The 136,059-nt window shown below is 40.2% G+C and overlaps 2 protein-coding genes across 7 annotated transcripts in view; both read left to right on the top strand.

Moving 5' to 3' along the window:
• Positions 1–14,220, top strand: part of qser1 (glutamine and serine rich 1) — a 202,518-nt gene extending 188,298 nt beyond the window's left edge. For both annotated transcript variants that reach the window (XM_072592615.1, XM_072592616.1), the window contains 3 exons: positions 5,767–5,913; positions 8,406–8,501; positions 12,782–14,220. In XM_072592615.1, the coding sequence (XP_072448716.1) occupies positions 5,767–5,913; positions 8,406–8,501; positions 12,782–12,922 (384 nt within the window). In that variant the 3' untranslated portion in view covers positions 12,923–14,220. The remainder of the gene's footprint in view (positions 1–5,766; positions 5,914–8,405; positions 8,502–12,781) is intronic.
• A 19,804-nt stretch (positions 14,221–34,024) lies between these two features.
• Positions 34,025–121,629, top strand: LOC140493766 (chromatin remodeling regulator CECR2-like). 5 transcript variants are annotated; one of them, XM_072592619.1, is made up of 19 exons: positions 34,025–34,317; positions 60,229–60,323; positions 75,411–75,594; positions 78,098–78,255; positions 80,359–80,460; positions 81,346–81,434; positions 84,191–84,372; positions 85,326–85,415; positions 86,012–86,144; positions 90,626–90,758; positions 91,553–91,593; positions 92,307–92,398; positions 93,471–93,597; positions 96,188–96,534; positions 97,878–98,003; positions 103,019–103,664; positions 106,011–107,325; positions 118,865–118,967; positions 120,799–121,629. In XM_072592619.1, exons 1-19 carry the CDS (start codon positions 34,180–34,182, stop codon positions 120,802–120,804), a joined length of 4,107 nt encoding a protein of 1,368 aa, XP_072448720.1. In that variant the 5' UTR covers positions 34,025–34,179; the 3' UTR covers positions 120,805–121,629. The 5 variants fall into 5 exon arrangements, with proteins under 5 accessions (XP_072448720.1, XP_072448721.1, XP_072448723.1 ...); XM_072592620.1 differs by having other exon boundaries at positions 86,015–86,144; XM_072592622.1 differs by lacking the exons at positions 118,865–118,967; positions 120,799–121,629 and having other exon boundaries at positions 103,019–103,444; positions 106,011–106,175.
• Positions 121,630–136,059: the final 14,430 nt, after the last annotated feature.

Raw genomic sequence — 136,059 nt, forward strand, 5'->3', positions numbered from 1 at the left:
ACAGACCTCCAGTTTAAAAAAACCCTCCAAAACTACCCTCTATCTTCTTTGACCAAGCCAATTTTGTACCAATTTAGTTTGGATCCCTTACAACTTAATCTTCTGAACCAGCCCACCATGATGGAAATGCGTCACCAAATGCTTCAGTCCATTTAGACAATGTACACTGCCTTACCCTCATTAATCATGTTTGTCACTTCCTCAAAACTCAAGGTTCTGAAACAAGACTTCCCCTGCATAAAATCATGCTGACTATCCCTAATAAGCCCATTCTTTTCCAAATGCAAATAAATTTTGTCCCTAAGAGTCTTCAGTAATTCTCCTACCACTTCCATAAGGGTTACCGGCCTATAATTTCATAGATTATCCTTGTTGCCCTTCTTAATCAAAGGAACAATGTTGACTATTCCCCTGTCTTCTGGAACCTCACCTGTTGATAAAGAAGATAGAAAGATATCTGTTACAGCCCCACCAATCTCCTTCTTTGCCTCCTTCAGTATCCTGGGATAGATCCCATCAGCCCTTGGGGATTTATCTTCCTTAATGTTTTTCAAGACAACCAGCATGATCTCCTTAATATTGACTTGCCCCAGAATAGCCACATACCTTTCCATCACCATACCATCATGCGTGTCCTTCTCCTTGGTAACTACAATGCAAAGTACTCATTGGATCTCGCCCACTTCCTCTGACTCCATGCGTTAATTCCCTCCTTTGTCATTGAGTAGACTACTCTTTCCCTAATTGCTCTCTCTTTCAATTTATCTTTTCATTCAGGATATCCTAATGATGCTTGATTATTAACTACCAGTTTTCATTTACAGTTTAAAATAGGCAGGTTCTGCACATTGCCTGAGAAATGATCTTGTGAATTCTTTTATCTGTTTTATTGAGTTGAAGCAAGTGCAGTGATTACACATGTCCTTTATGTCTGCCAGTAACAGGGCCTTGTGTATTAATATGTAATTTGTAGTATACACAACTGTGTCACGCCACAGCTCTGACCATCTTAAATTCATTGCAAGTGTAATTCTTTGCACACTTAAGATTATATGATAAATATTGCCTAGTTGCAGGACTCCACCTAATGTTGGACACTGTTGCAAGTTCTGCAAGCATAATTATGTGTGGTCTGCACCATGTTGCAAACAGCTAAATGAATTGGTATGATCTGCCAATCTGCCAAGGGTAGTATGGCCTATATACCCTTCATACATCCTTTTGGTTTTGAGGGAAATTGATGGCCTAGTAGCATTGTCATTAGACTAGTAAACGAGATACCCAGGTAATGTTCTAGTGACCCGAGTTCAAATCCCACCACACAAATGGTCTTATAAATCTGAAATTAAACATCTAATAATGAGTAATATCATTTAGAGAAGGAAACTGCTGCCCTTATCCAATCTTGCCTATGTAAAATTCCAGAATGACTGTTATATGGTCGACTATTGACTCCCTCTGAAATGGCTTATCAAGCCATTTATTTGCTGAGCGATGACTCAGTTATATCAAATGGTAGAAAGGAAAAAATCAATACAACAGGACAGACCACCAGAAATATGACAATATTTCACTGACAAATATGGCACTGTTGACCCTGCAAACTCTTACCAACATTTGGGGCTCTACCCAAAATTTGAAAGTCGTCCACAGACAAGATTTGGGGATGTCAGTGTTGGACTGGGGTGTACAAAGTTACAAATCTCAACACCAGGTTATAGTCCAACCCTTGTTATGTTTTGGCATCAGGTCAAACATGGACAAGGAAACCTGTACACCATATCTCTTAACATCGCCACTATCCAAAATTAAAAATCCAGTGCCCTTTTGAGTACCTAAATTGAACATGCCTGCACCACTTTCTTCAGCAGTACATTCTGTCCCCTAATAAATTGCTGCACCAATGGGTTTTTTTTCCTCATCTTGCTTATGCTCTCTCGTCTTTCTCATTGCTTTTGTACTTTAAGCTCCTATTAACCAAGCCAAGAACACTCTAGCTTTAATTACTACATACTCCACTTATCTTACCGCCTTCAATTATCTATGCAATGTACTCTAAGGTCCCTCTGCTCCTGCACCATGTTTGAAATGGTACCCCTTATTGTCTTTCAGTGTTCTTCCAAGCAGGGTACATTACCTCACACGTATGTACATTGGAGCTCATTTGCTGCCTATCCACCCACTCCTCCAAAATGTTGGAGTTCCACACCATCCTTCTCATATTTTACAGTTCTTATAAATTTAGCAAACTTTGAAACTGTCCCCTGCACACTAAGATCCAGGTCATGAATATATATCAGGAAAAGCAATGGTCTCACTATTGGCTGCTGGGGACCTCCGCAATGAACCTTGCTTCAGCCCAAAAATATTTGTTAGCTAATTCTGTCTATTTTCTGTTACTAAGCCAATTTTGTTTCCACATTACCAGTAGCCCTTTTGTAGCTTAACCTACAACTTTCCTCAAGTTTCTTGTGAGACACTATCAAACTCCTTCTGGAAATCCATATACCACATAAAACGGGTTATCAAGCTTCATCAACCCTTTCTGTTATCTCTTCAAAAAAAAGCTGCAGTAATTAGATCTTCTTTAGAAATCCATGCTGACTCTTCCTAATCAGCCCATGTTTATCCACATGACTACCAATTCTATCCTGTTTCCAAGTGTTTTTCCCTGCTACTGAAGTTAAACTAACTTGTCAGTTTTTGCTTAGATTATTGTTTCAACCTTTCTCGGAAATTCACCATGGCTCCTTAAACAGGGACTTCCAAACCCATGACACTACCATCTAGAAGGACAAGGGCAACAATATTTGGAACATCATCACCTGCAAAGTCTCTCCAAACCACTCACAGCTCTTCTTGGAAATATATTGCCATACCTTCAGTATTCCTAGGTCAAAGTCCTGGAACTCCCTCCCCAGTGGAATGGAAGGTACCTGCACCAAATAGATTGCACTGGTTCAGGAGGGCAGCTCAAAGGCAACTAGGGAGGGACAATAAATGTCAGCGATGGTTACATCCTTTTCGTGAATTAAAAAGAAAGTTCTGTGGAAAGTTACCTGCACTTAAAGGTAATGAATCATGAGGACTGGCTGCAATGCATCCAAGGTACTGAGGGATGGAGAAGTCGAAATTGCAGTGTCTCTGGCCATAATCTTCCAATTCTCCATCAATAACCTGGAACAAAATTAACAGTTACTGAGACAAATGTAGGTTAATTAAGGAAAGTTGAACTAGACTTGTTAAGATCAAGTTTGTTTAATTTGATTACATTTTATGATCAAGTACTGAAGAGCATTGATTAAGATGATGAGGTTGATATGTGCACAATTTCCAAAAGGTGTTTGATAAACTGTCAAATAACAGGAAAGTTGAAGTTAGTCATAAAGATTTCACAGCATGGAAAGAACATGCCAGTCATCAAACATGCTGTAATCCGATTTTCTAGTACTTGACTAGTAGCCTCATAAGTTATGGCTTTCAAGTCTTTATCTACATACTACTTAAATGTTGTGGATGTGCTGGTGTTGGACGGGGTGGAACACTTAAATGTTGAGAATTCCTCCCTCTATCACCCTTGTCATGTAGCGAGTTAAATAGATCCCAGACCTTCTGGCTGAGAAAATGTTTCCCTTAAATCTGTGCCTCCTGGTATTGACACCTGTAAGGTATCGCAAGCTTTTGGGGAGCTGCTCCTTCATCAGGTTAAAGTCTTCACCTGATGAAGGAGCAGCGCTTAAGAAGTTTGTGATTTCAAATAAATTTGTTGGATTATAAACTGGTATTGTGTGACTTCCGACTTTAAAAGGAAAAGAATAGACCAAACATGCTTTTATTAGTTCATGAGGTCAGGCCTGCAGATTAATTGCAGACTGATTCTTGATTTAAAGGTATTCCCAAAGACATGTGACCCCAGGAAGAGCATTGTGTTAAAACAGGTAGGAGAAGTTGGCTATTAACAAGGAAATGGTTCTCGCAAGTCTGGAAGGGCATATGGCAGATGTTGAATGGTAAATGAGGCCTCAGGAGGCTGAACCAGTTTTTTGTGCTCTCCAGGAGAAGATGGTCAGGTTATCATGTTGGGGCCATAGGTTAGGTTTTTTGAATTTTGCTTTCTGGAGAGAAGAAATTGTCTGCTGCCAAGAAGCATGAAGTTTTGAAAGTTCCCTGCTTAATCTTCCTACTAGCTTTTGGAAACCCAAAGTGGAGTAAACTGAGTTTGAAGTATTGCTGCCTTTACCGAAAGGATGACCTTGATCAGTGTCTCCAGAAAAGTAATTTAGGATCCACATCTATGCCTGTGAAACCATTCAATGTGAAAAACATTTAAGTAATCTGGCAAGTTTTGTTATGGATTGAAAGCACAGACATTCATTAGGTTACCTTGTTTAAGTTTTTTCTCTGCTAAAGTTATTGCATATTTAATAAATTGACATATTTTGTTTGAGGTACAAAATGGTGTCTGGAATTCGTTATTTGCAAAGTCTGGAATTTGCAATTCAGACATCTGGTTAGGAACTATTGGAGAACTATTGAGGGTTTACAAAAGGTTTGGTTTTACTGTGTTGTGAATACACAGGTAGAAAAGGCTAATTTGGTTGAGCTGTCTGTCTCCATGTTGTAACACAAGGGTTCTAGAATTGTTCTTGTATTCCCTTGTCTTGTTAGGCCTCCCAAAATGCATTACCTCATACTTTGAGGATTAAATTTCCATTTACCATTGATCTGTCAAAATGACCAGTCCATCTATGGTTTTCTTCATTTCCATTTTCATGTCATCCACTGAACTTACTGAGCATCGCTCCTATATTCATGTCAAGAAAGAAGCCACTAAAGGGACAATGCTAACAAGAACACAAGGTTGGCTGAATGACAGCATAAAGTGGTGAATGGTTATTTATCAGAGTTGGAGAACAGCACATTGTGGGATTCCTCTGGGTACCAGTGCTACTCTTGATATATTGCTAACTTTCACTTGAGGTATAGAGCACAGAGTTCAATACATACTACAAAACCTGAAAATGTTTTGAATTTTGAGCAAGATACTAGTAGATTTAAAGACGACCTGGACAGGCAAATAGCAAATAAAACTTAGTGCACAGAATTTAGAAATGATTCATTTTGGTACGAAGAATGAGTATAAAAAGATGGAATTAGCAAGGGTGTGTGGGGTGCAGCATGATATAGGGGTATATGTGCATAAATCATTGCGGTGATGAGGCAGTTTTAGAATGTGGTTAATAAGGCAATGAGATCTTGGCCTTTATAAGCAGAAGCAAAGTATAAAAGACTGGTTCAGCCTCAACTGGAATATTTTGCCCAATCCTGGGCACCAATGCAGTCATTGGCGTGGATTCACAAAAGTTTAACAAGAACCGTTCTAAGCATAAGGGATATCATTAACAATGAGAAAAATGAGTATTCAAATTATAAAGGTTCTGGATAGTGTAGATGGAGTGTTCCCATTTGTCGCAAGATTGAGAACCAAAAGGCACTGCTTTAAAGTGACTGGCAAAAGAACTAGAAAAGATAGCTTTATGAATTGATTGATTAGGGTCTGGAACACACTAGTTGAGAGATTGGCGAAGATGAATTTAGTTTGGCTTTTGGATCATGAACTAAAGGGAGAGGATCGGTGGGACTGTGGAAATAGAAATAGATTGGAATGAGCTGAGATTGTTCTTACAGAGAGATGGCAATGACCTGAAGGGCTGAGTAGTTTCTTCAAGTATAGTAACTATTCTATGTATTTGTTTTGCTTTGCAGACTTCAATGGAGAATTTTCCTGAACTGACTACGTGTGTCTCGGGAGTAAAAAGCAGCAATCCAAATGTGCCCAAAATTAAATTGAGTGGTAAAAGTTACAATAAGAAGACTCTCCAGCCATTAAAACAAAATGCCAAGGGCCAAAAGGTAAGGTGTCTGGAATTAGTCTAATGTACGTTTTCTTCCAAATTGATGTATATTCTAACACATACGATCTGGCAACTATTTCATCAAGGCTTTTGCAATTTCTACAACAAATTCTATAATTACTTGGCTGTAGTCAATCACAGACTCTTTTTCCATGGGTTTTTTTTTAATCCAAAGAAGGATTGTGAATACTGGAAATCAAAAACAAAAGCAGGAATTGTCAGAAAAACTGAGCAGTTCTGGCACCACCTATGGAGAGAAAGCAGGACCAGTGATCTTTATTCAGACTGATTTTAGCTCAGAAAGCTTTGGTATATATGTTGAAGATGGGGGAAGGAGTTAGCAATAAGTGGAGATGGAGCCCAAAGAGAAAGAAGAAGACAAAGGAATGGGTAAACGTTGGCCTAGGACAATCAATAGCTACTGATTGGGACCACCAGTGGCTGACAATGATTAGTTTGTGGTAGAAGTCCAAGTGATGACAGGAGCAGATCACATTGTGAGCAGCAAATTGTATTCATTTGTATTCAAAACACCTGCATTCTGTCTGCAAAAATGGCTCTGAGCTTCCTGTTGCCTGCCACTTCAACATACTGCCATGTTCACTGGCAAACCTCTCCGTCTCAGAGTGCTCAGTACAAGCTGGAAGAACAGCACCTTATTTTCCACTTGAGGACCCACAACCTTCAGAACTTAATATCGAGTTCAACAGTTTTATGGTTCGAGCACCTTTTCTCATGTCTTACCTCAACTTCCACACACCAGACCTTGTCATCACGTGGGCTTCTACCATAAAAAAAACCTTCAAAATGGTCAGACACTGCAGCAGCGATTTATTCTCCAGGATGACCTTTACCCATTGCTTCCTGCTTGACCATTTTTCTCTTTCCCTGGACTCCATCTCCACATACTGTTTATCCGTCAAACCCCCCTCCCCCCCCACCATGCCATCTTCAGTATTTCTACCGAGCTAAGATCAGTTCTGAAGGACGGTCACTGGACCCTGTGCTTTCTCTCCAAGGTGCTGAACTTTTTTCAGCAATTTCTGTTTTTGTTCTCCACCAATCATATCTCCTAAAAACAACTTTGTATATTAAATAATTCTAATTTAAAATAATTCTTGTATAGAATTATTCTATACTGTACTGTCTTTTATTTCGACAAACTTGTTTCCCATTGCACAACTTGCATAAACTTTGTAATGGTGAGGATAGCTTCACTGCTAGGTATGTAATTATAAAGAGGTCTGAGTGTAATGATTTGCATATATAGGTTTTTTTTAGATAATCTGTTAATCCTAGGACTATGACCTTTTATTTTCATCTAAATTGGGGATGGATAATGTTTCAAAAATGCATATGGCTTTTGAAATACATGATTGGATCATGAAATGTTGAGGTTACGATGAGTAGAAAATGTAGAAAAAAACTATTCAGGTTGTTATAAAGACACTGTGCTTAGTGTTGCTTGGAGTTTTGAAGGATTGTGAATTTATTTCAAGCTTTGTGGACATATCTAGAGTAGTTTTGTTTTGAGAGTTCGTTGAAAAGCACTGTAGATATTGGAGGTTTTTTAAACACTGCTTCCAAGAAATCATGACTAATGATAGTTGCTTTATTTGCTGTGCAGCCCTTCTGGAGCTGTTTGAATAATGACTGGACGGAGATTGTATTGGTATCTAGAATTTGTTGGGGAATATGAACTTTGAGAGGGTGGGCTACCTAGCTGATCTTTCCTGCTTTCTGAAAAGAGCCCTAGTGTTGAGTTCAAAGTGGAACCTACTACTTCCTAATGAAAGAATGATTGAAAATCTTCTCAATATATGTTTCCTGAGCAAATTGTAGAGATAATTGTTTATGATTAGTGATTTGAATAGATAAGCCAGAATATCAGAAAAATTGATTTTGGAACATTCTACACTTTATCTTTCTGCCTTCAAGAATAACCCAAAGGCTAAGAAGTTTTCTTTTTGTCAGGTTAATCTCTGCTGAGAGAAATTTAATTTTTAATTATGTTCTTTCCATAAAATGTGTGGTTTTTAGTTTATTTAGGTTAACATTTATGCTGCTTTATTTCTAACAGTTTATGTTCGCAGGTTCATCTTCCTTGAACAAATTTCAATTTGATAACAAGCACAGTTATTGATTTATTAAAGAAACCTGGTTGATATATCTTTAAAATCTGATGTAGATATGGTATTTAATTGACCATCTTGGAAATTGGAAAATAAGATTAAAATATGTTTTGTGATCTGCGGAGTACTGAGACTAGAGCAATATTGCCTCATGCCTCCGTTGCAACAAGATCATAATTTCTATGATTTCCTACCTTAATTGTAGGGGTAATTAGATAAAAATCACAATATTTGTCAAAGCCATGCTGTTACTATTTGATCAGATGTCTACATTTTAATGCATTAAAACTGCATCGGTTGGCTGAATGATAAGTTAAATCGGATATAGAATTATGCAATTATTCTGTATTTTAAACAGGAATTCACTGTTGATCATGAAAAATTGCAGTGCTGTACTTTATATCACACACTTCATCACTATAAGTACCACACCTACCTGATATGCAAGAAAGAGGTGAGCAATTAATACTGTACGATGTTTCATATTGCTTGAATTTGTATACGATTTAAAATTGCAACAAACTGAAGCAAATCCCAGGATAATTCTAAGATTCCTGTGTTTAAAAATTGAGTGTTTGGCATTTCTTTTAAAAATGCACATTGTAACCCAATGCTTGTTCAAAAATAGAACATAGAACAATACAGCACAGAACAGACCCTTCGGCCTATGATGTTGTGCCGAACATTTGTTCTAGCTTAAGCACCTATCCAATTGCCGCTTAAAGGTCACCAATGATTCTGACTCTGCCACTCCCACAGGCAGCGCATTCCATGCCCCCCCCCCCCCCCCCCCCCACTCTCTGGGTAAAGAACCTACCCCTGACATCCCCCCTATACTTTCCACCCTTCACCTTAAATTTATGTCCCCTTGTAACACTTTGTTGTACCCGGGGAAAAAGTCTCTGACTGTCTACTCTATCTATTGCCCTGATCATCTTATAAACCTCTATCAAGTCACCCCTCATCCTTCGCCATTCCATTGAGAAAAGGACTAGCAGTCTCAACCTATCCTCGTACGACCTATTCTCCATTCCAGGCAACATCCTGGTAAATCTCCTCTGCACCCTCTCCAAAGCTTCCACATCTTTCCTAAAGTGAAGCGACCAGAACTGCACACAGTACTCCAAATGTGGCCTTACCAAGGTCCTGTACAGCTGCAACATCACCTCACGACTCTTGAATTCAATCCCTCTGCTAATGAACGCTAATACACCATAGGCCTTCTTTCAAGCTCTATCCACCTGAGTGGCAATTTTCAAAGAGCTATGAACATAGACCCCAAGATCCCTCTGCTCCTCCACCCTACTAAGAACCTTACCGTTAACCCTGTATTCCACATTCTTATTTGTCCTTCCAAAATGCACAACCTTTCACTTGACAGGGTTGAACTCCATCTGTCAGTCCTCAGCCCAGCTCTGCATCATATCTAAGTCCTTTTGCAGCCGACAACAGCCCTCCTCACAATCCACAACTCCACCAATCTTCGTATCGTCTGCAAATTTACTGACCCACTCTTCGACTCCCTCTTCCAAGTCATTAATAAACATTACAAACAGCAGAGGACCCAGAACTGATCCCTGCGGAACTCCACTTGTAAATGGGCTCCAGGCTGAATATTTGCCATCTACCACCACTCTCTGACTTCAACCAGTTAACCGGTTCTCTATCCAACTGGCCAAATTTCCCACTATCCCATGCCTCCTGACTTTCTGCATAAGCCTACCATGGGGAACCTTATCAAATGCCTTACTAAAAACCACGTACACTACATCCACTGCTCTACCCTCATCCACATGCTTGGTCACCTCCTCAAAGAATTCAAGAAGACTTGTAAGGCAAGACCTACCCCTCACAAATCCGTGCTGGCTGTCCCTAATCAAGCAGTGTCTTTCCAGATCCTCATGAATCCTATCCCTCAGTACCCTTTCCATTACTTTGCCTACCACCAAAGTAAGACTAACTGGCCTGTAATTCCCGGGGTTATCCCTATTCCCATTTTTGAACAGGGGCACAACATTTGCCACTCTCCAGTCCCCTGGTACCACATCCGTTGACACTGAAGACGAAACGATCATTGCCATCGGCTCTGCAATTTCCTCTCTTGCTTCCTACATAATCCTAGGATACATCCTGTCAGGCCCGGGGGACCTGTCTATCCTCAAGTTTTTCAAAATGCCCAACACATCTTCCTTCCTAACAAGTATCTCCTCTAGCTTACCAGACTGTTTCATACTCTCCTCTTCAACAATACGGTCCCTTTCATTTGTAAATACCAAAGAAAAGTACTCATTCAAGACCTCTCCTATCTCTTCCGACTCAATACACAGTCTCCCACTACTGTCCTTGATCTGACCTACCCTCGTTCTCGTCATTCTCCTGTTTCTCACATACGCATAAAAGGCCTTGGGGTTATCCCGCCAAAGATTTTTCATGCCCTCTCTTAGCTCTCCTAATCCCTTTCTTCAGCTTCCTCCTGGCTATCCTGTATCTCTCCAACGCTCTGTCTGAACCTTGTTTCCTCAACCTTATGTAAGCCTCCTTCTTCCTCTTTACAAGACATTCAACCTCCCTCGTCAACCAAGGTCCCCTCACACGACCATCTCTTTCCTGCCTGACAGGTACATACATATCAAGGACACGTCGTATCTGTTCCTTGAAAAAGTTCCACATTTCAACGACATCCTTCCCTGACAGTCTGTGCTCCCAACTTATGCTCCTCAGATCTTGTCTTGCAGCATCGTATTTACCCTTCTCCCAATTGTAAAACCTACCCTGTTGCACGCACCTACCTCTCTCCATAACCAAGGTGAAAGTCACAGAATTGTGATCACCATCACCAAAATGCTCACCCACTAACAAGCCCATCACTTGTCCCGGTTCATTACCGAGTACCAAATCCAATATGGCCTCCCCTCTGGTCGGACAATCGACATACTGAGTTAGAAAAGCTTCCTGGACACACTGCACAAACACCGCCCCGTCTAACCTACTTGATCTAAAGAGCTTCCAATCAATATTTGGGAAGTTGAAATCGCCCATGACTACTACCCTGTGGCTTCTGCACCTTTCCAAAATCTGTTTCCCAATCTGTTTCTCCACATCTCTACTGCTATTGGGGGGGCCTATAGTAAACACCCAACAAGGTGACTGCTCCTTTCCTATTTCTGACTTCAGCCCATACTACCTCCAAAGGCAGATCCCCCCTCGAATTGCCTTTCTGCAGCCGTTATACCATTTCTAATTAGCAACGCCACCCCCCTCCTTTTTTACCACCCTCCCTAATCTTACTGAAACATCTGTAACCAGGAACCTCCAACAACTATTCCTGTCCCTCTTCTATCCACGTTTCTGTGATGGTCACAACATCGTAGTCCCAAGTACCGATCCACGCCTTAAGTTCACCCACCTTATTTCTGATACTCCTTGCGTTGAAGTATACATACTTGAACCCATCTCTGTGTTCGCAAGTATTCCCTGTCAGTGCTATCTTCTCCACAGACTCCCTACATTCTTTGACATCCTGAAAAACAGCTAACCTACTTGCTGGACTACAAGTCTGGATCCCACCCCCCTGCCAAATTAGTTTAAACCGCCCTGAAGAGTGCTAGCAAACCTACCTCCCAGGATATTGGTGCCCTTCTGGTTCAGGTGCAACCCGTCCTGCTTGTACAGGTCCCACCTTCCCCAGAATGCAGTCCAATTGTCCAAATACCCTCCTACACCATCCTTGCAGCCACGTGTTCAACTGCACTCTCTCCCTATTCCTTGCCTCACTGTCACATGGCACTGGCAACAACCCAGCGATGACGACTCTGTCTGTCCTAGTTTTTAGCTTCCAGCCTAACTCCCTGAGCTCCTAAATGACCTCCCCACTCCTCTTCCTACCTGTGTCGTTGGTGCCAATGTGCACCACAACTTCTGGCTGCACACCCTCCCCCTTAAGGATTCGGAAGACATGGTCCCTGGCACCCGTGAGGCAACAAACCATCCGAGAGTCTCGTCCATGTCCACAGAACCGCCTGTCTGTCCCACTAACTATAGAGTCTCCTATAACTAGCGCTCTGCTCCTCTCCCCCTTTCCCTTCTGAGCCTCAGAGTCGGACCTCGTGCCAGAGACCTGGTCACTGCAGCTTACCCCTGCTAGGCCGTCCCCCACCTAACAGTATCCAAAGCGGTATACTTATTGTTGAGGGGAACGACCACAAGGGATCCCTGCACTGCCTGCTTCCTCCCCTTCCCACCTCTAACTGTTACCCAGCTACGTCTGTTCTCTGGCGTAACTATGTCCCTTTAGCTTCTATCTATCACCCTCTCAGCCTTTCAAATAATCCTCAGTTCATCCAACTCCAGCTCCAGTTCCCTAAATGTGTTCTTTTTTTCTGAAGGCTTTGAGGGATCATCTCATAGCACAGTTCTTTCATGATAAGTTGATAGTGTAGACTTAAATAAAGGACAGAGATCCCACTGATTCCATAATGGCAGTGCAAATATAAAAGTTTAACTGTTTGTTCGGCAGAAAGTTGTACACTCATGTTTTTAATTGATCAGGATGTGTGTAAAGTTTGCTTTTCTGATATTCTGGTATATTTACTGTGAATAGAAGTTAGTTGATCTACAGGAACCTCAGTTATCAAAGGTTTTATCCTGTTCATGTGAAAAGATATTCATCAATGCATAACTGAATCTACTGTAAATATTGAACTTTCTCAAGTTTTCAACTATTCATTTGGACAGGCTGCTTCCATTCTAAAACGGAATAAAGATCTTGGCCAAGTAGAAACAATCCAGCAGTGTATGGAAAACGAGAAATGGGTGGAAGATCTCTTTGAAAAATTTGGCGATCTTCTGACACTAGCACAGCAGAAGTGTTCATAATGTACATAATGAGATTTTACAACAGTTTTATCTGTGGCACTAACTAAATATCATGGAGACATTGAAATGAACGGTTGCACCCCAGTGGTGCTCGGCTCGGCTTTGAATAGTGGCATTTGTGGGCTATGTGGACCTTGTATGTTGACCTATAGCTACATGGACATGGTTGTCAAGAAAATACATTTTGGCTTTGGGAGTTTATTAATTATTGTGTCTAACCACATTTTTATGATGGCCAATGTTTTTGGTTTTTTTTGTATTCTGTGATCTTGAGGTATTGAGTAACATCTATTTCCAAAAAAAGAACAATTTTTAATAAAAGTTTTGTGACTGATCAAAACGGCAAGGCATGCACTAAGTATATTATGATTTTCTTTACTACCGTAGATTAAACACTTTAGGAAATTGTTTTGTTCAGTAAGAAATGCTTTAAATTGATTACCTGCCTCTTACTGACCTACAAGACACAGAGGCAACCATATATCTTTCTAATGTCTACCTACCAAATTTCCACACACATCATAAAGTTGGTGTGCCATGACATTCTTTTAAGTTACCGTCAGCAAATACGTAATTTTTGTTACTCTACAGACTCCTTTTATGTTCAGAAATAGCAAGTTCAGGAAACTGAACGTGGAGTTGGTGCAATTCAAAGACTTTGTGTCAGTTCTGGTGATGAAAACGTGATCAACACCTCTATTTTCCCGTTTTTGAAGAAAAAAATTATTTTGCCTTTATACCCATATTTCTTTAAAATAAATAAATTGTACATTTTATCTCATCAATAATTGTATTTTTCAGAGAAAATATTGTGGTTTGAATTATGTTCATTTATCTGTGTAATACACTTTGCATTGTTTCCAGTAAATTTTCATTTACATGTTGATCACATTGTATACTTTATATACTGAGGTAAACTACTATTTCTTTTTTTCTGTTAATACAAGATTGCTTCAGTGTGTACCAGATATGCATATTGGACTAGTTTTGCCTTTTAAGTGTAGCTGTGTTACACATTGCAATTATTTTCTGATACATGAAAATAAATTTCGTACTAAACCTAAAGCCAAAGAAGTTTATATTGCACCAGGAGAACTGTTCAACAATTCAGCAATATAGACAGTACATTTGTAAATGTAGTTTAATTCAACATGGTTTTGACTGTTACTATGAATAATATTTTCTTGAATATTGCCACCCTGGTGGTTTTTCTTATGCTCTGATTGTTACTTACCATTCTATGCATCATGTTTTACTCTACCAAATTAACCCTTAAAATGACTACCATTTTAAAATTCCTCTTCCCATGTTTATTGTTTTAATTGTGTCTTTGATTCATTAATGTTATATATTTCAGATATTTTGGAAGCAACAGGTTCAAAGGTTTTCAACTACATTTAAAAAAAAAATTAACTGTTGAGAATGGGACAGTTTTGCATTTTGAGATCCAGATCCAACATCAAAAGTTCCTGTTGAGTACAGCAGAATTTAATGCTGTCTTCAACAATCAGCTTTAACTCTCAACTACAGAGGAGTACAGCAGTGAAACTTATTCTTATCAGTTACCTCTTCAGTCAGAGTGAGATTGATCGTTTGTACTATGGATTCCATAACTTTCACAATGCCCAGACTCAACTGCAACATGTTTTAGAGACAGTATTATTGTGACCTGTAACAATCCAGAGTCCTTACGGGACTTCACAGATAGTTTGACACTAAACGAGATGCTGGACAACGTAACCAGAAGTTTAAGATGTAGATTTTGAGAGGTAGACACATTAGAACTCCGAAGCCTAGAACTTAATGAATTGGAGGTGGGAAAGAAATCGGGGGCATAACAGCCCTATATAGGAAGAATGGAGAGTTATTGAAAGGTTTTTGAATGGGAAAGAATGAGTTAATCTGTCACAAAATTGAGGCATTCTTTACACATTAGCAAGAACAAGTGTAAGTCAATTGAACTTTGCTACCCACATCCAAATTCACATAATGGTTTACGTGAGCTGAAGGTTCCAGGTGGTGACATGCAAGCCGTGAAATTTAGGATAGTTGAGTCAAAAGCATAGATGAGGTTTTGGCAACCAACTTGTTGAGGCGGGAATGGAAGCTGTCAATATTCTAGAGATGACAGAGAGGATGTGGTCTCTGTTTTCATTGGGTTGTTTTCTAAATGTATGTCGTAACTGTGTATCTGGACTTACAAGAATTAAAAGTCAAATTTGTATTGTTATCATGTATAACACTCAACTGGATTTAGCAGTGCTGCAATCAAACTGATCTTTTGATGACAAAAAGTAGTGAGTAAACTCCTCTAAGCTAATGGAGAGACAAACTAAAATAAACATCACTTTAAAGTAGGTACTGGAACAGAGGAACTTGGGTGTACAAGAGCAAAAAAATTATGTTCAACTTAGGACACTAGATTAACCTGTATTCTAATATTCCTTCCAGTTCTGAGCACCTGCAATTTGAGCAGGATGTGAGGCATTGGAGAGACAGTGCAAAAGAGTTTCATGAAAGTGGTTCCAGGGATGAGGAATTTCAGCACAAACAATGGACTTGAGAAGCAAGGATGTTTGTCCTTGGAAAATATTAGGCTGAGAAGATACCTGATTCAAAATTGTGAGCATGCTGGACAGTACGAATAAGGAAACATTATTACTACCTTTGAAAGGTCAGAGTACAAGAGAAGATCAATTTAAATTAATCAATAAAAGAGGAAAGTGCTGTGTGGAAAAACTTTTTTCATGTAGGTGGTTATGATTTGGAATACACTGTTTAAGATTGTTGGAAGCAGGTTCAGATGAGGCAATAAAGAGTATGCAAGGTTACAGGAAGAAGGGAGGAGAATGGCAATATTATGAGATGCTAATTTATATAAGTGATAGATATGATTGGTCAAATGTTCTCTTGTACATTAACAGTTCTGAGATTCTGTGAATTATACACACTGGGTTTGTCTTTGGCTTTCTCGTGTTTAATTTTCTTTACTCCAAGAATCCCATTTGTCACAATGGGTGATTTGGCTGTTTCTATACCAGAAAGAAATGTATCAAAGTTTTCTTATTTATGTGCAGATTAAGCAAAAAGTTATTATCAGTTGTTTATTGGTACAGAACATTAATACTGATGAAAAGACAAGTTGCCAAAGCTTTTTATATTGCACCTGTCAGGATAAACATAAGAATGCTAAATTTCAAATGGTCACAATTTTATCCTATGTAGAGAGAAAATTGCTGATGGCAAGTTCATTCTGATTGGCTGAGGCATTCCCATTGAAAAGGCAATTAATTTATCACATTTGGGGTAATTCAAGAAAAAGGTGAATGGCTTTTTGAAGAATGCATATGATTCTTCTAACAAGCAGTATCCTATTCATGCAAAAACAGTTTGTGTCATTATTGCATAGTTGCAGCATAAAAGGCTTCAGTAATATTTAAATTATACTACATTTAAATATTAATATTAAATTAGAGCTATTTTGAATAGAGTATTATTAAAATTATGTGCATTTCCCCCCTTAGTTTGTTAAGCAGATGCTCTCCAAGCTTTACCAATCAATTCAATGAAGGATGTGAATTGTATGGAGAGCTTCATACTGTTCACTCAACAGAGAGAAAGTGAGTTGCACAGAAAACTTCAAACTTCGTGATTTTCAACAATTTCTATTATGAGTAGTAGTTTGAGAATTCAGTTTTGAGGAAAACAAACATGGACAAGGTAAAGGCTCACTTCAAACAAGCCAAGGTACCTGGATATAGAAATAAGATTCAATACTCCAGCTTGAGTAATGACATCTGAAATCTATTCATTGTTGAGCAAGTGAATGTTGAGTCAGCACTACAGAAATTTTGTTTGAAAATCCTTTTCATGATCCAAGGTTTGGACTCAAGAATTTTCAAAGCATTCCAAATTGCTTAGTGTGGAAATATACATTATCTCAACATGCTTTAATTGTGCTATGCCTGATGATTTTGAAGACAAGCTATGCAGTTAACAATATAAGACCAGAAAAAGCAACACCATTATAGATCTAAAATTAATTCGCACGTCCTTCACATTTGACATTTTGCCATTTTAGTTTGAATTGTCAATCAGAAGAATTGTTTGACCATCTTGCTCATGAACATATGAGGACATGACAAAAGATGTAATTGTTTGCTTAGTATTTGAAGATAATAGACAAAGAACATGATATTGCCTCAACTTTGATCTTGAAAAGGCTTGAGTGAATATTTTAACAAGGCTTGTGTGGAATGTGTAGTGCAAAAGCTGTAGGCAAATATAATGTAGGCCTTTATTCTGAAGGGACTGTATTGGACTTTGGTAACACTGCAGTTAGGATATAGTGCAGTTTTGGTCTCCTTATATGAATGATATTGTTGCTTTGGAAGTAGTTCAGGAGGGTTCTGAGGGTAAGTTCTTAAAAAAAGGGTTGCCTTTATGAAAAAGGATGGAGCATGTTATACTAAAAAGTGATCTTAGCAAAATGTAAGATACTGAGAAGCTTGACAGGTAGATGCTGAGAGGGTGCCTCCCTTTGAGGGGGAAATCTATAACCAGGAACAGATTTTAAAAATAGGGCAGGAATAAATCATTTGCCCTCTCAAGCCAACTGCACCATTTATAGTGGTTAGGCTGTTAATCAACTTTGTGATTTATTTTCTACACTCGTCCCATATGCCTTTAGTCATTGGTATTTAGCAATCCATCAAACTCTACTTAAAATGAATCTCATGACAGCCTGTACAGATCTCTTGAGTACAGAATTCCAAAGATTTACAGCCCTTGTAAATGATAACTTCCTCTGTTTCTGTTCTCAGGGGCTTCGTCCTTGCTTCCAGACTCCTCAATCAGGAGAAGAATCTTACCTGCATCTACCCTTCCTATCCTTTTAATTATTTTTGTTGGATTTTAATGAGATCACCACTTATCCTTCAAAACTAAGAGAATACAGGCCCAATTTACAAAGCTATGTTCATATTTGACAAAGTATGGCATCAAAGACCCCGAGAAAAACTGGAGTCAGTGGGAATCAGGAGACATCTCTCCATTGATTAGAGTCCAACTTGGCACAAAGGATGATAGTTGTAATTGTTGAAGGTCAGTCAGATCTCAGCTCCAGCACATCTCTTTAGGACTTCTGCAAGGTAGTCCTTGTGGAAAAATGATAAGACACAGTCAAACCATGCTTGTTCCAAGCAATAACTATCTGCAATAGGAGACAATCTCATCAGTGTTCCTTGGCATTCGATAGGGTTAACAATCATTGAATCCCCCGTTATCAACAGCCAGGGGGTGACCTAGCTCAAGAAACTGACTAGACTATCCATAAAAATACAAGGGTAGATCAAATGGCTATGAGTCTTGCAGTCAGTAACTCAACTCCTGATTCCCCAAAGGCTGTCCACCATTTATGAGATACAGTTCTGGAATATGAATTTTCCTGGATAAGTGAAGCTCCAACAACACTGAAGAAGCTTGATACCATCCAGGACAAAGCCTACTTGCTTAGCATCACATCAATATGACGTCCACTCCCTCCACCACTATCGCTACCATCTCAAAGGACTACAGCTGATAAATGCTTGTTACTTGTATTTGTTACTTGTAAATTCTCCTTCAAGCCTTTCAACGTCCTGACTTGGAAATATATCACCATTCCTTCAGTGCTGCATCAAAATCCTGAAATACTCACCATTATGGTATTGACTACTTATGACACATGGATTGTGGTGATTCAAGAAGGTAGCTCACCATTACCTTGAGTGCAACTAGGGATAGGCAATAAATGGTGGTTATCAATAAAAAGAAAAGACAATCCTGCCATCCTGTGAACTTATGTTGCACTCACTGCAGCAAAAATATCCTTTCTAATTTAAAGAAACCAAAAAGGCTAATCAGCATGACTCTTACCAAGTTTTATTGATGCATCTTAGAAAGCATCCTATCCAGATCCACGACAACTTAGAATGGGAATGGCAATTGCATTGCCCAATACCACAAGAAATTAGAGAATTGTGAATATGTCACAGTCCATCACACAAACCAGCCTTCCATCCATTGACCCCATCTATACTTCCCGCTGCCTCAGAAAAACAGCCAACATAATCAAACTTTGGAGATGCCGGTGTTGGACTGGGGTGTACAAAGTTAAAAATCACACAACACCAGGTTATAGTCCAACAGGTTTAATCAGAAGCACACTAGCTTTTGGAGCGTTGCTCCTTCATCAGGTGGTAGTGGAGGGCTCAATCCTTACACGGAATTTATAGCAAATGTTTACAGTGTGATGTAACTGAAATTATACATTGAAGAATTGATTGTAAAGCCTTTCATCTGTTAGAGTACCATGACAGTTTCACGTCTTTCACCCCCAACCCAGACAAACACATACACAGACAAAGACCCACATGCACACATATATTTTGTGGGGTGAATTTGCAAGGTTACATTGTACTTTGCTCAAAAACTGCATGAATTCACGCAAAACTCTGTTATCTCACTTTTTAGATTTGAATCAATCTAAACATTATGGCATAGACAGAGAACATGGGGCTAACACTTTCAACATATTGTCTAGCTATCACCATTGTTAAAAGCTAACCTGAGAATGCAACTTTTTAAAAAACAAGGTTTTGTTATTTACACATGAAAGAAGAGAAACTGTCATGGTATTCTAACAGATGAAAGGCTTAACAGACAAATAAGTTTTTAGATGTATAATTTCAGTTACATCACACTAAATTTTTGTTATAAATTCAGTGTGTTAGGATTGAGCCCTCCACTGCCACCTGATGAAGGAGCATAACTCCGAAAGCTAGTGTGCTTCCAATTAAACCTGTTGGACTATAACCTGGTGTTGTGTGATTTTTAACATAATCAAAGACCTCTCCCACCCTGGTTATGCCCTCTTTCATCAGGCAGATGATACAAAAGTTTGAAAACATGTACTTATAAATTCAAGAACAGTTTCTTCCCAACTGTTACCAGACTTCTTAATAGGCTCATTTTTTTCAGCTGATTCACCTTCTCTATAGCTGTAACACAATATTCTGCATTCTGTTCTATTACTCTCATGCACATAGAACATTACAGCGCACTACAGGCCCTTCGGCCCTCGATGCTGTGCTGCCCTGTCATACTAATCTGAAGCCCATCCCACCTACACTATTCCATGTACGTCCATATGCCTGTCCAATGTACTAAAGAAAGATACGATTTGCTTGTGTAGCATAAAACAAATACTTTTCACTGTATCCCATTGCACGTGACAATATTAAATCAAATCAAAAACATTACTCCAGCTGCAGTTTAACCAAGGTTCTGAAAAATTGAAGGAAGTCTTCACCACTCCTGTACTCAAAGTCCACTTGCAGTAAAGGTTAACGTGTTCTTAATTGCCTGCTTCATCTGTAAGCCTTTAATGACTTATTGATGAGGACACTCATGTCCCTTACATCTACAATTTCTAATTTCCAAACATTTAAGAAATTTTCTGCACATCTGTTCTTCTGACCAAAGTGTATAACCTTTAATTTTTCTGGCATTACCATCTATAATGATATTATTCACTCACTAAGTCTGTTGAAATCATCTTGAAGCCATTTTGCATCTTCCTCATAGCACATATTCTTCCCCAGTTTTATGTCATTGGCTAATGTGTAAATCTTACATTTTGCCTTTTCATCAAAATCATTGATATATATATATATATAAGCCACTGCTGGACATGCACATGGATAGCAGTGAGTTGAGGGGTGCGTAGGTTAAGTTATTATACATTAGGATTAAGTCTCGGCACAACATCGTGGGCCTAAGGGCCTGTGTTGTGCTGTACTTTTCTATGTTCTAACTGGGGCCCAAGTATTGATCCTTGCAATACACCACTAGTCAGTCTGCCGATGTGAGAATGACCGATGTTCTCTTCCTATGTTTTATGCCTGTTAGCCAATATTTCATCCATGCTGGTATATACCTTGCATCCCATGTGTTTTAGTTTAATTTAACCTCCTAAGGAGGACTTTATCAAAACTCTTCTGAAAATCCAAGTTTTATAACATCGTCTTAATTGATTTTGTTGATAACATACTCAAATTTCTAATCGGCTTGTCAAACACAATTTCCTGTTCACCTGACCCATGCTGATTAGGGTCACTCAGCTGGTTACTATGTAAGTGTCACTTCATCACATTATTTGTAATATATTGTCACATTTCCCTACTACGAATGTAAGACTAACAGGTCTGCAGTTTCCTTTTCCTCTGTCTCCTGGACCTCAGAACATTAGGCTGGGATTCTAAATTACTATTCATGTGATATTACGACTATACCACTACTTCTCTATAATTTGATATTAATTTACACAAAGGAAACAAATGACATAGAAAATATTTTATCATTGAATGCTGTGCATCAGGGCTATTCAAGATATCCCTGATGCATAATAAAGACAGATCTTGTCTTTATTCTGAGGACATGATAGGCCAAGTGAAAATAATGTATATCAGCTGTTACTAACTATTTAAACAACCAACCGATGAAAAGTGATGTGAGTGTCTCAACTCTGGGATATAAGAATTTACACCATCAAGCAATCTTAAAAAAACAGATCTTTTGCTCAACACTCGGTGGATTAAATAAACCATGGATCCTCATTGATCCATTTCTGATTCCAAGTGGTTTTAAGAACTGTTCACTCACAAATGTCCCATGGATGATTCAGAAGACGACGAATCTGGGATGATGATGCAACTGAATTTGATAAGAAGATATCTGATGGAAATGATGAGCGAGATGATGATGCAGCTGCAGTACTGTGTAAACTATTTAAGGACAGCAGTATTTCAAGGTTTATATACATATAAGTGTAAAATAATCTCAAGACATACCAGTAGTTTCATGATTGTTTTCAATTGTAAGGTTTATAAATAAATCGGATGCACAAAAATTGTTTTGTTTTGTTGAATATGTAAAATGTGCTCTAATGTGTAGATACAATTTTAAGAAAACAATATTTGGAAAGTTATGGGAAGTAGTTTTTAAGCAAATTTGGTTTACTGCAAAGTCAGCCAGTGTCTGAAGTGCATTAACCTTTGGGACTTGAAATGTACAGCATCCTACAGTGACATCTAGTGACAAAAATGCCTATATGACATGCATTTGGAATACTGATACTGAATTTAAGTGATGTAAGAAAATTAAAGTCCTTTTAATCCCTCAACAGTTTCCCCTATGTTGTTTTTCATCAATAAACTTGCATTTAATGATGCTGTTAATGTAGGAAAATATCATGAAGTGTATCACCAGAAAGGAACCAGACAAAAATTGACATTGAGCTCAATGTACATATTTTTAACAATGTGATTAAATATGATTACATTTTAAAAGCATCTTTAAAAAGTAAAAGATGGAAAGTTTTAGGGAAGGAATTGCAGGGTTTAAGGCTTATGTGGCTAAAGTTAAAAGCCTCAAATGATGAAGAAAAGGAAATGGGAGTTGCACAAGAGCTTTGAGTAGGAAGAATGTAGAGTTGCAGGTCTTCTGGTTATACATAGACAGTCATAGAGTCACAGAAATGTACAGCATGGAAACAGACCCTTCGGTCCAACCCGTCCATGCCGATCAGATATCCCAACCCAATCTAGTCCCCTCTGCCTATCCCTCCAAACCCTTCCTATTCATATACCCATCCAAATGCCTTTTAAATGTTGCAATTGTATCAGCCTCCACCACATCCTCTGGCAGCTCATTCCATACACATACCACCCTCTGCGTGAAAAGGTTGCCCCTGAGGTCTCTTTTATATCTTTCCCCTCTCACCCTAAACCTATGCCCTCTAGTTCGGGACTCCCCGACCCCAGGGAAAAGACTTTGTTTATTTATCCTATCCATGCCCCTCATAATTTTGTAAACCTCCATAAGGTCAACCCTCAGCCTCCGACGCTCCAGGGAAAACAGCCCCAGCCTGTTCAGCCTCTCCCTGTAGCTCATATCCTCCAACCCTGGCAAAATCCTTGCAAATCTTTTCTGAACCCTTTCAAGTTTCACAACATCTTTCCGATAGGAAGGAGACCAGAATTGCACGCAATATTCCGACAGTGGCCTAACCAATGTCCTGTACAGCCAGAACATGACCTCCCAACTCCTGTACTCAATACTCTAACGAATAAAGGAAAGCATACCAAACGCCTTCTTCACTATCCTATCTACCTGCGACTCCACTTCAAGGAGCTATGAACCTGCACTCCAAGGTCTCTTTGTTCAGCAACACTCCCTAGGACCTTACCATTAAGTGTAAAAGCCCTGCTAAGATTTGCTTTCCCAAAATGCAGCACCTCGCATTTATCTGAATTAAACTCCATCTGCCACTTCTCAGCCCATTGGCCCATCTGGTCCAGATCCTGTTGTAATCTGAGGTAGCCCTCTTCGCTGTCCACTACACCTCCAATTTGGTGTCATCAGCAAACTTACTAACTGTACCTCTTATGCTCGCATCCAAATCACTTATGTAAATGACAAAAAGTAGAGGGCCCAGCACCGATCCTTGTGGCACTCCACTGGTCACAGGCCTCCAGTCTGAAAAACAACCCTCCACCACCACCCTCTGTCTTCTACCTTTGAGCCAGTTCTGTATCCAAATGGCTAGTTCTCCCTGTATTCCATGAGATCTAACCTTGCTAATCAGTCTCCCACGGTGAACCTTGTCGAATGCCTTACTGAAGTCCATATATATCACATCTACTGCTCTGCCCTCATCAATTTTGTTTGTTACTTCTTCAAAAAACTCAATCAAGTTTGTGAGACATGATTTCCCATGCACAAAGCCATGTTGATTATCCCGAATCAGTCCTTGCCTTTCCAAATACATGTACATCCTGTCCCTTAGGATTCCCTTCAACAACTTGCCCACCACCGAGGTCAGGCTCACCTGTCTATAGTTCCCTGGCTTGTCTTTACCGCCCTTCTTAAACAGTGGCACCACGTTTGCCAACCTCCATTCTTCCAGCACCTCACCTGTGACTATCGATGATACAAATATCTCAGCAAGAGGCCCAGCAGTCACTTCTCTAGCTTCCCACAGAGTTCTCGGGTACACCTGATCAGGTCCTGGGGATTTATCCACCTTTAACCGTTTCAAGACATCCAGCACTTCCTCCTCTGTAATCTGGACATTTTGCAAGATGTCACCATCTATTCCCCTACAGTCTATATCTTCCATATCCTTTTCCACAGTAAATACTGATGCAAAATATTTATTTAGTATCTCCTCCATTTTCTGAGGCTCCACACAAAGGCCGCCTTGCTGATCTTTGAGGGGCCCTATTCTCTCCCTAGTTACCCTTTTGTCCTTAATATATTTGTAAAAACCCTTTGGATTCTCCTTAATTCTATTTGCAAAGCTATCTCATGTCCCCGTTTTGCCCTCCTGATTTCCCTCTTAAGTATACTCCTACTTTCTTTATACTCTAAGGATTCACTCGATCTCTCCTGTCTATATCTTACATATGCTTCCTTTTTCTTAACCAAACCCTCAATTTCTTTAGTCATCCAGCATTCCCTATACCTACCAGCCTTACCTTTCACCCTGACAGGAATATACTTTCTCTGGATTCTTGTTATCTCATTTCTGAAGGCTTCCCATTTTCCAGCCAACCCTTTACCTGCGAACATCTGCCTCCAATCAGCTTTCAAAAGTTCTTGCCTAATACCGTCAAAATTGGCCTTTCTCCAATTTAGAATTTCAACTTTTAGATCTGGTCTATCCTTTTCCATCACTATTTTAAAACAAATAGAATTATGTACGCTGGCCCCAAAGTGCTCCCCCACCTGCCCTGCCTTATTTCCCAAGAGTAGGTCAAATTTTGCACCCTCTCTAGTAGTCGATATTGTGGAGTATTTTGAATACAATTCTAAGACTGAGGTTAGGTACACTGGAGTTGTATAAAGTTCACAAGATTGACATTACTTGATGGTCAGATTCATGATGCAGATAATATATTAACAAAAAGATCACAGTATAGTAGTCGGTGAAAAAGGTTATATAAGAATACAAAGAGATCTTGATCAATTAGGCCAATGGAATAAACTCTCCTGCTTAATTTAAAACCAGCAACACAGAAAAGATTTATCCCATGCAGTAACCTGTAAAGGGTTGAGTGGCCAAGAACAATTTAAAGTAAAAATTAACAACTTTATTTCTTAAAGTATAACAGAGAATAATTAACTGACAACTATGTACAAGTCCTTAGTCTAACCTATCTTTTACCTTACCTTGTATAATACTAGTCTGATCAAACTCCCAATTAAGATTTACAAAACAACAGTTCTTATCTCAAAACCAGGCAACTTTCAGTTCTTCTATTTGAATCTTCCTGTGTCTTCTTTTCTTCTTAGGGATTCTGCTTCACAGGTTACTGATCGAAAAAGGTACTTTTAAGAGAGCTATTTTTCAGGCAGTATTTTACCCACTGGGACTTCGCAATTTTCCCTGGTCTTATATGCCAAAGCATTGAATTGTGTCATTGGCTTTTAAGATTGTCAATATACTCAATTCAAACTTGATTGGAAATTGGTATTTTTTGGGGAAATAATTTAAACTGATTAGCCTAATTCAATTCTGGTTTTGACATTTCCAGGCGACCAGCTATTCCAGTAGCTGGAGCACATTTTACGTTGTGTCTTATCGAGAACTCTTGGTGCTGTCACTGCTAGCTTTTAACTCTTAAAAGATATAGTTCACCAGCAAATGGAATTTAATTTAGGTAAATGTGAGATTTTGCATTTTGGTGTAATGAACAAGGGCTGGACTTACGCAGTTAATGGTAGGGCCGAGAATGTGGTGCTGGAAAAGTACAGCAGGCCAGGCAGCATCCGAGGAGCAGGAGAATCAATGTTTTGGGCAGAAGCCCTTCATCAGGAATTGGTAGGGCCCTCGGCAGTATTGTCAAACAGAGAGACCTAGGGGTTCAGGTTCATTGTTCCTTGAAACTTGTGTGACAGATGGACAGTGCTTAAGAAGGTGGACGGCATGCTTGCCTTAATTGCTCAGAGCAATGAGTATATGAGTTGGGATATCATGTTCCGCTTGTACAGGACAACATGACATTGGTCAGGTCACTTTTGAAGTAATGTGTACAGTTCTGGTCATTCTGTTATAGGAAGGATATTATTAAATTGGAAAGGGTGCAGAAAAGATTTACAAGGGTATTTCCGGGACTGGAGAATTTGAGTTATAAGGAGAGGCTGGATAGGCTTGGATCTTTTTACTGGAGTGTAGGAGGTTGAGGAGTGACCTTATAGAGATTTATAAAATCGTGAGGGGCATAGTTAAGGTGAATAGCAAAGGCCTTTACCTCACAGTAGGGAAGTTCAAAACTAGAATGACTCCTCCTCCCCTCTCGCCTGAGGCATAGTGACCCTCAACTTAAACCACCCCCAGTCATCTCTCTTTAATGTGATAGCACCCCAATGGTCTGGTAAAATCATGGTTACTCTACCATTATATTTTTCCAAAAATGGTACATATTCAGTGAAGTATTTTGTGAAGTGTGGCTACTACAATAAGCTGCTAAATTATAAACAGCAAGGTCTGATAGAGTTTTCATTTAAAAGGTAAACTAGTTACAGATGTAGTTTACAATGCCCCTCAAATCAAGTTACTGAAACCATAATCAATTGTGGTTAAGTTACTGCAACATTATTAATGGTAATTGAATCTAATTTTAATTGAGGTAACTGACACTTTGTGAGGTCATATATAATTTAATGCTAACATAAATAATTGACCAAGTCTGTCCAATTGGGTAGTGCAAACTTAAAAATAGAAAATTATTTTGGTGCTTCTTTTGAATTAAAAAAAGTACTTTGATAGGCTTAAGAGATTTTTACGAGAACCATGTAGAATTTGTTGAATTTATAATGTTGAGTAGGCAGTGACAAAGAAAAGCACACTGATTCATTTGACTGTCAAATCATTTCAAAGGTGTTATGAAACTAGACATGTTAGGATCACTTTTTAAAGAACGAACTTACTGCTTCTTGCCAGCTTGACGCTGTGTCACTGTTACTCAGAACTAGGTCCTAATGGAAAACACCTGGGAGGACAGCAGAAGCCCTGTAGGAATGTACTCAAAGCATCTTTGCAGAAGTCAATCATCTCCACCCACTCATGGGAGTCCCTAGTTTGTGACCAACCAAAATGAATAAGATTAATTTGGAAAGGCACTGGATACAGCAAGCAACTTCGATGGAAACTCACAAAATGGAGACATCAGAAAGTGTATATAAATCTCAAAATAACTCATAAGCTGTCTACCAACTGTTCAAGGATCGCATGTACTACACGTGGCAAACTTTGCAGACTGCACACTGGACTTATTAGCCATCTCAGAACCAATTGAACTGGAATTAAAGCAAATCATTGATCCTAAGGGACTGACTAAGAGAGGAAAGACTGCCACCATGTAATTGTGATTTGGAGATGCTGGTGTTGGACTGGGGTGTATGAAGTTGAAAATCACACAACACCAGGTTATAGTCCAACAGGTTTAATTGGAAGCACACTAGCTTTCGGAGCACCTCTCCTTCATCAGGTGATAGTTTCACTTCTTTCATGTATAAATCACAAAACCTTTTTTTAAAAGTTGCATTAAAAGTTGCATGTGCGCATGTGGGTCTTTGTGTCTGTGTGTGTGTCTGTCTGGTTTGGGGGTTGTGAGTGTGAGAGAGAGTGTATATGTGTGTGTAGTGAGTGTAGAGTGTCTTAAGTCTGTGTGTGTGTCTGTGTGTCTCTCTCTCTCTCTGTTTGGGGTGGGGGGTTGTGAGTGTCTGTGAGAGAGAGTGAATATGTGTGTGCATGAGTGTAGAGTGTCGAGCAGTCCAGGACATTCAACACATATACACAGACACACACACCCTTACAGACACACTCCCACACTCACACATGCATCCGCTCAGAGACTTAGACCACTCTAAGAGTGCCAGGAAGGGAGGGTGGGTTGTTGGGGGGGCATGGACCTGACCAGGTAGTCACAGAGGGAGCGGTCTTTGCGGAAAGCAGAAATGGGTGGGGAGGGAAATATATCCCTGGTTGTGGGGTCCGTTTGGAGGTGGCAGAAATGTCGTCGGATGATGTGGTTTATATGAAGGTTGGTAGGGTGGAAGGTGAACACCGGGGGGTTCTGTCCTTGTTACGGTTGGAGGGGTGGGGTCTGAGGGCGGAGGTGTGGAATGTGGATGAGATGTGGGAAGGGAAATTGTGGTCTCGAAAGAAGGAGGCCATCTAGTGTGTTCTGTGGTGGAACTGGTTCTCCTGGTCCCCTGCCACCACAGGAATTGCAAATCCTGCGCCCACACCTCCTCCCTCACTTCCATCCAAGACCCCAAAGGAGCCTTCCACATCCATCAAAGTTTTACCTGCATATACACCAATATAATTTATTGTATCCGTTGCTCCCAATGTGGTCTCCTCTACATTGGAGAGACTGAACACCTCCTAGCAGAGCACTTTAGAGAACATCTCCGGGACACCTGCACCAATCAACCCTGTTGCTCAACATTTCAACTCCCCCTCCCACTCTGCCGAGGAAATGCAGGTCCTGGGCCTCCTCCACCGCCGCTCCCTCACCACCTGACACCTGGAGGAAGAACGCCTCATCTTCTGCCTCAGAACATTTCAACCCCAGGGCATCAATGTGGATTTCACCAGTTTCCTCATTTCCCCTTCCCCCATCTCACCCCAGCTCCCATCTTCCAGCTCAGCACCGCCCTCATGACCGGTCCTACCTGCCTATCTTCCTTTCCACCTATCCACTCCACCCTCCTGTCTGACCTATCACCTTCATCCCCACCCCTATTCATCTATTGTACTCTATGCTATTTTCTCCCCACCCCCACCCCCCTCTCATTTATCTCTCCACTCTGCAAGCACCTTGCCTCTATTCCTGATGTTGATTTTCGGGCAAAATTTGTTCCTCGGATGCTGCCTGACCTGCTGTGCTTTTCCAGCACCACTCTAATCTAGACAAAGACCCACATGCGCACATACATTTTGTGGGGTGAATTTGTACTTGCAGAGTTACATTGTACTTTGCTCAAAAACTGCATGAATTCATGTAAAACTCTGTCATTTCACTTTTTAGATTAGAATCAATCAAAACATCAAGGCATAGACAGAGAACACAGGGGGCTAACACCTTCAACATATTGTCTAGCTAACATCAATTGTTACAGTTAACCTGAGAATGCAACTTTTAAAAAAAAGGTTTTGTGATTTATATACGAAAGAAGTGAAACTATCAAGGTATTCGAACAGATGAAAGACTCAACAGCCAATCAAGGTATTTATTCAATGTATAATTTCAGTTACATCACACTGTAAATTTTTGCTGTAAATTCTGTGCCTTACAATTGTGTTCTGCACAACCACCTGATGAAGGAACGGTGCTTCCAATTAAACCTGTTGGACTATAACTGGTGTTGTGTGATTTTTAACCATGTAATTGTTATCATGTCTGTCAGTAGCTTTCTACCTGCTTCATGTACAATGATAGAGTGGGGTCGGGAAACATGTTAGCAAAGTCCTGCAATTAGCAAATTGTACAATTGACCACCAGTTTTTTTTTGCAGAAATAAAACTGGAAATACTCGACAGGTTTGACAGCATCTGTGAGGGAGGGAACAGGGTTAACAGTTCTGATGATGACCTTTCGTTGAAACTGACATGACAATGCTGCTCCTTTAACAAGGTTATGTTGTCCTTGGTTTTTTTCAGGGGGTTAGTAGAGGCAGAGGTTCCGATATGCCTGGGTTTATCTACTTGAAAAAGCTTTTAAGTGTTTTTTAAAACACTTGTACAATGAAGGGGGTGTGGCCAGTTATCCCAGGTTTTGATTTGGTTTGTTTTGAGGCTGCAGGTCAAGGAAACAGTGCCATGCCGATCCTGTCTCTCTCTGACATCTCTACTGTAAGAACCCGTGTTTGAATTTACCTTTTTAACAAGGGGGTGTTTATAGGGATGTTGCAAGTATTTGGCAGAGCATCATTAAGTTGCGATAGAATCGATTGGGTTTTCAGATAGGTTATGTTATTCCACTTTGTTCGTATATAAATAAATTGTTTTATTTAAAACCGAGTGGTTGGGCCAGCTGCATTACTCCTGGAGTATCCACTATTCCCCTTCTTAAAACAACTAGAAAAGTTAGGGTCTATACTACATTCATTAAATATTTTGAGGGCGTTTGGCCTGGTCCATAACACTGGAGAACAGAGATACTGAAAAAAACGTCTTGCAATTCTGAAGAGATTTCTTTCTCTGTTAATGCTGTTAGACGTGCTGAGTATTTCCAGCAGTTTTCTTTTTTACATTTCAGTGTTATATCTTGTAATAATTCTAGTTGTGTTGTTTGAAGAGTATTGGCCCTGATCAAAGAAAGAGGCCATTCAGCCCATCAAGACTGCAACGACCCTGCAAAGGTCATCCTTCCCAGACCCATCTCATCCCCATAGCCCCACATTTACCATGCTAATCCACCCAGTCTGCACATCACTGGTCACTAAAGGGCAAATTAGCAGGGCCAACCTAACTAATCTGCACAACTTTGGACTATGGGAGGCTACCAAAGCACCCAGCAGAAATCCATATAGACACAGGGAGAATGTGTAAACTTCAGACAGTCACCAAGGCTGGAAATGAACCCAGGTCTCTGGCACTGTGAGGCAGCGGTGCTAACCATAGAGCCATCCACAACATCAGCAAAATTAGGCCTTATTTAAATTTAATTTAAAAATACATGTCTGACATAGTATTACTTTTTCGACATTATATTTCTACATTAGTGACTACACTTCAAAACTACTTAATTTAAAGCAGAATCCTTTGGACATCATGAGGTCTTGAAAGATGTTTCTGAAATGCAAATTCTTCAAGACCTACTTAACAGGTCACTGACATTCTGCAATCAAAATCCCATTTCAGTTAAGTAACGTTTAGGGTTTATCTTATCTATATTGTTTCCTATCTCCATCAAAAAAAACCCATGCTTGATCTATAACCCTATCAGCTGGAACCCCAGCTCCAATCTCCCCTTTCTTCTCAGGTCCTTAAAAGTGTTCTTGCTTTCCAAACCTTGCTTATTGATCCCACAATATTCCAAATGTTTGAACATTCTTAATCATGCCTCTATCCAAACAAAATTGAAAGGGTCCCAACCAAAGTCACAGATAAGAAATAAGGGCACGAGTAGACCATTCAGCCCCTTGAGCATGCTCTGTCATTCCATATGATCATGGATGATCTGATTGTGCTCTTTACTCCACTCTTCTGCAAACTTTTCATATCCTTCAAATTTCTGAGATCAAATTTACTCTTGATAACATCTCTGAAATGACTGCCAGACTACTCAGACCTCTTGGCATCATGGTGGCCACCAACACACTAAAACAGCAGCTAATGAACTTGAAAGGCCCTATACAGATAACAAGCAAAACTTATGTCATTTACCAAATACCGTACAAGGACTGCAAGAAACACTACGTTGGACAAACAGGCAGAAAACTAGCCACCAGGATACATGAACATCAAATAGCCACAAAATGACATGACCATTTCTCACTAGTATCCTTATATAATTAAGGAAGGACACCATTTCGACTGAGACAACACATCCATACTAGGACAAGCCAAAAGCGACATGCACGGGAATTCCTAGAAGCATGGCATTCCAATCGAAATTCTATCAACAAACACATCGAGGTAGACCCCATCTACCAATCGCTGAGAAAAAAGGAAATGATATCACCAACCCAAAGAAACCCGAACATAGAAATAGAAAGCAGGAATCAGTAGCAGTACTTCGTCTGGAGGCCCACTGAAGATGTTACCTCAAAGGGTGACGAAAAGTCTTCAAATGAACCTTCCAGTTCAGCGAGCAAACCTACATCCACTTCCAGCATCTGCAGTTCTTTGCCTTTTTTAAAACTCAGAACACATTTATTCTGATCACCTTCTGTTACTCATCTTAGCTGCTTCCAAACACCTTCTATTGGCAACTTTAATTCCCTAGAGAAACTGAGGACTGCAGATGCTGGAGATCAGAGCTGAAAATGTGTTGCTGGAAAAGCGCAGCAGGTCAGGCAGCATCCAAGGAGCAGGAGAATCGACGTTTTGGGCATAAGATTTTAACCTACTGCAAATCCTCTTACAAGGTTGCCTTCCTTGAAGAAGCTCTCTTCCTCCCTCTACAAGATTCCTGAAGAAGGGCTTATGCCCAAAACGTCGATTCTCCTGCTCCTTGGATGCTGCCTGACCTGCTGCGCTTTTCCAGCAACACATTTTCAACTTTATTTCCCTGTCCTTCTCCCTCTCTCTGTGAAAGCAGACAAACCCAACATCTTGCACTCTAATCACATGGCACCCTTTGAAATATGACACCTCCAAGATGTTTCAGATAGAGGTTCAAATGTATTGTTCAACTGAATTTATTTATTCACAACAATGACCTTAGTTTTCCCAGAGACAAAAAAAATGTAGATGCTGGAATCCAAAAAAGACAAGCATGAGGCTGGAAGAACACAGCAGGCCAGGCAGCATCACGTGGAGAAGTTGACGTTTCAGGTGTAATCCTTCTTCAGGACATGAAGAAATGTCAACTTCTCCAACTCCTGATGCTGCCTGGCCTGCTGTGTTTTTCCAGCTTCCTGCCCGTCTATCTTAGTTTACCCAAACTGGCATTATTGCTGCATTGGTGTTTAAGTTATTGTTCTTCAAGATATTAAAATAAACTCCAGTTGATTTTGACAGGATGTAGTTGAATGCTTGACCTTCTTTACTCACTGTGCTTCAAACTTCTTGGTACTATATGTGATGCGGTTAGGAAATCTTTGGGAGACATGGTACTATGTATGAGTTATTCTTTTAATGATTGGACGAAGAGGAATACAACACGAAAGGCAAAGTTAGTATACAAGAAGATCCTCTACGAAATAGTTGAAGCTTTTTTCTCTCTCCCAGGCTACCATATTTGTTGAGTAAAATCTGAATTTCAATCCTCCATTGTTACAATTTCTACAAAGTTCAAAATTACACATTTTTTTCACAGAAATGTTCATGTCTTTTAGTTACCAATATGTATTTATGTATATGATTTATTTCAAACACGTCAATGTCAATTTTATGTTAGGTTTTACACTGCCTAATTGGACGTTTCGATTATTTCAGTCAGATTGAAGGGCTTTTTTCCAAAATATCCCTCTTCTCACCTGTCATAAGATTACCCTACATTTCTTGAATATTAAAACTTTCAAACAGAATGCACTTTAATGACCATATAGCTTAGCTTGCAAAATTCTGTGGATAAATGAATTCATGACTAATAGGAATCCTTGAAAACTGCCAATGGAAAACGTCGGGATGTGTTCAGTTTCAAAGATGTTCAATTCCAAAGACCTGTTGACGGTGCAATCACCGTTCTAAAACAAATCACAAATTAAAATAAAGTTTGTCTGTTATATAGAGATAGCTTGTGATATCGTAGCAGGTTTCGCCCCATGACATAATTACAAATTTAACTATACCCATGACTTCACAATTTAAAATTATTCCTTTAGTTCCACTACTGCAGGGGGAGACAAACACCACTCTCAAGATGGTCTTGCATTTCACAAACTCACACATAATGATGCCATGTATTAACAATCAGTAACCGTATAACAACCATAACTAACTTGGGGAACGTCATGTAATCTGTCCTGTACAAACAGGTATGCTTCAAATGGTCTCGAGCCGGCCGGCTCAAGATTCCAATTGTAACGGGTTGACTTCCGGTTCCCTGGGCACCTACAATCGTCTAACCCACAGGTGGGGGAATAACTTTAAGAAATATTAAAGCACGAAAGTATAAATAAGACAGCAGCACAATAATGCAATAATTAAATAAATAATATTTAGTAATTAATCTTTGCTGTGTCTGCCAGTATGATAAGTCGTTAAATCGCCTCGACTTTATTTGGGTAATGGCCTGAGAAACCCCCTCCCCTGAGTTGTTGGATGGTAGATGCGGCGCAGCGCGGCGCGGGCCGGTCAGGCTGTTGGTCACAGTCAGTGAGAGCCGAGCGGCGGAGGCGGCGGCAGCAGTGGAGACGGAGACTGTCGGAGCTGAACCGGCTGAACAGAGAGGAGTCGAGCCGGTGAAAAGAGGGACCGAGCGGGCGGCTGTCTGTGTGCGCGTGTCCCCGGGCCGGATGGGAGCGGCGGCTCCATGGCGCAGCCGGGCTGTGTGAGGTCGAGAGGCCGAGTGTCGGCGGAGAAGCTGCGCTCCTGGTGGGAAGTGCCGGCCATCGCTCACTTCTGCTCCCTGTTCCGGGCTGCCTTCTCGTTGCCCGACTTCGAGATCGAGGTAAATCTTTGAACCGAGGCCGAGGTGGGGGAGAGAGGGATGATGGCCCGGCCTCCCTCCGCCCGGCCTCCCGGCCTCCCTCCGCCCGGCCCCCCGGCCTCCCTCCGCCCGGCCCCCCATCCTCCCTCCGCCCGCACTGAGACGCTGCCTTCACTCGGAGACCGGCCGGTGATGAGAAGGATTTGACGCCGCGGTCTGTTTCGGAATCAGGCGGACCGGCTCTACCCAAGGCCCGGCCTCTCCCTTTGACCCCTACCCCGACCTCAGCTTCACATCTACCATCGGGATTGGGAACCGGGGAATTCCACCCTTTTCCTGCGGCCTTCGTTTTAGGGCTTGTGTTTAATCGATGCTTCTTCCACCTCGGCTTCAGCTGGTATTCCTTGTTTGTTGCCCACCTTTTGTGTTTAGTTATTGTTTTGCCTGCTCCAGCTTTAGGGTTGGGTTTTAATTGGCTGCTTTCACACGGGGTTCGGTTTAATTGTTTTCTGCGTTGAGGTTTACGTTATCATCCTGCTCGATCTTTAGGTTTGTTTGTCCCAAGCACATTCCATTGCTAGATTTACTATTTCTTTTAGTGTCATCTTGAGTGTGTTACTATAAAATCCAGTTAGTTTGAATAATCCGTGATTTAAGAGGATTAACATCCTTAAACTATTCCTGTTCATACATTTGTTTATAATACAGTATTGATTCAGGGGGGAAAAAAAACTTCCATTTATATAGATATGTCGTTTTTACGACCACCGGATGTCTCAACGTTCTTCATTTCTGCCAAAGCACTTTTTGAAGTGTAGTCATTGTTGTAATATAGGAAACGCAACAGCCAATTTGCACACGACAGTGTGATAATGATCAGATTATTTGTTTTTGTGATGTTAGCTGGGTGATAAATATTGGTCCAAGATAACCACTGATACTTTCCCTGCTCCTCTTCAAAATTAGTAGCGTGGAATCTTGTAGATTCGTGAGGTGGGGAGTGGTGACGGGTGCAGACAGCGCCTCAGATTAACGTCTCATCTGAAATACACCCATTCTGACACTCCACTCCCTTGGTATTGCAGTGTTGTGTAGTCCTTGAGTTTTGTGCTCAAGTCCTGCAGTGGGACAGAAATGAGTTACTACCAGCTGAGTTACGGTTGGTACTGATTCTATTTAGTGTCACGTCTGTACAATGAATTATGATGATCATGTTTAGGAATACTGTAACCTGCGTGTCGGTGTAAAAAAACTCACTATTTAATTGTGGCAATGTTCCAAATGTTCCTTTTCATTATTTTTGTTTGACTATAGAGGCTTAGTGACTCATCTCCTGTAATTTAAAGCATGACGTTATTCTTTTTGTAATGCATCTGTGTAGGCGAACTGTGGGAAATGGTGAAAACTACCTTGAGTCAGCAGAGGCAGTGACGTTGTAATGTTTCCTTTTAAGCAAGGTGTTGATGCAGAGTCTCAGGCGTATGTGGCTGTAAAAATTACTATTTCATGAGCCGTGACTGAGAACAGCTTATTTTATTGCTTATGTGTTGCATTCGGGAAAACAGTAATTTCTAAAATTAAAGCAAGTGAAAGCTGAGTACTTAAACCAACCGGGAGAAGAGAACTTAACCCTCACATGCTATTTAATTTTTTTTACTTAAGTTTCTAGACAACTTAGTGTCTACTCTTGGATTTTAAAAAATTGTTTTCATTCAATATGAAATTAACCTTGTTGTATTCGCGAAGGGAGGTATCACAGCACAGATTATAAATTATTTCCTTCTGCTGCTGTCAGGTTTAATCTGCTATCTATCTGATTGTGGTCTCCTACACACCTTGTGTGCATGAGCAATCATGTTAGTTATACTGCTGTTGTTGCTTTTTTTTAAAAAGAAATAAATATTTTGAATACATGTAGCAACTTTCAATACCTTGGGTTGACTCGAAGCACTTTACAAAGCTAATTAAGTACTTATTAAAGTCATAAAGATGTACAGTACGGAAACAGACCCTTCAGTCTAACTTGTCCATGCTGACCAGATATCCCAACCCAATCTAGTTTCACCTGGCCCATATCCCTTCAAGCCCTTCCTATTCATGTACCCATCCAGATGCCTTTTAAATGTTGCAATTGTACTAGCCTCCACCACTTCCTCTGACAGCTCATTCCATATATGTACTACTCTCTGCATGGAAATGTTGCCTCTTGGGTCTCTTTTATATCTTTCCCCTCTCACCCTAAATCTATGCCCTCTAGTTCTGAACTCCCACACCCCGGGGAAAAGACTTTGTCTATTTATTCCACCCATGCCCCTCATGATTTTGTAAACCTCGATAAGGTCAGCCCTCAGCCTCTGACACTCAAGGGCAAACAGCCCTAGCCTATTCAACCTCTCCCTATAACTCAATAAAGGAAACCATACCAAACGCCGCCTTCACTAGCCTATCCACCTGCGACTCCAATTCTAAGGAACTATGAGCCTGCACTCTGAAGTCTGTTTGTTCAGCAACGCTCCCTAGGACCTTACCATTAAGTGTATAAGACCTGCCACGATTTGCATTCCCAAAATGCAGCACCTCATACTTATCTGAATTAAACTCCATCTCCCACTTCTCAGCCCATTGGCCCAGCTGATCAAGATCCTGTTGGTAATCTGAGGTAACCTTCTCGGCTGTCCACTACACCTCCAAATTTGTTGTCAACTGCAAACTTACGAGCTATACCTCTTATGCTCCCATCCAAATCGTTGAGATAGATGATGAAAATTAGCACCGATCCTGGTGGCACTCCACTGGTCACAGGCGTCCAGTCTGAAAAACAACCCTCCATCATCACCCTCTGTCTTCTACCTTTTAAATCAGTTCTGTATCCAAATGGCTAGTTCTCCCTGTATTCCATGAGATCTAACCTTGCTCACTAGTCTCCCATGGGGAACCTTGTTAAATGCCTTACTGAAGTCCACATAGGTCACATCTACCGCTCTGCCCTCATCAATCCTCTTTGTTACTTCTTCAAAGAACTCAATCAAGTTTGTGAGACATGATTTCCCATGCACAAAGCCAAGTTGACTATCCCTAATCAGTCCTTGCCTTTCCAAATACACGTACATCCTGTCCCTCAGGATTCCCTCCAACGTCTTGCCCACCACTGACGTCAGGCTCACTAGTCTATAGTTCCCTGGCTTGTCTTTACCACCCTTCTTAAACAGTGGCACCACGTTAGCCAACCTTCAGTCTTCCAGCACCTCACCTGTGACTATCAATGATACAAATAACTCAGTAAGAGGCCCTGCAATCACTTACCTAGCTTCCCACAGAGTTCTAGGGTACACCTGATCAGATCTTGGGGATTATCCACTTTTGTGCATTTCAAGACATCCAGCACTTCCTCCTCTGTAATATGGACATTTTTTCAAGATGTCGCCATCTATTTCCCTACATTGGAAAAGGACATGGAAGATATACAATGTAAATACTAATGCAAAATACTCATTTTCTATCTGCCTTGTCTCCTGCAGCTCCACACAAAGGCCGCCTTGTTGATCTTTGAGGGGCCCTATTCTCTCCATAGTTACCCTTTTGTCCTTAATGTATGTGTAAAAACCCTTTGGATTCTCCTTAACTCTATTTGCCAAAGCTATCTCATGTCCCCTTTTTGCCCTCCTGATACTCCTACTGCCTTTATACTATTCTAAGGATTCACTCGATCTATTCTGTCTATACCTGACATATGCTTCCTCCTTTTTCTTAACTAAACCCTCAATTTCTTTAGTCATCCAGCATTCCCTGTACCTGCCAGCCTTTCATCCTAACAGGAATATACTTTCTCTGGACTCTGGTTATCTCATTTCTGGAGGTATCCCATTTTCCAGCCGTCCCTTTACTTGCAGATATCTGTGCCCAAATAGCTTTTGAAAGTTGTTGCCTAATACTGTCAAAATTGGCCTTCCTCCAATTTAGAACTACAACTTTAGAGCTGGTCTATCCTTTTCCATTACTATTTTAAAACTAATAGAATTATGGTCGCTCGCCCTAAAGTGCTTCCCCACTGACACCTCAGTCATCTTCCCTGCCTGATTTCCCAAGAGAAGGTCAAGTTTTGTACCTTCTCTAGTGGGTACATCCACATACTGAATCAGAAGCTGATGGCCATACGTGGCCGCAAGCAGCAATTTGTTAATGACTGGTAATCTGTATTTTAGTTGCATTTATTGAATAGGACATCAGTGTTTGGGAAGAAACCCTCTTGTTTAAAAAAAACCTATTTCATATCCATCTAAGAGCGCATCTGGGACCTCGGTTTAACAACTCATCTGAAAGATGCTGCCTCAAATGGTCCTGCACAATTTTCTGTCTCGGTCTGTGGAGTAAGGCTTGAATCTATGGTTTTCTGGTTTGGAGTTCATCAAGATTTGGTTCTTCCAGCTCATTGCTTCCTTGTAGTCAAATACAGTCAAACTTCACCATGACACTCATTGCTGATTCACACTCTTGCTAACTCATTTCTATACAGCAATTGAATTTTTCATGATTATCTTTAAAAAGGACATTGTATAATGCAAGCAGTTCCCTTTAGCATTAATACTTTAAGGAAGCACTTTTGAATATTGACTGAACGTTCAATGTTTGAAGTAATATACTTTCATTAAGGTATTTTAATCAAAAAAAGACAAATAATAGCAATGTGGATTAAAGAACTTTAACTTCTGGAACTTTAACCTCTGGAATTAGACACCTCTTTGTTGGCAGGAAATTTGTTACAGTCATCCAGTAGTGAATGATCTACATGAGTTCAGTTTGTCATGCATAATTCCATACTTTTAGTAGAACTGCAATGTTAAGTCTGTATGATGCCAATTTTTACCTCAAAGGACCATTGATATGAAAAAGATATCCAGTGATGAAAAAGTGATCCAGTAGGGACTTCTCCTTTCATGATGAGATTTAAGGTGAATTATAAGGTAGATCCAGATAATCCATGCTGTACTCAAGGGACTTGATGCATTGTATGAAAATAAAAGCGTTTTAGAGAAGCAGTGATTAACTGGTCCGTCAAGATTGCCTCTCACAGTCACAATACATTAAGTGTGATTTAAAACACCCACATCCACCAGCGTCATGTAATCTCCTGAAAGAAGCACAAATCATTGCGTTCCATGGTGTGGGTGTTGGTGTCTGGAAAATTCCTCTGCATGATCAAAATTAGCTCAAGAAATCATTGACATTGATTAAATAAGGCACAATGTCTTAAAGCACCAAGCACGTTAGAGGAACATATTCAAACACAATTGGACATTGCTACACAAAAATTTTAGGGCAAATAAGCAAAAGATTGGGTGAAAAATAAAATTGGTTAAGAAACACCGATTTCAGGAGAGAATCCCAGAACTTGGGACCTTGGTATTCAGATGTCAATCAGTAGTGAACTAATTAAAATCTAGGCTGCTCAAGAGGACATAATTGGACGAGTACAGATAGCGTAAAAGATTGTAAGTCGGAGAAGATTGTATATAGGATGGATTAAAGTTACAAAATGAATTGGAAACAAAAATGAGAGCAATCAAGTCAAGATATCTCTTAACTTGGTCATTTTGGGTCAGTGGATTCAGGTTTGATGGTGGGCAGGGACTTGATATGAGTTAGGACTGTGTGGCATCTTGGATGATCTCAGGTTTAAGGTGACTTTGTGAGATGCCTTCCAACCTTTGTTGAAATAGTCATGCCTACATCAAAGGTGGGAGGTACCTGGAACATGATGCCAGCTGAGGTGGTGGAAGCAGATATGATAATGTTTAAGAGGCATTTAGACAGACGCATGAGCAGGCAGAAAATAAAGACCAAATTTTATTTAACTGGTGATGCATTGGGAAATGTAAATGTTCAAAGGGATCTGGGTGTCCTTGAACACCAGCCAATGAAAATAAACTGGAAGTGCAGCAAGTAATTAGGAAGACAAATATTTTGGCCTTCATTGCAAGAGCATTTAAGTTCAGAAGTAGGCCACATCTTACTGCAGCTGTGCTGTCATCCTGTTTCTCCCCTCAGTTAAAGCAAAACGCTCAGACAGTATATACCTCCTTCATCTTTATTCCAGGCCCTGGAGGGAGAGAGAACAATCACCCATGTACACAGGGACATGAGTTCACAGTCTTCTCTGGAATAGCAATTTCTTAATGAACTATATAGTCATTTTACAGGGAGGAACATCCAGATAAGGCAACATACATATTGATTGGGTGACCATTACAATCAGCAAGTGTCTCTAGCAAAGATTAAGCCATCTGATGTTACACAATGAATGTTCTTAACCTTAACTGGCTTCATATAATGAATACTTTTCACCTTGTTAAACTCCACCCTTCAGGCACTCTGCCTCTATTCCTGATGAAGGGCTTTTGCCGAAACGTCGATTTTCCTGCTCCTTGGATGCTGCCTGAACTGCTGTGCTTTTCCAGCACTACTCTAATCCAGAACCTTGTTAAACTGACCTTACATACTGAATGCTTCTAACTTTGTTAAATGGCTATACATAGTGAATGCTTTTCCACCTTCTTAACCCATTACCCTTGCTTCCAACACTCCATTGTTAACTGCAAGTTCTTATCTGATCTGAGTCATGTTCAGCTGTACCTTGTGTTTCACAAAACTCACAACTTAACTCTTTCCCTACCTGCTTATACCCTACACAGAGGGACCTCAATTATCCAGAGCCGACGGGCAGTCAGGTTTTTGATCGGATAATTGATTTTACCTTAAAGCAAGCTGCACTGCACATAATTGCATTAAAAGCATGTTTACAGAGTTTTGATTTCATTCAATCGCTAAAATTTGTATAAACACTGGATATCGCTTTAAAAATCATTTCATTTTTTAAATGAAATCACTTTTTGTGTGCCTGTACAGTAAGTAAAATTCATTGGAGTGGAGGTCAGTTATTATTTTCGAAGAAAATATCCAGCCGCTGTTGCTTGAGGTACTCCTGTCTTTTTTTGCGAAGATTCATCAACTTAACAATATCGACTTCGTCTTGTGCTTCGTACCACTCCATGAAAAGTCGCAAATTGTCAATAGTTTCATTAAAGAGGACTGGAGGAGGTGTTGGTATCAGATTTTCCTTACCATCTACGCCATCTGTACTTTCCTGCTGTTCTTCTGTGACTATGTTGAATATCTGATCATCGCTGAGTGTCTCTGTTCCGATGTCATTGTCACAGTTCACCCAAGCATCGACCTCAGTCTCTCCAAAGTCTCCTAAACCCAGCTGTCTGCAATTTTTGGTGTGTCAGTGGTTAGCCTTTATTCTGGATGGGTGACCTCTTCACTGGCAAGGCTCCCAACACTCCATGATTGCTGAATCTTGGGATTGCATCAAGCCATTGTCAATCATGTCTTTGACTGTGAATGCCTTCATAATTTCCTGCAGTCCTCTCTCTGCATTGTCTTCACCCAGGACAGCACGCAGCATGTTAACGGTGATAATATTTTCCATTATTGCGATTGATTCCCTAATCAAGCGGCTGTAACCTTGAAGTGGTGTTGGGTGGGAAAACACTTGATAGCTTCGTCTGCTGATTCTAACTGGCTGCCTTTCAGTGTGTGCCCCCGCATTGTCAACATGCAAGTTGCTTGAGTCCAGCGCTTGCCAAATGTGACCTGATAGTAGGTACAAAATCTTCATGGAACCAGGTTGAAAAAAGTGGATATGTCATCCATGCCTTATTTTGTGCTTTGTACTTCATGGGAAATGTGCTCTTGTCACAGCTCTTGAAACAATGTGGATTAGCATATCGCCTGATGCAGACGAGCGGTAATTTGAGTGTCTGTAATATTGACACAAGGGAAAATCGTGATGCGATCCTTCTCCACTTTGTCCTGACGCCTGCTTTTTGGCGGTGGATGCAAGTGTTTTATCCAGCAGTGCACGCCAAAACAATCCACTTTCATCAGCATTGTACATTTGCTCAGGTTCATACTTTCCTTCATGAATGATGGATTGCAGTTTCTGCCTTCCATGATGATTGATTGTCATCCACAGATATCTGCTCTCCAAGAACTGAGTTGCCTAATGCCATGACAATATTTGAAGTGCTGTGATCAGACTCGCCGGTGTGAAGTTGTTCATAGAAACTGGCAGCTTTTTCCAGTATCTTCGGGCCAGATACAGGAATTGCCTTTTCACGTTGCTGCGAAAACCACAAAAATACAGCTTGGTTGAGTTGTTCATCCTTTGCTGGCTTCATGGATTTTCTTTTTAGAGCATTTGCAGTGTCACTTTGGCTAATGAATTTCTCAATCGCCAGTCTTGCTTTCCTGATGTCAGACACTGTCGCTATTCCAATGTTGTACTCCTGTGCAACCCTTTTTGCCTTTTCCCCATGATCCAGATGCTGTAAGATCTTGCTTTTCTGTTCAGTTGTCACTGTGGTCTGCTATCTCTTCACAGACTAAGTAAGTAACTACGACAAAGTAAGTAACTACAACAAACTCAATCAATTGGACTAGATGCGAACTCGGAAAAAAGTTGTAGAGGGAGTGAAGACACCACTGATTTTTGTCATGCATTTTAAATCCTTCAGCATGTCAGTCATTTTTGTGAAAATTCTTTCAACACTGTGACAATTGACTAAGATTGTTGCACCAGTGTCATTAACATCTCTTTGCAACATTTGCACACCTTTTAGTGCAGGTAACCCTCATTTACCTGTACTGTTAATAAAAGACGGGATTACTGCACCATTGTTGGTAACACCACTGTTGTAAGGGTTTCACAGGACCTTCAGATCCTGTTTGGATAATCTGATTTTCAGATAATTGATGTTCAGGTAATCGAGGCTCCTCTGTGCACATTCTCAGTACAGGACCTTGGTAAGACCACACCTGGAGTATTGTGTTTGGCGTTGGTCTCTTTCAAGAGAATATGCTTACAATATGAGTGCAGTGAAGGTTCATTGGGCTAAAACTAGGGATGACAGGACTGTTGTATGGGTAAAGATTGGTTATACTAGGCCAGAATTCACTAAAGTTTAGAAGGATAAGGAGGGATCAGATCAAAATGTGTAAATGTCTCACTGGACGAGATAGATTAAATGTAGGGCAGATGTTTTCCTTGGTCCAAGAATTTGAACCAGGATCACAATGTCAGCATATGAGGGTAGACCATTTCAGACTGAGATGTGGAAATATTTCTTTACCCAGACCACGGTCACTCTGGAATTTGCTACTTCAGAAGGCTGGTGGTTGGGTTTTAGCCCAGTGAACCTTCGCCACTAGCTGTCCTTAGTATAACTGGAAATAATTGTTAGCTTAAACACAGTTTAATGCTTTTGTCATTTTCAAAGTCTAAAATGTAACCCAGGGACTTTTAATATCTGTGCAGCAAAGGATGTCATTCTGGATGCCCTTCTCTGTCTGAACCGTTTCCAAAGCATCAATATCACCGGCATGGTAATGTTTTAGTCTCCAGCAGGGTTAAAAATAAAAAGGCCAATTACAGTGCCACTGAAGCTTCATAAACTGCTTCAGGTACAATAAATTGAAAGAGGAACAGTTGTTATAAACATTTAACAATGTTTGAGGAGAAACCTCTTCAGTCAGAATGTATGGAATTCATTGCCACAGACGACTGTGGAGGCAAAGTCATTGAGAATATTTCAGATTTGGAGGTGCTGGTTTTGAACTGGGGTGTACAAAGTTTAAAAATCTCACAACACCAGGTTTTCGTCCAATAGGTTTATTTGAAAACTAGTGAGAATATTTTAGACGGGTTCTTGACTGTTATGGGATCAAAGGTTACAGGGAGCAGGTGGGAGAATGGGGTTGAGAAACTTATCAGTCATGATTGAATGGCCTAATTTCTACTCTTATGCTTTACTTCTGCACAACGTCAGCATCCCACCGGAGTCCAGTGCAGGGCTGTGAAAATAAATGCAGTTTTCAGTTTTTAAATTGACTGCATTAATTTGTCAGTATTATAATGTCGTATGGTTATTCTAGCCAAAGAGAGCGTATTGGTATCAGGCTCTTCATTTGCAGAAAACATTTCAGGTCTTCCTACTGTCTTTCACTGTCACATGTTTGGTCAGAATTCAGTAATGAACTGTGGAAGAATCAGATCTGGCACAGTCCAGAATCAAAAAACACCGCAGTCCAGTAAAGATACTATAGAACGTCTGAATGATGACTAGCTTCAGAAATATGCTCAGCCCCATCAACAAGAGTTTTTGTTTTTAGTAGATTTTAGTAGCAAATAAGGAGAAATTTATTTTAAAAGCATAATATTAATTTTGCAGGTCAATTGCATTCTTTAAATAAGCAAGCATCCGATGACCTGAGTGACTTTAAGTTGGCTAATAAATTAATCAAGTATATTAAGAAAGAGGAAAAAAAAATCTACAGTTGTTGTGCAATTAAGGTTGCGAATGTTGCACAAATATATTGAGAAGGCGGTCACAGATACAAAAAAGGACTTGAAACTAGTTGCAACTGTATTAGCAATTACTTTGAAACAATGTTTTGAACACTCAGTCGTGGGAAAGATTTGCACCCCTAAAATGTATGTTGAGTTGAAACGCTGAATAAGCATGAAATAATTAACATGTATTAAATAATTGTGATGTCAGTATTGAAGCAATGAGAGCTATTACGTCTCATAAAATTGCAAAGACTTAAGTGATGATAATGGCATTATTTTAAGTACAATTAATCAGGCAATAAAGAGTGCCTTGGTGACAGATTTGTGTGGCATTAATGTTTACTATGCGGATGTAGGTCTGCGGTCAAGTAAGAGTGTACCTACCTCTCTGCCCTGAAGCCTGGGATCAAGTCCAACCTCATCCAGAGGTTTGTCATAACACATCTGCACTCGATTAAAATGTCTACTGAGAGCATGTAATTACTCAATGCCTGACTGGTTTGGAAATTAGCTTTAATATGGTGCTCATTTTCCAAAAAATGTGGCACATAGCACAATTGATTATCTGTTTTGAAGTTGTGGTAATTACTAACTAATCATTCATACATTTGTTTAGATGTTGCCTGACTAACTTTTTTTGTCTTTTTTTTGAGGAAGTGGCATCTGGGTGTACTTTGAAAAGCCCTGTAATATGCCTAGACAGACAAAATGCATTTGACTGTCTGCTACACATTGACCTTAAATCAAGAGACTATTCAAGTTCAAAATTGAGCACTTTTTTTTTGAAGAATTGGTCAAAGCATTAGAAACAGATTGTGTTTTGTTGAAGGTAGGTCAGAGGAGGAAAAATTGAAATGGGTGTCCCACAGATCAATGTTGAAACATCTTTTGTTTCTGTATTGCATTAATGATGTGGAAATTAGAGTAGCTTGTAAATTATGCAAAACTACAAGGTAGGGCTAATTCCAATGAGGCTGCTTTGGAACTATAAAGTGAGTTGGACCAAACACACAAGTGGGCAGAGTAATGGCAGATTGCATTGATGACAAATCTGAAGTATGTCATATAGGAAACAAAAATAAATGTCATAAATACAGAATTACAGCCTAAATGGTGTAAAAATAGCTGAGGATGCAACTTTTGAAAGAAAGACCAGGAGTTCCTAATGTGTGTCCCCAAGTATTATACATCTATTTATTACTATTAAAATTAATAAGATTTGGAACTGTGTAGGCAAAGCACTGAGCTGCAAATCGGAGGAGCTTGTGTTCGTGATACATAGTGCTCTGACCTAACTACACTTCAAGTACAGCAGCTATCACTTACATTGTTATTGCAGAGGATAAAGAGAAGCAGCTATTTTTAATCAGTGTTTGGATGTATAATAACACAGTTCCAGGGCAGGTGAGACTTCTGGAACTATTTGCAGAATGCTACCATGTGTCGCAAGACCCTATGAGGAGCAGTCTATATTGGGCAACTGGTGCTGGTTTTGACTGTGCCAACAAAAATGTTTGCACCAGTTTGGCTATTTCAGGCAGTTCAAGTGGCTATATTCATTCATTAAGTTACTGGTTACAAGTTGGGGTTTCCCATTGAGCATTGTTCAATTATTTTCCCCCTCATAAAAAGATTTGTTGAGGTTCAACAAGGAGATTGCCACTCCCCAGTGTGCATTTTATCAGTCGGAGAGTCATACAACACGGAAACAGACCCTTCGGTCCAACATGTCCATGCAGTAACATAATGTAAGTGATAGCTGCTGTACTTGAAGTGTAGTTTGGTCAGAGTACTATGTATCATGAACACAAGCTCCTCTGATTTGCAGCCCAGTGCTTTACCTACATAGTTCCAAATCTTATTAATTTTGATATCTTAAATTTAATGTAGTCCCATTTGCCAGCATTTGGCCCATATCCCTCTAAACCCTTCCTCTTCATATACCCATCCAGCTGCTTTTAAATATTGAAATTGTACCAACCTCCATCATTTCCTCTGGCAGCTCATTCCATATACACACACCACTCTGCATGAAAAGGTTGTCCCTTAGGTCCCTTTTAAATCTTTCTCCTCTCCCCTTAGACCGATGACACATACTTTTGGACTCCCCCACCCTAACTGAGGTTGCCACTTTCTAGCTCCATTTAAAATTAAATACAAAATTTATAAATAGTCAATGAATATTAAGTATTAAAACTGAAAATGTTTGCACAATTGTCCAAATATGTGACTTGCCACTGTATTTTCAGCTGTTTAATTTACATTTGATCATATGCAGATAGCTGGACTATTAGTCATAGTCAAAGAGATATACAGCATGGAAACAGACCTTTCGGTCCAACCAGTCCATGCTGACCAGATATTGCAACCCAATCTAGTCACACCTGCCAGCACCTGGCCCATATCCCTCCAAACCCTTCCTATTCATATACACATCCAGATGCCTTTTAAATGTTGCAATTGTACCAGCCTCCACCACTTCTTCTGCAGCCTATTCCACACACACTGACTGCCCTCTGCATGAAAAAGTTGCCCCTTGGGGCTGTTTAATATCCTTCCCCTCTCACCCTAAACCTATGCTCTCTAGTTCTGGACTCCCCCAGCCCAGGGAAAAGACTTTGTCTAATTAACCTATTCATCCCCTCATAATTTTGTAAATCTCTATAAGGTCATCGCTCAGTCTTAGATGGCTCCAGGGAAAACAGCCTCAGTCTATTCAGCATCTCCCTATAGTTCAAACCTGGCAAACATCCTTGTAAACCTTTTCTGAACCCTTTCAAGTTTCGCAACATCCTTCCAATAGGAAGGAGACCAGAACTGCAAGCAATATTCCAACAGTGGTCTAACCAATGTCCTGTATGAACCTGCACTCCAAGGTCTCTTTGTTCACACACACTCCCTGGGACCTTACCATTAAGTGTATAAGTCCTGCTAAGATTTGCTTTCCCAAAATGCAGCATAGAGTCATAGAGATTTACAGCATGGAAACAGACCCTTCGGTCCAACCCATCCATGCCGACCAGATATTCCAACCCAATCTAGTCCCAACTGCCAGCACCCGGCCCATATCCCTCCAAACCCTTCCTATTCATATACCCATCCAAATGCCTCTTAAATGTTGCAATTGTACCAGCCTCCACCACATCCTCTGGCAGCTCATTCCATACACGTACCACCCTCTGCGTGAAAAAGTTGCCCCTGACGTCTCTTTTATATCTTTCCCCTCTCGCCCTAAACCTATGGCCTCTAGTTCGGGATTCCCCGACCCCAGGGAAAAGACTTTGTCTATTTATCCTATGCATGCCCCTTATAATTTTGTAAACCTCTATAAGGTCACCCCTCAGCCTCCGACGCTCCAGGGAAAACAGCCCCAGCCTGTTCAGCCTCTCCCTGTAGCTCAGATCCTCCAACCCTGGCAACATCCTTGTAAGTCTTTTCCGAACCCTTTCAAGTTTCACAACATCTTTTTGATAAGAAGGAGACCAGAATTGCACGCAATATTCTGACAGTGGCCTAACCAATGTCCTGTACAGCTGCAACATGACCTCCCAACTCCTGTACTCAATACTCTGACCTTCTTCACTATCCTAGCAATTTGCATTTATTTGAATTAAACTCCATCTGCCACTTCTCAGCCGACTGGCCCATCTGATCAAGATCCTGTTGTAATCTGAGGTCCACTACACCTCCAATTTTGGTGTCATCTGCAAACTTACTAACTGTACCTCTTATGCTCGCATCCAAATCATTTACGTAAATGGTGAAAAGTAGTGGACCCAGCACTGATCCTTGTGGCACTCCACTGGAAGCAGGCCTCCAGTCTGAAAAACAACCCTCCACCAGAACCCTCTGTCTTCTACCTGTTCTGTATCCAAATGGTGAGGTCTCTCTGTATTCTGTGAGATCTAACCTTGCTATCCAATCTCCCATGGGAATCTTGTCGAGTGCCTTACTGAAGTCCATATAGATCTCACATTGCATTCCGATAAACGCACTAGTTTTAAGCAGTGGGGACTGTACTGTCGTCAGTCTCGTTACTGAGATACAAGGTGGATGCTCAGGAATAAAAACAAAGTGCTGTAGCAAGGCAGCACGTCCAGCAACATCTGTGGGGAGAGAATCAAAGTTTGCAGTTTGTCCAAAATAACTCCTCTCCTGGTTCTGGAGAGGGAGTTCCAAAAAATTAATTCATCATGCCAGGAGATGAAGATCATAAAGTTCAACCCTTTAATGAAGGGTTCACTTTGTAGATAAGACAAAGAAAGATAGATTCTTTAAAAAAAACTTGAAGCTAAATCAGTAATGTTTGGGCAAGAAGCTACAGAGTAAAGCTAATGTGAATCAAATTTAGGTGATTGTGATGAAATAAAGCAATAGAATCATTAAAACTTGAAATGAAGTCCTGATGGATTAGTGGAAATAAATCACTAGAGAAATACGGAAAGCAAACAAAACTGAAGATCTGAAACAAAAACAAATTGTGGTAGAAACTGGGCTGGTCGAGCAGCATCTGTGGAGAGAAATCAGTTAACATTTTAGGTCCACATGATGCCAAACCTGCTGAGTTTCTCCAATAATTGCTGTGCTGGAGAAACAGCTGGCTGGCATAATGGGAAAATGTGAAGCTTTCCAAAAGCTTAAAATAAGTTGGGCCTAATGACTTCCCTTCATGCATTTACTTTGACAGGCATAGTGTTCAGACTAGTGGTTGAAACAAAAAATGCTATTTATAGGGGTGTTAAAGTGACTGAGTCATTTTTAGACAAATTTAATTACAAAACAATTCAGTACAGCACAGGAATGGGCCCTTCAGCCCATCAAGCCTATGCCTATTCTTAATCCTTATTAGACCTACTGCATACTCTCCACGTGCAATTTCTCTCCCTCTGTTCACCTCCCATTCATGTCTATCAAGATACACCTTAAACATTGCTAATGTGCTTGCTTCCACAACCTCCACTGGCAGTGCATTCCAGACATCCACTAGCCTGCATTTCTCTTCTAAACGTTCCCTGTCTCACCTTGAAGCTGAGCCCTTTGTAGTTGAACCTTCTACCCTGGGGAAAAAGCCTCTGACTGTCCACCCTGGCAGTGCCCCTCATAATTTTGTAGATCTCCATCAGGTCACTTCTCAGCCTCTGTCTTTCCAGGGAAATCAAGCAGAGTTTATCCAACCTCTCCTCATAACTGAAACCCTCCAGACCAGGCAACATCCTGGTAAACCTTCTCTGCACCCCCTCCAAAGCATCGATGTCCTTTTGGCAGCATGGTGACCAGATGTGCATGCAATATTCAAAATATGAGCTAACTAAAGTTTTGTACACCTATAACATAACTTGCCAACTTGTATATTTTGATGCCCTGGCTGATTGAAGGCAAGTATGCTGTATGCCTTCTTGAAGAAACAATTCAGAAGAAAAGTGGAAATCTTTGAATATTCTTGTGCCATGAATGGGAAGAAAAAGGTGTTATCAATAAGATGAAGCGCCCAGTAAACCTTCAAGATTGACGCAAAACTTAAGCAAAGCTATAAAACATCAGTGATTTATTGGCCTTGTTAGCAACTGAAGATTTCATGTCATGATTTATGATGTCATGTGGATCCCTTGTTTATGTCACAGCCTTAAGCATACAATCAGAAACTTTTTTTTCTATTTCAGCTCCTTGATTTGTGGACCATTCTGGAGCTTTTAAGTACATAGTCATTGCTTGTGCAACATCATATTTGTTTTGCTGTAGCACTGCAGTTTGAAACCCAAATATCTACCATTCTGGTCTACTTTTCAATAGGTTTTTAACTAAGTCAGATGATGCATGTAGGGGGTAAGCAAGAAATGTTGGACTTGCTCTCACAGAACATAACAGTCAGGAGCAAGAGTAGGCAATTCAACCTCTTGAGCCTGCTCCACCTTAGAATATGATCATGGGTGATTTTATCTCTTCCTCAACTCTACTTTTCCTGGACAATACCCATAATCCTTTAAACTGGTACTATTTAAAAATCTGTCCATTTCCTCTTTACATTTACTCAATGTCCCACACACTTGGGTGGGAAGTTCCACTGTGCTGGACAGCTGGAGCATTGATTAAAATGTACTGTGAACAAAAAAAATCTTAGGCCAGACTACTTAGGGTGGACGGACTCCATTATTTACTTGGGTTTATAATGATAATCAACTAACTTTCACTTCATAAAAAGTTGATGGACAAGAAATGATCACAATGATTCAACTAAATGTGACCTCTATCACTCGCAACTCCCCTTAACTCTTGGAAGAGTCCAATTTTCCTGAAGTATTTTGCCCTGTTTTCACACTCTATGATTCTATTGGTAAGTTCATGAAAAATTCTTCTCCCAACTTGTGAAAATGATTAAAGTGAGTTCATCACACTTTATCACATGAAATACAGCTGCACAGCTATCTACCTTTTGTATATTATGTAACATTTGCAACCAGGAAACGTAACAGCTTTGTTTGGCAGGCTGTGTTGTGAATCTTCATTTACTGCAGTAGATTGCAGTTTTGTACAAAATTGATTTTTATCTCTGCGAAAAAACAAAACTCCTTGTTGCTTATTCACGTCTCGTAGGAGCAGTGCACAGTATATCTATACTTGATTAGACTAGATCACTGACGGTGTGGAAACAGGCCCTTCGGCCCAACAAGTCCACACCCTCCCTCCAAGCGCGACCCACCCAGACCCAACACTATGGGCAAGTTAGAATGGCCAATTCACCTCACCTGCACATTTTTGGACTGTGGGAGGAAACCGGAGCACCTGGAGAAAACCTACGCAGACATGGGGAGAATGTGCAAACTCCACACAGTTGCCTGAGGCGGGAATTGTACTGTGGCCCTGGGAGGCAGCAGTGCGAACCACTGTTCCATCGTGCCACCCTAGTTAGTCATTTATATGTATTTATATAATCTATTTGTATAACATCTGGCAAATGTTGGCACCCAGTTCTGTCACATTTGAATTGGATGAAAGTCTTATCCTATCATCTAAAGTCCTAGTAGTTGCATAAATCCTTGTCTCTTTTGTGAACTGACTTATGCCCTTTATTATGAAGAAACTGTATCTTGAAATATTTTACGATGTTAAAGGGGCTACAGGGATTCCTGAAGAAGGGCTCATGCCCGAAATGTCGATTCTCCTGCTGCCTGACCTGGATGCTGCCTGACCTGTTGCACTTTTCCAGCAACACATTTTCAGCTCTGATCTCCAGCATCTGCAGTCCTCACTTTCTCCTAAAGGGGCTATACAAATGTAAGCAGTTGTTGAAATGTTGGAGACTGGTCAAATAGCATTTAGAATGAGAAAGATCATGTTTTTAGTTTTTACCTTTTCTGACTCTTAAGTACCACTTGGGCCACCAGTAAGTCTATTGAAAATATCTCACATCAAAGTGAGATGAACACTGCTCCCATTTCTTTAAATACCCAATAGTGAAGGCAGCCAAGATCAAGCAAATAGTTTTGGTTTCTTTACCCAAGGAAAGATATACTGGCATTAGAAACAGTACAGCAAAGATTCATCCCAGGTACTTTAGATTAGATTCTCTACAGTATGGAAACAGGCCCTTTGGCCCAACAAGTTCACATCAACACTCCACCCAGACCCATTCCCCTACCCTACGTTTACCCCTGACTAATGCACCTGGGCAATTTAGCATGGCCTCTTCACCTGATCTGCATATCTTTGAATTGTGGGAGGAAACCAGCGCACCTGTATGAAACCCACGCAGGCATGGAGAATATGCAAACTCCACACAGACTGTCACTGAGGTGGGAATCGAACCCGGGTCCCTGGTGCTGTGAGGCAGCAGTGCTAACCACTGAGCCAATTTGAGAAGAGATTGAATAGTTTAGGCTTATCTGTGGAGTTTAGAAAAATGAGAGGAGACAGGATTCTTCAGAGGTTTAATAGAGTAGATGCGGATAGGTTGATTCCACTCTGGGAGAGTCTATGTCTAGAAGGCATAATCTCAGTAAGGGATCACTCATTTAGGTGAGGATTTCTTTTTTTGAGGGTGGTGCATCTGTTCACTGATTATTGAGGCTAGGTGATTACATGTTATCAAGGGTGAGACTTTTAATCGGGGGAATCAAGGGTTGTAGAGATTGGCAAGTAAGTGGAGGATTATCAGATCAGCCGTTATTTTATTGAATGGCGGAGCAAATAGTACTCTATGGACAAACGGCCTGTTTCTGCCCCTGTATTGTCTTTTGAGTCTGATCTGTTTGCAAAAACCTAACTCTGTTTCCACTTAAATCTTCAAATAGCATTGCCTTAATAATATTTGTCAACAGGACTGACGATTGATGCCAAGCAATCATTTAGAACCTTCTGCTATATCTTGAAAGTACCAGAATCTTTCCTGAGGATTCTAAGAAAGACACTATGCAATCTTTAATGGTCCTGATTCCTAAAGTAGTTAAATATATTTTGTATATGGTGACCACATTCATCAACATCTTGCATATACAACTTCTTTCAAATTTAGAAAAATGATCCAATTGATGAATGCTGTAAGACAAAAGTTGACTGATTCAAAACAGACAGTATTAAAATGGGAAGTGGTGAGCAGTATGGCGCAATTTAAATGAGATTTCAAGAGCAGAGGGACCTGCTGGTGAAAATGCATGTATGTCTTTGGTGATATGACAGGTTGAGAAGCAGTTGAAGTATAAGGAATCATTGGTTTTACTAATGTAGCCGTATAGTTGAGGAATGATGTACTGCATATTTATAATTCATTTTAGGCCACAGCTGGAGTAGTTGTTCAGTTCTGGGCACCAAATTGCAAGAAAGACGCCAAGGTTGCAGACAGTGTTCAAAGAGATTTGCTAGAGTCATATAAGAGATAAAGGACTTCTGTCTTCTTTGGGCAAGCTAAAGTTGTTTAGCTTGGAGCAAGCAAAGTTACAAGGACATTTGAGTTTCACAATTTATGAATGGGTTTTGCTAGAGTAAGTAAGGAGATTGTTTTCAATGAAAGAAGATTCAGTTGAGTATTTGGCCTAAAAGCCAGAAGCAATATGAAAGCCATTTGGGAGCGTTAGGCTGTTGTGATCAGAATACACTGTCTCAAATGGTGAGGAGGATCTTATGGCTCTGAACAGAGTGTGACAAAGCTGGCAGGGCTTGTGTTTGAAGAGGAACTGGATCAGTTAGGACTCTATTCATTGGAGTTTATAAGAATGAGCAAGGAATCTCTAAAAGCTGTGACAATCCTAAAAGGACTAGACAGGGTAGATGCAGGAAAGATGTTCCCAATTAGTGGTCACAATTTAAGGGTAGGTTTTTTGGAACAGACATGAAAAATTCCTTCACCCAGTGGATGGTTCTGTTATGTTTGTGTTCTCCCACTTGAATGACTCATTTCTGAGTTCTCTGCCATCTTTGTAAATCTAACTTTCAAGATCTGGAATTGGTATAGCATTTTCACAAACTTTAGTTTGGCTGTTGAGCATGTACCCATCATTGACATGGATTTTGTATAAATTGCAATGAGGCTATAATTGGAAATCTAAGTCCAATTTCAGTCATACTTAAATGTGGAAATCAGAATCTCCTGTCCAATTTGCCTTTCTCCACCAACTTTTCTATCCTGGTATCTTGCTGAAATATTAATCATTCAAATGTATGAAGGCTATTAAATGGTAGAGCTTGTTCATGCAAGTGTAAGCTAGTTTTTAATGGCATGAATTCTTCATTATGACCAAACAATATGTCAGGCATACACTTCTTATCGTACTTAGAAGTGATTTTGATGGTAACCTTGTGATTTCTGGTTTTCTGTGACAGTGGTTTGCAGGTCAATTATCCTTGAGTTTAACAGGCGTGTACTTTTTTCCAGATTAAAAAAATACTCTAAAATTGAAGTTTGTTCAGCAAAGTTCAATTGGTAGTGGCTATAAAATCTGCTGTAAGGTCACTCTGATTTACATTTTTTTTAACAATGTCACTCTTTAACTTATCCAGCACACTTTGTTAGGTGACTAAATTAGCATAATCTCCACAATTTCAATTACAGAATGAAAAATATGGTATATGCACATTTCAGCAGGATTTAGAACATAGATAAAACAGTTGCACATGGTCCATATCTTTTTATTCCCTGCATATACACAATGACTTTATAAGAGTTTTGAAGATTTTGCTGAATTTTAAATAATAACTAAAAGTCAAAGGCTAGATGGTTGTTGAAGAGAGAAGTCAAAATGGGTATTAGTATAAAGCTTTCTTTCCTAGATGTGTGATAACACCATAGTCCACTGGAATGTTCAGAGGGCGATGTTTGAATTATGCTGTAAATTCAGGTACTAATAGCATTGTTCTTTGACCATTTGTCCTTGGAGAGTGTGCGAAAAGGATCTACTGGAATGACATGCAAGATGTGGAATTTCAGTCCTCTGAAAATACTAGAGGACATGGACTACTTTTCTTGGAGCAGAAAAGGTTTAGGGAAGATATAACAGCATGGTCAAAACTTGCATTGACTGAGTGAGATGGAGTTTGGGACAAGAAAGCAGTTGTGAATTTATTTAATATCTTCATAACCTCAGTATGTCCTAAGGTACTTTGAGCCATTTAAATACTTGAAGTGTAGTCACTGGAGCAGTTGTACCTATTGGAAAGTGTAAATGAAGAGAAACCGGTTTCTCTGGCAGGTGGATTGAGAAATTTAGGATCATTGACATTATCTGCAAGAGTGTAGGATTCAATAAAACTTTTCAAAAGAGATATAATAAGAGATATGGATAGAAATTTGGAAAAGCATTCTAAGCCTGTTTCCACACTATAAGTAATCTAATCTAAAAAAATAAGTCTATTGGGAACGAACAGCAGAGTTGGACAAATTAGATTGGTCTTTTATAGACCCGATGAAAAGAGTGTCTCCTTGAGATATGTTGGACAAAACAGTCTCCTGTAGGATTTTGAGAATTTAAAAATCGTCAATAGTAATGGGATTAGTAAAAACTCTTTAAATGTTGTCTAAGCTGCATAACTTAAACATGCTTCACACACTACACAATAACTAGGTTTCAAGTTGTTATGATAACATTTTCCACAGAAGAGCTAGCCCTGGGATCTGTTAAATTTAAACATCTATAATTAGTAATATTCAGAAATAGCTTGAAATTGGGTTAGTGTACAATGCTACTTGGAACCTCCTTGCTATTCAGAGGTCTGGATATTGCAGTGCACCAGTGTTTCATTTGTATCTGCAGGTTAAGATTGCATTCAATATTTGGCGAAGATGGCAGTCAGGATTGTACATGTTAGCACGATGCAGGTATTGCTTACAGAACATCCAAATCACACTTTTAAGGAATGTATGTATGAACCTTGTTCACACAAGTACTTGACAACAGATCATGACAATACTTGAATTTTGAGTTAAGAGGATATGAGGATAATATGAAAAAATAATGTTGCTTTGATCTCAAGAAAAATGGCCATCTTATGTTTTTAAGTGTGGAAATACAGTCAACTAAACAAATATATTAAATTTTGTCATATGGATCTGCAATTTCGTAGAAGGAAATTTATGTCCCATAATACTGAGATAAAGATTTTTTTAGTTGTCTTTAGTGATTCCAAATTTATGGTATGCATTGTCAGACTTGAAAAAAAAAATTTCAATTCAGCATGGTATTGTCTGAATGTAGACTAAATATTGCAAGAGTCTGACAGAAGAAGAAAATTGCCTAACATACAACATCAGTTTGATTTAAAATTAATCATAGTAGTTGAAGTTTTATTTTGAAAAAAACTTATCACATTGAGAAATATGCTAGTAAGAATAGATCTTTGAGTCAGAGTTGTACAGTACAGAAACTGACCCTTTGATCTAACTTGTCCATGTTGACCAAGTATCCTAAATTAATCTAATCTTGTCCCATTTGCCAGCATTTGGTTCATATCCCTCTAAACCCTTCCTATTCATGCACTAATCCAGATGTCTTTTAAATGTTGTAATTATACCAGTCTCCACCACTTCCTCTGGCAGTCCTTTTGCTATTGATGTCTGCAGACTAAATTAATATTTTTTAGCACTGTTTGCTGATGTCAAGTTGCCTTTAAAAAGCAAAATGGATGTGACTCCTGCCAATAACTTGAACTGAAAGCCAGTGCCGTTGACACAATGATTATCTGTTCACATAGCACTCGAACTGGAAGTAATGCACCTGTTGTTGCCTCTACCTTGCTGTGCTGCTAACTGCATCTTTTGTTGGCTAGCTGACCACTTTACTTGGAGAATGAGGTGAAAGGTGAGGTACCATTGGTTCTTTGAGTGCTCTGTTTGGTTCAACAATTATTAATTCAGCTTAGGGATACTTTGGCTGTCCAGTGACACAAACTTTTAAGTATGAAGCCATTACGCAGCACAGGGCCTGTCACTGCATGGGGTGTGAGGGTGTCTTTTGCGATTGTGGTCACAAAAAAAAACACAACCTTACAATCCCAATTTTACCCAGTGTTGTTAACTACTTTTCTCCATCCATTGATGCTACCAGACTTGAGTATTTCCAATATCTGCAGAACTTTGTTTGTCTGCCTCTGTGGACAGTCTGTGACCTTTCATCAGAACTGGGCAAATTAGAAATGTAACAGGTTTTGAGTAATTGAAAAATTCGGTAGGAAAAAGAACAATTCTTTAAAATCGATGTAATTACTATAGCTGAAAGTAATTCTTTAAAAAGGTGAGATGGAGAAGACTTTAAGTGCCAAAATGTGGTCATGGTCCAAGGCGGAAAGGAGTGGCCTTGAAGGAAGAAACAGAGAATGTTTAGAGGAGATATGAATGGCAAGACACTGAAAGTTGCCATCTGATAGCAAAGGAAAAGAATAGAGAACGAGATCTGTAAGGTTGAGCTTCTGATATTGAACAGGAAGAGTGTGTAGGAGAAAGTGAGGGGATGCTGGAGATCACAGTTGTGTGTTGCTGGAAAAACACAGCAGGTCAGGCAGCTTCCGAGGAGCAGGAAAGTCTATGTTTTGGGTATAAGCCCTTCATTCCTGATGAACAATGGGACACAAGAACAATGTGTCCCATTATTAACCAGGAGTGCATTTAAACAATAGTTCAGTAAAATATGCTTATTTGGCCTTGGAATACGCTGGTAAGTACTTTTAATTGGAACACTGTTGACTAAAACTCTCGAGCTTCTCTGTTAATTTTTCAGTTGTCATGGCTTTCTTATAGTACTGACACCTTGAGAGCAAATGGAGGACAGTGGAAGTTTTCATTTTTCACCACTGTCCCTACTATTACTTTTGACTGTGGCAAAATTTAGCACAGATGGCGATTATATCCTGGTGTCAAATGGGGCCTTTATGCCAGACTGGAACACTATAACAAAGCTTGTACTTGATGTTTTTCAGTTACCTGGCAACATAAATGCTAACAGATGGTGCCACTGACATTTTATCTGGTGTCTTTCACATCTCACTTGGCATGGAGAGTGATTGTGATCTTTTTAATTTCACATTTTATTTAAAATACTGTGGTTATGATCAAAGAAAAACCTTGTCCCCTACTTGAATTTGTATGTTAAATATCTATAAAATAGGTAAGCACACAGGCTGATCACTGGAATAATTTATTTTCCACAAACCCAAAAGTGAACATGTGAAAAATGGGGGGAAGATGACAAAATTGTGGTTAGGGACAATAAAGAATAAATTCAGACCAGTAGCTCCTGTCACATTTGTACTCGTGTATGAACTACTATAAACTTTAAAATAGAGGAAGAGAAGCAATCAATTTGAATCATTAGCGTAGCTGAAAGCTATTTTTATTTTTCTATTTGGTTATCTTGGTGAATTATGCTTTGCACAATGTGTAAGCCTCCAGTATTTTAATGGAGACACCACTCACTGACATGTAGAGATGTCACTGTTTGCACTTGTCTTTTGCGTTCATGTTCAGTGTACTGTACTACCTTTTATAAATGTGAATGTTTTGAAAAAAATACATTTATTTTCTGTGGTGATGTTCAGCCTACAGTTGCTATTGAATCCAAGTACACTTATTAGCATCAGGCCACCACCTTTATTTCCCCACCTATGCACACAGTTTCAAAATTTGGTCATCTTTAGTGCAATTAACAGACTTTTATTTCCTGAATAGTCCTATAACACAATGGTATTCGGATTTTTCTGCTATTCATTCGTGCAACGTTACTGCCTGGGCCAGAATTTATTGTCCATTCCCAGTTGCCCTTGAGAAGGTGATGGTAAATTGCCACCTTGAATCACTGTAGTCTGTTTGCCCAAGGTAAGCCCACATTGCTGTTAGGCAGGGATTTCCAGAATTTTGACCCAATAACACTAAACGAGTGGCAATTGTGTTTCCAACTGTGGATTGAGTGGCTTGAGGGTGAACCTGCAGATGATGATGTTTCCATGTATCTGTTGCCCTTATCCTTCTATAAGGTATTGATAGTGGGTTTGGAGAGTGCTGTCTAAAGACCGTTGGGGAATTTCTGTAGTACATCTTATAGATGGTACATACTGTGGCTTCTGAGCTTGGTGTTAGAGGGAGTGAATGCTGGTAGATGTGTCAATCAGAAAGGCTGCTTTGTCCTGAGTGGTATCAAGCGTTAAGTGTTGGGTACTTTCCTCTAGACAAGTGGGGAGTATTCGATCATTCTCCTGACTTGTACCTTGTCGATGACACACAAGTTTTTTTTTGGAATCAGGATGAGAGTTACTTGCTGCAAGATTTCTAACCTCTGACCTGCTCTTGTGACTACAGTACTTGTATGGTTTAGTCCAGTGCAATTTCTCATTAATATTATTCCCTAGAATGTTAGTGGGCGAATCAGTGATCTTGATGCCTTTGGATGTCAAGCAATGGTGGTTAGATTCTCTCTTACTGAGATGGGTTATGGCTGGCATTTGTGTAGCATGAATGTTACTTGTGACCCCAAATCTGGATATTGTCCAGGCCTTTCTGCATTTGGGCATGGACTGCTTCAGTATCTGACAAATCAAAAATGCTGTGGAACATTGTGCAGTCATCAGTGAACATCCCTACTTCTAAAGTTATGGGAGGTGAATCAATTTGCTGGGGTACCATTTTCAGATCCAAATACACCTCTTTGGGTGTATTAATTCCTGTCATTATTAGATTCTATAGCCAATACATATGAAATAATGAGTAGAATTAGATTGTGTAACCTTTGGAGAATAAATTAGTCCAGACTGGACTGTCTGGTCTGTTTTTATGCTGCAGCATTGAGATATGAGGGCAGCTGAGGTGGCACCTATTCTCTTTGCATAATATGGAGCTGCTCTGTATTTAGTTTACAAACACCTCCAAATTCATATGTAATTTACAATAAACTTTTACAAATATTCATTGTTTTATTTTCAATAAAACATGATGTTATTTTGACCTGTTAGCTGAAGCAATTTAAAATGTTGTCATAGTTAAAACAGTCTCTGATGAAAATAGAGATTTGGTGATTGTATTTTTTTTAATTAATGACTTTTTCCACCAGGAATTTGAAGATGCATTGCTGGTCAATAACTGGAATTTCTTGGAGGACCTAGTTTCCAAGCTGCTTCGAGGATGTTACCAACGCAAAGATATTAGGTCAGTAGTGTGGCAAGTGTTGCGTACTTCATTAATTGTTATTAGATATTTTAAACTGTTCAATTGTACTTCATGTCAGGATAATCAAGTTTATTACTACTAGTGCAGTAAAAGAGAGATGTTAGAATTACAGGCAATCTGTGCTGATGCTACAATGTTGGACTGCCTCTGGTGTTTGAATTTTAGCAACTGACTCTTATTGTCATCCCTTTTCCCCTCCCCTCAGTTGAAGCAAAACACTCCCGACACAGTATAGTTTTACCTCCTTCATCTTTATTCTGGGCCCTGGAGGGAGAGACAGCGATCACCCATGTGCACAGAGACATGAGCTCACAGTCTTCTCTGGAATAGCAGTTTCTTAATGAATTATATAGTCATTTTACAGGGAGGAGCATCCAGCCAAAGCAACATACATATTGATTAGGTGACCATTACAATCAGCGAGTGTCAATAGCAAAGACTAAGCCATCTGATGTTACACAATGAATGATCTTAGCCTTAACTGGTTTGACATAATGAATACTTTTCACCTTGTAAAACTGACCTTACATACTGAATGCTTCCAATATTGTTAAATGGCATTACATAATGAATGCTTTTCCACCATTGTTAACTGCAAGTTCTTATTTGATCTGCATCGTGTTCAGTTGAACCTGTTCAGTTTCACAAAACTCCGAACTTAATTCTTTCCCTACCTGCTCATACCCGATACATATTCTCATTCCCTCCTTTTATCAGTTTCTGGTATCCACTGAGATGCCACTGCCATAAGACTGATAGCCCGTATTTAAGCAAGTTATTGATACACAACATAGAGCGATTATAACAACAAACACTACTAGTCCGTTGTAGTAAAAAGAATTTGAAGAATCCTCCCCTATGGAAAATGGGAGGTGAATTGGCCATGTTAGGGTGGCACAGTGACTCGGTGGTTAGCACTGCTGCCTCACAGCGCCAGGGTTCGATTCCAGCCTTGGGCGATTGTCTGTGTGGCATTTGCACATTCTCCCTAGTGCTCCAGTTTCCTCCCACAATCCAAAGATGTGCAGGTCAGGTGAATTGGCCATGCTAAATTGCCCATAGTGTTAGGTGCATTAGTCAGTGGGAAATGGGTCTGGGTGGGTTACTGGAGGTTGGTGTGGACTTTTTAGGCAGAGGGGTCTGTTTCCACACTGTAGGGAATCTAATCTAAAATCACTAGTAAAGTTCTTAAATCCGCAGTCCTTAGTGACCACTCCATCCCCTCCAGGTTGAGTGATAATGAGCTAGTTTTCCAAAATCTCCTTTAGTAAAGTCCAACCTGGTAACAAAATTCAGTCTGTCCTTGTGTGTCACTCCTTGGAGAAATCTGAATTCTTGGATAAAGACAGTTAAATGCTTCACAAAGCTGATGAGACTTCCATCCTTCCAGAAATCCTTCAGGTGGAGGATACCAGTGCATTTGAGTGCGCAGCAGCAGCAGGCTAGGTGAATGCAGCATTCTTTGCTGCTTCTGCTCCCCCTCTGCTGTTAAACGTAACAAAGCCAACTGGCTGTTGTGATAGCTTAATCAGTGAACATTCATATCACTTAAATGATCGAAAGACAAAGCAAAGCTCACGTAGTTTAATATCCATAGGAAGGCCACTGACAAAAAGCGTACCAACCTCTTTGTTGTTAGCTTCTTCACTTTTCATGCTCATTCACGACTGGGGAGCTGACTGAATACGTTGGATCGAGTGGTGGAGAGATGGGCGGTGGGTGATGGTCTGAAGGCATGCTTTATCTGTGACTGGAGAAACTCCAGAGAAGATGTTAGCTGCTGAAAGCATCTTTGCATTTCCTCTCTCATTCCTTCTTTGCCAAGGTGGTTATCAGTATGAAAACAGTCACACGTTTAACTACACTAAATTTTGTCTGCCTATTTCAACATTCTTTGAATTCTTGAAGTCTATTACTCCGTTCACTATTTATGACCTTATCAAGTTTTATGCAATCCATAAGCTTCTAAATTGTGCTACCTAAACAATTCAGTCAATTATAAACAGCAATCAGTGGTCCTAACATCAAACCCTTGGGGAACCCCATTCAGGTTATTCAGAAATTATTTTCCTTTAAGAAATAAATACTTGGCTAATGTGAAAGCTGTCAGGAAAGGTATTTCAAAAGTCTGGAATAGCAAGAAAATAACAATGTTTGCTGTGCTTTAGCAATTGAAGAGGCAGTTTCAGTTCGGATTTAAATCTCAAATGTTCGTGGGAAACAAATGCAGAATATATAAAAATGTTCTCCAAATGAAACTTCCTAAATAAAACAGTCGGAATTACAATGGCAAGTTTTGGTAGAGATCAACATGCTTTGACTTTGCAATATGAAGGGGGCTAGTGAAGTCTTAACGATAATTAACAGAACTGAAACAGCTCAGCCTCATCTTCTAATATTCTCAAATCTTAATAAAACATCAAACTAAAAATGCACTCTTTTTGTGAACACTCTACATTAAAAACATAGCAGCAGCAAAGATATTATAATGCAATATTCTCATCTGGCTAAAGCATGATCACTGACCCAACTTTCTTTTAAACAGGCATTGTAGAATTTGAAACAAATCAGGAGCTCATGGCACTCAATCAATTTGCTTTAATGTTACAAGTTTGATAATTTTAAAAAGGACATAATGTTGTACAATCTCAATGTAAAAACAAAATCTGCCCCATTACGTAGCCCACAAAACACATTGAATTGAGATCCTGATTCAAACAAGGCAAAACAATTACTTAAAAGGATTTTCAGAACCAGTATTTTAATAAACCAAAATTTTTAAACCTCAAACATTCTCAGCATGGCTCAATTTACATTGAAACTTTCCTTTTTCAACCCAAATAATAGTTCAACCTTAATTTCAGCGCTTTCTCTTTTTTTTGCATTCTATCACTGAAATTACAATTGTAACAAGAGAAAGCCCTTGCAACAGACTACTCGACAATCCAAGCCACAATCTTCCCCTAGAACAAAGACTGTCAGAGCCTCATGTATCGCCACTAGGGGACTTTAACTCCTTTCTCACTTTACTCCTCATGGGAGCTCGAACCTTACTTAAACACAGAGCTCAAACCCCAGCACAGCACGGAGGACTCGAAACTCACCTAAACCCACCCAGTAGTCTTGAACTCCAATACCACACAGAGGACTCTAACCTCAATCAAACCTACCCCAGGGGGACGTGAACCCCAGTACTGCACAAAGGACTCGAAACTGAATTAAACCCGCCTCAGGGGACTTGAACCGCAGTACCTGCTCGGAGGACTCAAACCTCAATCAAACCCTTGAAGAATACACTCCAATAATCTAAAAGTAAAGTCTATAAATTAATAAAGGTGACTTAATTGGAATAATGTGAAAAAAATTGTTTTCACTGCATCATTGTTCTGCAGTCTCCACATTTACATTTTTTGTTATCTGACTTTGTATACTTTTGATATTGTTTTGAATTATATTGAAAGAATTGGGCGAAAAAATTAATGAAATGAATTGGTGTGTAATCATAAACGCTAAGACAATTATAACTTGAGGTCTTTATCGTCAGATTGTCTAAAATATAGTAGAAGTATCTACTATGTTCCAGCCCACCCTGCGTTAAGCATTTGATTGCTTTGGCAGATAAGACTGTTTTGGGAGAGAACATTTTCAGCCATGTCACTAAGCACACCTCCATAATTTTTAATTACAGCAGTTATATTTTTGAGCTGTAATTTAGAATGCTATATGAAGATTGATGTAAAGTTGTAAGACTGCTGCCAGCAACTTAATTGAAGCTTTTTTTAACATTATAATAGGTGATCAACCATGTTCATTTTTTGGTCATTATTTTTGAGCAAATTTACATGAATAGAAATAAAAGATATTCAGATTTTTGCAGATCTAATTGAGTGAAGCAATGCATTGGGAACTCTAAAGTTACCAGTGAAAGGAAGTTGAAGAACATGCATTATCAACTTCAATACAGCATAAAATAGTGGTGTGTGAACAACACAGCTGAACTCCGTTTCATAATTCCAGTGCTAGGCCCATTGCTGTGAATATCAAAGTTGTGAGGTTATCGGCCTCAACCACCCTACCAGGCATTGCATTGCAGAACCCCCAAAGCCCTTTGGGTGAGAAACATTTTTTCTCAAATTCCCTCGAATCCTCCTACCTTTCACCTTGTTTGACCTTTCAGCTCAGGGGAACAGCTGCTTTCTGTCCAACCTGTCCCTTATAATCTAGGTGTCATCTTTGCACCCCCCCATCCTTCAGTAGTCCAAAGGCAACAGCCTGAGTTTATCTAGTCTTTCGTCAGAGCTAAAGTGCTCCATCCCTGGTGACATCCTGTGAATCTACTCTGCAACCTTTCCAGTGCAATCATATCCTTCTGTCATGTAATCAGAATTGACACCGTACTCCAGTTGTGGCCTAACCAAAGTTCCATATAGCTCCATCATAACCTCCCTGTTTTCACAACCTCTGTTTCATATGCTGCCTTAATTATCACATCAACCTGACCTGCTACGTTCAGTAATTCCAAGATCTCTGTTTCTCTGAGCTTCCATGTGTCCCATCGTTCAATGAGTACTCTTGTCTTGCTACTTTATCCAAAGTGCACAATACTTTTATAGTGAAGGCATGAAATTTTCACATATCCCATAAACTCTTAACATCTTAACCCAGAGATTATGTTGTGCAATAATTAGTGTCATAGAGTCAGTGATGTCCAGCATGGAAACAGATCCTTTGGTCCAATTTTTCCATTTGACCAGATATCCTAAATAAATCTAATCCCATTTGCCAGCATTTGGCTCAAATCCCTCTAAACCCTTCCTATTTGTATACACATTCACATGCCTTTTAAATGTTATGATTATACCAGTTTCCACAATTATTTCTGGCAGTTCATTCCATACACTGACCATCCTGTGTGTGGAAAAAGTTGCCCCTTAGGTCCCTTTTAAATCTTTCCCCTCTCACCTTAAACCTATGACCTCTAGTTTTGGACTGCTCCACCCTAAAGAAAAGACCTTGTCTATTTATCCTATCTATGATTTTATAAACCTCTATAAGGTCATCCCTCTACCTCTGACGCTCCGAGGAAAACAGCCCCAGCCTATTCAACCTCTCCCTATAGCTCAAATCTTCCAACCTTGGCAGCATCCTTGTAAATTCTGAACTTTTTCAAGTTTCACAACATCCTGTTGATTTAGCATCTCTCCCATTTCAGTGTTCCCTACTATTGACTCTTCAGTTTCATCTTCCAAGGGACCAACACACCTTAGCAACTTGCTTTTCTTTTATACCTATAGAAGCTTTTGCTATCCTTTTTTGATATTTTGTACTAGTTTCCTTTGTAATTTACCTTAGCTCTGTTAACTAATCTTTTAGTACCCCTTTGTTTATGTTTGAAAGTTTCCCAATCTTCCAGCCAGCCACTGGCCTTTGCATTTTGGTATACTTTAGGTTTTTTGACTTTATATTGTCCTTGACCACCATGTTTAGCCATAGATGTTTTTACACCCCCTTATTATCTTTCTTCATCATGGGACATATTTTAGTTGTGAGGAATTGAGTAACTCCTTAAACATCTGCCACTGCTCATCCACTGACTTACCTTTTTAGCCTTCCTGCCCAACCTACTTGGGCCAAATCTGTCCTCGTGCCTATGTAATTTCCTTTGTTTAATTCCAGAGCACGACTTTCCCACTTCCAAACTGAAGTTTGACTCCCTACAGGATTCTTAATTATGATGTAATCAATTAATCTCTCCTCATTACACAATATTAAATCTAGAATAGCCTGCTCCCTGGTTGGTTCCACAACATACTGCTCCAAGAAACAATCTCTCATACATTCAATAAACTCTGCCTCGAGTCTACCCTTGCTAATTTGATTCTTCCAATAGATGTGCATGTTAAAATCACCCATGATTATTGCCGCACCTTTCTTACAAGTCTGCAATATTTCCTGGATTCTCCTGTGCCACACTGCAGAATGTCTGTTTGGGGACCTATAGATTACTCCTATCAAGTACTACTTCCTTTTGATTTTGATTCACCCATTGAGAAACTTCCAATCAAAACTAATTGCTGAGTTTGTACAGCACTAGATTAGGGTGTTAAGTCAATTGTGCAACTTGGGGAGTGACGAGATATTCCATCTCTATGTCAATTCAAATAGACCTCTTATTAAAGTAGTGCAGGTACTGGTTTTCTATGTATAATCATACTCTGACGGGAAACTGGGCTCAGAAGAATTAAAGCACACCTTAAATACCTTCCAGAGTAATGAAGTCACTATTTCTAAAGCTCCATTGCATTAAGTTAAGAATGAAAAATGAAAATGTAGCTGAAAACATGAAATTATTGAGAGATATTGATAAAATAAGTGAATGGGCAAAGCTGTTGTATGAATTTAAATGTAGGCAAATGTACAACAGAGTACTTTCTGAATGGTAACAAACATGAAACAGTGAAGTTCCCAAAATATTTGGAGTTTCAGGTGTATAGGTAATTGAATTGCTATATATTGGTATAGAAAGTAAATTGGCTAACAAGTATTGGCATTTATATTTATGGGCTAGCATTTAGAAGGTGTACAAAGCCCTGGTTAGACCAAGCTAGAATTATTGAGAGGTATGCTGGGTGTCACATTTTGGGACAGATATATTGGCTGGAGGGAATATACTAAGGTCATCATAGTCCCAGAGGATAATAAAGTTGCTCTCCCGTCAAAGACAGACAGTGGTAAACCTGAGGGTCGTCATGCCTCAGGTGAAGGGAAGAGGTTGACAAGGAGAGTCCTTCACGGCAGCCTCAGTTGCTGTGGGAATTGAAGCGACACTGCATTACAAACTAATCGCCCAGGCAACTGAGCTAATCAGCCTCTGGAATACAGTATACACTAACAAACTACTATTGTGAAAAACAATACTAAAGTAGTGGTTTAATCCAAAATTACAAAATATTAAGGGGTACAGATACAGATGATGGAGAGAAACCTAGTTTTACTCATTGGGCAGTCTGGAGCAATGCTTCCCAACTTCATACTGTGGCCCCCAAGTTTAATACTTAGCACGTAGTTTGCTCACTGGAGTGAAAGTTCAGTGATAGGGAAAAGAGAGTAAAGGCCAGTTGGGGGAATAGTAAAATTAAATCCACTAGAGTACAGGTACGAAAAAGTAGCACTTTGCAGGTTCCACTGGTGGCAGAAATTGGGCCTCGAAGCTCACAGTTAATCCCAGGGCTGTCAATTTGCTTCTGCTCCACTATTAATAATCGTATGACACCCTAAGGTGGCAGCAGAAGTAGGCCATTTAGTCCATTGAATCTGCTCTGCCATTGAGAGACCTTGGCTTATCTTACAATCCTCAACTCCACTTTCCTGTCTTTCATGTGTAATCCTTGATTCCCTTTCTGGTTTAAAAATCTGTCTGTCTCAGCTGTGAACGTACTTAACAGCCTAGCCTTGCCAGCCCTCTGTGGCAAAGAATTCCACTGATTCACTAACCTCTAAGAGAAGTAGTGTCTCCTCACCTCCACCTTAAATATGCAGCCTATTTATTTAGATGTACAAAAATTGGGAGCATGGTGACTCAGTGGTTAGCACTGCCGCCTCATAATAACAGAGATCTAAGTTTGATGCCACCTTCCAGTGAGTGTCCGTGGAGTTTGCACATTTGCCCTGTGTCTGTGAGGGTTTCCTCCAGACGCCCTAGTTTTCTCCCACAGGCCAGCGGTGCGCAGGTTAGATGGATTGGCCATGCTACATTGCCCATAGTGTCCAGGGATGTGTAGGCTAGATGGATTAGTCATGGGTAATGCAGGGTTGCAAGGATGGGGGTGGGGGGAATGCTCTTTGGTGGGTAGGTTTGGACTTGATGGGCCAAATTCCACTCTGTTGGGATTCTCTAATTCTATGCCTTCTGGTCAAAGATTCTCCCAAAGGGGAGACACCCTTTCCACATTGACCTTTTAAGGTCCCTGAAGAATTCTGTATGTTTCAGTAAGATTATCTGTCATTTTTCTAAATTCAGATGAATAACTCCGAACCCAGTTTACTCATGTTCTCCTCATAGGTTAGTACCCCCACACCTGATATTGCTTAGTGAACCTTATCTGGATTGCCACCAATGCCAGGATATCTTTCCTTAGATAAGATGTCAAATGTTTGCAGTATTCCAGTTTGGTCTTACTAGTACCCTGTATTGTTTTATACTCCATTCCCTTTGAAATAAAGGCCAACATTCTAGCTGCCTTTCCTGTCACCTGCTGAACATAAATGTTAGGATTTGTGGTTCACATGGACTCACAAATTTGTCTCTTCTGTAGCTCTCTGAAATCTTTCTTTATTTAAGTAATATTCAGTTCCTCTAGTCATCCTGCCAAAGTGCATAATGTCACATTTTCCCATATGATAATTCATTTGCCCCATTTTGCCCACTGGTTTAACCTGTCTATATACTTCTGCAGATGTTGTGTCATCCTCCTTGTTCACCTGCCCTAAATTTGTATCATCACGATAATGCACTCACTTCTGTCATCCTTGTCTTATTATAAATAATTGTGTTCCAGCACTGATTCTTTTGGCACTCTACTAGCTACAGGTTGGCACCGTGCAACTGCAACTCCCCTTCCAATATTCTCAATTTTCTCTTCTCTATTAATTAGCCAATCCTCTAATCATGCTAATATATGACCGCCAACAGGAGCCGTTATCTTCCAGAGAAGGCTAGTGTTTGGTGACTTATCAAATGCCTTTTGAAGATCCAAATAGATTAAATGCGCTGCTTTCCCTTTATTCTGCTTGTAATCTCTTCAAAGAATTCTAATAAATTTGTCAAGCGTGATTTCCCCTTCACGAAGCCATGCTAATGCTGCTTGATTCTAATATATAACTGTAAATGCTGTGCTATTGCATCATTTATTGTAGACTTTACCATTTTCCCAATAACAGATATAAACTACCCTATAGTAACCTGTTCTTTGTCTTTCCCTTTTTTAAATAAAGGGGTTACATTGGCAGTTTTCTAATCCTGTAGGACTTTCCCAGAATCTAAGGATACCTGGAAGATTGCCACCAGCGAATCTGCTATTTCTGTTGCTTCTTTCTTTAATATCCTAGGATGCAACCCATTATGTTCTGGAAACTTGTCAATGTTTAGCCACCTTTGTTTCCTTCTTACCTTTTCCATAGTCATGCTTATTGTATTTATTTCCTCTCCTCCTCTTGCCCCTTGATTATTTAGGAATTTTGAAATGCTATTATGTCTTTACTTTGATTGCAGCAAATACTTATTCAATTTCTCTGCCACGTCCCCTCTATTTTCCGATCTGTGGGCATTTTGGCTTCTCCCATTATTATAAAATAAAAGAAGTTTTTGCATTCTGTCTTAATATTACTTACAACATTATCTCCAAAGTTTATCTTCCTAATTTTTGTCAGTTGTCTTTTATAGTCATACAGCATGGAAACCGGCCCTTTGGTACAACCAGTCCATGTTGACCATGTTCCTAATCCTACTTACCTGCATTTGGCCCATATCCTTCCAAACTTTTCCTATTCATGTACTTATCGAAATGTCTTTTAAATATTGTAACTGACCTGCATTCTCCACTTCCTCCGACAGTTCATTCTACACATGAATCCCTCTGTGTAAAAGAGTTACCCCATATGCCCTTTTTTAAACTTTCTCCTGTTAGCTTAAAAATAAGCCCCCAGGTTTGAACTGGCCCATCGTCTTGAACAACTCTTGCCGATCACCTTATGTACACCCCTTGTGAATTTATATACTTCTATTAGGTCACCCCTTTGCCTCCTATGCTCCAGTGAAAAATGTCCCAGCTGATCCAGCCTATTTTTATAACTGAAATTCTCCATTCTGGCAATATGCTGGTAAATCTTTTCTGAACCCACTCCAATTTAATAACAGCCTTCCTATAGCAGGGCGACCAGAATTGCACACAGTGTTCCAGAAGAAGCCTCATCAACATTCTGTTCAAGCTCAACATGACATCCCAACTCCTATACTCAAAAGTTTGAGCAATGAAGGAAACCATCTAAAAGCCTTCTTAACTGTCTTGTCTACATGTAACACGTATTTAAAAGATTTATGAACCTAAACCCCAAGTATCTCTGTTCAACAATATTAGCCAAAGCCTTACCATTAAGTGTATAAGTCCTGGCCATGTTTGTTTTACCATAGTGCAAAACCTTGTATTTATTTAAATTAAACTCCATCTGCCATTCTTCAGCCTGTTGATCAAGATCACTTTGTAATGTTAGATAACATTCACTAAACCACCAATCTTAGTGCCTTCCACAAAATTACTAACCATGCCTCCTATATTCTCATCTAATTTGTTTATATAAATGACCAGCATAGGTGGATCCTGTATCAATTCCTGTGGAAGGTCTCAAGCCTCCAGTGCAAAAAAACAGCCCTCCATGACCACCACCTGTCTCTTAGCATCAAGCCAATTTTGTATCCAGTTGGCAATCTCATCCTGAATCTCATGTGAACTAACTTTACTACTTAATCTACCATGCGGAATCTTGTCAAATTAATTACTGAAATCCATGTAAATAACATCTTCTGCTCTGCACTCATCAGTCTTTTGGGTTGTTTTTTAAAACTTAGCTAATACTCTCTAATACTTCCCAATACTTGGGTTTACTACTAATCTTTGCCAGTCATGGAACTTTACAGTACAGGAACAGGCCATTCAACCCGTTGTCTGTACAGGCTCCCAAAACCACTATCCAGCCCTTTCTCTGTAGCCCTCTAAATTAATCTCTTTCAAATCTATATCTAGCTCTCTGTTGAGACCTTGTATGGAATCTCCACCACTCTCCCAAATCCTAGCAACTGAGTAAAGAAGTTTCTCGTCCTCTCACTCCTAGCTCTCTCGCTGACAGTTTTGAACTTATGACCTTTAGTTACTGACGTACCAACTACTACTTTACCCTGACAAAAGTGTTCATAATTTTGAACGGCGAGGTCACCTCTTAGTTTTCTCTGCTCCAAGGAGAATAAGCCCAATTTCTCTAATCTTTGCTTGTATCTAAAATCCCTCAATCCTGGTATCATTCTAGGAAATCTACTTTGCAGTCTCTCTAGAACTTTAACATCCTTCCTTAAATAAGATGCTTAGAACTGAACCTTATCCCATATTATGGCCTCCATCAGTTTGCCCACGATTGACGTCAAGTTGGCAGGTCTGTCGTTTCCTGGATTATCCTTTGCCTTTTTCTTAAACAGCAATATTACGTTTGCAGTCCTCCTGACTAATCCTGTGTTCAAACAGGCAATTTGCTCGCTCAGCAATCTGGAATGCACCCTATCGGACCTGCCGACTTTTCTACCTGGAGTGCTGCCAGTCTTTTTAGCACTACTACTTTATTTATCACTATACTACTCAGTTGCTCAACATCCAGATTTTAAACTGGGCCATTTTCACTATTTTCCAGTTTGGTAAGTACAGAAGCAGAGTGTTCGTTTAGTACCCCTGCTATACCCTATGCTTCAATGAGCAGTTTACCCTGCTTGTTGCTTTTGGGAGCCACTCTATACTAATCTTTTTACTATTAATATGTTTGAAGACTATTTCACTATTTGTTTTAGTGCAACATGCTATCCTTTCTTCATGCTTTCTTCTAGCCTCCTTTATTCCAGCCTGAGCCTCTCTCCTGCATTTGAGATAGACTTATTTTCTGTTGCTGTGTATGTTTTTTTTCAGTTTGATGCTATTTGTAACGTCCCTGGTTGACCATTGTCAGCTTATTCCTTTTTTAGAATTAAAAAAATATGGTGCAATGACTGTTAAGATCAACCATGATCTCATTGCGTTCCACAAACAGACATGATGGGCCAAATTACCTGTGCCTTTTTGAATAACCTAAGTTGAGGTGTTCTGACTTGAGATCTTCAGCTGAAAATATTTTCTCTGAATGTCAAACTCAATCATTTTAAATCTGACGAAACTTGTATTTCTAGAGCTCTTTTAACATGATAATGTCCCAAGGCATTTACTAGAAGCATTATCAGACATATGTGACTCTGAGCCATATGAGATATATGGGCAGATAGCCAGAAATTGTATGAAAGAGGGTTAGTTTTATAGAGTGCTTTCAAGGAGGAGAGCAAAGTATAGAAGCTGGAGGAGGGAAGACCAGAGCTTGTTGTCTGCACAACTGAAGGCAAGATAACCAGTGGTGGAACTCTAAAAATGGAGGATGCACAAGATGTCAAATAGGAGGGGCACAAAGATTTTTGAGTTTCCAGGGCTATGGCAGTTGGGAAGAAACCATGTTGGGAAGTGAATCAAAAATTGGAATGAAGATTTTAAAAAATATATTGACTTTCATCCAGCAAAGCTTTGCAGGCCATTAAACTCAGTGTAACACAGTCTAAGTTATTACAGTATTTTTGTTTTATCAATCCTCAAATTGTAGCCAGGTAATACAAAGGTGTTTGAAGCTACTTCTATATTTCGTGCAGTTGGATTTCAGCTTTTTGTGTGACAATTTTTGAAATTGATCACTTTGGGAAAGATCACAATGTGACAAATAAAGCAGTCTCACATGATTAATAAAGAAGAATTGCCTATTAATTTTTTTTTAAGATTCTCAGAATTACAATACACCTTAACACACTCACTCATTGATGGTCAAAAAGTTAAAACAATAGGGTGAGAAAAGTTGTGCTCAGTCATTTGATGTACGAACTGATTCCTCTAAGCTCTTCCTGTGCGGATGTCAATGTTGAGTTTTTGCATCTATAGATTTTCACCTTTTCATAAATCTTAATTATTTATGAAAAGAGATATTCTTGACACTTTTTGTCTTGGACTAATCAGGACAAATGCAAGAATATCATATTTCAAAGTTGGCAACAATTTATACTATACTATAATTTATATAATTATCATGATTGGTTGATCAGTGAATCATGACTGATCAAGGAATTGTCAGAGAGAATACACCAGGGAACTATTGCCTCCCATGCTTTTATTTAACCCACTGCGTTCTGCCACAGTGCTATTACAAGGAAGTTAGTTAGTTAATGCCATTAATGTGCATTGGGAACAGGAAGTTGGCACTCACTCTGACAAATTGTGTATGCACAGCAGTGTTAACATCACCATTGCATTCGAATATCACAGAGCACCCCGCTGTGAGCCCAGCTCACCACTTTGCTCCAGTACTTGGCTCACTCTTGTATCTTGCATTGGTGCTTGGCAATCATTCCACTGGATGCTTGGCTCGCCATCTGACTCTAACACTTGGTTATCTCTGCCCCACTGTGAACTGGGCTCATTACCATGCTGCCCTGATGCTTGGTTCACTGCTCCACCTACTCCCATGAGCTCAGCTTGACAAGTCACTTCACTGCCTTGCTTGGCACTTGACTTATTGCTCCACTGAGAGCTTAGCTCACCATTTTGCTATCCCATTTCAAAACTCAGCTCACCACTCCACCACCCTGTTTGTGTCTGGAAAAACTGCAGAAACACTCAGATAAAGAAACATTTGAAAAAGAGCACATCTTGTTTATGTAGTTGTTGAAATTATTTTGAATTGATCTTAATTGTTGTAGAAAGCAGCATCCCCTCTAGTTGCGTTACAGGCATTGTAACTGCCTGATTTATGAGTCTGTCCCCTGTCCATTTTGCTTAATTCAAAAGATGCTCAATACTTGAGATTCCATTTTCCCCACATGTCCCTGCATATGAATGTATCTAGCTTCTAGGAAGGGTAAATAAGCAACATTGCAAATCAAATTAATCTTAAATTGTTTGTATACTTGTAGCACATTGTTCAGCAAATGCTGTTCACCTGTAGAATCAAATCAAATTGTAAACATTATGTTCTGGGTTTTGCAATCATGGGCTACTTGAGTAGAGTCAGTACTTTGTGACGACTGAAGGGACGTACTGTTTGATACACTTGTCCATACATTGGACATATGGCTGACATAGCCAGACATCACACTAGCACTGAAATTCCTAGAACAGCATTACCCATTTGCATGGTGGAAAGAATGTCTTTTTGGTGCTAATTTCATCTTGTTGGCAGAGAACACGACATGTGTCACCACTGCAAATAGCAGTGTCAGTGGCTAGTTTTACATGGTGCTCAGTGTTTTTTGTGTTTTTTTTGTTTTCAGGATAATTTCAGGTAGGCTGGCATTTTTCAAATTTGAAGGTAGCAGCCTTCATGTGTGCATGAATGTACAGCAGTAATGATCTTCCCACGGTAGCCATTGTCCTCCAGGATAGTTTTGCACTCTATTCCAGAGGAAAGCTTGCATGATGCGCAAATAGTCCAGGTCCTATTTTTGGGATTGCCAGTTTAGCAGATCTTGATGTGTGTGGAGTTGTTTGAATCCCAATCTTTAAATTGGCTAGTGAAGGTAGCAAATTGTACTAGAAGGCAATAAAGAACCCATTAACAGATTTCTTAACCAGCCCATTGACAAAAGGGAGCTCATTAGGCCGCTCCCTTTCAAGGTGAATTTGAATGTGAGATGGAGCACTTTGAGGTGTGTAAAGGCATTCTTAGCTACAGCTGCAGTTTTAAATATAGTATGCACACCAGAAATATGCAGGGGCAGGTGGTTACAGCTCATTCTATCAAATACACTTCTCATGATAACTGACAAAAAAATGTTATTGAGAACGCTAAAGATGATTTCATGGTGATGAGAGTTGAATTCAAGTTCAGTGAATACCAATAGAGAAATGGCAACATATGTCAATTGCCATGATTGCTTTAAGGTATTGAAATTAAACTTGAACATTTGTACAATTTGCACGTAAGTTACAACAATGTGTTTTCAAATTCCGTTTATCCTAATGCCAATGGTATATATTCCATTAGCTATCCGTACCCAATATGTGACCTCCATGACTCCACAATAACATTAAGCACTCGATAGAAATGCAACACCCTTACAATTGCACAGTTATTTGACTGAAATTGATGCATATATTCTCAGCTCAACATTTCTTGGAGCAATATGTCAGGAAAGAAGTTTGAGAATGGCAACTGACACTAATAAAATTTTTTTTGTCTTGTCAGCATAGAGAATTTCCACGTGTACCTTGAAGACATCATACGGCATAGATGGGAAATTGAAGAGGGGAAGGAAAACCCATTGCAGGGAATCCATTTTAGGGCACTTTCTTCCCGAGTAATTATAGAAATTTTGCACAAACTTTGTGATTATCGTCTGGATGCAACAGATGTGTTTGACCTACTAAAGGTGAGGAGTTTTTACCTTCTACAGTTAGAGTCATAGAGTTATACAGCTTGGAAACAACAGAGCCCTCAGTCCAACTTGTCCATGCCGACCAGATTACCTAAATAAATCTAGCCCCATTTGCCAGTATTTGGCCCATATCCCTCTAATTCATTTCTATTTATATACCCATCCAGATGGCTTTTAAATGTTGCAATTGTAACAGCCTTCTCCACCCTCTGGCAGCACATTCCATGCACGCAACACCCTCTATGTGAAAAAGCTGCCCCTTTTAAATCTTCATCCTCGCCTTAAAGCTACGCCCTCTAGTTTTTGACTCTCATACCCTGGGGAAAAGGCCTTCTCTATTCACCGTATCCATGCCTCTCATGGTTTTATAAATCTCTATAAGATCACCACTTAGCCTCCGACACTCCAAGAAAAACAGCCCTTGCCTATTCAACCTTTCCCTGTAGCTCAAACCCTCCAACCCCAGCAACATTCTTGTAAATCTTTTCTGAACCCTTTCACATTTCACAGCATCTTTCCTATAGCAGGGGGACCAGAATTGCAAGTAATATTCAAAAGTAACCTAACCAACATCCTGTACAGCTGCAACATGACCTCCCAATTCCTATACTCAATGCCCTGTCCAGTAAAGGCAAGCATATCAAAGGCTGCCTTCACTATCCTGTCCGCCTGTGGCTCCACTTTCAAGGAACAATGAACCTGCACTCCAAGGTCTCCTTGTTCAGCAACACTTCCCAGGACCTTACCATTATTGCGGAGGCAGTAGCCTAGTGGTATCATCATTGGGTCTATCAAACTAGAGACTAATGTTCTGGAGACCCCAGTTCGAATCCCACCACGGAAGATGGTGGCATTTAAATTCAATTTTTAAAAATTTTAAAAATTTTTAAAAGTCCAATGATTGCCATGAATCCATTACCAATTGTCAGAAAAACCCATCTGGTTCACTGTTCTTTATGGAAGGAAACTGCCATCCTTACTTGGTCTGGCTACATGTGAATCCACACAGCTAATGTGGTTGACACTTAACTGCCATCTGGGCAATCGGGAATGGGCTATAAATGCTGCTTAGCCAGCGATGCTCACATTCTGCGAACAAATACAAAAGAAAAAAACATTAAGTGCATAAATTCTGCCCTGATTTGCCTTTTCAACATGCAGTACCTCACATTTATTTAAATTAAATTCCATCTGCCACTCCTCAGCCTATTAGCCCATCTGATTAAGATCATATTTTATCTTGAGATAACCACCTTCACTATTCACTACCCTGCTAATTTGGTGTCATCTAAAAACCTCCTAACCATACCTACTATGTTCACATCCAAATCATTTATATAAATGACAAAAAGCAATGGCACACCGATGGTCACAAACCTCCAGTCTGAAAAGCAACCCTCTACCGCCACCTTCTGTTATCCAAGTGGCTAGTTCTCCCTGTATTCCATGTGATCTAACCTTACCAGCCTACCATGAGGAACCTTGCCAAACGCCTTACTGAAGTCTGTATAGATCATGTCCACTGCTCTATCCTCATCAATCATCTTCATTATTTCCTCCAAAAATCTCAAATCAAGTTAGTGAGACATGATTTCCCACACACACAACTGTGTTGACTTTCCCTAATCAGTCCTTGCCTTTCCAAATACATGTAAATCTGGTCCCTCAGGACACCCCCACCACTTGCCCACCATCAATGTCAGGTTAACCAGTCAATCATTCCATGGCTTTTCCTTACCACTTTTCTTAATTGATTTGCTATTTAAATCTCCTTGCAAACACGAATTACATGGATTAGAATGGAATGATTTTACGAGATATTTTTAAAAAGCTTTGCTTTGGATAATTTCACTCATTCAGCCCATTGATCCTGTGTCAGCTTTCCAAATAAGAACTGTTCACTTTATCCTATACCCTTTTAATTGTTTCTCTAACAATTATTACATCCAGTTAACTTGTAAGTTTGGATTTCCATGACACTTTCTGGTTGGTAATTCAGTTCTAATAGGCCTGCCATTATGATTGTCACAGTTAATATTACATTTTGATTATTAAAGTCTTTTTTATGAAGACTTTTCCAAAGTCCTAATATTCTTGTCACTGACCAGGAAAAATAATTTTTCCTTGTTCACTTTACTAACTACCATCACCCCATAATTCTGAACAATTCTTAGCTAGTTTTTGTTCTTCACATCTTTAGTTTTCTGTTTTCGGAAGATAATGATAAGTTGGGTTGTTGGTCTAATTTGCTTTGATCTGAATTAGGCCAGTTTTGTATCTATTGTGTGCTCTGTCAACTTAGAACTGCATTCTACACATTTTTCACTTTTCACCCATTTTGTTGATGACTTGTACCCAGTGATATTAGGTTTTCAATAACATTTCTATCCAGTAATTATGTAAGCTGATGCAAGCCTATTGATTTGTCAGTAGGCTTGAGGTGTTACAAAGCAGAGTTTTGTATCTAATTCTGATATCATATATTGATTTATTTTAGGGTCTTGAGGCAGACAGCTTAAGAGTAGAGCCCCTCGGCGAGGACAGTGTTGGAGCACGATACTGGTATTTTTATGGCACCAGACTGTACAAAGAGCTCCCTCCACCAAAACTACCCAAGGAAACATCAAAATCTAAGGCACCAAAGAATGATAATAAGTAATGTAAATTCTGTATTACAAATTAAGGTTGGAACTCTTTCAAGCACAAAGTATTTTTAATCTGCATTTCCAGGCTTCAGTCACCTTTTTGTTTCATTTGTCTTTCTCTTATCAACCTCTTGTGCATTGCACGCAAGAAATCATGACCAGGTTTTCAGGAAACTTAGGTCATGCAGGGAGGAGTTATAATTGGACCAGTGTTTGCAGATATCGTTCAACATTCATTCACACTTCACAATTTGCATGTAGAAGTTCCATGTCTATATTGTTATTCGGAACCCCTCAATGTAAACTTTCTATTGCACCCTCTTGATGTTACTTTCTTTTTTAAACTTGCTGAGTAAGAGTTCATGTTGGGAATTAATGACAAGTGTATTTACCTGCAATATTTTAATATGTTGTTAATATTCAGTCATAGCGATGTATATAGCATGGAAACAGACCCTTCAGATCAACTTGTCCATGCCAACCAGATAGTGACACTTGCCAGCACTTGGCCTATATTCATAACCCGTCTTATTCATATACTCCTCTAGAGATCTTTTAAATGTTGTAATTGTACCAGCCTCCACCAATTTTCTGGCAGCTCATTCCATACATGCACCACTCTCTGTATGAAAACATTACCCCTTAGGCCCCTTATAAATCTTTCCCCTCTTACCCCTAAACCTATGCACTCTAGTTCTGGACTCCCCATACCCAGGGAAAAGATCTTGTCTATTTACCCTATCCATACCCTCATGATTTTTATAAACCTCTACAAGGTCACCCCTCACCCTTCAATGCTGAGGGGAAAACAGCCCCAGCCTATTCGGCCTCTGCCTATAGCTCAGACCCTCCAAAACTGGCAACATCTTTGTAAATCCTTTCTGAGCCCTTTCAAGTTTCGCAACATCCTTCATATAGTAGGGAGTCCAGAATTGCACACTGTGGCTCGGCCACTTTTGAAACAATGACCTGTACAGCCGCAACATGACCTCCCAACTCCTAAATTCAATGTTCTTTCCAATAAAGGAAAGCATACCAAACGCCGCCTTCACTATCCTACCTAAGACTCCACTTTCAAGGAACTATGAACTTGCACTCCCAAGTCTCTTTGTTTAGCAACACTGCCCAGGACCTTACCATTAAGTGTGTAAGTCTTGCCCTGATTTGTCTTTTCAAATTAAACTTCATTTGCCACTCCTTGGCCCTTTGCTCCATCTGATGAAGAATCCATTGCACTATTTCACTGTTGACTAACCTCCAAATCTTCTGTTTTCTGTGACGTTTGAACACAAGTACTCAGGATATATTTGAATTTTTCAGAACAAGCAAGCTTAGAAGTTGTGGATAGCAGAACCATTGTATAGCAGTGGTTGGTAAGTGGGACTGGTGAGGAAGCAAAGAAAGGGGAAAGAAAAGGTGCGGGGAAAGGAAGAGGAGGGAATACAGAACACAATTGTAATTGATGGAGGTAGGTAAAGAATAAGACAGCTATTGGGCAAGGTGTGAATTAAGAGAAAATGGACTCTTCCCAAATCTCTCTCAAACGTTCGTTCTCCTATTGTCGTCATTCTTTCAGAAACCTGCGTTTAGTATTGCACAAACTCTCATTGATCTCTTTACTTGAGCAGTCATTTTGGTCATCTTAGGCCTTTGTATTTCGGACAAATGCCATTTCCCTACTTCTTGCTAAGCTGTTCATTTTTCATTACACTGTTATAAAGCCAGCAAATCACATGTGCCTTGTGACAACTTATTAAATATATATTAATTGTGGCAGTTCAAGGAATTGAGAGATGTAGGAAATGGAAGACTGTTTGCAAGTGGTGTTCAATTTTATTTGTCTTTATAAATTTTATTTCAACAATTGAGATTATTTATTAAGTGATAACTGGTCATATTGAAGGTGTTGGTGCTGACTCTTCCCTCACCACACCTCTGCGTCATTCTCTTCAATACTCAAAATGAAATTGATATTTTGTGCACCACCAATGACTGTTATATTTATGTATGCATGTAACAACTTGAAACATTAATGCAGCATACTATCATCACTGCGGAATAGAAGTATTGTGAAATGCAAAGTATTTCAAATTTTTCAATGTTGGCTTTCTAGGAGAGGAAAAAATTCTCGAGTCGTGCATAAAAATATTAAAACAAAGAGCAAAGATGAAAAGCAGAAAAAGTGGAAACTTCGTTATAATTTATGTAAAACAAGGTAAGGTAGACTATCTAAACAAGCATTTCTTTGAAGTAAAGCATATGTAATGTGCTACAGGTGGGGTTTAAAGGTAGTAAAATGTGCTTCTGTTTTTAAAGTAGAAATGTACTTAACAGGCTAGTGATAATTAAAAAGGAAATCATGTAGGCAGCTTCTTAAAATTTACTTGAAATTTGTCTTTTCCCACTTCAATTATTTTGGCACAAAGTTACTAAAATGATATTCAATGGTGGAAAACACAGCTTGTAGTCTTAACTCAGAAGAGAAATGCTGTAAAATCTCAGCAGGTCTGGCAGCATCTGTGAAGAGAGAAAAGAGCTGACGTTTCGAGTCTAACTGACCCTTTGTCAAAGCTTTGACATAGGGTAAGTTAGACTCAAAATGTCAGCTCTTTTCTCTCCTTACAGATGCTGCCAGACCTGCTGAGATTTTCCAGCATTTCTCTTTTGGTTTAAGATTCCAGCATCTGCAGTAGTTTGCTTTTATTACAGTCTTAACTATTTTAAATATTAAATTACCGTGTTACAGAGTATGTCAATACAATGTTACGAAGCACTATATAGCATTAGTTTCAAGCTAATGACTTCTCAGGTAATCGATGATTTTGTCAGTGGCTGGCCCCATGTGGGAAGGAATTCCATCCCTCTTCCAGTCTTTCCAAACAAGAATGGGAGCTAAGGAATTTTGAGGGCTCTGCAAATTTGTCATCTTGTCTTTGTTCCCAAGTGATTGGCGCATGATGCAGGCAGTACACTTAGACAGTTGAAGGAAAATAGATAGGCATTTCACTCAGAAGTTTAATTATCATTGTTAAAATGCTCCAAAATTTGTTTTTGATGAATGAGTGTAAATTTTAAATGTTTAGTTATTCTACATTAACAGTGATAAGTTTGGGAGAGTTGAAAAGGAAAGTGGAATCATGGATGGAACATCTGATGAAGAAAGTAAAATGCAGAAGGAAAATGATGCTGGTAAGCACACAAAAATGTAGCCAGTATTAGTATAACATTAGTTGTATAATCAGTAAATTGAGGATTAAATTTGGGTTAAAATTGGAGATGAAACTGCTCAGTGTTGTTTTGTGTCATATTGCAACTTCATCAAGTACTTAATACTATTTGCAATTTTCAAAACACAATGCAACATCTATTGACTTCAAAGAACGAATCTACGTAAGTAGAAGGTGCATTTTAAGTCGTCATGTCATAATGGTTCTTCATTTGTAATTCCACTTCATGAGGAGACAAAATTATTGCAGTGTTATCCATTGTGACAGCAGTAACCTCCTTCACCTGAATTTTGGCAATATTTGCATTAACCACCTTCTGAATTTAGGTGGTGACCATTTCTGGATCTCATTCACAGTGACCATACTTTGATTTATTTGTCTCATTTGCAGTTCACTTCTTTGTGGAAAGGGACCTGACAGCAAGAATAATTTGTCCAAACATTGACATAAATTTGTACAGTAATATGTTGCTTCTGCAATTTATCTTCAAAAGATAAGTGACTAACTTTTATCAAACCTCAGGTACTACTTTGAACATGAGACTTTTCAAATCTGTGCGCCCAATTACAAGGTGGTACAATCAGTACTGTTGTCAACAGTCCATGTCACTTTAAAGTTTTAAATCTCTTTTGTCTGTCACATCTACTTTCAGTAGTTTACTCTCACTAGCCTATATCTAGTTTTATAATAACAGCAGTCAGGATGTTAACAAAAACATTTCTGGTCAGGGCTGACTTTTTATGACTCAGATCTGCAAGTCCTCAGTCATTTCAAAGGTGGACACAGTTGATTTTAATTGAGATTTCATTTGGATCATTAGGTGCTTTACTTCAGAATGTGAAAGCATACAAGCAGATAAGATCAGATTCACTTAGTTTAACTCCTAACATATGTCTGCATGTAATTATATAAAAACAATAAAAATACTTGATCATACTTTAATAAGGCATCTTAAACTAAATAACCTGAGAATGAATGAATGATGTTTATTGTCCCATGTACTTGGAAAAATAGTGAAAATTGTTTTTGTCGCCACAATCTGGCACCATTTTGGAGACCATGCTCACATTGCCCTTCTCTCCCTCCTGCTCCGAGCAGCTCTCATTCCCCCGCTGGTTATCAGATATTCAGGTTCCTGAGCACCTCTTTTCTGCCAAGGCAACACCTTTATTTTTTGTCCTTCTTCTGGAAGTCAGTAATCGCCGTCCTTCTCTTCCTTTCCTCGGATTTCCAGCAATCTGATAAAAGGGTATTAGTTGTGTAGCGGGATGTTAACCCTTTTTTTATTTTTGTACAGTGTGGGCACTCTCCTGTATTTTGCCTTGTACTGACTAGCAGGCTTTTAAAAAATGCTGATCTGAAAATAATCAAACATTCTAATGCAGTGAATTTGAGCATGCATTAAAACAAGAAGCAGGAATAGGTAATTCAATGTCACAAGCCTGATCTGCCATTATATGAAGTTGTGCTGATCTGATTGCAACCTTAAATTTGTATTCTTGTATCCCATTGATCACCTTTCACCCTCTTGATGTACAAGAATATGTCGATTTCTGTCTTAACAGTATTCAAGGACCCTGCTTTCACCGCCTTTTTGGGAAGAGATTTCCAAAGACTTGAAACCCTTTTGATAGTAAACAAATTCCTCTAATCTGTTTTAAATTGCGAGCTCTGATTTTTAAACAGTCACCCCTAGTTTGTGATTCTCCATTAAAAGGAAAAATCAACTCCACTGTTGCCAGCAGCAGTTGTGGAAGCAAGGTCATTGGGGACATTTAAGAGACTACTGGACATGCATATAGTCACAGAAATTTCAGGGTGCATATATGAGGATCAGTGGCACAACATCATGGGCTGAAGGGCCTGTTCTGTGCTGTACTGTACTATGTTCTATCTACCCTGTCAAGTCCCCTGGAGACACTACGTTTCAGTTAAGTGACCTCTTTCTCTTGTAAACTCTAGTGAATGTGTGCCTTTCCTCCTAAGATAGTTTTCTCCAAACTTTCCTCCGAAGACAACCCAGTCGTGTATTGTAGTCTATTAAATCTTTCATGATCTACATCCAATGCACTTACACTCTTCCTTCAACAAGATGACCAACACTGTGCTCAATACTCCATATGTGGTGTCACTGGTAACTCTCGCTTCAAGGTACACAGTCTTTGGGAAGTTTTATGGACAGTGATCAGTGTGCTGATGCATGGAAGCCAATGCAAAGCACTGCCTGGGGAGTCTGACAGCAGAGCAAACAGGAGGGGATGCATTAGAAGCAACACTGTTCATCATTGCCCCGTTTACTGAAGCATGACCTTCCTATTTTTGTATTCACGCAATCTCACCATAACTGATAACATTCAAATAGCTTCCCGAAATGCATGCTGTGCCTTTTTTTTGAGAAGCTTACACATTAGGAGAAAGGCTTGAACCACAAATTTTATTCATTTGTGCTTCCAGAGCCAGTTAAAGATGACATCACTCTGGTTTTGATCTGCAGCCCATATATTACATACCCTCATTGTTACCTGATAAGTGAAATGTTACTCAAAACATTTCTTGCAACTGTCTGAGTATTTTCATCTACTTTAAAAAAAAGTTAAGTAAGTTTTCAAACCATGACCTGTAAAAGGATGCATTTTATCTTTGTTCATCCTTCAGAATTCATGTGAAGTCCTGGTGCTATGAAAAATAACTTGTTTTATGTTTAATTTCTTATTGTAGATTCTTCAATGACGATGCACCTAGAAGAGTGGAATACTTGGTCTCTTGTGTGTCACACTTTGGAAGAATGGCAGCATCTAGCTGATGGTTTTAAAGAAAGCCAGTGTTCAAAAGAACGGAAGCTATACAAAATTTTGGCTGAGAACTTTATTCCTGAAATCAGCAATCTGATTATACAGAAGGTCAGTGAAGAAGTGAGAACAAGCAGTAAATTATTATTGTTTGAAAGTTCATTTCACACAATATGATCTAGGTGGCAGTGTTATGTGATGGCTTACTGGTTGTCAGTGGCAAGACTGATGTTTTTTTTTCAGAAAGCCTTCTGACCACGTACCTTTCTTTTGACATAGCTGCTACCTACATAGTGATTTGCAGGTGCCCATCCCCTTCATCCAACTGCCAAAGGCCAGTATAGAAGCAGCTTTTTACAGCTTTATCCAGAATAAGAAATCAGAGATTAGAATCCAGTCTGTGTAAATTTATTAACTCCTAGGCTTATATTTCCAACTCTCAAAAGTTAATTTTGCAAGCCTGCAAATTTTTATTTCATGGCTTATTTTAATAAAAAGAAAACAGTTCATTTAAATTTGGATTCATGCAAAAAATAAATGCAAGACAAAGTTATATTTTTATTCATGGATTGATCATGCACAGCAATAGGAGTCATGACCAAAGGTGTTTTGTTTTACACTAAATGGGGTCTTCAGCCAAAGTGAAACTAGAAGATGGGGAATAACTAGCCCATGGTGCAAAGATGTAAAATCCATACTTTTTGTTCATCTGTTTTGTATGTTGGTTTTACGTTTACAATAGTGTAGCAAGAGTTGGTAAGGAGAAGAGTCGAAACAACAGAGTTGGAACTGAGGGATTTGTGTAGTACCACCTAGTGCAAAATTACAATAAGACCAGTCCAAACAAGAAGTCTTTATTCTAAAGCATATTGGGTAAAGTTAACTGTATGTCAATGCACAATTTTTTTAAAATCTGAAAATACTTATACATTTAAACACAATCAGCTAATGTTCCACTCTCTCTCCCTCTCCTCCCTGTTAAGTGATTGCTAATTTGTAGCACTATGGGATTGTCTTGAAATTATTGTACATTGTGACACAATTTAGTTTTCTTTTGTTCACAGGAGAAGCAGTTACAGAAGAAATATGCAGAAATTGTTCCTCGCAGAGCTTCTGATCGTCTCCTTGTGAAACGCACTCAGCAGGAAGAACTTGTAAGTGATCTTTGTTTTATTCATTGTAAAATATATAGTCAAGAAAGTGGACAAAGCAACCAACCAATGGCTATGTCAAAGCTGTTATTATCAGCTAGATTCTGCTATTGTGTGTGTGTGTGTGTGTGTGTGAGTGCAGCCATGGAATGACTAGCTCTCCAATTTTCTTTTGTCTCAGCTACCACCAGAGTTTGTGGTTGTATCCTTTCCCAAACAGCTTGATTGAATTCAGGAGCTTTCATTCAGCACCCTTCCTGTTCTCTCTCTCCTTAAGCCTTCAGAGTTTTATGATATGTGCCTCCCTCCAATATTTTGTAGATAGCACAGTCAAGCATGTACTGGTGCAAGTATCAAGTTTACAGTGTCAAAATATTCCAAATGTTGTGTATCGTAACCAAAAGCAGAAGGGACAGCACATGAATTACGCCATCTCCCCTCAGAAAATCAAATAGCGAATTAAAATCAAGAGCTGCAAGTTAGTTGTATTGTTCATAACCTAGTTATGTAATTTTAATAGATGGTTTTCTTCCTGAGGCTTTTACTGTTGATTTTTGACCAAAGTCACTTTGAACTACCAGTTGTCATCTTTTTTGAAGCAGAGGCAAACCCTATTTGGTCGGCTGGGTGAAAAGGGTGTGAAAGATGGATTCTACCTTGCAGCACAAAGGCTGTATACACCCCAAGAAATTAAGCGTATTGAGGAAGAAGGAAAAATTCTTGCCCAACAAGGTAAGCATAGAGATCCAAATGATTTCCATCTGGTCATTTTGTTTTGATTAAGTATGATAAGTAAATCATTTGGAATGCTCCTTTATACATCAAAGTGGGTACCTTATGCAATTTATTGAATCACTTGAAAATGCATTCTTAACGTTATTTTCTCGCCATATTTTTTGACTTGATAGTAGGTAAATGTATAATTTCACACTAATAAACACGTTCCTAATGACATTCAGCCAGTTTACACTATTGTCATAGAGATGTACAGGACAGAGACTGTTCGATCCAACTCATCCATGCCAGCTATCCAAAGTAAATCTAGTCCCATTTGCTAGCATTTGGCCCATATCCCTCGCAACCCTTCCTATTCATATTCCCATCCAGATACCTTCTAAATGTTGTAATTGTACCAGCCTCCACCACTTCCTCTGGCAGTACCTGCCATACACGCACCACCCTCTGTGTGAGAAAGTTGTCCCTTAGGTCTCTTAAATCGTGCCCTCTCACCTTAAACCTGCGTTATCCAGGTTTGGACTTCCCCCACCCTTGGGAAAAGACCATATCTAGTCACCCTATCCATCCCCCTTATGATTTTATAAACCTCTATAAGGACACCCCTCAGCCTCCAACACTCCAGAGAAAATAGCCTCAGCCTATTCAGCCTCTCCTTTGAGTTCAACTCCTCCAACACCCTTGTAATTATGTTCATGATTGTTCTGTGACTTTTTTTCAATCTCCTAACCTGCAGTGAAAAGTCCAAGTCTATCCAGCCTCTCCTCATAATACAAGCCCTCCATTCCTGGCAAATTCTGGTAAATTTCTTCTGAACCTTCTCCAGATGCTTAATATCCTTCCAATAGCAGGGCAGCCAGAACTCCAGAAGAGGCCTTGCCAATGTCATGTTCAACCTCCAACATGACATCCCAACTCCTATACTCTCAGGTCTGAGCAATGAAGGCAAGTGTGCTAAATATCGTCTTAACTACTCTATTTATATGTAATGCAAACTTCAAAGAATAATGTAGTAGAACCCCTAGGTGTCTCTGTTCTGTCCAAGGCCATTGTTCGTTTTACCAAAATGAATGTAATACCTCGCATTTATCCAAATTAAGCTTCATCTGCTGCTCTTCAGCTCATTGATCAAGATCTCTTTGTAATCTTAGATAATCACTTTCACTGTTCCCTACACCACCAACATTGTTGTCATCCCAAGCTTACTAACCATGCCTTCTGTATTCTCATCTAAATCATTTTTATAAATGACAAACAAAACTAGTCCCAGCACTGATCCCTGTAGAACAGCACTGGTCACAAACCTCCAACCTGAAAAACAACCCTCCACCAGCATTCTATCCCTGCTGTTAAGCCAATTTTGTATCTAATTGGCAAGCTCACCCTGAATCCCATGTGATCTAATTTTGCTAATTAGTCTACCATGCAGAACCTTATCAAATGTTTTACTAAAGTCTAAGTAAACAATGTCTCCCGCTCTGTCGTCCTCAATCTTCTTGGTTGCTTCCTCAAAAAAATTCAATCAGTTTTGTGAGACACCATTTCCCTCGCACAAAATCATTCTGACTATCCCTAATAATTCCTTGCTTCTCCAAATGCTTATAAATCCTATCTCAGAATCACTTCCAATAACTTACCCACCACTGAAGTCAGACTCTCGGGTCTGTAGTTCCCAGGTGCCTGCCGCTCTCCCTCCCAACCCTTTGACCTGAATGGGCCCTGTTATTTCCCCGGCCAATCTCTTTCCCTTGATAAACTTGTAGAATGTATTTGGATTCTCTCTAGACTTGTTTAGTAATTTTTAATGCCCCTCTTTGGTCTCCTAGTTGCTTTCTTAAATCCCGACCACCCTCACACTTCCTATACTCCCCTAGGGCCTCCATTGATTTGCTCCCTGTTACACCTTTGTTTTTATTTTCCTTTTTATCCAGTTCAGAATATTTCTAGATCTCCAAGTTCTCTAGGCTTCTTGTTCCTATATTTTGCCATAAAGGGAATGCGTTCCCAGTCTACTTTGGCTGAATCTTGCCTTATTTTAATAAAACCTGCCTTCACCCAATCCAAGACTCTTTGCAGATCATCTTTTTCTTTTTCCATTACAATTTTTTGTCGCAAACACTAAAATGCTCCTCCATTGCCTCCTCGAACAATTGTCTGGCCATAGATTAGTTCTTGCTCTCTACAATCAATCCTTTTCTGTCTAATCATGAGGTAATTTGTAAGCTGCCTGGAGGGTGCTTGGCAAAAACTCTGGCTGTATTTCAACCACCAATTATACTGCATATCCCAGATTTGGCTTTTCTGAACTTCAAAGTTACTGGCTAGAAGAATGCATGAAAGATTTCCTGGTAATGACAGAGGACACCAGGGGCTTTGACAGTGAATGAAAGAAAGACTGGCGACAGAAGTAACTGAATTGTTGTTTCACCCTGTTTGCTCCAGATCACTGGGAGATTTTTCTAGTAATGGCTGGCAGAGAGTGGTTACCCGTAGTTGTGTCTGCTGGCAGAACATTGGCTATGAGATGACCATACAGACCAGTGAAAATCATGGCAATGACATAATACATCTTGCAATGTTAAAAGGATTCCCATTGCTTATTTTGTTAGTGACACTAGAATGAAATAGCACTAACAGAGTGTGTTAAATGAGATGCACGACCGCAACTTCATTTAATGTAAAGTTGTTATAGTCTAATTAATTGACATGACTGAGTCAAAATTATCTCAAAAGGTTTTCACTTTCAGAATGTTCACTTATCTCCTTATAAGCCATGTTGGCTCCCTCCAAGTATTTGCATCTGAAAACTGAGGCAAAATAAATCATCTGAGAAACATTTTCTGGGAAGAAAGAACAACCTTTTGTAAAATAGTAGATGGATTCTGTAACATTTAGTATGTAAAGCCCTCTTTCAGTGTTCGTAAGGTGTATAATATTTTAACCTCTTGATCAACAACTCTGGTAAAGATAAAGAACCTTGCGATGTCAACATTAAAGGTGCTTGACAAATGAAGGTTGTTGAAGCATGGATTAAAGATGCTGATTTATTTGTAAGTATGTAGATGGCATTGTGTGAGAGGCAGTTAATATAGACCTTTTATTTGTGTCTCTATGGGAAGCTTTATGTTTCTCTCGCGGATAGATTACATCAAACTTTTTTTAATTATTTCATGTGATGTGGGCACCACTAGCCAAACCAGCATCAATTGTCCATGACATCATAGCAGTGAATTGCATCCTTGAGCTGTAACAGTCAATGTTACCTCTAATTTTCTTTCCTCTGAGGTCTGTATATGGCTGTGACTGCTGAAACAAGAAGTCATAGCTACAGTTGTGTGCTGGCGTCAATTGCTATGCAGCTTGAAGCAGCTGTGTACTTAGAGGAGACATCGGTCACAATTCTTGGGTGGGGTGTATGTACACCATAGTGCTGTTACAGGATTATGACCCATAGACAGTGAAGAAATAGTTGAAATATAAAACAGGATGGTGTGCAACATGGGTGGAATCTTGCGGGTGGTGGCGTTCACTGCAGAGTTTCCGGTCTCTGACCTGCTCTTGCTGATAAAGTACTTATATGGCAGGTGCAGTTTACAGTCTAGTTAAGTATGAAGGATTCAGTAATAGCCATGTCGTAGAGTGTTAAAGTCAGAGGTGGTTAGATTCTCTCTTGTAGCTGTTGTTCGCTGCCTGGCATTGTGTAGTGAATGATAATTGTCACTTGTCAGCCCAGGACTGCACACTGCCTGGGTTTTGCTGCATATTGATGTGGTGTGGACTGCTTCAGAATCTGAGGAATGCCAGAACCTTCACTTGCATTATAGTAAGGGAGAATTAGGCATTTGGAAGCATTTAGCCACCTATATGATACTGTAATTGCCTCTTTTTCCCTTAATTGTGTAAGTGAAAGTGATGCAAGTGAAGGACAATTCCTCTCCCAATGGATGGAGAACATTCAGGTGCTCAGTTTCTTGGCATTGAATCTTGATTTGCACCTTTTGATGATACTGTGATATTTCAGTTAATTGTCTGTTTCCAACTGGCTTTGTTATGACAGAGGTACAATGGTAGTTTTCTTACTTCCTGAGCCAGAAAGCTGCAGTTCAAATCCCACCTTCTCCAGAGGTGTGTAATAACATCCCTGAACTGGTTGATTAGTAAATATTCAAAATTTGGAATAGTTTTCATGAAAACTTACAATTTATGGTAAAAGCCCATCTGTCCGTGGATTTGTCTTTTAGAGAAGAAACCCGGTCTGGCCTATATGTGACTCCAGACCTACAGCAATGTGGTTGGATCCTAACTGCAATCTGAATTAGCTTAGCAAGCCAGTCTATTTGGCGAACAATGAGAGGTGGGCAACAAATGCCTCACCTGCAATACCTATTGAAATAAAAGTTCAAAACATTTGTTGCATAACTCTCAAATAAAAGCTTTTTTTAGTAGTTTTACTTGGTTTCTCTCCTTCCCCAAAACAGAACGGGCAAGACGTCGTCAATTACGAGAAGAGAGACAAATGTCCTATGTGAAAAGTACCCTGAAGAGAAAATGTAATTCTAAAGCACCTTCTCCGGCTAAACATGAGGAACCTGTTAAGAAAAGGCCTGAATTGTAAGATGTTTTCAGCTGTGTGTTTGCATTTTAATTCAGTATCACTCTCATTGTTGATCTTTTACTGAAGTCTCATTCTAATTATTATGACTTTACTTTAGTATCATAATTATCTGCTTTCCTTTGCGAGTTTATTTCACCAAAAACTCCGTGGTGGCTTGGTGGGTAGAATCAATCTTTTTGTGATACTGACAGATATTGACTAGGAAGAGGCTTGGTTCCATCCTGCACTGTGCCTGATCTCAGCCAGCACAAGATTTTTCCCATCTGTCATGGAAAGGAAAAATCAGCTGGGGTTCCTGTTCTTGGTTGTTCTCCCACCAGTGGTTAAGGAGTTGATTTCATTCTACTGTTTGTTGTGCTTGGTTTGAGTAGATTACCAACATAAATTTACCAACTGACATATGGAAATAGCTACCTTTTTATTGGAACATCATGGCAGGCTGGTAATAACTGCAGGTAGATACCCTAATGGCAATTGCCAGCTTAAGGATAGTAGTGAAGTGAATTGAGAGAAACATGAAAATGAGTAGGATGTAAACAATTCATGATTCTCCCACATGGTGAGCCCCTGAATTAAGTTACTTGTGTGAGATGTTCCCTGACAAACATGAGGAACTTGCATAGAGTCCTAGTTGCAAAGCAATTACCTATTATACAATCGCCTGCCTTCCATCTGCTAACCTTTCCAAGGGAAGGAGAAATCTGTAAATTTGTTCTTAAGTAAATGCAGGAATTTTGGTAACACCAGAACTTTGCTCTTTTTACATTAATACCGTTTTATTTAATTTCAGGCATTATACAGACGATGAAGAATATGTTTCAATGTACAAAGGTTTGTATGTTTTTCAACACTGATGTCGCTATGGTATCTGTGGGCATCATAACATTGTCCAAGTTTCTACTGTGACAGCATTTTACGATATCAACTTGAACAACTCCTATCTCTAAATTGTGAAAAATAACATACTAATAGTAGAACCTTCCATTTTAATTAGGACCTTAATTGAATCTTAATTGTATTAGGGCTTTCTTCAGAAACAAATGCATTTGAGGGGAAATGAGACAAACTCTTGAGAGGGATAGGAATGGGAGGAGGACAAACATGGAAGTCACTATAATCCCAGAGGAGCACAGGCTGCTCTCATACTGGAGACAGATATCTAGTGGTTATTGTACCTCAGGTAATGAATGAGGTTGAGATGGTGGTCGCAACCCAAACAGGAATTGAACCTGTACAGTTGGCATCACTCTGCATTGTCCCGTCAACTGAGTGAACCAACCTCAGTGGGAGGATATGTCAATGAATTGGATAAAGTCTAATAGGAGGAGACTTGCATTGAGCATGAACACAAATATAGATCAGTTGGAGTGATTGCCCTCTTTCTTTGGTATATATTCCACAGAATAGTTATGCTTGAATACTACTTTGTAATGGATATGTAGCGGATTTCTGTGGTCTTGGTACTGTGCTGTTAGTTGTACTTTCATCCAATGTGCAATGCATGAATTTGGTTTAACCAGTGGACATTTTATTGTTGCTGACAGTGCTGGATACTGTAAAAGGTCACAAAGATTCCTGGCCCTTTAATGAACCAGTGGATGAATCCTATGCACCTGGTTACCACAAAATTATTGAGGTATGTCAGAGTAAAAGATTTTTTTTTAATTATCATTTGTTATCTTAGTTGTTTACTGTTTCATAAATGTAATATTGTTTAATGTAAACTTATTGTCGCATCTGACCTAAAGCATCAAGGCAGCAATGTGAATTTTATGAAGGTTATGACTGAGATATTCAAAGTTGAAAACTGACATATTATTTAAAGTGGTTCTGATTACCTCAAATATACTCTCCTTTTGGGATAAAAGGAATAAAAAGCATAATTGGATGCTAAAGGTTATTAATTTTTGAAGTTGTTTTGATTCTGTCAATTTCAGCAACTAAAATCTGCTGAGTTTATTTTGAAGTCCAGTTTAAAATTAATTATTCTTGATATAAATCTTGCTTGGTTACAAAATTTAAAAGACTAGATGTAATGTTTAGCTAGATTCACAAAATTTATTTCAGCAGGGAGGTGCAATTCAATGTGGTGCATGACCATATCTAAAAAGTGACAGAACGTAGATTGGAATGATGGGATAATTAACAATAGGCTAATAAAATGAAAGCTTTCTCTTGATGTGTTTGTAGAGATAAAATCATAAGCTGCTGAAAACTACCTAAGCAAAATGTTGTAAATGTGTACCGGAAATTCACGGTAATGTTTCAGAGACTGGTTACCCATTATGCTTACTTAGATATGCTTTGCTTCAAGTATTGGGCCTGTATTTTTCTGGGCAATAATAAATGCTCTTAAATCTGTTTGAAAAGTTAATGATACAGCTTTAGTAAATTAATAGTTTGCAAAAACCGGAATATTATATTCAATTAGAATGTGGTACAATTCCCGAGTTCAGCAATTTTTCATGGAGAAGCTGCCATATCTTCTGTTTCCTTTCACTGACTAGTAGCTGAAGATATGCTGAATAATTTTATTAGTCATTGCTTAACCAATGCAAATTAATGAACATTTCACTCTCTTTAATGGAAATATGGTGGTAAGTAATAGTTGACTAAATTTTGCCTGTCTCTGGCAGATCTGTCGTGCCATGATTCTCATTGTCCTACAACAATAATGCTTTTTTATTTATTCATTCTCCTACTTCTAGGAACCGATGGATCTCTCAACTATTGAAAATAAGCTAAGCAAAAAGAAGTACAGCAGTAAATGGGCCTTTGAATCAGATTTTAGGCTTATGTTTGACAACTGTGAACAATACAACGGGAAAGGAAATGGTTAGTTTGATACCTGATCATATAAAATGATTGCTTTAAATTCCTAATTAACCTGAGAGAGAGTATCTCTTCCTACTTCCTTGATACTAAGTAGTTGGTGCAATGCTTTGCAACAGTGCATGTTTAATCTTGACGCTCAGAGTCTGATTTAGCCACATGTGGAGGAAAGGGTCCGTGGCACACTTCTTTTTGTCCCTGAATAGACTGGCTTGGGGATGTAGAGGGAGTTATCTGGAGACCACGTGTACATCACCAGAACACGCACAGACTCTTAGACATTACAAAAGCACTGTGTGATTTCAACCTTAAATTTCCTTTCATGAAGGTTTTACTTGTTGCGTAGCCCTAATAATTATGTTACAATTCCTGAAGAGACTGATAACGTTTTAAAATACAAAATTGACCTTCAAGTTAATCGCTGAAATAAGATTTCTGAAACAAATTAAAGATTGGTGAAACACTTTTTGTGGATAGTGTATACTGGAAACTATAGAATGGAAACTTGTGAACTTTCAAATATCTTTAACAGAATGGGACATGAGAATTGTATTGGTTAGCGAGTTTTGAGAAGATTTGTCGCTCAGGTTGAGGTTCTGGTTGTAGGTTTGCTTGCTGAGCTGGAAGGTTCGGTTTCAGATGTTTCATCACCATACTAGGTGACATCAGTGAGCCTAGGATGAAGCACTGGTGGTATGGCCCACTTTTTATTTATTAATAAATAAAATGTGGGCCATACCACCAGTGCTTCATCCTGAGACCCACTGGTGATGTTACTCGTACAGTGATGAAACATCTGAAACCGAACCTACCAGCTCAGCAAGCAAGCCTCCATCCGATTGTATTGGTTTTGAATTTGTTTGATGCACAGTATATTGCAAATATTGAAAGACACTCTAAACCCAATATGATCAATTTTTTTTTAACATGGTATAATGAACAAACTGTTCCAGATTATTACATGTGGAATACAGGAAGAACTGGCCATTTGAATACAGAATTGGCTCAAAGATAGAAGACAGAGGGTGGTGATGGAGGGTTTGCTTTTCAGATTGGAGGCCTGTGACCAGTGGGGTGCCATAAGGATTTGTGCTAGGTCCACTACTTTTCTTCATTTATATAAATGATTTGCATGGGAGCATAAGAGGTGTAGATAGTAAGTTTGCTGAAATTGGAGGTTTAGTGGACAGCCAAGAAGGTTAACTCAGATTACAACAGGATCTTGATCAGATGGGCCAATGGGCTGAGAAGAGGCAGATGGAGTTTAATGTGAGGTGCTGCATTTTGAGAAAGCAAATCTTAGCAGGATTTATACACTTAATGGTAAGGTCCTTGGGAGTGTTGCTGAACAAAGAGACCTTGGAGTGCAGGTTCATAGCTCCTTGAAAGTGGAGTCGCAGGTAGGTAGGATAGTGAAAAAAGCATTTGGTATGCTTTCCTTTATTGGTCAGTGTACAGGAGTTGGGAGGTCATATTGTGTCTGTACAGGACATTGGTGAGGCCACTTTTGGAATATTGCATGCAGTTCTGGTCTCCTTCCTATCAGAAGGATACTGTGAAACTTGAAAGGGTTGAGAAAAGATTTACAAGGATATTGCCAGGGTTGCAGGATTGGAGCTGTAGGGAGAGGTTCAGTAGACTAGGGCTGTTTTCCCTGGAGTGTCGGAGGCTGAGGGTTGGCCTTACAGAGGTTTATAAAATCATGAGCGGTATTAGATTAGATTACTTTACTTTAGATTAGATTAGATTAGATTAGATTACTTAGAGTGTGGAAACAGGCCCTCCGGCCCAACAAGTCCACACCGCCCCGCCGAAGCGTAACCCACCCATACCCCTACATCTACATCTACCCCTTACCTAACACTACGGGCAATTTAGCATGGCCAATTCACCTGACCTGCACATCTTTGGATTGTGGGAGGAAACCGGAGCACCCGGAGGAAACCCACGCAGACATGGGGAGAACTTGCAAACTCCACACAGTCAGTCGCCTGAGGCGGGAATTGAACCCGGGTCTCCGGCGCTGTGAGGCAGCAGTGCTAACCACTGTGCCCACTATGTTTAGGATAAATACACAAAGTCTTTTCCCTAGGGTCGGTGAGTCCAGAACTAGAGGACATGGGTTTAGGGTGAGAGGGGAAAGATATAAAAGGGATCTATGGGGCAACGTTTTCACACAGAGGGTGGTACGTGTGTGGAATGAGCTGCCAGAGAAAGTGGTGGAGGCTATTGAAGTTGCAACATTTAAAAGGCATTTGGATGGGTATATGAATAGGCAGGGTTTGGAGGGATATGGGCCCGGTGCTGACAAGTGGGACTAGATTGGGTTGGGATATCTGGTCATCATGGATAAGTTGCACCAAAGGGTCTGTTTCCATGCTGTACATCCCTATGACTCTATAAACAGACTTCTACTTTAGGCATAAACATACAAGTTCTTTCTATACTCTTAAGTTTTTATTTTATATATGACATTGGGTTCTGTTAGATAAACTTTACTGTTTCAGTTTTATTTTCAAGATCTTGATATTAGATAACTCATTTCTAACTTTTACTTAAATAATCTCTTTCTTCACAAAACTAACATATTTAGAATACACCCAAATGGCGCGAGCTGTAGAACGGTGCTTCAACAAAGCAATGGCCAAGTACTTTCCAAAGGATGAAGTGGATAGTGATGATGACTTTCAAGCTAAAATGATGTGGGAGAAGAAAGACAAGCACAAAAGCAAGGTCAATCACCCGGCGAATGATGAAACTGAGATACTGACCGAAACAACTGATGTCTTTGGATCGCCAAAAGTCAATGGTGTTGTAAACAGCCATCCAGCCACTGATGTCCCGCACATTATTGCTGATTCCAGCAAGAAGGAAGACGCTGAACAACAGCTTTGCAACAAGCTACCTTTGCCAAGTCAAATGCAAATTATAGAAGAGAAGGCAAGAAAAACTTCTGTTTTTTTTCGTGTTGTTGAATTTAACTTCCTTCCACTCCACTTATGTGTGTCCCTGGGTTGCATCATTCAGTGAGGCTGGACACAATCTGTTGTTGACATCAGATGCTTTTCTGAAATTTGCTTCACAAGCCAGAAGGAGAGGGAGAGCAGAGCATGGGTAGAAATGACAAAATGCCTGATTAATCCCACCAAATGCAGCTAAGATGATATGGTGGCCTTGTCAGCTTTTCCCCACATGCCAGTAACAAAATATTTACTGTAAAAAGAAGCAGAATGTTTTTCCCCATCCTCCATTTGGATTTTTGCTCCACCCAGCTGAAGTGCTAGTTTAAGATGTGTTAAAATTAAAACTAGAAGCTGACCAGGCCCACCACTATGGAAATTGTTAGAAGTTATAGAAAATGCAAGGTTTCAAAAAATCTTAGAATCCTACAACACAGAAGGAAACCATATGTTCTGACTTCCTTGTACCTTTGTGAAAGTGTTACCAGTTTAGTTCTGCTCCTCAGTACCTTTCCCTCATACTGAGTTCTCTTTCAGTATAGGTTTAATTGTTCTTTGAAAGCTGTTAAATTCCACAACTCTTTCAGGCATTGTCTTTCAGATTTTGAGCACCTGTGGTTTGTTTGAACTGAAACTTGTACACTATTTGATTTGTACACTTTCTTGACACCAGGCAAATCTTAATGATATTTGCCATTCTGGTCACAAATTTATGATGATAATGACGGCAGCATTGTCAACATTTTCTGTAACTTTCTCTGTTGAAACTGACAACTTTGGGACCTTTTTATGAGAACAGAGAAGTTGCTGACAGTAATTTTATGCTTCTCCATCAGAGCATGTGCTTTTGCAGATCGCCCATATTGCAATAATGATCACCACATGGATGCTACCATTGGCTGACAATACTAGTTTGTTTTTTGTTTTATGTATTACAGTATTTGTCATAGTGCACTATCAAATAAAAACTTTTTTCAATTGCTGCATGAGGTATTGTGAACTGCCATAAGCTAGAACGAACAAATGATTGTGCCAACCAAGATTTATGTAGAAATTATTTTATAATTTAAAAAGTTAGCATAGTTTAAGATGGGAAGTGGGTGATGCCACTGATCAGATTAGCATTAAATGTGACAATTAACCCCCACAGGCCCAAGGCAATATAAAGGAATTGCCTTTTGGCCACAAAGGTTAAGCTTGTCAGTTAAATTATGCTGACATCTCAGAGTATAAAGTAGAGGCACGTTTCGGGACATTGCCAAATGACTGAATAAAGCCTGCTAATAGATGAAACTACAAAATTGATTTCTTTTCAACATGTAGCAAACTTCAGCCAGCAGCCCACTCCCAGGTTCTGACGTCATTCAACAGTCTCCGATTCCGAGGGTACCAGAACGAATTGTTATGGAACCAATACGGAAGCGATTTCAGCAGCAATATCGGATGCAGGTAATTTGAGCCATATCATTATCAACAGCATTACTTTTTACCCATCATGTTTATTTCATAAGTTTTAAGTCCAGTAAAAACTCCATGTGCCACCAAGCTGTTGTGGTATATTGTAAGCAATCCTGCTTAAATTATTGTAATGAAATACCAATAGTATAATGCAAAACATGTTTTCTCATTTACGAATGAAAACTTATTAAAATCACTGCTAAGTAGTATACTGCTATAGAGTACATGGATATTTGGTTGGGTAACTAACTGTGTTTTAGAACCTAGAACAATGCAGCGCAGAACAGGCCTTTCGGCCCTCAATGTTGCGCCGATCTGTGAATTATTCTCAGCTATTTTCCAGTGTTTCACCTTGGGGATTAGCTTTTAATTTATTCCTGTCTGATTTAGATGAAATCCTCTTTCTGTTCTTGGAATTTGGAAAATATCAACCAGGTTTCCCTTTGCCAAAATTCAGCTGTATTTGACAATCTTTCTTGAAAGATTGTATTGCAAGCTGCTATGATAAGTAGAACAATTTGTACCATCATAGGGGAGCTTTTCTAATGTTTGTATGAAAGCACATTTTTGAATCATCTGTTTCCTGTTGTAACTGATCTAGAAGATGTAAAATGTTTAATTCCTGGTAGCTGATGACCTTTTGCTTTCATGATAAGAATTTTCCAGTCAGCGAGCTGGTGCAGGAGGGAGGATTTCAGGTTTATGGATAATTGGGGCTTATTCTGGGGAAGATGGAACTTCTACAAACAGGACGGTCTTCACTTGAACCAGAGGGTTACTTATATCCTGGGTTGGAAATTTGCTAGTGCTATTCGGGTGGATTTAAACTAGTTCAGCAGGGCAGTGGGAACCTATGTTGTAGTTCCAGTACACAGGTGGACGAGAATAGGGAGGACATGGACAGGATTTCACGGTCACAGTAGTGTGCTGGCAGACGGCAAGCTGGTTTGAAGTGTGTCTACTACAATGCCAGGTGTATTCGGAATAAGGTAGGGTGAGCTTGCAGCATGAATAGGTACCTGGGACTTCGATGTTGTGACCATTACTGAGACATGGATGGAGCAAGGTCAGGAATGGGTGTTACAGGTTCCAGGATTTAATCTTGCATTAAGATCAGGGAAGATGGTAAAAGAGGGGGAGGTGTGGCTTTGTTAGTTAAGGACAGTATAATGGTGGCTAAAAGAACATTTGACGACGACTTGTCTGCTGAGGTTAGAAACAGGAGAGGAGAGGTCACACTACTGGGAGTTTTTTTATGGGCTTCCGCAAAGTTCAAAGGATGTGGAGGAGAGGATTGGCAAATCGATTCTGGGTAGGAGTGAAAGGAACAAGGTGGTCATTGTGGGGGACTTTAACTTAGTCATAGAATCATAGGGTACAGCATGGAAACAGACCCTTTGGTCCAATCCATCCATGCCGACCAGATATCCCAACCCAATCTAGTCCCACCTGCTAGCACCTGGCCCATATCCCTCCAAACCCTTCCTATTCATATACCCATCCAAATGCCTCTTAAATTTTGCAGTTGTACCAGCCTCCACCACTTCCTCTGGCAGCTAATTCCATACCAATACCACCCTCTGTGTGAAAAGGTTGCCCCTTAGATCTCTTTTATATCTTCCCCTCTCACCCTAAACCTATACCCTCTAGTTCTGGACTCCCAACACCAGGGAAAAAACTTTGCCTATTTACCCGATCCATGCCCCTCATAATTTTGTAAACCTCTGTAAGGTCACCCCTCAGCCTCCAACGCTCCAGAGAAAACAGCCCCAGCCTGTTCAGCCTCTTCCATATAGCTCAAATCCTCCAACCCTGGCAACATCCTTGTAAATCGTTTCGTAACCCTTTCAAGTTTCACAACAACTTTCTGATAGGCGACCAGAATTACACGCAATATTCCAACAGTGGCCTAATGTCCTGTGACCTCCCAACTCATATACTCCACACTCTGACCATAAAGGAAAGCATATCAAACGCTTTCTTCACTATCCTATCTACCTGCAACTCCACTTGCAAGGAGCTATGAACCTGCACTCCAAGGACTCTTTGTTCAGCAACACTCCCTAGGACCTTACCATTAAGTGTATAAGTCCTGCTAAGATTTGCTTTCCCAAAATGCAGCGCCTCGCATTTATCTGAATTAAACTCCATCTGCCACTTCTCAGCCCATTGGCCCATCTGGTCAAGATCCTGTTGTAATCTGAGGTAACCCTCTTCGCTGTCCACTGCACTTCCAATTTTGGTGTCATCTGCAAACTTACTAACTGTACCTCTTATGCTCGCATCCAAATCATTTATGTAAATTACAAAAAGTAGAGGGCCCACCACCGATCCTTGTGGCACTCCATTGGTCACAGGCCTCCAGTCTGATCAACAACCCTCCGCCACCGCTCTCTGTCTTCTACCTTTGAGCCAGTTCTGTATCCAAATGGCTAGTTCTCCCTGTATTCCGTGAGATCTAACCTTGCTAATCAGTCTCCCATGGGGAACCTTGTCGAACATCTTACTGAAGTCCATATAGATCACATCTACCGCTCTGCCCTCATCAATCCTCTTGGTTACTTCTTCAAAAAACTCAATCAAGTTTGTGAGACATGATTTCTCACGCATAAAGCCATGTTGACTATCCCTAATCAGTCCTTGCCTTTCCAAATACATGTACATCCTGTCCCTCAGGATTCCCTCCAACAAATTGCCCACCACCGAGGTCAGGCTCACTGGTCTATAGTTCCCTCGCTTTTCCCATCACCCTTCTTAAACAGTAGCATAACGTTTGCTAGCCTCCAGTCTTCTGGCACCTCACTGTGACTATCAATGATACAAATATCTCAGCAAGAGGCCCAGTAATCACTTATCTAGCTTCCCACAGAGTTCTCTGGTACACCTGATCAGGTCCTGGGGATTTATCCACCTTTAACCGTTTCAAGACATCCAGCACTTCCTCCTCTGTAATCTGGACATTTTGCAAGATGTCAGCATCTATTTCCCTATAGTCTATATCTTCCATATCCTTTTCCACAGTAAATACTGATGCAAAATACTCATTTAGTATCTCCCCCATTTTCTGCGGCTCCACACAAAGGCCACCTTGCTGATCTTTGAGGGGCCCTTTTCTCTCCCGAGTTACTCTTTTGTCCTTAATATATTTATAAAAACTGTTTGGATTCTCCTTAATTCTATTTGCCAAAGCTATCTCATTTTGTCCTCCTGATTTCCTTAAGTATATTCCTACTTCCTTTATACTCTTCAAAGGATTCACTCGATCTATCCTGTCTATACCTTACATATGATAAGGTCGGGGAACCATGGTTTACTAAAGAAATTTTATCTCTTGTTAAGCAGAAGAGGGAGGCTTATGTGACGTTGAGGCGAGATGGTTCAGATGAGGCGATGGAGAGTTAGAGTAGCTAGAAAGGATTTAAAGATAGAGTTAAGAGCAAGAAGGGGACATGAGCAGTCTTTCTGCATGTAGGTTTTCTCACTGATTCTTTTAACGTGTAGAATAAAGGAGAACCCTAAAACTTCCTATAGGTATGAGAGGAATAGGGATCAGGCCTGTCCAAGACAAAAGTGGGAAGTTGTGTGTGGACCTAGGGAGTGAATATTTCTTCTCTATTTTCACTCAGTAAAAGGAGAGTATTGTAGAGGAGATGACTGAGATACGGGCTATTACACTTGAAAGGATTGAGGTTAGTAACGAGGAGGTGTTATCAATTCTAGAAGGTGTGAAAGTAGTTAAGTCCCCTGGGCCAGATGAGATGTTTGAGAATTCTCTGGGAAGCTATGGAGGAGATGGCTGAGCCTTTGGCCTTGATCTTTGAGTCGTCGTTGTCGGCAGGTTTAGTACCAGAGGCCTGGAGGATTTCAAATATGCCCTTGTTCAAGAAGGGCAGTAGCAATAACCCAGGTAATTATATACCAGTGAGCCTTATGTCTGTTATAAGAGGATTTATAATCATCTAGCAAGCCAAAAATTTGATGGGAAATAGTCAACATGGATTCGTCAAGGGCAGGTTGTGACTCGTACTCCTCATTGAGTTTTTTGAGAGGGTGACCAAGCATGTGCATGAGGGTGGGGCAGTTGACATGGTGTACATGGACTTCAGTAAAGCCTTGAATAAGGTTCCACGTGGTAAGCTACTGGAGAAAATGTGGAGGCATGGGATTGAAGGTGATTTAGCAGTTTGGATTAGAAACTGGCTTTCTGTAAGAAGGCATCAAGTGGCAGTTGATGGAAAATATTCAGCCTGGAGTCCGGTTACTAGTGATATGCCAATAGGATCTGTTTTTGGGCCATTGCTGTTTGTCATTTTTATAAACTACTTGGTTGCAGGCATAAGTGGATGGGTTAGTAAGTTTGCAGATAACACAAAAGTCGGTGGAATGATGGACAGTGTGGAACAATGTTGCAGGGAGACTTGGATAAACTGCAGAATTGGGATGAGAGTTGGCAAATAGAGTTCAGTGCAGCTAAATGTGAGGTGATTCACTTTGGGAAGAATAACAGGAAGGCAGAATACTGGGTCAATGGAAAGATTCTTGGTAGTGTGAATGAGCAGAGGGATCTTGATGTCCATGTACATAGATCCTTGAAAGTTGCCACCCATGTTGATAGTTAAGATGACATACCGTGTGATAGTTTTTTTTTTGCTAGAGGGGTTGAGTTCTGGAGCTGTGATGTCCTGCTGCAACTGTACAAAACACTAGTGCGGCCTCACTTGGCATGTTGTTCCTCATTTCTGGAACTACTTGGATGAATATTCCTGCATTCTCTCATGTTTTCATATCTTGTCTGATGTGTGGTGCCCAGTACTGCACAAATACTCAGACCAAACTAGTATTCTATAATCTCCTTGCTTTAGTATTTTATTCCACTATTAAACCCTAGGGTACTGTATATTTTATTGACCATGCTCTCAGCCTGTCCTGCCACTTTCAATGACTGACAATGCACAATAAATCCATGAAACAGCCTTTGACCTCATGTTTATTCTTCTTCTTCTTAGCAACAAATGTTGGTGAATGGACCAGTGACACCTGCTTCAGCTGGATCTGGTTCTACAAAATTACAAACAGTTGGTCTTTCATCTGATGGTCATGGGGATGCAACTCCTCACACTGGTATGCCTACTGACCCTATTGGTGTCCAAGCACCAAAACATTCCCCTGTCTGTAAACCAAATAGATCTACAAATCTGGGCCTTCCACAGACTGAAACAGAAACACTCAGTTCCCACTCAGCCACTGTTGTTCCAATGACACATGGAAGCAGAGAAGCAATTGCACAGCCAAATAAATCAAGTGGTGATTGTCATGTGGCAGATTTGAATCCTACTAAAGGAGCAGAATGGCCTGGATACTGGAACCATTCCAGTCTTCATCCTCAAGATAGATTGCCAGAAGGACAGCCTAATCCTGTGTCAGTGGAGAATGTAAGTCCTGTTGTGCAGACTCATCTGACGGCAACAAACAATTCAGTGATTGAAACTAGAAGTCCTGTTAAAAATGAAACTTTACCCAACACATGTGGAATTTCTGTGCAAAACAGTGAACTGCATCCAAGTCAGCCTAATGTGCAAATGTCAGATTTTAACCTGGATAAATATCCAAACAATCCTCTTGGTCAAACTTCTCAAAGAGCACTTGTTAAAGGTAATTCATTTGAAGCCATAAACTGTTACATTAATTACATTTTATAACTAAACACTTTCTGATATGTAGTTTTTAATTCTTGCATTAACATGTACAGTTCTTTTGATCACTTGATATTTTCAGATGTGCGCTGCATCTTGTAAACCACAGCACAATGATACACTGAAATGTTAAAATGTTTAAGTCAGAGACAGGAATGACTGGCTTCAGTTGCATTCTGCTTCACCTCCCCATCTGAATTTTGTTAAGTCAGAAAGATACAAGGATGCAGTAATTCCAGAAAAGGAATAAATTGTGAGATAGTCACTCTTATGCCTTTTTACTATTGCTTACTGTTGGAATCAGCTACATGATTCTCATAGTTGAATTTTTTTTTTGTAGAAGAATACACCGGATCTCATTCTGAATAGAAGGAAGTGACTTCTAACTTTCTTGTTCAGACTTTGGAAATGAAAGGGTTCAATCTAGCAGCCACTGTAAACTTAGCATTACTTTAGCTTTAACTGTATGTTTGACAGTTGCAGTACCTAATGGAGACTTTGTTTTCTTGTTTTGAAGGCTACATGCTTTCCTAAAAAAAAAGAACTTTGAAATTAAAAAGGTTGTTGACTATCTCATCCAGAAGTGGTTCTATCACACTTAATACGCCAATTGCCAACATTCGTCAAGAAAGATTCTTTCGTTGTTTACTGTTGAAGTTGAGGATGGAGTTGGATTTACTAAAAATTAGGTATACAATGCTGCAAAGAATAGTCATAAGCATCAGGATTGGAGCATTTTAGAAACCTGCAAAAGGGTAGCCAAAATTGAGAAGGGAAAATATAGAACATGACAGTAAACTAATCAAAGATATAATCAACAAAACTCTTATTGCACGTAAAAAGGAAAGTAGCTAAAGTAAGCATTGTTCCCTCAGAGGCACAGACAGAAGAAATCATCATGGAGCGGGCATTATTAAATGCTAGGAGCATGAACAATTACATTCAGGGCAGAAATCCGAAATGCACTGCCTGAAAAGTTGCTAGAAGCAGACTGAGTAATAACTTGGCATTGGATAAATGCATGAGGGGGAGATAATTTTACAGGATTGTAGAAAAGAGCAAGGGAATGGAACTTAGTGTGGCTGAAAGTGCTAACAGTGGCATGATGAACCTCCTCTATAAGGTTCTATTTAAGTAGGTACATTGGATGGCATTTCAAACAGTGCATATGTTTTTTAACCTTATCAATGATATTGAGTCATAGACTCTAACAGCATGGAAACAGATCCTTTGGTCTACACTGACCAGATATCCCAAACTGATGAAGTCCCATTTGCCAGCATTTGGCCCATATCCTTCTAAACCCTTCCTATTCATGTACCCATCGAGATGTCTTTTAAATGCTGTAATTGTACCATCAGTGTTGGTGTGTTTAATGGTTGGGAATGTCGTAAAGTCTTATTGTATGGCCAACTTGCTGCCCAGCTGTCCCTGACTTTTATGAAATGTTGTGGGATGGGAGATGGTGCTGCACAGCCCATACCACCCTGCTCTTAGCCTCATTCCATTCCTATTTTACTGAAGACAAGGATAGGCCTGAGAGAGCCCAGCAGCATTTTTTGCTTGAGCTGGGGACAAGTGGGAAGATGTTCTTTTGTAGGTCTTCTATATTCATTTGCTACACATCCCCATACTAAGATCATATTTTCTCCCTTTATATCCCTCAACCCACAACCAGCTTACCTGTCGTTCAGCTCCAGCAATGAACTCCTTTGCCACTACTTCTGCTGTGATTGTACAGCTGCTAGCCATCTGATAAGCTGACAGCTCTGTTGTAATCCCTGAGAGATAAAAATACGACCACCAGCCTATGACAGTGGCACAGCTGTTCTTATTAGTGGGCTCTGGACAGACAGGTGCCACAGTGTTCGGAAACATTCACCCTCATTGTTTAAAGAGTCAGATTTGGAGATTTTGAACATTCATATGCAATTAATTCTCCCATAAACTGTGAGCATTGTTCAAAGGGTATGATTTTTAGGATTAGAAAACTTTGTCTAGGATATAGTAAATTTCAGTTGTTTTGCTAACTCCTTACCCACATTACTTCAGATCTTAAAAGGTTTAAAACTACAGAGGAGAGAGTCTACTTTTATTAGATGTAGGGCAAATTACAGGTGCACACAAATGTTATGAATTATACGGCACAGCTTTTGTTTTAGTTCAGTTGGCTGAAAGATTTAAATTTTGCATTCACAGCAACATCTTTTCTTCCTTTGCTGGAATTGGGTGGAGTAAATTTGACATCCTGGATTAAGCAAAATTAACCTTGTTTCTAATTCTTTTGCATTTTAAATCCCTACAGGTGCACATCTAGACCAAACTGCCAATAGTGATTTGTTTTCTACAGATCAGCATCATTTGGTGAACAGAGAGCCTATTTCTAATAAAGTAACCCCTCTAAATGCCTCAGCAGCTAATCTACTTCAGCAAGACACTACAGGAAAGAGCACAGAATCAGAGAGACTTGGTGGAATTTTAGCACTTAAGAAACAGAAATTATTTCAAAGCAATGAAATTGGAGAAAAAGACTCTGAAGGATGCAAATTGAGGGAGGGACAAAATTTGTCAAATAGTTTAACCACTAGTGAAAAGCAGAGCATGAGAAATCCCAAATCAACAGAAAATCTGAGACTAAAATTAACAAACAATGCAGAAACGCATTCAAATCTGACTAATTGTAGTGGAGGAACTATTGGCACTGTTCAACATAGAAACCCTGCAGTGCTTGTTGCTCATCCTGACACAAGGCATCAATTTGGACCAGTGCCAGCTTACATGCGCTATGTGGGATGTAATTCCGAGAACCTGGCCTCAGCTCATTCCTTTGTCCAGCATGCTCCTCATCTTATGGTGGTTCATCCAATGCAAGGCCAGAGCTCTCATTTGTACCAGCATCCGATGGAGCAGCAACTCTCCTCTCACTTGAACAACATTGGCTATCATGCGCAGCAACCGATTCAGACCACTGTAATGCCTGATCGGAGTTACCTTGCAGGGCAACCTGGTTTATACAACCAGTCACCACTCTTATTCTTAAGTGACGACAGTGGGCAGTCACAAGCAATTCTGAGGGAAAGAACTGATATATATTCTGAGCACCGAATACCAGAAAGAGATGAATGCAACCCTGTGCATGAAGCTTCAATACAAAAGCAGAAAAATGAAGCATCAGAGAGAAATGTCGTGGCTTCCAAGATTGAAAGCAATGGGGAAGTTAGTACACATGGTAGACTGCAAGACTATTTAGATTTTGAAAACCAAACTGTAACTAAAAGGCAAAAGGTTATTCATTCAGTTTCTGCAGCTTATAATACTAGTCAAATATCCAGTGGAATTTATTCACATGAAATTCCACACCCTGCACTTTATGCTCATGCACCATCTCATAATGTACAGAGACTGCCTTATGGCCAGACATATAATCCACAATTACTGCGTGTACGTTCAGTAATAACATCAACATCCAACCATGTGATACCCCATCAAGTGATGAATCAAGGTCCTTTTGGAATGCAATTACTTAGTCATTCAGACATGAAACCAAGCCCTTACCCTGGAACTGTAATTGTACAAAGACCGCCATTCAATACGAGTGGAGATCTCTACATGATAAGAAAGTGAGTATAATTTATGATTTCTTTGACCCATAAAAGTAAGCATTATTACAATGTAACTTTACAAACTAATGGTTAGATCACATGTGGAATAATGAGTTCTGAGCATCAAATCTGAGGGACAATACTAAGAGCTAGGAAGATGCCTTGGAGGGCATTTGCCAAGTGTGATTAGACTCCAAGGGTTAAATTGCGAGAGATTATGCAAACTAGGATTGTACTTTTTGGAACCGAGATCATTTTGAATTATTTCGTCAACATTTTCAGGATATTAATAGGACAAGGTAGATAATCTGTTTCTGCTGGTTAGAGAGCCTAGAACTGGTGTGCAGATTGACAGTTAGGGCAATGAATGAAATTAGGCATCGCTTCAGTATGCCAGTGGTAGTAATGCTAGATCAGTTACTGAATTAAAAAATGAAATTAGTAGATGTTTTTGTTCACCAGTGTAACTAAGAGTTTTGGAAAGTAGAGGAGGAGGATTAGGCCATTTGGCATTTCGAGGCCATTCCATTATTCAGTAAAGCCGTAGCCAATCCGGTCGTAGGCTCAGCTTCACTTTACAGTCTGCACTTCCAGCCTTTGACTCCTTACCAAAAATCCATCTAACTCAGCCTCAAATAAATGTAAAGACCCAGCCTACCTTAAAAACTGCCTTCTGGGAAAGGTAGTGCCGCACTCAAAAAAAAACACTTGGTGATTTTTTTTTTAAAATCCTCATCTCTATTTTAAAAAAGATCTCTTATTCTTAAACTCTGTTCCTAGATTTAGTTTCTCCACTTAAGGAATATTGTTTCGGAAATCCCCAGTCTAGCCTCCTCAAATCTTGTATTCTTCAATAACATTGCCTGTCATTCATGTAAGGCCTAACCTGTTCAGCCTCTCTTCGTAAGATAAACCATTCATCCCAGGAGTGAATCCAGTGAATCTTCTCTGAACTATTTCTAAAACAAATATAGACTTTTCAAATAAGACCAAAACTACGCATTATTCCAGAAGTGGTCTCAACAATATTTTGTGCAGCTGCAATAAAGCCTTTCCTACTTTAATTTTCCATTATCCTTGTAATAAACAAGAACCTTCCAATTGCTATTCTAATCGCTTGCTGTATCAGCCAACTAACTCGTACTAAAATGTCTAGAATCTACTGTACTATTGAGTTTTATAATCTCTCTATTTAAATAGTTGTCTCCAAGTCAAAATTAGATCACAGATCAGGCATTATCTCATTGAATGGCAGAGCAAGGTCAAGGAACAAAATGGCTTACTTCATTCTTAAGTCCAAAAAATAATTTCTTGAAGGTCAATTTTTTTTTGTTGGTAGTTCTGAAGGTCTGCCAAGATCAGTAGATTTAGTCTTGCTGGCATGACATCACAGTTTCAAAAAGATTGAAAGAATCTCAATTTCTATCATTGTCTAACACTCCATTTCTTGTGTGCCTTGTTGCTGTGACCTAACATTGAACTAGTTTGTATGGGGAAGGGAATCTTAACAGGGAATTCTGATAAAAACAAAAGCTGGTTATGACAGCAGGTAGAGAAACTGTAATTTAAGTTGGGAAACAGAAGGAACAAAACCTATAATAAACAAGGATCGAATGACAGAATAATATTTAAGACAGAATTCTATCTGAATGTACACAACATTTGCAGTGCGATAGATAATTTGGTGTTAATAAAAGGGTGTGATTTAAATGCCTTTATGGAGATGTGGCTGCAAGGCTGACCAAGACTGGGGACTGAATATTAAAGAACACTTGACATTTATCATGGATAAGCATAAAGAAGTGGGTTAGTGCATCACAAGGGATAGAGTCAGTATAATAATGCGAGAGGATCTGCAATTGAAAGGAAAGAATGTAGAAGCTGTTTGAATAGAGCCAAGAAACAGCAAATGGCAGGAATCATTGGTAAGAGTAATTTATAGGCTTCCAAACAGTACTGATAATGTAGGATACCATAAAATCAGGAATTAAGATGCACATATAGCAAGGGGAATGCAGTAATCATGGGTAACTTCAACCTACATATAGACTGGGTAAATCTGTGACCATCAATGTTGTGAAGGAAGATCATTTTCTGCAGCAATATGTTGAACCAACTGGGGAGCAGCCTCTTTTTACCTTTGTTCATAAGTTGCTAAAAGCTAGCGTACAAGTATAGTAGGCAGTTTGGGAGGAAATGGCCTAGTGATATTATCACTCAGTTATTAATCCAGAAACCCAGCCTTATGTTCTGGGGACCTGGGTTCGAATCCCACCACAGCAGATGTTGGAATTTGAATTCAATTTAAAAAAATTGGAACTTAAGGGCTGACTGATGACCGTGAAACCATTGTCAATTGTCAGAAAAACCTATATGGTTCACTAATGTCTTTTAGGGAAGTAAATCTGCCATCCTTACCTGGTCTGGCCTATGTGTGAATCCAGAGCCACAGCAATGTGGTTGACTCTTAACTGCCCTCTGAAATGGCCGGGCAAGCCTCTCAGTTGTGTCAATCGCTAGAAAGTCACAACAAAGAAATGAAACCGGATGGACCACTGGGCATCGCCCTTGGAACTGAAAAGACAATGGCAAAAACACAAAACCCTATTGATCATGCAAAGTCCTCTTTAGCATCATCTGTGGGCTCGTGCCAAAATTGGGAGAGCTGTCTTTCAGACTCGTCAAGCAACAGCCTGACGTAGTCATTCTTACGGAATCACCTCACAGATAACACCCTGGTCACCACCATTACCACCTATGTCAAGGACTCCCAGGGCAACTCCCTCCTGACTGTATACCACTGTGCCACCACTCTGTTGTGCCTGTCCTGCGGGGGAACAGGACATATGCAGATTACCATGTACTCTTGGTTACCAAGTACTGTTGTCCTCCTGTGGATGAATCAGTACTCCTCCATATTTGAAGAACACTTGGAGGAAGCACTGAGGGTGGCAAGGGCACAAAACGTACTCTCGGTGGACAGTTTCAATGTCCATCACCAAGAGTGGCTCAGCAGCAGCAATACTGATCGAAGTGGTCAGGTACTAAAAGATATAATTGCTAGACTAGGTCTTCAGCAGATGGTGAAGGAATCAAAAGGGAAGAAACCTAATATTTACTTGACCTAATATTTACTGATCTGCCAGCTGCAGAACGTCCATGACAGTATCAGTAAAAGTAACCACTGCCTTGTCCTTGTGAAGACGAGGTGCCGGCCTTCACATTGAGAATAACCTCCATCATGTTGTATGGCATTATCACCATGATAAATGTGACAGACTTCGAACTGATCTAGCAGCTCAAGACTGGGCATCCATGAGGCGAAATGAGCCATCAACAGCAGCAGATCTGTACTCCAGCACAATCTGCAACCTCATGGTTTAGCACATCCCCCACTCAGGAGAAAGTGAGGACTGCAAATGCTGGGGATCAGAGCCGAGTGTGTGGTGCTGGAAAAACATAGCAGATCAAGCAGCATCCACGGAGCAAGAGAATTGACATTTCGGGCATAAGCCCTTCATCAGGAATGAAGGATTCCTGATGAAGGGCTTACGCCCAAAACATCAATTTTCCTGCTCCTTGAATGCTGCCTGACCTGCTATGCTTTTCCAGCACCACACTCTTGACTCATTCCCCACTCAACTATCACCATCAAGCCAGGGGATCAACCCTGGTTCATTGGAGAGTGCAGGAGGGCATGCCAGGAGCAGCATCAGGCATACCTAAAAATCAGGTGTTAATCTGGTGAAGCTACCAAACAGGACTACTTATGTGCCAAATGGCATAAACAGCAAGTGATAGACAGAGCTAAGCAATCCCACAGCCAATGGATCAGATCTAAGCTTTGCAGTCCTTCCACATCCCGTCATGGATGGTGGTAGTCAATTAAACAACTCGCTGGACGAGAGTATCCTCATCCTCAGTAATGGAGGTGCCCAGCACATCAGTGCAAAAAATATGTCTGATGCATTCGCAACAGTCTTCAGTCAGAAGTGCCGAGTGGATGATCCATCTCTGGCTCTTCCAGTGGTCCCCAGCATCACAGATACCAGTCTCCAACTAATTCGATTCACTCTACGCGATATCATGAAACAGCTGGAGGCACTGGATACTGCAATAGCTCTGATAACATTCTGGCAATATGACTGAAGATGTGTGCTTCAGAACTTGTCACTCCCCTAGCCAAGTTCTTCCAGTATAGTTACAACACTGGCATCTACCCAATAATGTGGATATTGCCCAGGTATGTTCTGTACACAAAAAAGCAGGACAAATCGAACCTGTCCAATTACAGCCCAATCAGTCTAGTCTCCATCATCAATAAAGTGATGGGTGGGGTCATCAACAGTGCTATCAAGCAGAACCTACTCGGCAGCAACCTACTCAATGGCGCCCAGTCTGAGTTTTGCCAGGGTCATTCAGCTCCTGATCTCCTTACAGCCTTGGTTCAAACATGGACAAAAGAGCTGTATTCCAGAGGTTAGGTGAGAGTGTCAGTCCTTGATATCAAGGCAGTATTTGACCAAGTTATGTAACAAGGAGCTCTGGCAAAACTGGAATCAATGGGTATCTGGGACAAACTAGTTAGAGTCATACCTGGCACAAAGGAAGATGGTTGTGGTTGTGGAAGGTCAGTCCTCTGTTCCAGAACACCTCTGCAGGAGTTCCTCACTATTGCCCTAAGCCCAACAATCTTCAGCTGCTTCATCAATGACCATCCCTCTTTCGTAAGGCTAGATGTGCAGCCCTCCACTCCCTCTGCTTCAATCCCAACCTCACCATCAAACCAGCGAATAAAGGGGGTGCAATGGTAGTTTGGCGCATTGACCTCTACACCACTGAAGCCAGACACCAACTCAAAAACATGTCCTCCTACACCCCCCTCGACCAAGACCTCACCGCCCAGCCCCCCCCCCCCCCCCCAATCACCAAACCATCATCTTCCAGACCATACAACCTCATCACCTCAGGAGATCTCCCACCCCCAGCTTCCAACCTCCTAGTCTGGGAACCCTGCACCATCTGATTCTACCTCCATCCCGAGATCCACAAGCCTGACCACCCCAGCCGACCCATTGTCCCAGCATGCTCCTGCCCCACTGAACTCATCTACACCTACCTTGATACTGTCCTTTCCCCCGGTCCAGGAACTCCCCACATACGTTTGAGACACCACCCACGCCCTCCATCTCCTCCAAGACTTCCGTTTCCCCAGCCCCCAATGCCTCATCTTCACCATGGACATCCAGTTCCCTCTACACCTCCATTCACTATGACCAGGGCGACCAGGGCCTCCAAGCCCTCCGTTTCTTCCTCACCCGACGTCCCCAACAGTACCCTTCCACTGACACACACATTCATTTGGCTGAACTGGTCCTTACCCTCAACAAATTCTCCTTCGAATCCTCCAGACCAAAGGGGTAACCATGGGCACCCATATAGGCCCCAGCTATGCCTGTCTCTTTGTCGGCTACCTAGAATAATCCATCTTCCGTAGTTACACTGGCACCACTCCCACCTCTTCCTCCACTACACTGATGATTGCGAGGACCTTGAGCAGTTCATCAACTTCAACACATTCCACCCTGACCTTAAATTCACCTGGACCATCTCTGACACCTTCACTGACCTCGCAATCTCCATTCATGATGACTGACTTGACACTGATATTTTTTACAAACGCACCAACTCCCACAGCTACCTGGATTACACCTCATCCCACCCTACCTCCTGCAAAAATGCCATCCTGTATTCCCAATTCCTCCTCCATATCTGCTCCCAGGAGGACCAGTTCCACCACAGAACACACCAGATGGCCTCCTTTAGAGACCGCAGATTCCCTTCCCTCATTGTTGAAGATGCCCTCCAACGCATCTCATCCACATCCTGCACCCTCCCCTGCCACCATAGGAATTGCAAAACCTGTGCCCATACCTCCTCCCTCACCTCCATCCAAGGCCCCAAAGGAGCCGTCCACGTCCATCAAAGTTTCACCTGCACATCCACCAATGTCATTTACTGTATCCGTTGCTCCCAAAGTGGTCTCCTCTACATTGGGGAGACTGGATGCCGCCTCGTGAGTGCTTCAGGGAACATCTCCAGGACACCCCGCACCAATCAACCCCCCCCCCCCCGCTCGCCCCCGATGCTGCCTGACCTACTGTGCTTTTCCTCCACCACTCTAATCTAGACTCTGATTTCCAGCATCTGCAGTCCTCACTTTTACCTAGAAGTGGGGTGTTCGCTGATGATTGCACGGTGTTCAGCACCTCTTGTGACTCCTCAGACATTGAAGTAGTCCATGCTCAAATACAACAAGATCTGAACAATATCCAGGCTTGGGCCGACAAGTGGCAAGTAACATTCGCGCCATACAAATGTCAGACAATGATCATCACCAATAAGAGACACTCTAACCCACCACCCCTTGACATTCAATGGTATTAATCCTTCACTGTTAAATTCTTGGGGTTAACATTGACCAGAAACTGAACCGGACTCACTATGTAAACACAGTGGTTACAAGAGCAGGTCAGAGACTAGGGATATTGCAGCGAGTAACTCACCACCTGACACCCCAGAGTCTCTCCATCATGTACAAGGCGCATGTCAGGATTGTGATGGAATACTCCCCACTTAGCTGGATTGATGCAGCTCCATTACAAAGCAACCCAGTTAATTGGTACCACGTCTACAAACATTCGATCCTTCTACCACTGGCGCTCAGTACACACTTCTGCTACTATCTACAAGTTGCACTGCAGAAATTCTCCAACCATCCTGAAATAGTACCATCCAAACCCATGACCACTTCTATCTGGAAGGACAAGAGCAACAGGTATTTGGGGACACCACCACCTGCAAGTTCCCCTCCAAACCACTCACCCCCCTGACTTGGAAATATATCACCGTTCCTTCACAGTAATTGGGTCAAAAATCCTGAAATTCCCTCCCTACCGGCATTGTGGGTTAACCCACAACAGTAGACTGCAGCGATTCAAGAAGGTAGCTCACCACCTCAAGGGCACATAGGGATGGGTTATCAATGTTGGCCAGCCAGCGACATCCAAGTCCCACAAATGAATTTTTTAAAACATGTGTATAGCATTGGTGAACAATTATGCAGTTCTGGTCCCCTGCCTGAGGAAGGATATAGAGAATGCCACGAAAGTTGACCAGAACCATGTCTGGGGTAGTGGGACTATTCTGTGAGAGATTGCAGAAACTGGGCCTTTATTCTTTGTTCAGACAAATAAAAGAAGAAATCATTGATAGATGCAGTAAGCATGTTTTCCCTTGTTACGAGGTCTAAACCAGGGGGGACAGTCTCTGAATAAAAGGCAAGCCTTTTCAGGCATACAATGAGGATGGTGAATCTTTGGAATCCTTATGACCACAAGACAGAGGAGCAGAATTAGGCCATTTGGCTCATTAATTCTGCTCTACTATTCAATCAAAGCTGATTTGTTTCTCAACTCCATTTTCTTGCCTTCTCCCTGATCAGACCAAAGAGGGCTATGGAAGATCTGTCACTAAGTATGTTCAAGGCAGAGACTGATAGATTTCTTACCACTACTGGTAACAGTAAGTTGTGGGGGGGGGGGGGGGGAGAATGGTGGTGGTGGTGCCCTTAGGGGGATAGGAGGAGAGTCAATTGGCCTCTATTTGCACTGTTGGGATTTTATGATTCTGAGTTCCTAACATTCTGTAAGAGACTTTGTTTGTTTACAGTTGAAGTTTAAAGAAAATTGTGATTTTAAACTCACCCAAATTTGCCTAATATACAATATAAAGGTTCTTCTGGATTGGCATTATCACATACCATGAGAGCTCTTGTTCTCTTTATTAGATAAATACAGAAGGTTTTAATTTAATTGAAGAAAATGACTGGACAATCTATTTTTAAATCATTCAGAAGGTTTTGGTGATGATATGTTAAAGATCATTCAGAGCCTGAGTTGCAATAGCACCATGCACTTTTGTTGTTGTCTGGAACTATGAATAGTGATAGTAGAGTCTCCAACCTTATTTCCATTTTGCAAATCATAAAATACTTATGATTTTACTGTCTGTCATTGGGCAATGTGTTTGAAAGACTTTCATAGGTTGATTCCCAACTGTTTTGACCGTGTTATGAATACACCTTTTTTGGTCATTGAACCCTGGGGAGGAACTCAGACGTGGAGCTTTTGATTAAGTAGGGGCACTACTCAATGTGCCACGATACCTCAATATCTATTTTTCAGTATTCAGTACATTTCTCTCAAGTTTTTTTGTTGTGAGACGTGGGTGTTACTGGCTGGCCAGCATTTATTGCCCATCCCCAGTTGCCCTTGACAAGGTAATGAGCTGCCTTCTTAAACCGCTGTAGTCCATCTCCTATGTGTTGACCCACAGTGCCATGAGGGAAGGAATTCCATGGGTTTTTTCCCAGTGACAGCAAAAAAACAGATGTATTTCCAAGTCAGAATGATGAGTGGCTTGGAGGGGAACTTTCAGATAGTGCTGTCTTCATTTATCTGTTGCCCTTGTCCTTCTAGATGGAAATGGGTTTGGAAGGTGCTACCTGAGTGAGTTCGTCTTGAGATTTTTTTAATGTCATTCAGCCATTCACAGACACTAAGCACTGAGGATGTACCTTGCCCCTCAGCTGTCCTAACTCTCTCTAGAAACAACACCTGATTGCAACTTAAGCATATCTTGGAGATGGCACTGTCAGTATGTTAGGGCCCTATGTCCTACATTGTACCAGGTTAACATTTGAAAAGTAACATTGACATTTTCACTATTTGTGATGTAAGGGGTATGATTTATCTATTTTTGAACTAGTGGCATGTAGATTTGTTCTGTGTTCTGAAGGCATTCAGTGATCAACTTGTAAGTATGTCTGTCGCCATGGTGACTTCATTTCAAAGAATATGAGAAAGACTTCCTGGCGAATCATGGGGTTTCGTTTATATTGGGAGAGTTTTAGAGTGCATAGCATAAATAGTATAGTGCATTAGATGCTCATAAGATTCTGGAATGTTTGGGGGTGGTGGGAGAGGGAGAAACAAAAGCTTTGGAGTTTTAGTAATCAGCTGGAGAGGGTTTAGAAAAGATTTACCAGGATGTTGCCAAGACTGGAGGGTTTCAGTCATAAGGAGAGGCTGAATTGGCTGGGACTTTTTTTCACTGAAGCGTAGGAGGTTGATGGGTGAGCTTTGTAGAGGTTTATAAAATCATGAAGGACATAGGTAAGGTGAATAGCCAAGTCTTTTCCCTAGGGTGGGGAAGTTCAAAGCAAGTGGGCATATTTTGAAGGTGAGAGGCGAAAGATTTAAAATGGTCTTGAGGGGCAACCTTTTTCCCCACACAGGGTGGTTCATATGTGGAATGAACTGCCAGAGGAAACAGATGTAAGTACAGTTACAACATGTAAAAAATATTTGGATAGGTACATGAATAAGAGTTTTAGAGAGATGTAGGTCAAGTGTAGGCAAATAGGATTAGTTTAGGTAAAAAAACAAAAGAAATGTGGATGCTGTAAATCAAAGACAGAAATAGAAATTGCTGAAAAAGTTAAGCAAGTCTGGTAATATCTGTGGAGAGAAATCAAAATTAAACTTTCAGGTCGAGTAACCCTTCATCGGAACAGTTCTGAGGAAGGGACACTTGACCCAAGATGTTAACTCTGATTTCTCTCCACAGATGCTGCCCAGACCTGGTGAGCTTTTCCAGCAATTTCTGTTTTTGCTTCGGACCAGTTTAGTTTGGGGAAACCTGGTTGACTGAAATGTGTGTTTCCATGCTGTATGACTAAGCCTTGGCTGAAGCTGTGTGCAGAATTGTTCCTGAGAAAGGAGTTTAGTGTAAGGATTCCAGACTAGATGTGTGTGGTTAAAATTTGAAGAATTATTTTGAAAATTAGAAAGTCTGAGCTCAGTTGTATGAAGGCTCTAGAAAAAGGCTATCATATTCTCAAGGCAGGGCATTGAAGTCACAGTTAAAATTCAGTCCTGTAGATATGAATTAGAAGCAAATCCTCTCTGGTGTGGGTACTGTAAAGGAGGGTCTTTGGATTGTGTTCTACAGTGTATATTGAAATCTTTAAATTTGTGTTCTATGTAAGTATTTTGGTTCACTGTCTTTATTTCTTTTCATAATAAACTGCTGTTTCATTATTAAAACAAAACCTGCAGCATTTTGTGTGCTTGTTTCAGTGAGATACCACGTTTCTGAAAAAAACATCTATCAAGCCGCATTTCAGTCTGGGACCTGACTTGTCCATTAATAACATCAGTTGGGATTATAACTCATTTAAACTCCAGTTCATTGTGTTGAGTAAATAATCATGTCCAGGTATAGTTTAATATGATATGCTGAATTGGCGACTTTCCCCTGTAAGGTAGTGTAAATGAAGGAACGAAGTTGATTGAGCCCTTCAGCTGTAACCTGGCTTCTCAACCTGTGCTGTACAAAGTTTACATCTCTGGGAGCAGTGAAATTTTATATGTTAACTTTGTCGTAGTCTTTTATTAATTCTGCTCAGAAGATCATTTAATTACCAATTAATTCAAATGGAATGATTTTCATAAAGCAGCAAAGACAGGGGATTTTTCTTGCACCATTTACAATTTGAATTAACAAATTCTTCAAAATGAAAGGAATTAATTTGTATTGGCTTATACAAACACCTAAATATTTAAAAAGTAAACACTTATCATGAGCCTGTAACTTATCCAGTATCTTGTTTTATATATAGTGACATCTGATTGTCATACAAAGTGGATGTTTGTACAGGTATTCCAATTCAAGGAGTTTGTAATAAAACAGTTACAGTTGCTTGGAAGCTTGTAGGTAGAAATTATTAGCTTTTCCTTTCATTTTAATTCTAATTTTTTCTATGCGACCCAACAATTTGACAGTTGCAGATTCAGCTAAGGTACACTAATGTTATTTAAATTTAATTTGGATTTTTGGAGGAGAAATATTTTACTATACTTCTCAAAAGTGGAATAGTTATGATGTAAATTCATTAATGTTTAAAAATTAAGTATTAATATTTGCCAGTTTAATTAGTTGTAGACATGAGCAAATACACCTCTGAATACTGAAATTACAAGGCAAGAGGAGTATAACGGTGCCTGTGTGGTGCTAGTTTTTCAATTAGCTTTATTGTAATACTGTGTGCCTGCTTTTTTTTCCTCCTATCCATTTTAAGTATAACTGGAGTTAAATATAACTCAAGGTGTAAGCTTAAAATTGTGTTTTATATATATATAAAAATTTCCAGTCGAGAGTGTGGTGCTGGAAAAGCATAGCAGGTCTGGCAGCATCTGAGGAGCAGCAGAATCGACATTTCGGGCAAAAGCTCTTCATCAGGAAGGGCTTTTGCCCAAAACGTTGATCCTCCTGCTGCTCAGATGCTGCCTGACCTGCTGTACTTTTCCAGCCCCACACACTTGACTCTTATCTGCAGTCCTCCTCACTTTTGCCTATATAAGTTTTCATTCTAGTGCAGTTTGTAAAGATGTTGAAAAACAATAGAAACAAAGGTATTCTACTATTTGTTTAGCCTGCTGCCTGATTATCCAGTTCTCAAACATATGGGGAGAAGGGATCCTGATACAATGCCACAACCTCAAGATAAGACAACACCCACCCCTTGTATGAACCAGGTATGTTTCTAATCTTTCATGCAGAGAAACACTTCTGAATATTTTTGACATTCAATGCAGCAACAGATCATTCACTCATCAAATCTGTGCCAGTGTGTTTCTCCATAAAAGACACTTAATTTTAATTCCAGATCAGTAAACTTTAATCTCAGATCAGCTTGACACAGTGGGATAACTCACTTTTCAGTCAAAAGGTAGTGAATTTAAGTCCCACTACCAAAGTTGACGACAATCAAAACTGAAGTCTGGTTGAAGACTAAGTACTGCCTTCCAGTGGTGATGTATTTGAGTGAGACTTTAAACCTTGATCTTGTTTGCTGTTCAGCTGGAAGAAAGGGATCCCATGACAATATACTTTTTTAATGGGAAATTCTGCTGTTTGGGACAACATTTATCTCTCCATTCGCATATTCAAAGTGGATTGACCTTTTTGCAAAGGTAGTTGCCTCTCTTGCCTGCATAAGTGATGACATATTTTTCAGTAGTTCATTAACTATGAAACCCCATTGACCATTCCACTGATTTGAAAAATGAAAGGCAATCTTCCTTAATTAAAAAAAGAATAATCAATATATCAATGTAGCTTGCAGTGATGTCATGAAGTCCTGTTATTTCACAGTTGTGAGATCTTTTTCTTAATTTCTGCATACAATAGCATAACATGTCTGAATAGGTAAACAGTGAGCCTGTAGCTGAGCTTTAGTCACGCATTGAGTCCTATTGCAGCAGTAAGCTCTGAGGAGAGAAAGAAGAAACTTCTAACTCTTAATTGCATGGTCAGTTAGCTGCAGCACTGTTGATGGAGCAAATGGTCTTCATGTAATATATAGATCAATGGATGGGGTGAATAACTTGCAAGAAAACGAGTTTTCAAATCACTTAAAATATTTGAGTTGTCAGAATAACCTATGAATTTTAATACCATTAATAAGTTAAAAGAGTAGAGAAAACCATGAAACCCATGAAATACTTATTTTGTTAGGTTGCAACAAATATTTTACAATAACCAGAGTTGGAATGGTTTATCAGCCCCTTGCATTTCTTCAACGTCACTTGCAGCTAGTCTGATTTCATGTTTCTATTTTTTAACTGAATTTGGAGGAATGTATGAGCAGCTTGGAATGATGGCTATTGAGTTCACTTATTTGTCCAGAATGTCTAGCCTCCAGTCAGAGTCAGCAACCCAATCCCTGATCCATCCAAAACTCACTGTACTGTTGTTCACATAAATATAATGCGAGTGAAGAAGTTTGACAGAGACAATACTTAGAGCAGTGTCATCCCAACTTACTGATACTATTTAAAAAGAGTTGATCTATACTAACATTGTGGGGTGGGGGGTATGGGGTGCAGGTAAGGTTGTTCAGATTGAAAATGTCAACTCAGTAGCAACTACGGTATGCAAATAGATTTGCAGATCCTCAAACATCCCAATGCCCCAGAACCTGCAACTGGTTACTCTCTAGCTACAGCGTGAGTCTTGTATAATAAATTGCACAACATTAGTGATATCTGAAGCTATAATAAATTTAGGTTGTAGCACCACCTGCTGATGCATTGTTTTCAGAACCTGAGCTTGCTCACTGACTTGATATACAATATATATTTTAACTAAACTTTCTACCCAGGTCACTTGATAAAAGTAGATATATAATATAAAAATGCCTCTGCGTAAATAGATTTTGACACTGAAATGTTCTGAGCATTCTGTTACTGTTAAGTGGCATTAATTTTTTTGATAATTTTTGCTTGTATTTAAAAATAAGTATGATATCCATAAAGTACATCTAATGCATTTTTTAAAAACCCTATCCCCATCCTCTTTCCGCAGCCCTGAACAAATACTTTGACGCAGCAAGTGAATGTGGCTCAGGAAACTCATTTTAAGCACTGAAAATACTGTTGTAGTATTACAGCTGACTTAACTGTGAATTGTAGCCAAGGACCATTTCTGTAGTTGAAGCTTAAACTCAGGTTTATAATGTGAATAGAGAATTTTCCATAATAAGAATTTGAAATAAAGTTGTTTGTTACACATTTATTTTGACCTGAAAATGTTTTGTAAACTGCCTTAAAGAGTATGTAAATTGTATATAAAGTTTGCATCACCTTGCTTTCAAATTTGAGAAAATCATAACAGAAAAGAAAATAAGTTTTAATTTATTAATTGTATATGCTGTTCATTCCAACGATTATAGGTATCGTTGCCACTAGAAAGCAAAATGAGGATAAAGGTGTGTTTGAACACTTCGTGACATTGGCAAACAGCTGCTAAACTGTGACATTAGGTTTTTTTCCTTGCGTTTACTTTTTAAGTATATGGATTCAAAATGGTTTACAATTAGTGTTGTACTCAATGTACTTTATTACCTTGTAAGCTGTGAAGCTGCATTTGGAATGCTTTTTGCAGAACAGACCTTTTGAAAAGGTGGCCTTTCATTCTCAATTTGCCTAGCTAGGAATATTAATTAATTGTAGGGGTATATGAATTCTATTTTGTTATTTATGTATTAAATGTTTTAAAAAATCTGAGGAAAACACACGGCTAATGTAAAAAAAAGAATGTTTTTGCAAATTTTAGAGTACTGCTGTCTGTCTGTGTACCAGCTGCACTGTTTATATAGCTCTTCTCAGGAATAAATAAAACTATTTGTGTATTCCACCTGTCATATGATATGGATTTTAAACACCACCTTATCATTTATTATAAATAACTGAGGTATGAGTTATTTGAGGAAAATATTCTACACTATTTCAAAAGATTTGCAGTTTGAGACAACAACCAGACATTTACTGTAGATCACGAGGCTGTGGAAACAGCAAGGTACATTTGAGAAAGCTATGTGTCCTATCATAATTTTCTGTCCTATGCGTGGATATTAGTAAGCACCGTGCACTTCATTTTCGCTAAGTATCCTCACTTCATGTGGAATTGTTGTCCATTCCACCCAAAATTGAATACTGACATTTTGTGGCTGTTTTACAACCACTGTGTCCTTTGGACAAGAGTACAGCTACATCTGTATAGATGAGAAAATTGCAAAAGGTGATTTTACAGTTATCCCATCCACTTTTTTTCTGGTTTACATGTTTCATCATAGATACCATCAGACTGCACGGATGATTGAACTCCAGGTTGTTTTACCTCCCTATGACATCTTGAGCCTACATGGTATATTGAAAGTGACATGGGGGAGGAGATGTGGGCGAAAAGCTCAAGAAAGCTTTTCAAAAAGCCAGAATTTTGTGCTGCAATAAAATAAAGGATTTGAGTAAAGAAATTTCTAGAGTTATATTTGTCTGCATTCTGATAGGAATTTGTAGTCATTGAGTTATGATTTTAACTTTTAAGATTTATCTATAAGGTCTGTGCTGTTGCCAGAACAGTTGAGGTGCAGGTCTGGATATAATAGGGAATGAATCTTTATCTAACAGATAACCTTGAATGCTGGTAAATGTTGACTTGTGCATGTGGGTATGGCAATTTTGATATACCATAATGCCTGCAAAATTTGAGTCGTTGAGGGGAAAGATGTCTGAGTGAATGAGTCTTAAAGGTTTGTGATACTTGTCAAAGGAATGTACAGAGGAACCAGGATTAGGCCTTCTGATCTGTTCGAAATTTAATAAATAATAGCTGATCTGTAACTTGACTCATTCACCTCCATGTCTGATTATCCTGTTGCTCAGCACAGTTCTACTGAGCTCAGATTTAAAATTAATCATTGAGTTAACATCTGTTTATTGATTATCTATATCTTTTTGCATGAATGTACTTCCTAACATCCGAATTGCTTGACTCTGGTTTTAAAGTTATGTGCCTTCATCTTATTTCCACACCAGTTTTTTTAAAAAAAACTCTTCTTGCTACCCTATTAATTCTTTCAAAATCCTGAAGTCCTACTACATTCTTGGAAATTCAAACTTTTGATTCAAGAAACAAAATCACAGCATTGTCACAATGTAGATCTCGACTGCAAATGTGATTTGTGTAATTGCACTTCTCAATCTCTGGGACCATTCCAATAAACCTACGCTGCCATCCTTCCAAGGCAAGTGCATCTTTTTTATGTGCCACAAGAACACCCTCCCACCTATTCTATTTTCCTTAATTAGTGTGTTCAGCAATGTTATCACATAGATTGGATTTGAATACAGGCCTCACTAGTCCAGGGCAGGGACATTACTACTGCACCGTAAGAGCCCCTTGTGGGTCTGCTTTGTTTTTGCTTTTCTTTACAACTTCCTTTTTGTATCAACCTGTTCAGAGATGTTATTACACTCCTCCGGAGCAGGGTGGGACTTGAATCAGTCCATAGGGCCGCAAGAGGGCCTCCCCCTACTCTTAATTCTTTTTATTTAACCTGTTTTTCTATTCCATCTGTTCAAAGATGTTATTATACATCTTTTGAAGTAGGTGAGATTTCAACCTGAGCTTCCTGGTTCAAGGATAGGGATACTACCAGTGCACCACAAGAGGGCTCTTCTTACAAATTTCAGACTCAAAGGAGAAATGAAAGCATTTAAATAATGGGACGCATACATAATATCCACCTACTCTAATTCTGGGGTTGCAACAATTTTCACAAGTTCAAATGAGGGAAAATTTGGGTGTTGCTGGTCCAGATGGTTTACTTATGTAGACTGCATAACTACAAAATTCAAAACTGACAACACCATGTAACTGTTATGAGAAGTATTTTTGTGATAGCCCTGCTGATGAACCTTTATGTAATTCAAATTCATCTGATCCCAATGAATTACTTGTCACTGGTAATTGAGAGGCCCAGGCTAATGCTCTGGGAGTACTCCATGCACCTAGTGGAATTTGAATTTAATGTGACCATGAAACATTGTCATTAAACGCCCATTTGGTTCATAAATGTCTATTGGGGAAGGAATCCAGCCATTTTAACTTATCTGGCCTGCATTTGACCCCAGACCCACAACAATGTGGTTGTCTCAACTGCTGTCTGAAATGGCCTATCATGCGTTTCAAGTGCAATTAGGAATTGGCACTAAGTGTGGGACCTGCTGGTGCTGCCCAGATCCCAGGGAAGGAGGAGGGAGCTCGCAGTAAATAATTCCCATAAGATTAATTATGGTGACATGGTGGATCTGTCCAAAAGCATAGTTCATTCTCCTACCAGAGTAAATCCATTCTCTTTATAGCACTAAATCTTATCAACTGCAACTGGCACACTTTTGTGGTGAAACATTCCTGTGCTACACCTAGAAAGCCCATTGCTGAAGCAGTTCTGTTTTTCACATTTGATCGCTGTAGTTCCGATGGAGATGAACAGAATTGTGTCGTCCCTTTTATCAATCACACCTGGATTAGAGGTAAAACAAATGTGTACAGAGAGCTGTCCGTCAGCAATGCAATAAATGAACAAATCAATTTTCCTTTATGTTGATTGAGAGAAGAATTTAAGATCTTGCTACCTTGGAAGGTAGAGCTTGACTATAAGATATAGGAGTCAGTTAAGTGTGATGCTGGAAAAAGCATAGCAGGTCAGGTGGCATCCAAGGAGCAACAGAGTTCATGTTTCGGGCTTAACCCTTCATCAGGACAGGGAAGGGGGCTGAGAAATAAATGGGGGTAGGGAGGCTGGGGGAAAGATAGATGGGTGCAGATAGGAGGTGATTGTGACAGGTTGGTGGGAAGGAAGACCTCCGTCCAAGGCCCTAAAGGATCATTCCAAATCCAGCAAAGTTTTACTTGCATATCCTCAAATGTTATTTACTGCATGCGTTGCTCTTGATGTGGTCTCCTTTACATCAGAGAGACCAAGCTCAAACTCACAATAGTTCTGGTCTGTACGCCTTCCTGTAGTCATCCATTTCAACTCTTTCCGCCCCCCCTTCCCCCAAGACATGTCGATTCTGTGTCTTCGCCACAACTAAATAAGGCCACGCACAAACTAGAAGAAGAACACTTCATCTTCTGCCTCAGGAGCCTACAACCACATGGCCTTAACGTTGAGTTCACCAGTTTCCAAATCTTTCCAATACCCGCCTCATCCTAGATCCAATCTTCCCACTTGGCACTGCCCTCTTGACCTGACCTACCTGTCCATCTTGTTTCCCACCTTTCCATTCCATACTTCACACCGACCTATCACAATCACCACCTACCTGCACCAACCTATCGCCATCCCATCTACCTTTTCCCCCAGCCCCACCACCCCATTTACTTCTCAGCTCCCTTCCCAGTCCTGATGAAGGGTTATGTCCGAAATGTTGACTCTCTCGCTTTTCGGCTGCTGTCTGAGCTGCTGTGCTTTTTCCAGCGCTACATTTTATCGACTCTGACTCTCCAGCATCTGCAGTCCTCACTACCTCATATAAGATACAAGAGCAAAATTCGGCCTTTTGGCCCATTGTGTTTGCTTCACCATTTGTTCATAGCTGATATATATCTCAACCTCATTCTCCCGTAACTCTTGATCCCCTTACCAATCAAAGGTCTATTTATCTCTAGCTTAATTATACTCAATTTGACCTCCACAGCTTTCTGCAGAATGAATGCCACAGGTTCACCACCCTCTGGCTGAAGAAGTTCCTCCTTGTCACAGTTCTCAGGAATTGTCCCTTCAATCTGAGGCTGTGCCCTTGGGTCCTGGTCTAACTAGTCGAAACATGTCCACATCCATTCTATCCAGGCCTCTATTCTGTAAGTTTTGATGAGATACTGCTTCATACTTCTATACTCCACTGAGTAAAGACCCAGAGTCCTTTATCCCCAAGATCATTCTTGTAAACCTCCTCTGGACCCCTCCAACACCAGGACATCTTTCTCTACATATCCTCACAATATTCCAAATGCTGTCTGACCAAAGTGCACCTCTGCTCTTGTATTCTAGCTCCCCTGAAATTAATTCTAACATTGTATTTACTTAACTGCCAAGTGAACATGCATGGATAAGAGAATCCCGAACAAGGACTCCTAAGTCCCTTTGCTTTAGATTGCTTCTTCCAAAAAAAGTACATAATCTCTCAATTTCCCAGATTGTATTCCATCTGGCAACTATTTGCCCACTCTCTTAGCTTGTCCAAGCCCTTTTACAGCCTCATCACTAACAGTCCCTTCACCTATATTTGTGTCATCTGCAAACTCAGCAACAAGGCTCTCAATTCCTTTGTTTAGATCATTTATGTATAACGTGAATAGTTGTGGTTCCAACACTGACCCCTGTGGCACTCCACTAGTCACTGACTGTCATCATGAAAATATCCTTTCATTCCCACTCTCTGCCTTATGCCTGTCAGCCAGTCCTCTATCCATTTTCCTAACGCCATGGGCTCTGATCTTGTTTAGCAGTCTCCTGTATGGCACCTTGTCAAAGGCCTTCTAGAAATCCAAATAGATCACATCCTCTGGCTCTCCTTTGTCTAATTTGCTTGTTACTGTTGTGGTTCTGTTCGCCGAGCTGGGAATTTGTCTTGCAAACCTTTCATCGCCTGTCTAGGTGACATCCTCAGTGCTTGGGAGCCTCCTGTGAAGCGCTTCTGTGCTGTTTTCTCCGGCATTTATGGTGGCCTGTCTCTGCCGCTTCCAGTTGTCAGTTCGAGCTGTCCGCTGTAGTGACCGGTATATTGGGTGCAGGCTGTAAAAACAGCCCTATTTTACCATGCCCTTCTAAATATTCCACAAGTTGACTATGGAATCCCTACCGTGTAGAAACAGGCTATTTGGCCCAACAAGTCCACACTGACCTATTTGCCTACCCTATTATTCTACACATCTCCTGACTATTGCACATAACCTACACATCCCTGAACACGATGGGCAATTTAGCCTGGCCAATTCACCTCACCTGTACATCTTTGGATTGTGGGAGGAAACTGGAACACCCGGAGGAAACCCATGCAAACACAGGAGAACATGTAAACTCCACACATTGGCCTGAGGCTGGAATCGAACCTGGCTCTCTGGTGCTGTGAGGCATTAGTGTTGACCACTGAGCCACGGTGACCCTTCAATAGTGGACTCTGAAATCATCTTATCGACCAAAGTTAAGCTAACTGGCCTTTAATTTCCTGTTTTCTGCCTCCTTTCCTTCTTAAACTCTGACGTTGGCAATTAGAAATGAATTTTCTATCCAAATTGGTCTTCACTGGATTAAATAATTCATCCCATGAAACAAAAAAAGAATCTCCCATTCTAAAGTGAAAAACATTCGAGTGACTATCTTGAAGTTGTTGGAAATAATACCAGTATTTACACACAGACCTTTTACATTGGACTGTATCAACGTTCTTACCTTTAATTGCTTTCAAGTGCAGGGTTATGTAACCAAATATTGTGGTTAACTGTTCCAAAGACAGTCAAATTATGTGATAACTCATTGATGGCTGTGGCTGAATGTTAACCAGAATTATGGGAAAGAAATTCCTTTTAAATCATATCACAGGATTTCCACTGTTCCCCTGGAGCATCAGTTGGGCCTTTGTTTAGAATCTCCTGTAAATGTGCATCTCTTAGAACTGATTCAGTCACTCCAAACATATGCTGACCTGACATAGAGTCATAGAGATCTGCAACATGAAAACATACCCTTTGGTCCAACCCGTCCATGCCGACCAGATATCCCAAATTAATCTAGTCCCATTTGTCAGCACTTGGCCCATATCCCTCGAAATCCTTCCTGTTCATATACCCATGCAGATGCCTTTTAAATGTTATAATTGTACCAGCCTCCACAACGTCCTCTGGTAACTCATTCCATCCACATATCACCCTCTGCGTGAAACATTGCCCCTTAGACATTAATGTGAATGTAGGAATAGAAGGAGCCCCCCCCCCCCCCCCCCATTGATTGTTCTGAAATTCAATCAGTTCATGGCTGGTCTGCACCTCAATTCCATCAACAATCTTTGTTAAGTGTGTGTTAAATGAAAGTGTGAACTCTGTACTCAGACAAACAAACAATTACTTGTGTAGATTTCTCAATAATTTGGCTTCCAAATGTTTATGATCAGCTTTTATGGTCACAGCTGATGGAACTAGTAGTTCAGAAAATAAAGAGGGACTGGGCAACTGGATGACAATGACCTGAAAGAGTCGAAGTAAATTGAAATGACCACTTATAGAGACTGAGGCTGCAGTTCTCCAGTTTTCAGTCGAAGTGTTGGGCAGGTGTGTTCAGGACAACAGAAAACTGTTATGGACACTCAAAACATTCTTAAGCAGGCAGCCCAGACCATAACTTTGCAATTTGTTTCGGTAAGTGTACAGTGAAAATTACCTGGAGTAAGTTGGCTAGGTTGACTACTAGATATTAAAAACAGACAAAACTTTATTCACAAAATTACACAATGAAACACAGAACAGAATAAAGAGCCCTGACAGAACTCAGTCTATCCAAACTAGACTTAATTATGCTGTTCCAAATATACACAACTGTCCCAATAAGCAAACTCGTTTTAAAAACCAGTTTACAGAGGAACCTCGATTATCTGAAAATCGGATTATCCGAAAGAGATCTCAAAGTCTCAACAGAAACATTACATCAAAGACATGTCCAACACTGATCTCGTCTTTTGTTTACAGTGATTAAAAGTGCTGCTGAGAACAGTCCTGGACATAGTGACTGTGCTCCCAACTATCTCTAAATGACTGATCTCCCATCTCTCTCTCTCTCTCTCTCTACACTTTCCCTGGAGTTCTACATAGGGGTGAACCCTAATCCTAACCCCAACCCTCCCCCCCTCCCCAGATAATTTCTCCAAAATTGTCCTATACCAGGCAAAGGTAGAACCTGTCAAAAAGTTGCAGTAAAATGTTGTGAGTGTGTCTGTGTGCACTATTTGGAAACTCACCCTCCAAAAGGCAGTAGCAGCAACAGCAGTCTTGTTGTCCGGCTGCCTAGGAGAGGGGGCAGGGGTGCGGGCGGATCGGAGGCGTGTTGGAAGGAATTGTGTGTAGGTGGGGACAGTGTTGGACTGAATTGGGTGTTGGTGGGGGGCAGTGTTGGACAGGGTTTGGGGGCACGGGTACAGTGTTGGATGGGGTTTGGGGGTGCGGAGGGTGGTATTGGATGAGGTTGGGGCAGATGGGGCGTGGTGTTGGACAGGGTTGGGGGGGTGCTGGGGACGGTGTTGGACGGGGTTGGGGCGGTGTTGAACGAGGTTGGGGGAAGGTGTTGGACGGGGTTGGGGGTGTGCTGGGGGCGGTGTTGGATGGGGTTGGGGTGGGTGGGGGCGGTTTTGGAAGGGGTTGGGGTGGGTGGAGAGTGGTGTTGGACAGGGTTGGAGGGGACGTGTTGGAAGGGATGGGAGTGGGAGGGGCATGTGTTGCATGGGTTTTGGGGGTGGGTGGGGGCTGGTGTTGAACGGGGTTTGGGGCGGTGTTGGGATGCAGTGTTGGATGGGATTGGAGGCTGATGGGCATTGGTGTTGGATGGGATTGGGGGTGAGGGGCAGTGTTGGACGAGGTTTGGGGTGGGAGGGGGCAGGGCGGGTGGTGGTGTTGAACAGGTTGGCGGGTGGGTGGTGTGCTGCTGCAAACTCTGAACAGGGAGCAGACTGAATAGAAAACTCCAAGCCCCAGAGGAAAGGCATTGAATCGATTAACCGAATAATCAATTATCCGAACGAAACAGTGTACGCCCATCTCATTTGAATAATCAAGATTCCCCTGTAAATAGAACACATGCTGACAGGTTGAAGTTGAAGGGCAGAAAGAGAGAGACAGCACATTTCCACACAACTCACTGCTGAACTCCTCACCAGTTCACAACTGAACTAAACTGCTCAGCTAGAGAGCTGCCCACTTTCATTATACAAGTCACTTCTAAAACATGGCCACTTTTGCCTGAAGTATCATCTTTTACATATAAACAAAAAACCTCTCAAAATCCTTTTCATTTCTGTACCAAACCAGACTAATCGGAGCCCGGCCCCGTTTGTTACCCCTCTGAAATAAAATCAAGGATAGAGTATACTTGAGTCAAGGAAAAGCTTTTAGAAAAAAACGGGACTAAATTTGTGAAACCTCCTACTTAAAAAAAACCCATCAGTTAGAGTCAGAGAGTCATAGAGGCATGGAAACAGACCCTTCGGTCCAACCTGTCCACGCCAACCAGATATCCCAACCCAATCTAGTCCCACCTGTCAGCACCTGGCCCATATCCCTCCAAACCCTTCCTATTCATATACCCATCCAAATGCCTCTTAAATATTGCAATTGTACCAGCCTCCACCACATCCTCTGGCAGCTCATTCCATACACATACCACCCTCTGTGTGAAAAAGTTGTCCATTACGTCTCTTTTATATCTTTCCCCTCTCACCCTAAACCTATGCCCTCTAGTTCTGGACTCCCCAACCTCAGGGAAAAGACTTTGCCTATTTATCCTATCCATGTCCCTCATAATTTTGTAAACCTCTATAAGGTCACCCCTCAGCCTCCGACGCTCCAGGGAAAACAGCCCCAGCCTGATCAGCCTCTCCCTGTAGCTCAGATCCTCCAACCCTGGCAACATCCTTGTAAATCTTTTCTTAACCCTTTCAAGTTTCACAACATCTTTCCAATAGGAAGGAGACCAGAATTGCACACAATATTCCAACAGTGGCCTGAGCAATGTCCTGTACAGCTGCAACATGACCTCCCAACTCCTGTACTCAGTACTCTGACCAATAAAGGAAAGCATATCAAACGCCTTCTTCAATATCCTATCAACCTGCGATTCCACTTTCAAGGAGCTATGAACCTGCACTCCAAGGTCCCTTTGTTCAGCAACACTCCCTAGGACCTTACCATTAAGTGTATAAGTCCTGCTAAGATTTGCTTTCCCAAAATGCAGCACCTCGCATTTATCTGAATTAAACTTCATTTGCCACTTCTCAGCCCATTAGCCCATCTGGTCCAGATCCTGTTGTAATCTGAGGTAGCCCTCTTCGCTGTCCACTAAACCTCCAATTTTGGTGTCATCTGCAAACTTACTAACTGTACCTCTTATGCTTACATCCAAATCATTTATGTAAATGACAAAAAGTAGAGGGCCCAGCAGCGATCCTTGTGGCACTCCACTGGTCACAGTCCTCCAGTCTGAAAAACAACCCTCCACCACCACCCTCTGTCTTCTACCTTTGAGCCAGTTCTGTATCCAAATGGCGAGTTCTCCCTATATTCCATGAGATCTAACTTTGCTAAACAGTCTCCCATGGGGAACCTTGTCGAACATCTTACTGAAGTCCATATAGATCACATCTACTGCTCTGCCCTCATCAATCTTCTTTGTTACTTCATCAAAAACCTCAATCAAGTTTGTGAAACATGATTTCCCACACACAAAGCCATGTTGACTATCCCGAATCAGTTCTTGCCTTTCCAAATACATGTACATCCTGTCCCTCAGGATTCCCTTCAACAACTTGCCCACCACTGAGGTCAGGCTCACTGGTCTATAGTTCCCTGGCTTGTCCTTACCACCCTTCTTCAACAGTGGCACCATGTTTGCCAACCTCCAGTCTTCCGGCACTTCACCTGTGACTATCGATAATACAAATATCTCAGCAAGAGGCCCAGCAATCACTTCTCTAGCTTCCCACAGAGTTCTCGGGTACACCTGATCAGGTCCTGGGGATTTATCCACCTTTAACCGTTTCAAGACATCCAGCACTTCTCTGTAATCTGGACATTTTACAAGATGTCACCATCTATTTCCCTACAGTCTATATCTTCTATATCCTTTTCCACAGTAAATACTGATACAAAATATTCATTTTGTATCTCCCCCATTTTCTGTGGCTCCACACAAAGGCCGATTGCTGATCTTTGAGGGGCCCTATTCTCTCCTTAGTTACCCTTTTCTCCTTAATATATTTGTAAAATTCCGTTGGATTCTCCTTAATTCTATTTGCCAAAGCTATCTCATGTCCCCGTTTTGCCCTCCTGATTTCCCTCTTAAGTATACTCCTCCTTCCTTTATACTCTTCTAAGAATGCACTCGATCTATCCTGTCTGTACCTGACATATGCTTGATTCTTTTTCTTAACCAAACCCTCAATTTCTTTAGTCATCCAGCATTCCCTATACCTACCAGCCTTCCCTTTCATCCTGACAGGAATATACTTTCTCTGGATTCTTGTTATCTCATTTCTGAAGGCTTCCCATTTTCCAGCAGTCCCTTTACCTGCGAACATCTGCCTCCAATCAGCTTTTGAAAGTTCTTGCCTAATACCATCAAAATTGGCCTTTCTCCAATTTAGAACTTCAACTTTTAGATCTGGTCTATCCTTTTCCATCACTACTTTAAAACAAAAAGAATTATGGTCTGCTGGCCCCAAAGTGCTCCCCCACTGACACCTCAGTCATCTGCCCTGCCTTATTTCCCAAGAGTAGGTCAAGTTTTGCGCCTTCTCTAGTAGGTACATCCACATACTGAATCAGAAAATTGTCTTGTACACACTTAAGAAATTCCTCTCCATCTAAACCTTTAACACTATGGCAGTCCCAGTCGATGTTTGGAAAGTTAAAATCCCCTACCATAACCACCATATTATTCTTACAGATAGCTGAGATCTCCTTACAAGTTTGTTTCTCAATTTCCCTCTGACTATTGGGGGGTCTATAATACAATCCCAATAAGGTGATCATCCCTTTCTTATTTCTCAGTTCCACCCAAATAACTTCCCTCGATGTATTTCCAGGAATATCCTCCCTTAGCACAGCTGTAATGTTATCCCTTATCAAAAATGCCACTCCCCCTCCTTTTGCCTCCCTTTCTATCCTTCCTGTAGCATTTGTATCCTGGAACATTCAGCTGCCAGTCCTGCCCATCCCTGAGCCATGTTTCTGTAATTGCTATGATATCCCAGTCCCATGTTCCTAACCATGCCCTGAGTTCATCTGCCTTCCCCATTAGGCCCCTTGCATTGAAATAAATGCAACCATGAAATAAATCCTACCTTGTCCTTGCCTGCCTTGACTGTTTGACTCACGTCTGTTCTCAGCTGTACCCATCTCAGATCGATCTCTTTCCTCACTATCTCCCTGGATCCCACCCACCACCCCCCCACCCCCACCTTACTAGTTTAAATCCTCCCAAGCAGTTCTAGCAAATTTCCCTGCCAGTATATTAGTCCCCTTCCAATTTAGGTGCAATCCATCCTTCTTGTACAGGTCACTTCTACCCCAAAAGAGATTCCAATGATCCAAAAACGTGAATCTTTCTCCCATATACCAGCTCCTCAGCTCATCTGCATTACCCTCCTATTCCTGCCCTCACTAGCTCATAGCACTGTGAGTAATCCAGATATTATACTCTTGAGGACCTCCTTTTTAAATTTCTACCTAACTCTCTGTAATCTCCCTTCAGAGTCTCAACCTTTTCCCTTCCAATGTTGTTGGTTCTAATGTGGACAATGACCTCCTGCTGGCCCCTCTCTCCCATGAGAACATTCTGCACCCTCTCTGAGACATCCTTGATCCTGGCACCAGGAAACAACACACCATTCAGCTTTTTCTCTGCTGGCCACGGAAATGTCTGTCTGTACCTCTGACTACAGAATCCCCTAACACAATTGATCTCGTGGACGCCGACGTACCCCTCGTTGCATTAGAGCCAGTCTCAATACCAGAAACTTGGCTGTTTGTGCTACGTTCCCCTGAGAATCCATCACCCCCTATATTTTCCAAAACAGCATATCTGTCTGAAATGGGTATATCCACAAAAGACTCCTCCTCTAGTTGCCTACCTCTCTTACCCTTCCTGGAGTTAACCCATCTATGTGACTGTATCTGAGACTTTCCCCCCTTTCTATAACTGCCATCCATCACATACTGTAGCTGTTGCAAATTCCTCATCGCTTCTATTTGTCTCTCCAACTGATCCACTCGATCTGATAAGATTTGCATCCAACAGCATTTATGGCAGATATAACCCGCAGTAACCCTTAAACTCTCTTTAAACTCCCACATCTGACAAGAAGTACATATCGCTTAAAGGCCATTTTTGCTCCTTCACAATCTACAGACCCAGAAAATAACACTCTCTCATTCCTCTACAAACACTGCCAAAGGTTAAATTAATAGCTATGGCTTATATTTTAAGTTTAATCAAGAGATTTATCTCCAAAAACATATAATCAAGAAAGAATCCACTGTACCCTCTACTGCAGCCTTTCTCTTGGACAGACGTAACACAACAATTAACTTATCTGATTCTGTGCTGTGAACTTCGCCCAACAGTTCCTTCAAGATTAGTTGTGAATTTCACTGTTTAAAGATGGCTTCATTTTTAACCCTTCAAAACCCAGTTAGTAGTTTAAGTCCACATATACACTATATTAACTATAAACATGCAAACATGCACAACCACATTCAAATTCAGGTCACGGTACACCCACCACCGAATGCCTCCGTATCTGATTAGAGTCTCAATAATGCGTCGGCAATCACATTTTCACAACCTGCCAGATGCACAATTGTCAAACTGAATGGCTGCAACAACAAGCTCCATCTAAACAGTCTGGCATTTTTGTCCTTAAATTTTTCCACAAATGTCAATGGGTTGTGATCAAAGTATACAATTGTCTCAGATGCATTGATGGTAATATAAACACTGAAATGTTGTAATGCCAACACCAAGCTTAAAGTCTCTTTCTCCACCATTGAATATTTCTGTTGATGAACGTTTAACATCCTGGAAAAATACCCAATGGGTCTTTCTATTCCTTCGTCATCCTCCTGCGGGAACACCGCACTAACACCCAGATCACTGGCATCGATAGCCACCTTGAAAAGACCTCATGTTATCCAGTGTGGCTAATACTGGGGCAGTAGTTAACAAAGTTCCTATGCTGTCAAATGCCTTTTGACAGTCTGCTGTCCACTGAAACTTGTCCTTTTTTACAATTCTGTGAGTTGAGCAGCTACACTTTAAGGTTCGGCACAAACTTTCAGTAAAATCCACTCAACCCCAGGAACCATAGTACTGCTTTCTTCGTCGATCGTATGGGAAATTCCCCAATTACTTTTGTTTTCGCATCCTGTGGGGCGATTTGTCCATGTTCAATAACATGGCCCAGGAAGGTGACTCTGGCTTTGGCAAATTCACTTTTAGATAGGTTTACCACCAAGCCTCCCTTCCGACGTCAATCAAACGAGTCTGATAAATGCTATAAATGTTCCTTCCATGAGTGACTAAAAATCACCAGGTCATCAATATACACCACACAGTTTGGTAATCCAGCAATGGCCTTATTAGTCAGTCTCTGAAATGTGGCTGGACCATTTTTCATACCAAATGGCATGACTTTGAACTGATATAGTCCATGTGGCGTTGGAATATAGAGGAGGCCACATTGGGTGCAGCGGATGCAGTAAATGATGTGTGTAGAGGTGCAGGTGAATTTGTGGTGGATATGGAAGGATCCCTTGGGGCCTTGGAGGGAAGTAAAGGGGGAAGTGTGGGCGCAAGTTTTGCATTTCTTGCGGTTGCCTTTGCTATCTCTGACCGAGGCACTTGCCAGTAGCCTCTAAGCAAGTCCAGCTTAGAAATATAAATTGCTTGTCCCACTTTTTCGACACAGTCCTCCAACCGTGGAACTGGAGATGCATCAATCTTTGTAACAGCGTTGATTTTGCGATAGTCCACACATAACCATTGGGTACCATCTGGCTTTGGCACCATAACTATGGGTGAGCTCCAGTCACTGTAACTCACTTTGATTATGCCATCTTGGAGCATGCGCTCAATCTCCTTCTGAACCTGTGCCAACTTTAGAGGGTTATGCCTATAAGGATGTTGCTTAATCAGAACCGCATCTCTTATATCTACATAATGCACAGTACTCCCAGTTTAATTCCACAGATCTCACAATGTGATAGTAATAACTCTTTGAGGAGAAAGTGAGGACTGCAGATGCTGGAGATCAGAGCTGAAAAATGTGTTGCTGGAAAAGCGCAGCAGGTCAGGCAGCATCAAAGGAGCAGGAGAATCGACGTTTCGGGCATGAGCCCTTCTTCAGGAATGAGGAGAGTGTGCCAAGCAGGCTAAGATAAAAGATTGGGAGGAGGGACGTTGGAAATGCGACAGGTGGAAGGAAGTTAAGGTGAGGGTGATAGGCCGGAGTGGGAGTG

The sequence above is a fragment of the Chiloscyllium punctatum genome, chromosome 22, assembly GCF_047496795.1.
Source record: "Chiloscyllium punctatum isolate Juve2018m chromosome 22, sChiPun1.3, whole genome shotgun sequence".
Taxonomy (NCBI): Eukaryota; Metazoa; Chordata; class Chondrichthyes; order Orectolobiformes; family Hemiscylliidae; genus Chiloscyllium; species Chiloscyllium punctatum.

Bases quoted from the DNA above. Each gene is read 5' to 3' on its own strand.
- LOC140493766 (XM_072592619.1), top strand. From the start codon at position 34,180: ATGGCGCAGCCGGGCTGTGTGAGGTCGAGAGGCCGAGTGTCGGCGGAG. The intron at 90,759-91,552 runs GTAAGATGTTTT...ATTTAATTTCAG, and splicing joins GTTAAGAAAAGGCCTGAATT to GCATTATACAGACGATGAAG. The intron at 92,399-93,470 runs GTATGTCAGAGT...TCCTACTTCTAG, and splicing joins GTTACCACAAAATTATTGAG to GAACCGATGGATCTCTCAAC.